A 144,179-nucleotide genomic window follows, 5' to 3' on the forward strand; every position below is an offset into this window, starting at 1 on the left:
TTGGTTTTATAGTTTAAACCAAATTATGCACATCCTAATTTTGCAAGTGTAGTCCAACTATATTTCCCAAATGATGGGGGATAATGAAAATTAGAAAGCCTCAAGGGAGGCAAGTGAATTTTACCGATTAGTGGATAATCCGAACCTGATTCCAAAGCTGTAGCTTATAAATGACAAAGTCCAAACCTAGCGCTTGAGTTTGACTTGTGGCGCGGCAAATCAAAAATTTGGCTAGTGGTTGGCTTTATGCCAAGTCACCTCCATCACAAATACGCTCATTTGGGCTTTAAAATCTTATTTATGGTTAGGCCCAAAGACTTCTTCCCACCCAAGTGTAGTAAAATCTCAAATATATATTTACTAACTTTTAAAAATATAAGCACTTATTTATCATCAAACTTTTATTAAAATTTTATGTTATAGGTAAAGTTAAAAAATTATTTTATCAATAATATTAAAAAAACTATAATTTTATTCTTCCCCATTGACAAAGATATATCTTTGTCGACAGAGACGAAAAGACGTATATTACCATTTTCAAAATTAAAAAAAATTTAAAAATGATATGAAATTATTAGTTTTCAAAATATGGGGAGAAAAAAGAATGAAATTATAACTTTTTAAATATTATAAATAAAATGATGGTTTTACCTTAAACCATAAAAATAAAATTCCAATTGAAATTGAGTGATGGGTGGGTGTTTTGATTTGAAAATCAATAGGTATGTATTTAAGATTTCACTATATCTTAGGTCAGAATTTAAGTCTTTAAGCCTTATGGTTATTTGTGGGCCGGGTCATATCCACCATTTACAATTTCTATTAATTAAATTAAATGTTACAAAAATGAGTTTATAATAATATTTAGTTTTATCATCTTTGAAAGATGATGAAGTTTGTGATCCACCATCTCAAAATTATTAATATTATGAGTACATATTTTTTTTGTATATAATTTAGATATACAGATGATATATTTTTATTACATATATAAAAAAAAGAGAGAGAGATTACAACAACGATTTTTTTTTAATTTTAGTATTATCAAGAAACCATTAAAGAACATATTAAACTTGAGAGATGTCAAATTAAAATAATAAATTTCCCAATAGACTTGTTATATTATATGTTTTTAGTCTACTTTTTTTAATTATATATTGTTAATAAAACATAATGTTTTTATGAAACCATCTTTGGATATATTTAGAAATCTATTTTTGAGCTAAAATGTATTTCTTATAAAATTAAAAAAATCATTAAATATCTAACTTATAGTATAACAAATTAATGAATTTTCATTGCACAATCATGTGAATTATTAAGATCATAGTTATCAAAAATCCTACGATATACAAAATGTATTTTATAATATGATATAATACAAATGAAAAACGATATGTATCATAAAGTATATCGACTTAATACGATACAGTAAACGTAGTGTATGATACGATATGTATCATACAATATAATATATATTATCTATACAAATCAATATATCTTTTTAGAGAAATTAATGATGTAATAGGAGTATATATGAGAAATTTTAAAATTTTGAAAGTATTTATGATATTTTCTAAAATGATAATGTGTCAATTAGAATTTTTATTATTTTATTTTAAAAAAAAATGTATTATGCGATACAATAATAGATACATGATATAAAAAATTAAATTTTTTATACACAATACGACTATCATGATTAAGATAGTTATAAGTTATTAGTATGAAGAAAACTAGAAATTGAATTTTCTAATATGATATTTTTTTTATGCATATTATGGGTGTGATTCTCTAATTATTATTATTATTATAAAAATATTATTCATTATTGGACTAAACCCTTCTTAGTTGGATTTTTCCTAACTAATAATCTCATTGCATAAAATAAAAACATAATATAATATTTTGGTCCATCAACCTCACAATCAACTATGTTGAATTCGGTTTGCTTTTACTTAGCCCAAAAAAAAAAACTACGGTTGGATTTGTACTGTCCCTAAATAAGACTCAATTTAAATTTAATTTAAACCCATTCAAATTAGCTCAGATGACAAACGGTAACATTAGCAAGAAGAAGAGTCGTTTTTAGATAAAAAAAGTCACAAAAAAATCATCAGAAAAGAAAATTTTCGATATGACAACACTAACGAGCCTCAAACCTGAGCCAAGCTAAAACTTCAATTCGAGTTTAACACACCTAAGACTAACATGGATTCAAGTTTGAACCAATTTGGCTTGAATCCACCTCTACATTAAACATATTTCTTTTTTCTTTTCATTTTCTAAATCTCTTAAATTCAAACATGCTAATGTTAACATCAATCATATATTCAAGTACGAGTACATTCAAACAAAACTCGACAAGGGTGAACTCGAATTTGACTCAAACTTATTTGAACCATCTCAAATGGTAAATGGTAACATCAACAAGAAAAAGATTCGCCAAAGAAGAGAAAAATCACCAAAGAATAAAAAATTGTCAAAGAAGTAGAATTGTTGAAAAACAAAATTTTCAATGCAACAATACTGACGAATCCTTGAGCTTGAGTTAAACTAAAACTTCAATTTAAGTTTAACTCATTCTAGCTTAAAATAGACTCGAACCCAAGACAACTTGGTTCAAATCCACCCTTTTATTTAACGTAAACATAAATTTCTTTTTACTTCTTCCGAATCTCTTAAATCCAAACAAACCATCTTATTGGTTACATAATATATCGTACAAGTTTTCACCTTTGATCAAACCTTGACCACGATCCCTGGAACATGATCCTAAGGAGAAAACTGGCTGAAGAATGTCCAACCATTTTTATATCCAAGAACTTGCTCAACCATGAGAAAGAGACTTTTTGTGCATAGAACCAACCAACTGATAAGTGCATACTGTGTTGGCATGTGTGAAATACACACCTTTTTTTTTTTAACACGATAACATTAGGAATAATACAATATAAACTTATAATGAATACCAATGATGATTTATTACCATGTAATTAAATGTTACTTTATCCTTAATTCAAAATTACTCAATTATATAGTAATATATCATTATTGTTCAAATTAAAACTTATTATAAGTATACATAATTTTATTAATAATGTTAGACAATAGCACAGTAGTAAGACGTGGAAGACTGAAGACCGAAACTCTCGAACTGGGATCAGTCATTTTTACTATTAGTTGCTTTATCAAAGAGGAAACCCTCACAAAACTGATAAAGTGAACGAAGATGATACAGCACTCAAAAGCGCAAGAAATGTGATAAATTGAACACAGTTTTTTTGTTCATTACCAAAACATACAGACATGTGATAGGGCCGGACCAGAATGGTGTTAGGAGCACTTAGCCAAGCATGCATCCCATTCTTGAGGTCTGTATTCAGAAACTGCCTCTGCAGGATCGGCTGCCTTAATAATTCCACCACCCACAATGATAATGTCGCTGCCCCTATAGTATATAACCTGGAAAATCATTTTTCTAACAAGTTAATGAAGTTGACAATGTCTACCCAAAAGACAACATCGCATGGCCATTGTACAATTCTGCAATTAGTTGGTTAGAGAAATTTATGCCCTGTTCGGACTACCATTGATTGGTCCACAGAATTTGAAATTCTATTTTTATTTCTTGTGGCTACTTAAATAATTATGCCAAATTGCTGAAAATGTACATCTAAATTGAAAACAAAAATTGTAATCATCAGCCATATAGTTATGATATGTGCTGATCCTTCCTGTTCTAGTGAAAAAGAAAAATGGTGTTCCCAATGCAGGAGAGCTAATGAGGACAGCAGAATTTACAGGATGTGGAGTATTGTACTGCCGAGATTATCACCACCCTTTGCCATTTGAACTCCAGGGGTTGCATGAATAAATGCTGGATTGACCATTACCCCTGACCATGATGCTGGATTAACTGAGATGAAGCCGATGACAAAGTCATAGTGATCCTCAGCAATTTTCACAGCTGCAGCTGGGTACTCTCCTGTTGCCAAGTTACCAGCTGAACTCATTTCAGCAAGCAGCAACAAGCCCCTACCACGAGGCAAACCCTAAATGCATCGAGAGTGAGCAAAGCAATAGAAAAGGATAAGTTGAGCCATACTAAAAGTCAGATATTAGTTACAGTTTATACTAATCTTCAATTTCAGTCCATAGACGATTCTGGGTCCAGAAATTATATGAGCATTAATTATATCAGCCCATTCCAGTATACGGAATACACCTCTGAATACAACAGAACCAATAGGCCTCAGGCCAGGGCAAGGATATACAAAGAAGATATTGAGAAAAATAAAAGATGCCAAGTCTTACCCTTCATACTGCATAGTCACAGTATTACCAATGTCTGCAAACTTACGATCTTCAAATATTAGGAAATTATGTTTTCTGCAATCTTCAGGAGAATAATAAACATTTTTAGATGTAACTTGACAATAAATATAATTAACAAATAATTCAAAAAATGCGCTGAACTACAATGCAGATATAGTATGATTATTTGGCCAAAAGAAGTTCGGGGATTTAGTGCTCAGAGTTTGGCAAGGTGAAATCAGGCAATATATCAACATGGGTTTTCAATAAGCAGATCTCTGGTCCAACCTACGTAAGAGTTCAAAAATAAATCAGAAAAAAAATGCATATTTTCTTATAAACCAGATGATAAAGCAGTTTATTTTATATCCGTCGAATGGCAAACAAGGTTATAATCAATTGTCAATAAAGTCCTAAAACAATTACAAAAATAAGTAAACGCAGATCAAATATCATAAAGCAAACTGCTTAATCTCAGGAACAAGGCAACCGAAAATGCTACTCTAAAGTGAAAAACCTGGCATCGACCAGATCAATCCACAAATAAATCAGGCAAAAACTTCAGACCTAACTCAAGATTAGCAACCAACCTCCCACCCCCATGTGCATTTGCCGGTCCTATCTTTGAAGCCACATCATGTTACTTCAAAACACATGTTTTAATAAAACAATCTTTCTTTTCCCAAATATATGCTTTACCAGATCCCAGTAACATTACTGGGCACACGGTGGTTACAAGTAACAATATTTTAGTTAACAAGCCAAACTTTCAAATTCAAATATAACACTTGAAGAAACAAAAAATTTGGACTTTGACTCTTAAACCCTAAAACCCAATTTTCTATTCTAAGCTAAAAGCAATGATTGTCATAATTATAAAAAAAAATCAAAAACAGAAACACTAAGACCTTGTCAGCAATTTGTAGAACTCAGAAGCAGTGGCAACATCTGCAGCCAAACACAAGTTACTTTCCTTCTTCACCATTACTTCAAACAGCTTCTTCCCCATTTCATTCTTCATCAATTTCAATCTCTCCTCATATCTCAAACCCCTAACCCGAAACCTCGCCCTAGCCCCAGCCCCAATATTGGGCACCTCCACCTTCTTATTCTCCTCCAAAAAATTCATCACCACACGCTGCATCTCTTCATCGACCTTCCCCTTCTCCCTCAAAATCCTCACTATCTCACTCAACATAATCATCGAATGCAATTCAATCCCATTCTCCTTCAAATTCTCCCTCCCGCCCTGCTCTCTGTCGATCAAAACAACGGCGTCTTTAACAACAAGTCCCGCAGCACGGAGAGGCGCCGCCGTCTCGAGCACGGAGGTGCCACTGGTGACCAAATCTTCGATGATTAAGCAGGTCTTGGAGGCTTGAAGGTGCCCTCGATGGCTTTGGAGGTGCCGTAGTCTTTGATTTCTTTACGGCGCATGAGCATGGGGATGTCGTTGGAAATGGAGACGCAGGTGGCGATGGGAAGGGCGGTGTAGGGGACGCCGCAGACGGTGTCGTATCGGGTGGAGGAGGGGAGGGAGGATATGATGCTGGAGGATATTTGGCGGAGGAGGAAGGGGTAGGAGACGATGAGACGGAGGTCGATGTAGACGGGGGAGGAGATGCCGGATTTTAGCTTGAAGTTTCCGAATTTGACTGCGGAGATTTCATGGAGTTGGAGGATGAGAGACTCCATAGCCGACATTGTTTTGAGTCTGGAGTGGCGGCGGACGGAGGAGCCGAGGAGGAAGAGGAAGATGAAGTGAATGCTGTACTCCGGAGACTACGGTGTTTATTAAATTAGGGGGTTTCTTTGTCAGAGATACGATTTGAGGGTGTTTTCAGTTTGATCATAAATTTGATTAATAAACCATGATTGGATTATACTTAATTTTTAATTTAAAACCTCCTGATTATATTAACACATTACACTAATAGCAAACAATGATTGGAGAAGGAGTTAATATTTTTTATTAAACACAAACAAATAGTCAAATAAACAATGAAAACATAAAGGATAAGAGTTTGGAAAATATTCAGGAATTTAGGGTGGTCAGAGTTTTTCATCTCAATCCTCCTAAATTATATAATAATATATTATTTATTATATTTTAAATTATATATATTATTAATATATATAATTTTATCATTTTGAAAAAATTATTAATCTCCGAGGAGAAAATAAAATAACCAAGAATATAATAGGCAAATGACTATTTTTCATTCAAATTTTGACTACAACTTTTATTTTTTCACAGATTTGACATAATCAAACATTATTTTTAATACTCAAAAGATATATATTATTTATTATAATATAATACATAATATTATTTATATCTCTTATAGTACAAACAAAATATTTTCATTTTAATTATTTTATATATATATATTTTTTTCAGACTAAATTCTTGGTTGTTGGAAAACATCTTAGGAAAGCCAACAAAGCTGGACGTGTTTGGGGCTTATGTGGGCAACAAGGGATTTTAGAGTTGGTGAAAATAATAAAATTCAACTAAAACAAAGCTCGACAATAATAAATCAAAGTGAGAAACGACAAATCCTCCAATGTTTTTTATATAATTTTTAGTTTTTATAAATATTAATAGGGATAGATAAAAAAATTTATAACCTTTTTATGGGTAAAATTATTGTTTAACTTTATTATAGATAAAAAGTTTATCCTTTTATATACTTTATAAAAAAAATCATCTTTTTATAATGAAAAATAGTGATTCGATTCGAATATCATATACATAAAAACCTATAGGATCATGTGATAATGAATAGGAAATATCCACATAATTATTTAAAAATTTCCACCCATTCTATTCTCCGTTGACAAAAAAATAAAAAAATGTAGTTGACTAACGGTTGACTGTCTCCTTTTGGAATTAGAATTTAGTGGATTTTGAACTAACGTATATTTCCATTTTGTTGTGCTATGATCAAGTGGGCTAGATGCTGACCTAATTTACAGAACTGGGAGTTTTTTTTTTTTTTTTTTTAAATTTTACTAATTTTATTTTTTTAATTTTACTAATTTTACATTTTAAATAATATGCAAATTGTTGTGATTTTTTTTTAAAATTTTACTAATTTTATATTTTAAACTGGGAGTTTACTAGTTTGATAGTTAGACAACCCAAAAAGATGACCATGTAAAATTATTTGTACAAATAATGAGGACAACTTGTGAAAAAATAATACTACGTCATTATGTTATCAGGTGATTTTGAATTAAAGATAAAATAATACAAAATTATACAATAATATATCAATATTTATACATAAATTTGTGTCTATTATTAATACACGTATATAATGCTACTCACCTGCTAAATACAAATTTTTTTTTGAAAAAAATTTAATACAAATTAATTTATATCATATTTATATATAAAAATTCAAGAATAAATTTTTCCACACACAAACAGGCGCTTGTAATAGAATCAATAATAATTTATCAAATAAATAAAAAAATTATGCAAAAAAAAAAGAATTGAATTCAAACCGAACTGAATCTAAATATAGACTTATTCAAACTTAAGTTTGACTTAAATTCATAATAAATAACTCAAACTCGAACTCGTTTAATATGATTGAATATATAGTAATAGAGTTGCTGATGAATTGAATAATATTATCAACATGATATATGATATTACAGAAAGAAAATTCAAATTGAATTTGAACTAATTATTAAACTAAAATTTAAATTTAAATTTGATTTAAATTAAACCAAATATCAAATCAAATCAAACAACTATTCCTCCTCTCTTTTTCTTTAATTGATTAAAATTTCTCTCAACTGAAAATTCGATTAAATAACTTGAATGCTCTTGAGATATTTGTGCAGGTGTTACAATTTATAAGATTCAAATTAAATTTAAGTTTAATTATTGAATTGATCATGCCGTCCCCCATGCGAACCAAATTGGTTTGAACCTATTCATGAAGAAAGAATCTGAAGATGTAGCATCATTAAGTCAAATCAGCCCATTAGGGAAATTCCATATTTGAAAATGACCTAAAAACAAAAAGTTAGTGGTTGTAATAGAAAATTTCATGCTATTGGCTTTGAGATAAAACGTGAAGAAAGGTTTCTGTCGTTCTACAATTATTGAACCAATAAGGAACCGCCACATCAGGTTGTCTGACATGCACAAGCTCCATCATTGGCCCCTGAAATTCATGGAAAAATATTCCTATCATTTTTGCATGTGAAATCAAAAGCACATACTAAGTAATAGTCGTCGGTCTACCATCTAATGAAGCTACTTGTTCCATCAATCTTTGCAAAATTTTCTCCCCTTCACCCTCAATGTGTAATAATAATTTATTATCTTATTTAATTCGTTTGGTAATAAAAAATATTATTTAGATAATTTAAAGGTAATATGAAATAATCTAATTGTTAATTACAATTTTTCCCTCATTTATTATTATTTTAGATAAAAACATCTTATTATTTAAATAAAATAACAATAAAATTATGTGTATTAATTATAATATATAAATGGTATGTCATCGTATAATTTTGAATTAAAGATAAAATAATATTAAATTATGAAATAATATATCATCTATATATATAAATTATATAAAATAAATAAATACACATAATATTACTTTTAAAATAATAAATAGCCTTTAACCTTTGCAGTCTTTCCTCTTTCACAACCTCACTCACCAAGATCTCTATTTCTTGGTTGCATCGCCCTCACTTACGTCACTAAAACTCTGTGGTTGACTTTATGAGACTGTCCCTTTTTTGTTGTCACCACCCTTTTGTTTTCCACCGGATCACCATCACCACTTTGATATTGCCCTCCACCTAATCCCATGACATTGCTTTCTCGATGTTGATCCAAGGTGGGTCAACATACCTTAACCATAAGTGTTAGACTCTTTATTCAATCCACACATTTGATTTACTACAATTTATCCTAATCCATTTCTCTCAAATCTCCCACCTTTGATTTGTTGTAGTTTCCCGCTAACATATTTTAGGGTATTTCAAAAAAGTAATATTTTTTTATTATTTTATTATTACCAATCAAATACCATAATTATTTATATATATTAATTAATTGAACAAACAATGTTCTAATAACGTGAACCGAGGTGGGCCTCGATTCAAAAAAGATGAAAGACTAAAAAGTTTGATACGTAATAATCCTCTAGATAATTTCGTAGGCTCAAATTTCATTTAAGATAATAAAAAATTACTCAATCCAAAAGCATTCTTAGTGTTTAAGAATAATATTTGGACCCACAGGGACTAAAATGCAAAGAATCAAAAGTCTCGTATGCATGGAAATTAAAGAAAATGAATCAAGTAGACTTGACCTAGTCATCCCCCAGACCACAGGTAAAGCACCGAAGCATATACTTACAATGCACCTATATATATAGATTTTTAGAAAAGGCTAGACATTACTGGTCCATTCTTTGCTCTTTGCTTCTTGAACTCATCTTCTTCAGCGTTAAGTTTTACATCTATATAGAGAACAGCTGTTGAACGAAGAAGGAGATGGAGATTTCAGCCAGGGAAGTTGGAGGAGCAGTTGCAGAGAAGCAATATGTGAAGGCTAAGACTTCAGTGTGGTGGGATATAGAGAATTGTCAGGTCCCAAAAGGGTGTGAGCCTCATGCAATTGCTCAGAATATCAGCTCTGCCGTTGCTAAGTTGAATTACTGTGGACCTTTGTCCATTTCTGCCTATGGTGACACCAATCGGATCCCTCAATCTGTGCAACATGCCCTTTCCAGCACCGGCATCTCCCTCAACCAAGTCCCTCCTGGTACCTCTTTCATCATCATATATAATTACCATCTTTCAACTTTACTTTTCTTGCTTTTACTGTTACGATTCTTAACTTATGCAGATGGAGTGCAGGTGAGAATAAGATTCTTATAACTCTAGACTCACAAAAAAATTTATTACTTACACTTAATTTTCTGTTTTGATCAGGATGAATTTGGGTTAACATTTCTAAATTTGATCTTACCGACTTAGTTTTCCTAGAATTTGCATTTTTTTTTAAGGAATTTTGTTTTTCTGGGTTGCAGATTTTCAGAAAATTCAATGAATATTTATGGGTTGTTTTCTTGAATGGGCAGGGGTTAAGGATGCAAGTGACAAGAAAATTCTAGTGGACATGTTGTTCTGGGCAGTGGACAATCCTGCACCTGCAAATATAATGTTAATTTTTGGAGATAGAGATTTCTCCAATGCTCTCCATTAATTGAGGATGAGAAGATACAACATTCTGCTTGCTCAACCGCAGAAAGCCTCAGCTCCTCTCCTTGCCGCTGCCAAGAGCATATGGCTCTGGACAAGTCTTGTGGCTGGAGGCCCTCCATTAACAACTAAATTTGGTAACAAAATTTCTGTCCCTAATGATATGCCTTTTGTTTATGTACAAGTTCCCCAATTAGGAAATCCTAATGAGAAATTTAGTAATAATACACTAGTTGATATTCTGGAAGATCAGAAACCACTAAATTATCACCACCTTGGTACTAATTATAATCCCAAGAGTTCCCTGATGGGGCCTTGCCTGGATGGATTTGCTCCTTTCGATGTTGTTCAGAATGGTTGTAGAAATCAATATCCACCACAGCCTTTAGGGCTAAACAATCTCCCTAATCAACCTCCTAGTGCTGTCCAAAAGGGTAGTGGAGTCACCAAATTTGATCCTACTAGCATGAATCCAAAGCCTGCATTATTGAGTCAGTCACAAAATGGACATATACAACATAGGAAGCTGTCGTTTTCTTCACCAGTGAACTCGATTAACATTCCTAGTAGTGTCATATGGGGGACGTCGGGGTGTCCAAAACCTTCTTATTGTGTCCAAAGCCTCACAGGTTCTGTGTTACTAACATTGAACTTCTTGAAAATTGAAAAGATAATGCCGACTGAAGGTAATATAATTGATTGCACTCGATATGGGGATCCAAAGCATCGGAGTATTGACATTAAAAAAGCCTTGGAAATTGTTGTTGATCAGCAGATGGTAGTGAAGCAAAAATTTGGAGCTATGAACTTGTATGTTGGTAAGAATGAGAAACTCTGGAAATGTGTGAACCCTATTGCTGGTAATCCTATGCAAATACCGGAAATGACATGGGAAAAAATTAAAAAGTTTCTGGTGTCTCCTGGAGGACAATCTGCAATAATGGCTTCTCAATGCAGGTAAATTTCCTTTGTTTGTTTAGTTTAGCCTTACTTAGCTTCTAGGATTTATAATTGGACTGTTTTTTCATTCTGTCTTGTGTGCTTTTGCATTTTTGTTTATAGGTATGAAGCCGGTACTATTTTGAAGAATATGTGCTTGACAGAGCTTACATTAGGTGACATACTTCAGATCTTGAACATGGTAACTACCATAAAGAAATGGATTATTCATAATCAAGCAGGATGGCAGCCGATTATCATCGCTGTTGCAAAGTGCGGCCCTGAATTAGGCACTAAATCTGGTTTATAAAGTTTTGACTAGCTATCCATGGTAAGGGAAAGGGGCCACTTGATAGTTTGAAGGGTATTAAGTGTATATAGATAGATGATTTGTTGCAATAAGGTTACTAAAAAGTCTCCTCATGCCAAGACCCATTCTGTAGATTTTCTAGTGATGAAAGTTCTTACACATGATGGATACCATCTAGATTTTAACGTTTTCAAGCTTGGAAAATAACGAGTTTCATAGTGTCAATACCGTTATTTTATGGTACCTGTTTGAAAACATTATTGAGTTAGTTCAATTATTTAAAATCCAAATAAAATATGTTAGATTTGTATCATATTGTTAAGTTGGATTCGAATTGAATTTGTTCGAGTTTGAAAACAATTTTGGCTTGAATGAGCCTGAAACAAGCTCAACTTAAATGAAATTAGGGGTGTTCAACTTGTTAAGTTTATGAGTTTGAAAATTTTCGATATGAATCAATTAAAACAACATTGTTTTGCTTAATACATATCAAAACAATTTTATTTTTGTCACTTTTTGCTTGAATTGAGCTTGAACTCAACCCAAATTCAACTCGATTCCCCTCAAGCAACTTTGAGACAAGTTCGAACTCAGTTTGATTTAAATTCAACTCTACATATCATCAAGTAAGTAAAAAATTACTTCTGAGGTTACCATTGTTAATGTTGCATTAATTAATATTAACTAGGGGGGGGATTACAAACAACAAAAACAAAAACAAAATCACAAACTCCCAAAGGCACTCTCAATTACAAACAATACCCTATTTACAAAGGCACAGTGAAGACATAAACCAAATTAAGATTTAACTAACTTACAAGAATTGTAACATATATGGCCTAAAATTCATCAACAACCTTAATTAAATGAGTAAATCATCATAAAAATCTCCAAATTACCATATTTCATTTTAAAACTAGATGGATTCGTGGATGAAATCTCTAACATGTTAAAGAAACACGAATTTCAAATTTCTAAAACTTAATGAAAAAATCTGATTTCATAATGTTAAAGAAACATATTGTTAGGATCTTTTCTTTCTAAAAATACTTAGATTCTATGGAAAAAAAAATTTTGGTAATTGTAGGAATGTTTGACTGTTTGACTTGTTTGTGTGATGGAATAATGTTTGATGGCATTATGAGTAGAGAGCATTATTATGTATGTAGTAATAACAAGAAAATTTAAAACATATCCAATCCAAAGAATAACATAAAATTGTGAAAATGTGTATGCGACCAGTGTATAAATCTACCAGTAGTAAATTATACAAGTTGGTTATAGTCACAACATGTATATAAATGCGCATTACATGTAGTGGGTGGGAACAATAATGATCACATGGTTTAACAACAAACATAGACTATATCGATGAGACCAAGTCTAAAAATCTCAAATTCACTATAACTAAATTGATCAATACAACTAGACACGTCAATTGGGTTGGGCTAAATGGAGGCCCGGCCCGAAGCACGAAAAAAGGCCCGGGCACGATAAAGCCCAGTGCCGGGCCCATGGGCCTACCGGGCCGGGCATAGAGCTTTAATATTAGGCTCATGGGCTGGCCCGGCCCGACCCGATACTGTTTATATGTATATGTATATATATATATATATATATATATATATATATATATATATTTTTTTTTTTTTCCTGGAGGCTGGGCATCAGAAGCTGCCTTGTGGCAGAAGCCTCTGCATAATTTAAAAAAAAATTTTTTTAAATAAATCTATTTTATTCATTTTTATTTTCACTTTTATTTATAAATCTTTTAATTACTCAATTTCAATTATTTCATTGTATTTTCAATTTCATTAACTCTCTTTCAAAAAATATCTAAATTCGTAAATAATAATTATTTATTTTTGAAGAATTCAGAGATTTAAATATAAAAGATGAGTAAATAAATATTATATAGTAGATATATTTTATTTATATTTTGTAATTTATACCGTATGTAAATTAATTTATTTGTACTATGTTATTAATTTATAATATTTTTCATCATATAACTACGATATTCTTCCGTCACAAGTGAGGGGTTATAAATAAAATATTCGAGATACTGTTATCAGTTTTAATAATTGAAAAAAATTTATATTAAAAAATGTTAATTAAAATTTAAAAAAAAAATTGATTAAATGGGTCGGGCCGACCCGATTAAAGCCTAACCCGGCCCGATTAAGACTCGTTATTATATGGGCCGGGCCTTGGGCTTTTATATTTTAATGGGCTGGCCCGGCCCGAAGGCCCGTTACTATTTAGGCCTGGCTCGGCCTATTAGCTCGATGGGCCGAGCCGGAGCCAGCCCGGCCCGGCCCATTGACATCTCTAAATACAACCAAAATTCTCAACAAAAAATTAAACGTCAATTAACAAAAAATTACATAGATTTGTAGAAGAACATGAACATCCCACTTGTTTATCACATAGACATCCAATTTAAGTGAAAATAGTCAAACTCCCCCTGTATATTCAACCAAACTCCCTTTCATTTGAAAAAGATTAAAATCCCTTTAATCTTTGATTATAATCTAACTTATAAATATGTGATATGTTAAAAGATATTGAAACAAAATTAGTGAAAATCGTTGTATAGAAGGAGTTTGAAGAACATTATAAGATTTAGGTGGTTTATTTATAGTAACTTCATGTCATAAATTGGTGCCACTTGTCTAAATAGATTATAATATACCTGTTTACTTGTGCCAGAAAAATAGGAAGTATAGTGTATTTCAAGTGTAGTAAAAAAAACTAACTTTTTCAAGTGATGGATATTTGTTTAAGAGTTATGATTACAAAGTGCATGCAATGCACACAAAATAACCTGTATACTATAAACATTCATGGACTCCAATATGAGAATACGCAGAAACACTTCCAACTCAAATATATACATATTTTTTGATAAGTAAATATATACATTAAAAACCCGAAAGGGGGCACAAAGACATCTAAGCTCATCCCACAAGATTGCCAAAAAACACTCCAAGTACAAGACATCACGAGCCCAATGGCTAAAACTCTCACTAAATTGCAAACCAACAACAAACTACTTAAGAACAGAGAGCGTACTTGAGACGACCAACTGAAATTAAAATAACCATGAACCCAGCACATCCAGCCGTGGCAGGACGCCAAAGACAGCAAGAAGAACCCAGCCAATGGTATGAAGCGTCAACCGGCACACACCTGATACAGCATGCAGCATCCCAGGAACCAGGAGCAAACACAGAAATGGACCAATGTGCAACCATTTCACTAAGAAGCAACTTACCGGAACCACAGCCAAGAGCCACCCGCGCAAAAACACCGTTGGAAGGCTCCAGGAGAGACAAGTAAAGATGCTGGGAGAGAAAGGATTAAGAAAGCAGCAACCATCAAACGTAGGAAGATGCCAGCAGAACCTGCAGCCAAGAACTCAAATTCGGCAGCAGTAAGGCAGCAAAAGCCCAACAAACCCAATGAACCCCAATGCAGGGGAGAACCAACAGGGGAGAGGGATGCAGGAATCAGCAACTCCACAGAAGGAGAAAGGAAAGAGAACAGGAGAGGATTTCTGCACCAAAGCAGCTGCAGAGAGCCAACCCAAGCCAAAATAGACTAGCAGCGGAACGGCGCCTCCACAGAACCCAAGAACTCACGGGAAGAAGCTAGACCGATGCAGAGGAGAACCACAGAGAGCCAGAGACCTCCAGGGAATTATAGAGGAAAAGGCTGAAAACACACCAGAAGATGGAAACAGGCAGGAAACATGGATTTGAGGCTAGAAACTTCAGAATCAAATATGGAAGTGAATATACTTGAGAATTAGCAAGACAATTTACACGATAAAAATGGCTCCATAGTTGTGACTGAGTCCAGCTCGTTCACAAAGTTAAATTAACAATGTAATCTGCAATACATTTCGGTGTTTGCTTCTTGACAGCAACCTGTGGAAAGATATATCAAGTCAAAGAAAAGATTACTACAAAAAGCGTATTTCTTACATCAGTGAAGAAGGTGCGGAGATAATGAATAGATATAATAGTAGGAACAGAGAAATTATCAAAATCAATGTCTTCGAATATCCACATAAAGTGATACCACGTCACACGAGAGATGTTGCGTATATACGAACATCCCACATCACAAGAATCCTTTTGGGTTGCAAAAACTCTGCTTTGCCAATTCATACAGTAGTCAATTACAATTGTTAATGAAAATCTTTAAAATTTAATGATATATAAAGGGTTATAGGATTTAACAACCACTACAACTGAAAGCACCAAAAAAGGCTAAACCCAGACCCACGAAAAAAAATTTGAACACGTGTACATTGTAATTGAATGTATAAGATCACTGCCTAGAATGCATTACCATTATGAAGAACCAGATGAGAAAAAGGCTTTAAAAAGGAAAAAAGGCTTTAACTCAGACAAATTCTTAACACTATGGCTCAAGCCATGACTGCTCATTTTGGGCTCGATTGAGCTGAGTTGACATTCGAGCTTAAGTCAGTTTAACTCAAATTAAACTCTTATCTTGTAGTTGTTATGATGGTTTGAAATTGATGGTAAAATGAAGCTATTAAGCCAGATATGAGAGCAAATTTGACATGAGTCATTGCCATTAGATAAGGGTGTTCAAAACTGGTTAACCAAACTAGCTTGACAATTTTTTGAATCGAATCGAATTGTTGGTTTGGAGAAAATCATAGACTAAAATCGAATTGAAAATATCAATTAACCAAACTGAATTTTCAATTAATCAGTTTTGAATCTTATTTTTATTATTTTTTCCAAGTTTTTTTTAAATAGGTTCAATATTTTATTAATTTTTAATTCAATTTTTTTTAAAACTGGTTTCATTCAGGTAACCTTTTATAAAAAATTGATAAACTAGATTTTAAAAATTTTTTAATTGGCATCTAAACTAATTTTTCAAATAACCTATTTTTCGGATCTATTTTTTATTCAAAATTTAGTTCGATCTAGTTATCGGATATTTTTAAACACTCTTACCATTAGACACCTCACTTTACCAAAATTTATATAATTGGCTAATGTCACTATAGTCCATTGAATTATTAATCAATATTATATTTAACCTTCCAATATCTTAAAATATAATACCCAAAATCTATTTAATCAATTGACTTCTTATGAATTATGTTTAAAAAGACAATGTAAACTCATCTAATACTAGACACTTACCATGTGACTTTGCAGTTTGCTACCATGGGACTCTTTCCCATAACCTTGCACAATCTGTAAACATAAAGAACAATGCATTATGGTTAAAACAAAAATTGTGGAAAATTATATTAGAAGATGCAGAATTTCGTCAATAAACACCTCACTACTACTTGAAATCATTTGATTACTGTAGCTTCTCACTTAGGATTTTAATTCAATACTAAAGACCATACATGATTGATTAGTGTTAATTCAATTAAGGAGAATGGAGAACTCTAATAAAAAATATATTGTTAAATAAATGAATACGTACCATTTTGTAATTGTTGTGTAACTGAATTTGGGTCACTTGAACAGTCATCATAGTTCACGCTTAGTAACCTTGGCATGCTTAAGCCTTCTCTAGAGAAAGTTTTCATCTTGGAGCATCTATCCACAAATAATGTTTCCAAGAATGGGAATTTTAAGGTGTAATTCCCATAGTAGAAGTGTGTGAGACTTTCCATACCATCCAAGGACAAGTCCTCCAATTTCTTAAAAACAATTTCACCATTCTCTATATCTCCCTCATTTGCTACTACTTCTACCATCATTTTACATTCGTGTATTGACAAACTTTCAAGACACACTAGACTTTTGGCTGTTGAGGATGTCATTAAGTTTTGCATTTTATTACAATGATATACTGTCAAAGTCCTTAGATTTTCAAAAGATTGTGAAGGCAACAACAAAGTAGTCAAATTGTGACAATAGTTGACATCCAAAGAATGAAGATTTTGAAGAACTGAATTTAGTTGGGAGTCTTGCTTTGAAATGTACTTTAAATTAAAAAGCCCCCACAATTCTAATTGTTTTAAGTTTGTGATTACTCCAATGTCCTCTTCACCTTCTCCAAACGAGAATAGTTCTTCGTATGAACTCACTTTCAATATAAGGTTTTCAAGACTGACAAATTTCTGAAGGATTTGAATCGGAATATATGTATATTCATCCATAATCAATTCAAGAGTTTCTATTTCGCAAAAGTGCTTTTGAAACTCTCCTTGCCAAATCGCCATTATATCCCTTCCATTTAATTCCAATGTCTTTATATTGGAGTCAACCTAAAGAAAAATCATGTGTCAATCAATTTTAAATTAATTTTATCTTAAAAACATACCAAAAAAAAAATAAATAAAGGAACCATGGAGAAAAAATATATATAATGAATTGATAGCCAGTGTATCCTAGTAAAGGGGCATGAAAATGTATGGTGACCACTAGTTAAATAATAATGCTCAATATTTGCACAAACTAATAGTTTTTATTATGTGGAATCAAGGTCAACATTTTAAAAACAAATTTATTATAATTAACACCCAAAATATATTATTATTAAAAAATTACAGAAATCTATTTAAGCTAATTAATTGAATGCATACCTGTTCTTTGTGTGCTTGTTGTATAGTTGAATTCAAGCCATTCCCTCCATTTTCTACCTCCTTTCCCTCATAATTGACTTTGTGTAACTTTGGTGTGCTTAACATTCCTTGAGAAAAAGACTTCATATTGGAGCATCCTTTTATAATTAACTCTTCCAAAGATGGGAAATTGAAAGAGTAATTCCCAGAGCAAAAGAATGAGAGAAAATGTAAATTTTCAAGTGACAATTTGTTCAAATTGTTAAAAACAACTTGTTCACTACTTGATGTTGCATCTCTCTCATTTTCTACAATTTCAAATAGCCTGTCACACCATGATATGCTCAATTCTCTCAATTGTACCAAGTTTCTAGCCATTGAAGGTGTCATTAAGTTAAAGAGCCAATCGCACCATTCTACCTGAAGAACTTTAAGATTCTGGGAAGAAGGTGTAGATAGCAGTGGACTCAAAGACATTTCACAACTCCAAACATCATTTAAATTACACTGATTTAGTCGAAGCTCTTTCACATTGTGAAATCTTTGAAAGAGTCCAAGTGGAATATAGGTTGGCTCATCGGCAGAGATTCTAAGAGTTTTAGATTGATTTTGCCAAGTAATTTCTACTAAATCATTCCGTAATTCAAATACCTCCAAATGAGAGTTGATCTACAAATTCATCAAAACAAAATTCAGTTAGTATTTGATATTCTTAAAACAAAACTTTAATCTAGTTACACTAATTTTGAATTTATCATCCTTTTTAATATGCATGCAAGTTGCACATTTTTCTCAAAGTAAAAATAAAAATTTATTGTTGATTTCTATAACCTGTTTAGTATGCATTCAAGTTGCAAATTTTTTTTGAGTAAAAACAAAATTTTATTGTTGATTTCTAAAATTATAATGGATAATATATTTTAAAAAATAGGACTTAAATGACTCTAATTGATATAATCCTAAAGAGAAAATTTTCAAATCAAATAACCACAAATTTTTCTAAACTTCAGTTCCAAAGGAAAGTCAAAGAAGATAAGAATTCCACAATTAAAGTTTTGAATAAAGTATTAAAACATATAGAGAGAAAATATTAATTCTTTTGCAAGAAGATATTCATACCTTATCGTCCAAGGAGATAGCTTTTAGATCTAAACTATCAGTTTCACTCTCCTCAATGCTGCTTTTGAAGCTCAGACATTTATCAGAATCTGTCACCACCAACTCCTTCAACTTTGGCAATTCTAAAGTATGCATTCCAGGATAGAAAGTTGTAAGATTTGGTAGATTCTCAAGCTTCAATATGGTTACATTTGGAAAGACAAAATTGACCACAGCATTTGCTCCTTCTTCTTTTGCAACAATCTCTTCTAAAGCCATACAATCCCTTATCTTTAGTTGTTGGAGTTGGTGGAGAGTTCTGGCAATGGTAGGTGGAAATGCGTATTTTATATTTCCACAATTCTGAAGGATCAAGTGTGTCAAATTTTGATAGAAGGAAGTTGGATGTTGGTCGTAGCAAATTTCTATAGAATTATCATTGTTGCAAATTTTGATGGAAGGATCAACTGAGATTTCCTGCATTAATTGTTTCAATTAGAAGCAGATGATTGTTTCAATATAAAGTTATTAAAAATTGCATAAATTCTTTGTCACTTCTTCTAAACTAACTAAATTTGCATAAATAAGTAATTATAGAAAACAAATTAATTGATTGCATATATACCTCGTCTTTATTTTTGCACAATCCACGTACGATTTTATTAAGATCATTCCCCTCATTCCCTATTTTCTCGTAATTGATACTGTGCAACTTTGGAGTGTTTAACATTGCTCGAGAAAAAGTCTTCAAATGAGGACATTCTTCTATAATTAATTCTTCTAGTGATGAAAAATTAAAAGAGTAATTTCCAAAGCAAAAACATTCGAGACTTTCTAACTCTGTAAGTGACAACAACTTCAAATTGTCAAAAACAATCTCACTACTTGTTGTTGTATCTCCCTCATTCCCTATTATTTCAAGCAGCATTTCACACCTAGATATTCTCAATTCTCTTAACTGCATCAAACTTCTAGCTGTTGAAGGCGTTATTAAGGTAAGTAATGCATTTGCACCGGTGACTTCGAGAACTTTAAGATTCTGTAAGGAAGCTGAAGATGGCACTAGACTCATCAATTTCTCACAATCCCATACACGTAGATCTTCAAGATTTGGAAGATTATATACACTCTTAATTTCTTTGTATTCATACGCAGATAGTTCAAGCTTTTTCACACTTTGAAATATTTGGAGGAGTCCAAGTGGAATATAAGCTGAGTCATCCTGCCCGATCCTAAGATATTTATCTTCACTCTCCCAAGTAATGCTTATCTCACCATTTGTCAATTCAAAATCCTCCAAATTGTGGTTGATCTACATATTCATAAAAAAAAAAAGTTTAATTGAAGACTTATTCGTTATTACATACTTTTTATTTTTTTGGAAAATCTTAATTTTTTCCTGTTTCCTCTTACTTCAGTCGTATATAAGATCAATAATAATGAAAAATCAGTCAACTCATTAAGCTGTCCAATAATAAGACAGACCATGCACCTATTAAATAATAAATATATTTCTAATAAAAAATAAAATTATTTTTTTGGCTTTTACAACTTAGCATTACGTCAACAATAAAATAAAATAAAAAAATAAAAGAGATGCTATAAATCACATAATGCAATTAAAATGTGTGACTCATATTAGATAGTGTCTATAGACAATTTTTTTCAAAATTGCAATAATATTTTGCTCCTGTCTATTCCCGTAACGGAATTGTCCAAATTCAATTGATCATTCAATTTTTTTTTTTAACAGATTTCGGTTCAAGCAAAAATAGACATTAAGAATCACATATTTAAAACAAGAGATTCGTACCTTATTCTCTGATATTGGAAGTGCACCCTTGTTGTTATCATCTGGCAAGCCCAAATATCTTAAAGTCAAATTTTCACACAAATCTATCTCCAACCTTTTGAACATCGAGAATTCTGAAGCATGTAATCCTGGATATAAAATTGTAAGTTTTGGTAGATATCTGAGCACCAATTCGGTTACCTTTGGAAAGATAGAATTAACAACAACTTCTGCTCCTTCTTCTTCTTCAACAATCTTCTCTAAAACCTCACAATTTATTATCTCTAGGCTTTGAAGTTGTCTGAGGCTTTTGGCTATAGAAAATGGAAACACATATGTCATCTTTTCACATCTTTTCAACTTCAATTGTTTCAAATTTTGAGAGAAAGTTGAAATTTGGCTGTCCCAAATCCTGCCCAAACTAATATCGTACAATACCAACGTTCTAAATTTGGTAAAATTAACCTGCAACCAAAATTAATTGTGGTTTTAATATACATGAACTTATATGAGAAGAAATTTAAAAAGAAATAATTTAATAAAATCAATTTGACAAAAATTGCATTGTATGGAGATTCAAGTGGACTTGGTAGTGAAATTGAATTGAAAATTTAAATCACTAGAAAAAAAAGAAGAAGAAAATGATAATACAATATCACAACTATATGTGAATAAATGTAAATAAGTATAAAAGAAAACAAGAATATATAATAGAGAAATACAAGAAATCAAACCTTTTCATTAAATAAAGGCGTGATTTCACTGGACTGCAAATCAAAATTTGAATCCTCAACATAGTTCTCATCTTCTGAAACTTCAGCCAACTCTAAGACTTCAACATTCTTGAATGCATTAAATTCTTCTAGTAACTTGATAGAATTAACTGCCAACGTCCTCTCATGTTCGCCATATTCTGGAAATAAGCTCCTTCTACGCTCCCAATAATTTCCTATTGATATTTTGTACCTTCTAGGCTCTTTGGCAAATAAGTTTTGAGGTAGCACCTTGCAATCTTTGACATTCAATTCTACACTTGTGAGATTTTTCAAGCTCTTTAATTCCATGAGTACTTCAACCTTCCATTGAATAGGGCATCCCTTTATGTGAAATTCTTCCAATTGCAATAATTTTGATATCACATTTGGCACAATAACATGCAACTGTCTACAATAGCTTAAATCTAATAATCTCAATTCAGTCAACTGACCTATTTCTATAGGCAACTCCTCAATAAATGATTGTCGCATGCTAAGGACTTTCAGTTTCTTTAACTCCCAGATAATAGCAACATCTTTAATTGTGCTATCATTTAAACATAGTGTTTGAAGGTTTTTCAAAAGATGAAGGGATGATGGCAATGACAATTGTTGCAATCCAGCTAAATTTAAAACTTTGAGCATCGGCATCACCTTGAAGAAGTCCTCTGGGATATTGAAATGAGAGTTTGGCATATAGAAATATTCAAGAGTTGGACAATCCAAATCATTGGGCCAAAGTTGACTAATAATAGTACTATTACCAGGGAGGGAGATTCTTGTGGATTTCTTGAGTTTATCTCTATTCTTCCAATCTCGTTCAATGTCATTTTTTGTTGTAAATACATGATGATCAACATATGCTATTATGATAGCAACATCACGGATAACATCATGCATAGCAAAATATTCGCTTGTAACCTCGCCAAGTAACAAACTAGCATCTTTGAGCTCATGAACCAAATTATCTAGTCGATCACGTGCATCTTCCATTGTCAAGTTAGCTCCTTCAAGTATATCAAGACACACAACATGTATGAACAGGTCTGAAATGGAAGCATAATTTTCCATTAGACTACAAATTAAAAATGTTTTCTTAAGTTCATTATTTCTTAAATACTTGTAACTTAAGGCTATTTTCATGTATTCCTCTTCTAGGAATCCTTCAAACTTGGATGGTGAAGGAGCTCTCAATTCTCTTAAGGCTGCTTTCCACTTGGATGGACGAGTCTTGGTTTTTAAAGCTTTAGCTATAGCACAAATAACGACAGGCAATCCTTTGCATTGCTTGCATACATCATTCGCTAGAGAATTCAGTTCACTTGTTTGAACAACATCACCTGTAATGAGAGTTAGGATTATACTAATTGCATTTTGTATTTACATGCATTCTGGGGATTTAAGAAAACTCAGAAAACATACAAATGAAAATTCTATAAGACAAGTTACCTGCCATATTGGCAAATAGGTCCCAAGCTTCTTTTTCTGCTAAAATGCCCATCTTGAAATTATTTATAGAACCCATCTTCTCCAATACATCTAAGTCTCTTGCTGTGAACATTAGTTTACATCCTCCATGATCCGCTTTAGAAGGAATACCGATAGTCTTGAGATCAAAATCTTTCCAAATATTGTCTAAAATTAAAAGGATCTTCTTGCCGTTCCCCAATCTCTCATATAACTTATCTGCTCTTTCAGTCTCGTTACTGAATTTTACGCCTAACTTGTCTGCAATTTCTGTTTGAACTTTTTTTATATCCAAATTTTGTGTTACCTATAAGACAAGAATAAGATGGCCAGTTTAAGAATAACAAAGAGAGAAAAATAATTCTGTTTTATAGCTATTTTATTTTCTTTCATTTGTCTATTAGTAATTTTACACAAATAATAGCAATCATATAAATAATTATCACTCGGTATAATCATAAGAAAGTTCAAACATACCTCAACAAAAACAATGTCCTCAAATAATTTCTTCGCTTCCCCACCAACTTTCTGCACAAGAGTGGTCTTCCCAATACCGCCCATCCCATAAACACCAATCATGTACACATTCTCATCATTTAATGCATCCCATACATTCTTCGTAATCGAGGTTCTTGATTCGAGTACCAAATAATCTTCACTAGTTACAAGCCGGATATCTTGTGGAATAGTAGCAAAGGAAATTTCACCGAATTCCTTTTCTTGCTGGAGGAGTAGATCAATATCATCGCGGATTAATTTGAAAGCTTTCTTGCTTTGTTTGTAGTTGGACCACAATCCCTTAAAACATCGAGGGTTGTTTGCTCTCTCTTGAATCAACTGCTCTGCTTCTGTAATTGTCTTCTCCAAATCCTTCAGCCAATCCTTAACTTTCGGTGTGATCTCTTCCACATTTCTTTCAGCAACAGTAACCTTACGCTGAACTTCGTCTCTTGTATTCGTCATCTCCTTAACTTTGTTTTCCAGCTTTTTGAAATTGGTACTGTGGTTGTACAAGTACTTGAATTGACGCCAAATTGGAACAGCCAACCACTTGCCAACTTCAAGGACAGGACTCAACACACCCCCAATACTTCCGGCAACATCAACCATTTTTAAAAAGTTTTTTTTTTTTCAAGTTTGAAAAACAGATGAGAAGTACAGCAAATGAAAAAAAATCACAGAACAAGAGTAAACACAATTGTCGAAATTAATAATAAATAAGAGAAACGTGAAAAAAATTCTAGTAAACGAGAAAAAACTGAATGCAAGATTTTTTTTTTCTTATGAAATGAGAAATATTGAAACAGAATTTTTTTTCAAAAATAAAGAGAATCGGAAATTGGCAAAAATAAAATTTGAAATAAAGAAAGCAAAAGAGCGAAAGTAGCAGGGCAAGTAAGGTACAACTGAAGAAATCGAAGGATATGGGTTCAGAGAGGTTTGTGAGAGAAGGAATTTTTGAGTGGTTTCTGAATGATTGAGAGAAGAGAACTGAAGATGGAAAGAGATTTCAGTGAAGGAGAATCAATTGGTCATGATTCATTATCAACTCAAAGTTCCACAAAATTCAAATGATTTGACAACGGAAACTTACACCGTGTGAACACAATATTTGTTAAAGAACAAGACCACACTATTTGATAAATTAACCCCATAAAAGCAAACGCATCTTCCAAGGCAACACCCACATGATAATGATTGTAGTCTTAAAATTAATAGCAGGTTTGGCCAGCTTGCATTTACATTTCAACAATCGTATTTCAATATACAGACCTTCACGACAATTATTATTTTGGGTAAGCACGAAGCATCGTTGTCCTGACCAAAAGTGAAAGGTGGTACAGAGTTGTGGTCCTGGGTCACCAGTTGTCATTAAAGTGAATGGGTGATGATGAAGCATTAGATGCTCCATCATGTGAACCATGTGTTTCGTAATGGTGATCTAGTCAAGTCTAATAATTGGTTTTATAAATATTTAATCAGATTAATTAAAATTTTAATTTCCCTATACTGCTTCTAATTAAACTGGACAAAAATGGATATTATAGGCCAAAAAGTCCTACTTCAAATTTCAAGCTCAAGGCCTTGTATTATTTTTGCCGTTTGTGAGTACTTCTCTCTCTGGTAGTGTAATAGCAATTATTTTTTCAAGTTACTTGAGTCTGAATATGGTGCATGTGCTTTCTGCTTCGGCATTTGTGCAATAAGAAGTCTATTTTAGGCCGAAGGACTTATTCCCACCCAAAGTTTTTTGTTTTTTTCTTAAAGTAAATTCCCACCCAAAGTTCATTTCCACACGCTATTTGATTAAGTGTTAAAAGTGGGTAGACAATTAATCGGACAAAAGCAAGCGCATCTTCTAGGCAACAGCCATTTGACAGTGGTTGTACTCTTAAAATAATAGCAAGCCAGGCCAGCTTGCATTTACATTTCAACCATTTATTTCAATGTTTTTAGTGGGGCTCATAACTTTAAAAAAAAAAACTTTTATATTGAGTTAGATTATATTTTAGGACAGATCTTATTACAATTGCTAATAATTTTGATGTGAATCATCCTAAAATGTTCATCTCTAATGAAAACAATGGTCTTCGACTAGAGACGTGCCCAAAAAGGGGGAGGAGAGAGTGAAACTGGTCAATAAAATTGATGTGGAAACAGTTGCAGCCAAGGAATGATATTAAAAATAAGTTAACAACCAACAGTGAACTCCATCAATTAGGCATACCAAGTCCAATGAAAGAGTTATCTCATATCTTACTCTAGTGGTTGTTGAATCCCATGCCATGAGGAGCATCGATTTAACTTCTGAAACATCTCCATTTAGTGGATCATCATCCTAAATAAAAATGAGAATAATAATATAGGTACACAAAAGTATGAAATAATAGTTATCCTTTTTCCGAATGCTTTTCAAGGATACAGTGATTTTGTGCTATAAATATTGGTAACAACCCTTGGTATATAACCCGAGGATTATATGGTCTGTTCTTTCTAACTACTTTCTTGTTAAGAGAAATTTATTGGTTTTATTCTATCTCTGATAAATTTAGTTTTTAGGTCGTATATCATACAATTTGGAGTGTCTTAATACTATCAGTTTTAATAATCTTGATTCTATAATTGATTCAATTAGAGGTTTTCTTAGTATTTCATATGGGGTTTTAATTTGAGACTTGAATTAAGTAGATATCTTGTCATACTTTATTTCTTGTTGTTATGCTTTATTATCTATAATCTTGCATATTTCTTGTTATTAATATTCGATTAATTGATCCTTAAACAAGATAAACACCCGGCAACATCAATCATTTTTCTTTTAATTTATTTTTCAAGTCTGAAAAAAGAGAAATTAATAAATAAGATAAATGAACCTTAATTCTAGTAAACCAGATAAGATATAACCAAAAGTATATGCCTTTTTCTTCTTTCTTGAAGATACCAGAAATATTTAAAAGGATTTTGTTTTTACAAAGAAAAGAAGAACCGGAAATAGAGAATCAATAAATAAAATAAAGGTAACAAGGCAACTAAGGCAACTAATCCTACAAAAACAAACACATCTTCCAAGGCAGCATCCACATGACTGTAACTGTACTCTTAAAATTTAATAAATAGCAGGCCAGGCCAGCTTGCATTTACATTGCAACAATCGTATTTCAATGTACAAACATTCAGAACGATTATTATAGACATAGAGGACAATAAGACCCCATGAACACATGGCTTGCACAAGATATTTCACAAAAGTAAAGTTAAGCACATAGCATCGTTGTCTGACCAAAAGTAAAAGGTAGTCACCACTTGTCATTAAAGTAAAGTAAAATGTGTTTTTAAATGGTTTTACATAGTATTATTAGAACCGGATAAAATTAGTTGGTTCGATTGGTTCATCTATAAATTTGCTCTTAGTTTGATTCGATTCATCTAAAAATATATATATATATGAAAATGGTAATAGATACTATTAAAAGATTATGATTGATTATTTTATTAAAAGTTAAAAAATTATCATAAAAAATAAACAAATATTAATTAAAAAGAGAAGACTTACTAAAAATAAATAAACATTAATTAGAGAGAAGAGTTGAATTAAATTGATTTTGGTATGTTGAAATAAGTCAATTATTTATATAAGTATTTTTAATAAGAGAAAGTTAGATGAGTGATATTAGATCATTACATTTAAATACATATTATTTATATTTAAAAAATATAATAATATTTAAAAAACAAATTATAATTTAAAAGCTGATTGAATCATTCAATTAAACTAATTGAATTATAAATTAATAAACTAATTAATTTAATTATCGATTCAATTCTAAAAACACTAATATTACAAACATCTAAACAAAATTAATTAAATTTTAATGTTAAAATCTCATAAAAAATATGTGATTCCCTTCTTATTTGTAATTTCCTCGATTTCCCCTTTAAACAAACAATTGCTCGTAACTTTAATGCAATCATTCATCATCTTTTCAAAGTTCCACGCAATTCACTTTATTTGACAATGGAAACTCACCAGAATATTTATCAAAGAAAAAGAGGATGGTAGAGTTAGAATATTATTGACTTATTGACCTCTGAATAAAATAGGTAGATTATTTAAACAAACTCATTTTTTAAGCAGCAGTGAATGTCTCTTTAAATAATTGAAATCGGATAATATTTTAAAGTCTATTGCCATGTAATATAGACATGGAGCTGATGAAGGAAGTGTAGAATGAAAGGAAATAATGTAGAAACTGAAATATCTCAACAACCATTTCAATGTTTTTATCTTCCCTGCTTTTTCTAGATTCATACCTGATAAATTGTTTGCATAATTTTTATTATTATTATTTTTGCAATTAACTCGTATTTGAGTTAAATTATCTATTTCACATTTAGTTGAGAGTTATGAATTCAGTTTAATTGAGTCTAAACTAATTATACTAAGTTAGAGAAAACCCTAGATCTAGTAATTAACCTCAAAACCATTATTTTAAATAAAGAGCTTAATATTAATATATTATTATTGAATTTCAAGCTCATGCTTTTTTGTTTCGGCGTCTTTACTAACCCTATATCTTGCTGCTAAAGCTATCCTTTGAAGGTCATTTTTATACTTCTCTTTTTTTTTTTAGGAGAAACATTTACTTTAGTTAAACCATTCATTTTGTATATAACATATAATTACTTTTTTTATTTAATAAGACTAAAACTGATTATCAAATAAGAGAAAAACTTAAAACCAATGATTGACTACCATTCTTACACCAAAATAAGTAAAAAAATTGATATTATATTTTCAATAAATTATGAATACATACGCCTCTTGTTCGGATACACTCATCATTACCACTCAATCTTTCTTGGGCGGCTATTTGCTTCCAAATTCTTCTCTTTGCAATTCCACACACTATTTAGTAAAATTTTCAAAAATAGGTAGACAATTAATTTAACAAAAATAAAGGTACTTTCCAAGCAACAACCACATGACAATGACTATGCTCTTAAAGACAATGGCATGCCAGACCAGCTTGTGTTTACATTTTGAAATGACTCTCTAATCCTTATGATTTTGACAATAAAGAAATTTTATTTGAATTTAATCATTATTTTAAAATAGAATTCATCACGACTAAGCACATGATAACTTAAATTCAGTCATTAATGTTATAATTATTATAATAAATAAATTAAAAATTTAATCTTAAAATATTATCAAAAGAATTTTGAATTCTTCCTTTCTTGTACTTTAAATTCCTTGCATTATCCCATTCGAGGCAATTGCTCATAATTTTAATGCAATAATTCATAAAGTTTCACAAAATTCAATTGATTTAATAGGGAAACTCACTACTGCACACAGAAAATATTTTCAATGGTATTTGAAAGGGAAGATGAGAGAGAAGAAAATTGAGATCCACCAATAGAGAGCTAAAGGGCAGGTATGAATTTTAATAGTGTCACTTTACTTGGCGATGTCAGATTGCTTGGACCCTTTCATTAATGGAGTTTCATCCTCATAATTGATCTCATTTCTTTATAATTTATAGTTGGGTTGAAATCTGATATATTAAAATTAAATTATTTAGATATGGAATCAGTTACTTTTTTTTTTTTTTTTTGGATGAGTTAGTTCAATTATAAAAGAATAATTGGATTCAAATAATACTTTTTAATTAAAATAAATTGATTCAATTTTAAATAGGTAATCTAGCTTTAGTAAGTCTTTGACTAAAAAAAATTATACAAATCACATATAATTTTATAAATGATAAAAATATAAATTTTGTGAATAATTACATTTTATAATATTATGATTTAATGAATATTTACCTATATAAATTGGGATTTTAATTTTGGTTTTCAATCAAATAGATTGAATTTTCAATCAATGGAAACTTAGCATGGTGTGAACACAATATTTGTTAAATAAAAATAGAATTATATAACTAATTTATTGATCACTGACCATCACGTGATGGATCTGGGTGAAGCGTGATGATTCGTCGTGCAACGGATCTTCAACTACTCCACTTTGAGTGGTTGCTTCATGGGTGAAAAAGGGTCTTTGGCTTCATATGCTTGAAGTTGTTGACTTTGTGGCAGATAAGAGGTTGGCCAGAGAACATTGTCGGAGAAGGAAGGAGATGGAATTAAACCCAAAGGAGGAAACTGTAACTTTTCAAACTTTTGAGTATAGCTAAATTATTAATTTTTTAAACAAAAAAGAAGAAATATAATAAAATTTTAATTTTTTAATATTATTGAGTTTGTTGAATCTTGAGGATTATTCTCTCTTTTTTAAAAATATCGTTTAGTTACAGTGATATCAAGCTTTTGCTTTTTTGTTTTTGTAAGTTATCATATAAAGTAGTTAATTTATTTTAATATAATTGACTGAATGCATTATTGATTAAATAGATTTTATAAAAAAATTTACATCTAATTGAGAGCTATAAATTCAACTTAATTGAGTTTGAATTGATCACATTAAATTAGAGAAAACCCTAAGTTTAATAATTAACCTCAAAACTACTATTCTAGGTAAGTAAAAAATTTGATATTAATATATCATCACTTATTTCAAACCTATGCTTTCTTGCTTGGGTGTCCCTATTAACCCTTCCCTTGCCCCTAAAGCTACCTTTTAGGGGTCATTTGCATACATTATTATTTTTTTCTTTTGTGGGGAGAAACTTTTACTTTAGTTAAATCATTCATTTTGCATATAATAAAGAATTACTTTTTTCACTTAATCAAACTTGAATGGATCACATCAAGTATGAAAGAAACTTGGGTCCAATGATTGTCTACATCCGTTTGCACCAAAAAAGTAAAAAATTTGATTACATACCTCTTACGTGGATACCATCACCTTGACAATCATCATTGGGCGGTTATTTGCATCCAATTTCTTTGCAATTCCACACACACGCTATTTGGTAAATTGTCAAAAGTAGTTAGACAATTAATCTGACAAAAATTTAAAAAAAAAATGCATCTTCCAGGCAGCACCCACATGACAGGCCAGCATGCGTTTTTACTTTTCAACAACCATATTTCAATGTATGTAGCTTGCTTGCATTCTGGAGACTGAATTGATTCACTGTGGTTAATGACTGAAATGGATGCAGAAGATGAATCCAATAAAAAAGGTTGCGGTGGTGTCTAGCAAAAATTGAATTTTTTTATAACTTTATTTTTGTAATTTTCTCTTTAGGTCAATTATAACGGCCAAATGCCCCCACCACTGATTAGTTGCCGGTTGAGATTTTTTTACTAAATCCTTGAATTTTTTAGCATATTGTAATTACAATTATACCCTTTAAGAATATAGTTAACTGGAAAACTTTGGATGGAAAATGGTAATTTGATATTTCTTGACTTAAAGATAGCGGTGCAAAATAGTGGTCATCCTTGTCCCAATTTCAACATTAATTAAAATCATTATGAAAAAAACAAATCTTTTTGAATTTAGACGGAAATACGACTTGACAAAGACTTAGGCTTGCCTTGACCTCTACAATTTAATACGCAGATTGAGATTGTATCTTTTTCAAGGAAGTTTCAGAAAAATTTGGGCCAAATTTCATATGGATTTGTGATCATATTCTTGTTGAGAGTTGAATATAATCCTTCCTTCAACCTCTATTAGTCTATTTCTTTCATATCCTCTTAACTTATGACCCTAAGGTTTGTATGTTGTCTACTCTTGAAAAGGCGGTTAGTAAATCTTAACATTTTTTTTTTAGTAAGTACTTTATTAAAAAGGTTTCACAAACATGAAAGAAATTTAAACTGAAGACTTCTCTCTAGAAATTTTAATACTTCATTAGTTTTGCTAACTCATTTTTTTATTGAATTTTCTTTGCAAATGTCAATCTTAACATCATTCCTAATTTCCTATTTGGAAAAGGCATAATATTAGCATAAAATGAACATAAATTGAAAGAATATTACATATAGACAAAATGGAATTACAGTTTACATAACCTTTGGCCTAATTATGTTGTCATGTTGTGACAACATCCTCTAGCTTGCTTATCCGGGTTTTAAAGTGTACTTGAAATTTTCTAATCAAGCTACAAAAAAGTTTGCTTAACTAGCCAACATTTGTTGAACACAATCCAAAATGTTTTCCGCATCAAATATGACAACATTTAGCTCATTGGGTTTGGCTATTTCTAATACAAGGGATGATCTAGCTACATGAATCTATTTACAAGCAAGGGTAGATGGTTGAATTTATCTCTTTTGTAACCTCTCCTAAACAATAGGTGTGTTACAGAAAAATGGCAAGAGTTCCACTATTTTAGAGGGCCCGGGAAAAATTTTTCTCTTTTTCATTATGCCCTATAACACTCCCAATTAGCAATTCGCATAAACCAGTCATACCAATCGACTGGATTTTCATCAACTTAATCACAATTAATCAAATAAGTACATAATAATAACAATTATAAAAATTATCACTCACAGAAACTTTATAATCAATTTTCATAACTAGCCATATATATGTACATATATAGATATAACTATACAAAATCATATATATACATATTCACCAATATCTACATCAAGTGTATATACATATATGCATATATTCACATATACATCAAAACATATATATATATATCAATAAAAATATGGTGTCTTCCTCCCTTAGCCTCATGTCTCATTAGTGCTCCCCGGGAACCTTTACTGCATTTCTTTACCTGTAAAATATTAAATTAAACGGAGTGAGCGACTATGACTCAGTAAGAAAATCATACTCAACACTTAAAGCATTTTATACCAGTACTAATCTTTTCTATTTTTTTTTTTCCATACTCAGCGTGTCTGAACTATTTACAACAGAATAATTGATACAGAACACGCATTTAGCACATATCATCATTCTTTTCTTTCACACATTTATTCCTTTCCTTATTATACAGATATGATTCACTCATTATGATTTATGCATGTATGAGTGTCATGACATTTCTATTTTCTGATCGTACATCTTTCTCAACTTTTTATCAACCACACAGGCTTGTATGCATAATTCTAATGCAAATGACTTTCATAAAATATTTACTAATTTGTTTCTCTCTTTTTCTCATTGACCTGTCTCGACTACATATGACAGTACTTGCAGTCACCATACAAAGTATAATTCTCTCTTACACGCATATTTTTTTTTCTTTGCTATCCACACAGTACAGCTGATATTTTTTTTTGGTTGTCCACACAGTACAACTAATATTTTTCTTTGGCTGTCCACACAGTACAGCTGATATTTTTCTTTACTGTTCACACAGTACAACTCATATTTTTATTTGCTATCCACACAGTACAGCTGGTTGTCCACACAGTACAACCGATATTTTCTTTGCTGTCCACACAGTACAGCTCGCGTGTAAAGATTTTAAGTATGTTTTCTACTTTCCTGTATCATATGAGTCATTATAAAACCAAAAATGTTTATTTTCCATTTTCTGAAAGCATGCATGACTTAGAAAATATTTTTCCTCTTTCTTTATTTTTTTCTAAATCTTGCATATGTTATGATTCCTCATGTATGCATATATAATCATAATATAAGATATACCCATTCATTATTTTCCCTTATTCTTTTCATTCCTTATCAAACATCATATTCTCTTCTCATGCATTTATATATCTCATACATTTAATTAATTTCAAAATATACAATGTAGGCTTAATATAAAGGTTATTACACATATTATGCACATAATTAAGCAAAATTAACCTATATCACATAAAATGACATTTTTGCCCTTATGGCCAAAATTTACCTTTTTACCCTTATGGCCAAAAATTACATCATGAATCCTAATGAATTTCTTTATCCTTTTAAGCATAAACACCTTAATTCTAATATCTTACACACTTATTTAAGTAAAGGTTATTTAAATAACCTAACTCAAATTTACTTCAAGTATGTAAAGTATGAAATTTTTACTTTTTCTTTGCTAATTTGGTGATTTAAGCTTATTCACCTTCCTTTCTTCTTCTTGGCAACCTTAATCAACTAAAAATATAATCATCCATCAAAATCCCAAATTTCACATATCTTAAAAATTAAATTTCTTACCTTAGAACTGATTAGAATTAACAGATCTACACTTTCTATAACTGGAGGCACTGGAAATTAAGTAGTTTAGCTAGGTTTTTGGATGAATTTTGGTTAAGGGAAGCTTTAGCTAAAAAAATAATGGAGTTCTCGGCAATTGATGAAGAGAATGAATAGGGTATATAATTTATAAGCCTTTTGGACCATTTTGCCCTTAACCTTTTCCATAAATTACTATTTTATCTTTAGCCAATTACCAAAAACCCTTAGCACCACCATATAATTTCAAGTGTGCCATTCAATTTTAATTCCCACTTTGTCCCTTGAATCTTTATAAAATGACCATTTTACCCCCTTTGAAAAATATTGCTCATTTAGCAGTTTTCTCTAATTCTTTTGCAATTTCTCTAAACAACAAATTATAAAATCCATTCTAGGGGTAATTTTGGAAGTGGAGTTTACTGACACACCTGAATTCGGATGTTATATTTCTTCCCCCCTTAAAAGAATTTCGTCCTCGAAATTTAAACAAATAAGTTGGGAAATCTCTCTTTCATTTGTTGCTCAACCTCCCATGTGGCTTCTTCCACCTTATGATTCTTCCATAATACTTTCACTAATGGAATTGTCTTATTTCGGAGCTCTTTTATTTTTTTGTCTAGTATCTGCACCGGTTGCTCCTCATAAGCTAAATCTTCTTTTAATTCCACATCATCTGATTTCAATACATGTGAAGGATCGCTAATGTACTTTCTCAATAAAGAAATATGAAATACATTATGAACTCGATCCATACTAGGTGAAAGTGCAAGTCTATAAGCCACCTTGCCCACTCTTTCTAAAATTTCAAATGGGCCAACAAATCTTGGAGTAAGTTTCCCTTTTCTTCCAAATCTCATCACGTGTTTGTAAGGGGCTACTTTCACAAAAACTTTGTCACCCGGTTGAAACTCTATTTCTTTCCTTTTCAAATATGCATAGCTCTTTTGTCTGTCCTGAGCTTGCTTCAATCTAGTCTTGATAGTCTTTATATCTTCCACCATCCTCTGGGTTAACTCAGGCCCAAGAACTTGACTTAAATCATTTCGCTCTCCTATGTCATCCCAATGTAATGGAGATCTACACTTTCTTCCATAAAGAGCCTCATATGGTGCCATTTTAATGGTAGACTGGTAACTATTATTATATGCAAATTCGATCAATGGAATCATTTCATGTCAGGTCATTTTATAATCTAAACAACAGACCCTTAACATATCCTCTAGTATTTGATTCACCCTCTCTATTTGACCATCTGTTTGAGGATGATATGCTGTGCTAACTGCCAACCTCGTACCCAATGCTCTTTGTAAGCTACCCCAAAAAGCTGAAACAAATTTGGGATCTCTATCTGACACAATAGTTTTGGGTACGCCATGTAATCTCACAATCTCCCGTATATAAATCTGGACCAATTGATCTGAAGCAAAACTATCTTTCACTGGAATAAAATGGGCCGACTTAGTCAATCTATCTACAATCACCCATAATGCATTATAGCCTTTTTGTACTCGAGGTAGGCCAATGATGAAATCCATTGAAATATCTTCCCACTTCCATTCAGGAACACTAAGTGGGTGAAGTAAACCCGAAGGTCTCTGATGCTCAGCCTTGACCTGTTGACATACCAAGCACTTAGCTATATAGTCTCCAATATCTTTCTTCATACCTATCCACCAATAAGTTTTCTTTAAATCCTGATACATCTTTACTCCTCTAGGGTGGGCAGTGTAAAGTGTATCATGTGCTTCACTCAAGATTTTCTTTCTCAATTCTAGATCTTGGGGAATACATACCCTGTTTCTGAACTTGAGCACTCCATCTATCATTTGAAACTCAGTTGCTTTCCCTTCATATATCTGTTGACTTATTTTCTGGCACCACAAATCTTCTACTTGCTTTTCTTTTATTTCATTGAAGAGATTAGGTTGAATTTCCAATCTGGCCACTTGACTTCTTATCACCTCAATCTGTTCCCTCTGAAACTCTTTCTGTAACTCTATCTGAATGGTGAGATGAGCTATGGCAATCTTTCTACTCAAGGTATCGGCTACCACATTTGCTTTACCCAGTTGATATTTAATATCACATTCATAATCTTTGACTAGCTCTAACCATCTTCTTTGTCTCATATTCAAGTCTTTTTGAGTGAAGAAATATTTTAGACTTTTATGGTCGGTGTAGATATTACATTTAATTCCATATAAATAATGCCTCCAAATTTTTAAAGCAAAAACCACTGCTGCTAACTCTAAATCATGGGTAGGGTAGCGTGTTTCATAATCTTTTAACTGTCGAGAGGCATACGCTATCACCTTACCCTTTTGCATTAACACGGCTCCCAAGCCATTATACGAGGCATCACAATAAATATCATAATCTACACCTTCCTCTGGTAATACTAAAATAGGAGTTGTAGTCAACCGCCTTTTTAGTTCTTGGAAACTCTTTTCACAAGCATCAGTCCATAGAAAAGGAGTTCCTTGCTTGGTAAGAGCTATAAGTGGTTTGGCCAACCGGGCAAAACCTTGAAAAAATCTTCTGTAATAGTCGGCTAGCCCTAAAAAGCTTCTGATCTCTTTCACAGTCTTTGGTCTCGCCCATTCAAGTATTGTTTCCACTTTACTGGGGTCTACAGCTATACCTTCCTTAGTAACCACGTGTCCCAAAAATACTACTCGATCCAACCAGAATTCACACTTAGAGAATTTGGCATACAATTTCTTTTCTTTCAATCTTTGTAGCACAAATCTCAAGTGTTTGGCATGTTCTACTTCTGATCTAGAATATATCAAGATATCATCAATAAATACCACCAGAAATTTGTCAAGGCAATCATGAAATACCTGATTCATTAAATCCATAAAGATTGCTAGAGCATTAGTCAATCCAAAGGGCATTACCACAAACTCGTAGTGCTCGTAATGGGTCTGAAAAACTGTCTTTGGAATATCTTACTCTACAATCCTCACCTGGTGATAACCTGACCTCAAGTCAATTCTGGAAAACACAGAAGCTTCTTTCAATTGATCAAATAAATCATCAATTCGAGGCAACGGGTATTTATTCTTCACTGTTAGTTTATTCAACTCTCTGTAATCTATGCACGTACGAAGCGACCCATCTTTCTTTTTGACAAATAGTATGGGTGCTCCCCAAGGAGAGTGGTTGGGTCTAATAAAACCCTTATCTAAAAGTTCTTGCAACTGTTTCTTTAATTCTTGTAATTCAGCTGGAGCCATTCGGTAAGGGGCTTTTGAAATTGGGGCTGAGCCAGGTTCTAACTCTATACTAAACTCCAACTCTCTCTCTGGAGGTAAACTTGGTAGCTCATCAGGAAAGACATCTGAGAAATCTCGTACTATTGGAACATCCTGAACACTCAATCTTTGGATATCAGACTCATGCACCACATGAGCTAAATATCCTGTACACCCCTTTTTCAATAATTTTTGTGCTTTTACATTACTGATCATCATACTAGGCTTATGACCTTCTCCGAAATTAAAGTAATCCCCATGATCAAGTTGGAATCGAGCCTTTTTCTTTCTACAGTCAATCTCGACTCCATATCTTTCTAAGAAATCCATGCCTAAGATAATATCAAAATCGGGTATATAAAAAACAATCAAGTCCACCTTTAACTCTCTCCCATGTATCACTACCCTCTGGTCTTTTAACATATTATCTGTAATCACACTCCCACCATCTGGCATCTCAACTCTAATGGAATAGGTAGATCTAACAGGTATTAAACCTATCCTTTTAATAACCCCTGGTGCAATAAAGGAGTGTGTAGCTCCTGAATCAATCAATGCATATAAAGAAACAGAGTGGAAAAAGAGCTGACCAGTAACTGCAGATGGGCTAGCCTCTGCCTGACTATGGGTAGCTGCATAGACTCGTGCGTTAGTACCTCTCCCTGGTTGCACTGGCGGAATTAGGCTTTGTGGTGGTTGTATCTGAACTGGCACTTCGGTACTTTGACAATCTTTTGCTATATGCCCTGGCTGTCGACATCTATAACAAATCACATGTTTCTGCTGGTACCAACATTCCCCACTATGACATCTCCCACAAATCTGACACTGGGGAATATTTTCTTTTCTAGGCCTCTTGTCACTCTTCCAACCTTTTCTACTTGCTTTTGACTGGAATTTTCTTTTTCCCCTATTGTTTCTAAAACTGGAGCCGATTGAACTACCCCCTGATGCTGTAGTAGGTGCTAAAATAGTCAATGAAGCAAGTAAAGCTGACCGACTTGGCATCACTGTCTGGGGTGCTATCAATGATAAAGGTGTTGACATAGAAGGTGTATTCTTGGGTAGCTTATTAACATATACCTCCAACCTTAATGCTCTCTCCAATGCCTCTTCATAAGTTTGAGGAGGTTGTGGTCCAGCTAGCACATGCAAGGCTATCTCCGGTCTAAAGCCCTAAAGAAATCTGTCCAACCGAAGACTAGGGGTACTTATCATACCTGGAGCAAAACTGGCTAAGACATCAAAACGGGTAGAGTAATCCTTTACTGAACCCTCTCCCTGCTGTAAAGAAATGAACTCTTGAACTTTGACTGCTACTACATCAACTGTTCTGTATTGGGCCTCAAATACCCTTCTAAAGTCTTTCCAGGTTATCAGATCCACATTTCTGGTTTCTTTAACTAGGTCCCACCATACGCGGGCCTCTCCCCTCATCAAGAAACTAGCATACCGAACTTTTTCTCTATCAGTCATAGGGAATAAATCCATAGTACTTTCCACCTGCTTGATCCATTCATCAGCCACTAAAGGATCTTTAGTACCTTTAAATTCAGGAGGGATATGCTGATTAGGTAAGGAATAAATGGGCTCAAGTCGCCTTTGAGCTCTAATTTCTCCTCTCCCTTCATTCCTCATTTCATTTCTGATTTCTTCTATGACTTCCTCACGAATCTCACTTCTAATCTCATCTCGAATGGCATCTCTGGCTATATTTTCAGGTATGGGTCTATCTTGACTCTCAGTCAACACCTGACGGATTATATCTCTTATTTCTACTAGCCCAAATCCTGAACCAACTGACGGGATAGGGTTAGACGGTTCTCCCGTCTCTCTCTGAATACCCCTTCCACGACCCCATCCTCGTCCTCGTCCTCGTCTTGTGGTACTTATCATCTAATAACTATATAAGTGTAATTACATAATATTCTATTATTTGAATACAGGTAAAGAAAACAACTTACTGCAGTCGATTCTCGGGAGCTGATCTGTGAGACATGAGGGGCACTTTTGTAATACTATAATGCAAAACCATATATAAATATTATATTATATTACAACACATTATATTATATCTTCCTTTAAGCGCCCAAAATCACGCTCTGATACCAAAAATGTAACCTCTCCTAAACAATAGGTGTGTTACAGAAAAATGGCAAGAGTTCCACTATTTTAGAGGGCCTGGGGAAAATTTTTCTCTTTTTCATTATGCCCTATAACACTCCCAATTAGCAATTCGCATAAACCAGTCATACCAATCGACTGGATTTTCATCAACTTAATCACAATTCATCAAATAAGTACATAATAATAACAATTATAAAAATTATCACCCACAGAAACTTTATAATCAATTTTCATAACTAGCCATATATATGTACATATATAGATATAGCTATACAAAATCATATATATACATATTCACCAATATCTACATCAAGTGTATATACATATATGCATATATTCACATATACATCAAAACATATATATATCAATAAAAATATGGTGTCTTCCTCCCTTAGCCTCATGTCTCATTAGTGCTCCCCGGGAACCTTTACTGCATTTCTTTACCTGTAAAATATTAAATTAAACGGAGTGAGCGACTATGGCTCAGTAAAAAAATCATACTCAACACTTAAAGCATTTTATACCAGTACTAATCTTTTCTAATTTTTTTTTTCCATACTCAGCGTGTCTGAATTATTTACAACAGAATAATTGATACAGAACACGCATTTAGCACATATCATCATTCTTTTCTTTCACACATTTATTCCTTTCCTTATTATACAGATATGATTCACTCATTATGATTTATGCATGTATGAGTGTCATGACATTTCTATTTTCTGATCGTACATCTTTCTCAACTTTTTATCAGCCACACAGGCTTGTATGCATAATTCTAATGCAAATGACTTTCATAAAATATTTACTAATTTGTTTCTCTCTCTTTCTCATTGACCGGTCTCGACTACATATGACAGTACTTGCAGTCATCATACAAAGTATAATTCTCTCTTACACGCATATTTTTTTTTCTTTGCTATCCACACAGTACAGCTGATATTTTTTTTTAGCTGTCCACACAGTACAGCTAATATTTTTCTTTGGCTGTCCACACAGTACAGCTGATATTTTTTTTTTTGCTGTTCACACAGTACAGCTCATATTTTTATTTGTTGTCCACACAGTACAGCTGGTTGTCCACACAGTACAACCGATATTTTCTTTGCTGTCCATACAGTACAGCTCGCGTGTAAGGATTTTAAGTATGTTTTCTGCTTTCCTGTATCATATGAGTCATTATAAAACCAAAAATATTTATTTTCCATTTTCTGAAAGCATGCATGACTTAGAAAATATTTTTCCTCTTTCTTTATTTTTTTCTAAATCTTGCATATGTTATGATTCCTCATGTATGCGTATATAATCATAATATAAGATATACCCATTCATTGTTTTCCCTTATTCTTTTCATTCCTTATCAAACATCATATTCTCTTCTCATGCATTTATATATCTCATACATTTAATTAATTTCAAAATATACAATGTAGGCTTAATATAAAGGTTATTACACATATTATGCACATAATTAAGCAAAATTAACCTATATCACATAAAATGACATTTTTGCCCTTATGGCCAAAATTTACCTTTTTACCCTTATGGCCAAAAATTACATCATGAATCCTAATGAATTTCTTTATCCTTTTGAGCATAAATCACCTTAATTCTAATACCTTACACACTTATATAAGTAAAGGTTATTTAAATAACCTAACTCAAATTTACTTCAAGTATGTAAAGTATGAAATTCTTACCTTTTCTTTGCTAATTTGGTGATTTAAGCTTATTCACCTTCCTTTCTTCTTCTTGGCAACCTTAATCAACCAAAAATATAATCATCCATCAAAATCACAAATTTCACATATCTTAAAAATTAAATTTCTTATCTTTGAACTGATCAGAATTAACAGATCTACACTTTCTATAACTGGAGGCACTGGAAATTAGGTGGTTTAGCTAGGTTTTTGGATGAATTTTGGTTAAGGGAAGCTTTAGCTAAAAAAATAATGGAGTTCTCGGCAATTGATGAAGAGAATGAATAGAGTATATAATTTATAAGCCTTTTGGACCATTTTGCCCTTAACCTTTTCCAGAAATTACTATTTTATCCTTAGCCAATTACCAAAAACCCTTAGCACCACCATATAATTTCAAGTGTGCCATTCAATTTTAATTCCCACTTTGTCCCTTGAATCTTTATAAAATGACCATTTTACCCCCTTTGAAAAATATTGCTCATTTAGCAGTTTTCTCTAATTCTTTTGCAATTTCTCTAAACAACAAATTATAAAATCCATTCTAGGGGTAATTTTGGAAGTGGAGTTTACTGACACACCTGAATTCGGATGTTACATCTTTGTCATGGTCAGCATCATTAAACACTAGAGAGCTGGCACATCAAGTGTTTGTTTAAGTGCCTTCAAGAATTCCAGTTGACAAACATACCAATTTGCCTTCCTTTCATAAGCATTCGTAACTAGTGTGACATTTACTTTGACTTGGTAATGGATGTTAATGAGAAGTTAAACTTTTACACTTGAAATGTTGTTAAGTTACATACATGCATTCCAATCAATATCTAGTTTGCATCTTCCCACTTAGAGGTGTTTTTATACCTTTATTTTACCATCTAAGGGAATTTTGATGTTTTCTTGAACTCCACCAAACTCCTTAAATTATCCAAGGTCTTGTGTATCTTGATCTACAAAACCATAGTCAAGGTCCTGAATTTGACAATATATGACAAATACAATAATATATACAATCCAAAAACCTAAAATGTTAGTGAAAAACCCATTATATTATACATAGTAATTGAAGGGAAAGAGGTTGTCTTCTTATTTAATACGATGATTGAGATTACATCTTCTTCAATGAAGTTTCAAAGAAATTTGATTCATGAAGCATGGCCCATGTGCAAATGTTGTCATCTATAATCTTCTTCAATGAAGTTTTAGAGAAATTTGGTTCATAAAGCAAGGGCCATGTTCAAATGTTGTCATCTATAATCTGAAACATGAGTGACCTTCTACTTATGAACTCAATTTTCTAATTTCTTCTTGTAAATCAATGCATTCCAATATTCTATACTAATGTATTACATGTAAAATATGTTTTCTAGTCCACCATAGGGCAAGTAAGGTACAAACTGAAGAAATCGAAGGATATGGGTTTAAAGAGGTTTGTGAGAGAAGGAATTTCTGAATAGTTTCTGAATGATTGAGAGAAGAAAACTGAAGATCGAGAAAGATTTCATTGAAGAAGAATCAATTGGTCATGATTGATTATCAACTCAAAGTTTCACAAAATTCAATTGATTTGACAATAGAAACTTACCATTGTGTAAACATAGGACCACACTATTTGATAAATTTATTAAAACACCATTCTTTTAATTATTATTTTCTTTCATAATAATTTATATATTCTCAATGCCTCAAACAAAGTCAACTCGATTTGAATTAATGTTTGGTTTGATTCGAATTAAATTTAATCTAAATTTTAAATTTGATAGGTCGATCAGAGATGTGAGAAAAAGGGTTCAAACAAAAAAGCAAACTTCTCATTTTCAAAGTTAATTCAATAGGTCATAGGTGTGTAAATAAGATTTTCAAAGTTAATGGGGAGAAACTTGGGAAACCAACATACTTTGGGGGGTTGGGGGGAATAAGTCCTTTGGCCATTAGAATATTATTGACTTGTTGACCTCAAAATAAAGTAAGTACATTATTTAAACAAACTCATTTTCCAAGCAGCAGTGAATGCCTCTTCAAACAATTCATTTGTATCTTCCCTGCTTTTTCTAGATTCATATTTGATAAATTCATTTGTATACAATTACTTTTTTGTGAGGAAAAACATTTACTGTAATTAAACCATTCATTTTGCATATAACAAAGAATTTTTTTTTTTTATTTAATCATATTAGAACTAATTATCAAATAAGAGAAATACTTAAATCCAATGATGGACTACTATTGTTACACCAAAAAAGGTAAAAAATTTGATATTATATTTTCAATAAATTATGAATTCATACACCACTTGTTTGGATAGACTCATCATTACTACTTAATCTTTCTTGGATGGCTATTTGCTTCAAATTTCTTTTCTTTGCAATTCCACACATTATTTGATAAATTGTCAAAAGCGGGTAGACAATTAATCCAATAAAACAAACGTATTTTCCAAGCAACAACCACATGATAGTGACTATGCTCTTAAAGATAATAGCACGCCAAGCCAGCCTGCATTTATATTTCAACAACCATATTATAATATATCTAGTTTGTAATTGAGATTGAATTTATCACAAGTGAAACTTGAAATGACAAAGACCCACCAATAGAGAGATAAAGGGAGGGTATGAATTTTAGTAGGGTCACTTTACTTGACAATGTCTGACTGCTTGAACTCTTTCATTAATGAAATTCGATCCTCATAATTAGTCTCCTTTTTTAAAGATTATACTTGAGTTAAAATCAAATTATTTATTTATTGGTTGGTTGTCAAAGTTTGAAGTGCTTAAATTGGTTAATTCAATTTAAAAAAAAAAATTGATTCAAATAAAATTTTTTAATTAAAAAAAGTCAATATAACCTCAAAGGTGCAATGCAAGTTAAATCATCTAAAAAATTATTTAATCAATAAAAATACAAATTTACTGTTAATAACCCGTAAGTAAATAATTATATTTTATAATATTATGGGTTAATAAATATTTATCTATGTAAATTGTTATTTATTATAGATACAAAAGATTTAAACTTTATTTTACACTGAGCCGAACAAGAATTGGCTTAGATCTGGTCCAATAGCCCTAATATTAAGTTAAAATCATGATAGTCGAATTACGTATTGTATCGTATATTTAAAACTTAATTATCTATATTGTATATTATATTGTATTGTAGAATACACCTTTTAACAAATAAAATAACAAAATATTAATAAAATAATGAGATTTAAATTTATATGTTATCTTTTTAACAAATATCACTAACACCTCTAAAATTTTAAAATTTTTCATATTCACCCTTATAACACATCATTTTCTCTAAAAATGTGCATCAATTCGAATGAATAATACATATTGTGTCATAGGATATGTATTGTATCGTATTTTATATTCATCATATCGTATTAATTTGATACATTTTAAGATACAAATAATTTTTTACTTGTATTATATTATATTATATTGTAGGATATGTATCGTATATCATACGTAATGATGAATCCAAGATTTTTGTTAGAAGGGGCTCTCCTAGTGAAAACTTATGAAAAACCCACCAAACATTGAATAAATGAAATAGTGTACTAAAAGAAAAAATATAAAACATGTCTAATTTATTTATGCGAAAAAAGCTCTTCAATATGAAGTCAGCAAAAAAAATTGTGGAAATTTAACAATTCACTTAAATCCAATATGATAAAAGAAATGTTTACAACAATCACAATTCAAAAAAAAATATTTTACACTGTATAACTCAAATGCAGTTATTAAAATCAAAACTCAATTGTCCATATTAAAGATCCACTCATCTCGTTGTGTATGATTAAAAAATTAAGTTATAATGGTATATCTAAAGATTTAAATATTTGAATATCAATTATTTAAAAATAAAAACAAATTAAAATATTTAAATTTCAATTATTTAAAAATAAAAACAAATTAAAATGGTATATTTGAATTGATCCTTAAAACAATTAAGAAATTTAAATTAATCATTTGAATTATTGGTAGCTTATTGACCTTACAATTTGCTCTCAGTTACTTTAGAGGGGGTTTCTGAAAATTGATCTAACTTTTCAGTTTTAACAATATTTCTTTTAATTTTAGGGGAGAAGACATCCAAATAGTATCTTTGTTTTGAAAACAATTTTGTCTGTTCTCATCAATGTGCATTTAAAATTAATCAATTTTAATTATTATGGATTTGCTTAAAAATTAAGTTTAATTTGCATCTTATATGATTGACTTCTTTTCATCTCATTCGAAAAAATCTAAAACAATAAAACTTGTTATTGAATCTATATGTTACCTTTCCTTTTACAACTAGAGTTCATTTTGTAATATATTTCTTAATTCTCAAACATTTATGCCTAATAAACTATAATAATTATACAATTAATACTAAATAACATTCATTGACACCTACACGCTTAAAGGTGTCAAATGAGTCCGGCTGTGAAAACCCAAAAGAAAGTCTAACACTAAAGGGCTTGGCCCACTATAAAGTGAGCGAGCCAGGCTAGGCCCATGGGTTGTCTGAGTCTGGTTGTGGGCCTAGGCACAAGCTCATGGGTTGGCTCTGATACTATTCACAATTTTAAAATATATTATAATATAATTAATTAATTAATATATAAAAAATTATAAATATGAGATAATCAAAAATTATAAATAAAAATTTTAGACTTAAAAAAATGAATTGAGTTTTTTGTATCAATGATCAATCTCATATATATGAGATAATCAAAATTTTAGTTTGATTAAAACATTTTACTTAACTTTTTTTTTATAATGGGTAAAGGAAGTAAATGATTTTATTCTTTTAGATCTAAGACTCTTTACAAAGTGCAAAAATATAAGTGCAAAACTCATACATCTAAAAGAATGCAATCACTCACTATTGTCACTCACTATAAATAAATGTTAAGTAAAGTAAAAGGTTTAATTAAACTCAAGTTTTGAAATCCACATTGGTGAGATTAATAATGAGAACTCAACTCACCTATTATAAATAAATTTGTCTTATTTTTAATCACAATTTAACTTCTTAATATGTTTTCTTTTATTAGAAAAAATAATTTAGATAAATCATTTAATTAAAAAATATTTTTTATTAAAGTTAATGGACTGACTTGTTACTATAGACCTAGACCTGACCTATTACTGTAATGTTTGGTCAGGCCCTATATATGTAGGGTTGGTTTGTGGGTCTCAAGCTTTCTTTGGATCGGTTTGATTTATACAATCTGCTATTGTGCAGGCTCTAGCTCAATCTAGCCTGTAGGCCTCGTAAGTCTTGCTAATGTCAACCCAGTTTGGTCTACTACCATCTCTAACTATGCTAAAATATCTCTCATAATAACTAAAATAATATTCAATTAAAAATCTTAAATATGTGCATACCTTAACTTAAAGCTAAAAGATTAAATTGAAAAGTTAAAAGTAAAATAAATTTATGATTTTATAATAAGAAAGAACATAGAGATTGTGAAGAATATGTGTATATGTGTGTTTATATATGTATATATATATATATATTCAAACGTGGGGACATTCAAATTCATATTTTTTTGTTTTGGATTCATAAGAAAGTTATGTTTTTACATTAAACTTCAATTCAAAAGAAATTTACTTGTGGGCTCCATTAGTTTGGGTTGGTAGTGATCTTTAAGGTGGCAAGTGAGTTTGATCATATCTTGAAATTAAAGTGGACTATAAAGAGGTTTCTTTTTTGGTTGAATTGAGGGTGGGCTTTGACATCAATTTTCAATATTTTTCTTAATTTGAGGGTAAATCTGGTCTATTCTCACAAAGCTCAGATCTATTCTTTATAATAGCATACTGATAATCATGATAAAATTTATTAATGATATTAATACAAATGTTGCTATGCAAACTTTATAAGGTAAAGATGCAGCCCATAAAAGCCCAATGGGCCTATTCCCCTACTTCAACCCAAAACTTATCCAAATAACAGCAATAAAAACAAGATGGCAAACCCGCGAATGTATTCTCCTTTACAAACAGTGTAGTAGATTCCTGGACTCAATCTCTATCACTGGTAGTCAGTGATTGAGCTTCCGTGCATTGCTTATTCCAAGTCTTAATATTCTCTTATTTTTGTTTAGGGTGCTGTTTGAGTGATGCCAAATTGTCTTAACTTGTTCATGAGCGCCTTCAATGGCGAGTAAGTTTTTATCTTTAACATTTTCAAGCAAAATCCTCAAATTGGTTAATTTAACTGCCTGTATATCCTCACTTTCGTGTGCTAATGCACTGCAAGTTACTGATTATGAAGCAAAGATTCAATCTTTGAGGAATAAGCCATACCCGGATAATCTTATCCGGGTTTTGGATAGCACTGGCGACTTGAACGCGGCTCTGAAGATATTTAAATGGGTATCTCTCCAAAAAGGGTTTCAACACAGCTGATACTTATGGTAAGATAATTTTGTAGTTTCGTAGAATGAACAAGAAAGGGTGCAGTCCTAGTAGTAGAAGTTTTGAGATAATAATTATAAAAGGTCTTATTTTGAGCAATCGAGTGGATCATTCGGTTATCATTTTAGGCAAGATTTTATGCTGGATTTGAGCTGAAATTAAGTTTCTATACCGTATAATACCACTGTTTTGTAGGGAAAAAAAAAAACTAGGGGAGGTAATCCAACTCTTAAGGTTGATGAGAGCTTCAAATCTTTTGCCAGATGGGTTGATTTATAGGGAGTTAATTAGATGCACGAGTGAGACCCATACGTTAGATGATGCGAATTCTCTTCTTGAAGAGATGATGGAAAACTGTAGAACACCTGCTGTTGATGTGCTTGTTGATCTAGTAGTAGGCCTTTGTGCTATGCTTGAAGGCTGCTGCAATGCTGGTAAAGCTTTTTTGGCAAAAAAGTATCCTGGACAAAATGGATGAGAGAAAGATAACAGATTGTGATTCTTGGAATATTCTAATCACATGGCTTTCTGAGAATATGGAAATAAGGAAAACTGATGAACTTCTTTGTAGAATGTTTATATTTTCCATAGTTCCTGACTCTGCGACATACTCAGCTCTTGTTGTAGGCAACTGTTGGTTGAGAAAGTATGAGGATGCTCTGTAGGTGTTCCATCGGGTTTGTATCAAAAATTGGGTTCTGGATTCTATATTTTATTAGGACTTATGGAGAGCCTTTGCCAGGCAGGAAAGATTTGGAGGCTGCTGAAGTATTTCATGTCATGTAGAAGAACAGATGCTCCCTCAGTCCTTACAATATGCTGATAGGTGGCATGTGTAGCATGGGACAAGTGGATAAAGCAATTTGGCTACGGGGTTTTTCTTACAGTTCTAATACTTCTTATACTACTCTAACTTACACGACAATCATGCATGGATTGTCAAAATTAAAAATGGCTATAGGACTAATGGTAATTCTCTCACAAATTTTGGTGGACAGTTGTGCTATAGATGTGGAGGTATATTGCATCCTCATACAAAGCATGAGTGCACAAAATTGAACTAAGGATTCTGCTTTCTTTTTCAATGTGCTGGTTAATGAGGGTTTAGTGCCTGACCAAGAAAGAATGCATACACTTCTGTGTTGTTTGGCTAGCCAATCTGACTTGCACATGGTTTTAAGTGGGATTGATAAACTAGTTTCTAATAGTGATACTTTGGATTCATCTATGTGTAACATACTTATCAATGGCCTCTGGAAAGAGGGTCTAAAATGTGAGGCATCCTGATTATTGGATCTGATGTTGGAAAAAGGTTGGGTACCAGATGCTATAACTCACAGACTGTTGGTTGGGTCTTTGGATTCAATGCAAGAAATGAAACTGTAATTAGAAAGTTTCTAAATTACTCTGGTGGAAAACTCGCCATGATGGGATGTAAGCTTCTTTGGGATCTAATTTAGCAGTTTTGGTCGAGTTGCACTGGAAATCAGTCTATAATGTCATATGATTGTAAAATTGCCTGATTAGTTGTACTTTACCTAGCCATCTTATAATCTGTGACATGATGCCATTGCATTGTAAATTCCAAAGAGAAACTTATTTGTCAAAATCTCCATAAACGTTGTGGCATCATAAGCTTTTTGGTCCACTGTATTTTTTTGTTAAGTACTTGTGGTCAATATGCACTTGGGAAATCTCCTTTTGCTAAGTCATGCTTGATAGGATATCAATGAGGGTAGTGCTAGGGTATTTAATTTGAGTCAAGTCAATTTCTGAAAAATGATCTTGTGGTCCATTACATTTTTGTCTATATTTAACTTCAATTTTACTGTATGATTTAGAATTGTTTTTATATATTGGATAAATATCGAAGAAAAAATTTTTCAGTTTCCCTCCAAAGCAGAAGCTTAACATTACTTATTTTACTTTTTGTTCGGACTCACATTTATGTGTTCTGTAGGAAGAGAAATCAAAAGAAGAAATTATTTCCCAAGACGCGGCAGCCAAGGAGGTCCACCACAAACAAAAGCAGCAGATGACAAACATGAGGAGACTGAAGCTGTGATGGAACAGGAGGCAAATAAAAGGGGAGAAGGAGGGCAAGAGTCTCCTTAGAGAAAGAATTTGAAGAAGTAGAAGGAGAGTTGCAGGTCTCTCAAAAAACTGCATGGCACTTTGATGTATGTCGTGTAATGTGAACCAGCTTGTCTTTCAAGCATTCAGAAAACTTGTATTGAAACTTTGATGTAAACTTGTTCTCATTACAGAAAATTAATAAAGACTACATTTCCAGTATTTGTTCTGAGTTACATTTCTAATACGTGTTTCTGCTATTTACATTGCTGAGTTATGTGGAATCGTATATTTTGGGTAGCATGAAGAGGGCAAAAAGATTATAATCAGCAAAGGATTGAGGTCTTAGGGAAGCTGGAATTGCGACCTGCAGTCCAGAGATCGTTGACCATTATTTAGCAGCTGAAGTTCATTCTTCGACAGTAAGATTGTTGTTGAACTCTATCCAATGACAGTTATTGACCTCCATGGCTTGATTTCATAAAAAATGGAGAAGCTGAATCCCCACACTTATTGACCTCAAAATAAAGTAGTTTAGATTATTTAAACAAACTCATTTTCCAAGTAGCAGTGAATGTCTCTTCAAATAATTGAAATCGGATAATATTTTAAAGTCTATTGCTATGTAATATAGATACGGAGCTGATGAAGGAAGTGCATAATGAAAGGAATTAATGTAGAAACTGAAATATCTCAACAACCAGTTCAATGTTTTTATCTTCCCTGCTTTTTCTAGATTCATACATGATAAATTCGTTTGCATAACCTTTTTATCTTTTTGCAATTAATTCTTACTTGAGTTAAATCACTTATTTCACATTTAACTGATAGTTATAAATTCAATTTAATTAAGTTTGAATCGATTATACTAAATTAGATAAAATCTTAAATTTAGTAATTAACCTCAAGACCATTGTTTTAGGTAAGTAAAGATTTTGATATTAATAGATCATTACTAAATTTTAAACTCATGTTTTTTGGTTTCGATGTTCTTACTTTTTTGTGTGAAAAGCTTTATTACATACGTAAAGTATGTTCACAAATTGTGCCATAACCAATGTGTATCATTTCAATTGATATGATTAGAGCAGACTCTGAATTTTCTATATTCAATAAATCTATTCACTAATTGGTTTTAAACTTTTTATTATCTTGGGTTTTCTGTTAATTTTAATAATCTTTATAATGGATATATTTCGTGAAGGTGGATCAATACAAGGGTATCCATATTAGAAGAAATTAACTGTGGATATTGAAAGTCAAGAATAAGACTCTCTTAAAAACTATTGAGAGAAAGTATGAATTTTTGTTAATATAATCGGTAAAGATGAATGGGAGAAGAGCGTAAAAAAAACCAGGGCTCGGCCCATGCAAGCTGCCATGGGTAGCTTATCTATTATCACTACACAATTCACATACCTTATGTATTATCTTCATTTTTTATTACTTTTCCTTAAAATTATCTCATTTCATTAATTTATAGCATATTTATGTTTTTTTTTAGGGAAATCATAATTTAAAATTAATAAAATTATACGTATATATTTTTATAAATAATTTGGATATATAGATAATGTGTTATCATTTAATCAGATAATTTTAAATTAAAAATTAAGTACTATTCAATTACATAATAACACATCATCTATGTATTCAAAATATGTACAAAAAATATGTATATATAACATTGCTTATTTGAAATTGAATGAAATTGCTTAGGAAAAAGATTTATTTCATTCCTCTATCTCAAATGTGAGATAAATTAGTAAATAAACAATAGGATTATTGTCAAAATAAATCATTTGTCAACCAAATACAACTTAGAATATGAAAACAAAAAAAATATATTTTGTTTCCACAGGATCATATGTTGGTAATATTTTTTATGTATTCATTTCCCAAATTATTTCTTCAAAAGAAAGAAGATGAAAAAAATAAATTATATTAATTGTTATGATATTATAAAACAATTATTGCCATTGTACAGATTATGTGCGAAAATGGTGGACAACTACGCAATTTACAGTCAAAACACGGTAGGTTAATCTCGTGTTTGTCAGCCGTCACGTAACGTAGTGTACAATTTACATAGCTTTCCTTCAAGCTCGCCTTGCTCCAAGCTTTACCGAGTCCGTGGCTTCAGCCTCAGCCATGTCGGTGTCCTCACTTTTATATTGCCATTAAAGCTATCCGTTAAAGGTCCTTTGCATACTTTTTTTTTTTTGTGTAAAAAAAATCTGTTTTAATTAAACCATTCATTTTATATATAACAAAGAATTACTTTCAATTGCTTTTCTTTGCAATTTCACATACTATTTGATAAATTGTCAAAAGTAGATAGACAATTAATCCATTATAAACAAACATATTTTCCAAGTAGTAGCTACATGACAATGACTATGCTCTTAAAGATAATAGCACGCTAGGCCACTTTGCGTTTACATTTCAACAACCATATTATAATATATCTAGTTTGAAATTGAAATTGAATTTATCATAGGTGAAATTCAAAATGACTAAGACCCACCAATAGACAGATAAATGTCTCAACAACCATTTCAATGTTTGTATCTTCCCTGCTTTTTCTAGATTCATACTTGATAAATTCATTTGTATACAATTTATTTGTTGAGGAAAAACTGTTACTTTAGTTAAACCATTTATGTTGTATATACCAAAGAATTATTTTCTTTTTATTTAATCAAATTATAACTGATTATCAAATAAGTGAAAAACTTAAATCTAATGATTGACTACCATTGTTACACCAAAAAAAGAAAAAAATTTGATATTATATTTTCAATAAATTATGAATACACATGCCCCTTGTTTGGACAGACTCATCATTATATTTTCAATAAAATTTCTCTTCTTTGCAATTCCACACACTATTTGATAAATTGTCAAAAGTAGGTAGATAATTACTTCGACAAAAACAAATGCAGTTTCCAAGCAGCAGCCACATGACAATGACTGTGCTCTTAAAGATAATAGCACGTTAGGCCACCCTGCATTTACATTTCAACAAACATATTACAATGTTGGAGCATATTCATCCAAAAATGCAACAAAAAAACCAAAAAATCAAAAACTGTTTTTACTATTTATTTAGTATGTGCAGTTTTTTTGTTTTTCAAATTTAACATCCAAATGATCTTCAATTCACACCGAAGTTATATCAATGCAAAAAGGACTCAAAGAACTTTCTATCAAGTTATGGTAGCCCTCAAGATTCAATAGATAAAGTGGTCAAAATACTGATCAAATTCAGTGGCAGAAAACGTAATTATAGTGCAACTCTTTGTCATAAGCAAAATTATCACATATACACACTCTAATTTGGATTTCTAAGGAAACATAAAATGTAACCAAGATATAAAGGAAAGTTTCACCAACTTTGGGGTCTTCCACCACCAATCTTCCGCCAAGAATGATTAGATAAAAGAAATGAGATAAAAGCCAACAAAGTTTTTTTTAAATTTTCATTCAAAATGCCAACCAACCAATTACAATGAAGATCTATCTTTTTATATAAGAGGCACAGATGACAATGATACAATATCTTTCACAAAAGTTAACTAAAATTTGCATGAATTAAGCTAAGCTATTCATTCTAAACCAAGCTCATACATAGTAATTAACTAAAAACAAAAATTAGTTTTTTTTTTTTAACTTTAGGAATGATGTTTCCTAATTAGAACAATCAAATTCTAATTTAGTTTCAATGTAACTAAAAACCAATTTTGGGCTCTTTGGGCTTCTCGAAATGATGCTTGAACATTTGGGCCATTGATGGACTTCTAAAGTCACACTTTTGGATCAATTAGAGCAAACTATAGGTTTTGGGCCAAAATTGAAGGTGCAATGCTTCCTTTGCTTGAGATTTGCTAGAGTTTCATTCTTCTTGGCTTTAAAAGTTGCATGGAGACTTAAGGATGACTTGAAACCCAAAAATGACAATGAAGCCGTGTATACATCAAATGTATCTAGTTTGCAATTGAAATTGAATTTATCGTAGGTGAAACCCAAAATGACAAAGACCCACCAATAGAGAGATAAAGGGAGGGCATGAATTTTAGTAGGATCACTTTACTTGACAATATTAGGCTATTTGGACCCTTTTATTATGAGGTTACATCCTCATAATTGGTCTCGTTTCTTTACATATTATATATGAGTTAAAATAAAATTATTTAGTTATGAGTCGATTGCCGAGGTTTTATGTGTTTAAATAGGTTAATTCAATTTTAAAAAATAATTTGATTCAAATAAAATTTTTAATTTAAAAAGTCAATATAACTTCAGAGTACAATTTGAGTAAAACAATTTATATATATATATATATATATATATATATATATATATATATATATATATATATATATATATATATATATAAATCTTATATAATTTTTGAATCAATAAAAATATAAATTTATTGTTATAACACATTAGTAAATAATTATATTTTATAATATTATGAGTTAATGAATATTTATCTATATAAATTGTTGTTTATTATAATCATAAAAGATTTAAACTTTACTTTACAATCAAATAGATTGAATTTTTAAAATTTTTTTATTAAAATGACTTTTTAAAAAAAAAACTAAACTTTAATTATTTTTATTAAGTGTACCGAACTAATTATCTTGACTAAATTCACAAAACAATTTTGATAAACCTTCAAGAGGAGTATTTTGTCACTTTAGCCTTGGTTGTACCGGCCTAAGTTGAGTTTATCTTGTGGTTTGTGGTATCATCCCGTATGGAAAAGTGAGTGTAGGTTATTTCTAAGTTATCTTTGTAAAGGACACATTGCTTTTGTTAATACATATATATTCTTAAAAAAAAATTGAAAAAACGCAAATCCCCCAAGACATTTTCAAGTAATCAACGACTAAACATGACATTTATCGATCAATCATTATTGAATTGGTTCAACTTAAATTTAAATTTGAAAATTTGACAAACCACAAATAGAGGTCAAGAGCCCTAATAAACACACTGAATGAATACAGTTATACTATCAACCCTAACCCAAATAAATTATGTTAGATATATGCCATATTATTAAGTTAAGTGAAAAATTATTAAAGTTATTAAAGAAGGTGAATTTGTTGATGACTCGATTAAGTCAAATTGCTTGACTCAATCTCAAGTTGGGACTACTCTTATTGAAGTTTGACTTGTTTGAGCTTAACACTAGGCCAAACAAGAGCCAACACTGATCTCATCAAATAGCCCTAATATTAAGTAAAAATCATGATAATCAAATTACGTATTGTATCGTATATTAAACTTAATTATCTGTATCATGTATCAAATCGTATTATGGAATACACCTTTTAAAAAATAAAATAATGAAAGTTTAATTTACACGTCATCATTTTAAAAATATTACAAACACTCCTAAAATTTTAAAATTTCTCGTGTACACCCTTACAACATCATTGTTTTATTTAAAAAGGTATATCAATCTAAATTATTAATATGTATTGTATCATAAAATATGTATCGTATCGTATAATACATTCATTATATCTTATTAATTTAACACACCTTAGGATACAAATTATTTTTCATATGTATCATATTGTATTGTAGGATACATATCATGTATCGTAGGCAATAGCGGATCCAATATTTTTGTTAAGGAAGGCCTACATAGTGAAAACTTATGAAAACCCACCAAACATGGAATAAAAGAAATAATACAATAACACAACTAATTTTTTTTAAGCAAAAGAAGCTCTTCAATGCGAAGTGAGCCAAAAAAAAAAAGCATGAGAATTTAATGATCCATTTAAATCTAATATAATAAAAAATATTTACAACAACCGCAATACACAAAAAATATTTCACACAACTTTAGAGTTAAATTACAATTTTAACATAAATGAAATACATAAACAATGAGATGAATTCAAATAACTATATAAGTAATAGATCTTTGGACTGTATAACTCAAATGCAATTTTTAAAATCAAAACTCAATTCTCAATATTAAAGATCCACTCACCTCATTGTGTATGATTAAAAAAGTTAAGTTATAATGGTATGCCTAAATATTTAAATATTTGAATATCAATTATTTAAAAATGAAAACAAATTAGAATATTTGAATTTCAATTATTTAAAAATGAAAGTAAATTAAAATGGTATATTTGAATTGATCCTTAAAAAATATTAAGAAATTTAAATTAGTCATCATAAGTAAAAACTTGTTGACTTTTTTTTACTTTCTTAGATGGAAATGTTGGTAGCTTATTGACCTTACAATTTTGCCTATTCTCATCAATGTGCATTTAAAAGTAATCAATTTTTATCATTATGGAATTGCTTAAAAATTAAGGTTAATTTGCACCTTATATGATTGACTTCTTTCCATCTCATTCTAAAAAACCTAGAACAATACAACTTGATATTGAATCTATATGTTACCTTTCCTTTTACAACTAGAGTTCATTTTGTAATTTATTTCTTAATTCTCAAACATTTATGCCTAGCAAACTATAATAATTATACAATTAATACTACATGACATTCATTGACACCAACACGAAACCATGGATAATTGATAACAGTTTGTATATAAGTTTTTGTAATTACAAAACTTTAAAATATTTAATAGAAAAATTTTTAAAATGAATGTTAGCACCAGCTAGCCAACAACAACACTAAAATACTATTCAAAATAAAGCAGAAACTTCTGATTTAGCCTGTAATATTTTGGACACATAAGTATCAATATAATAGAGGGACTAAAAATGCCAATCAAACATTGCCGTATCTGTTCAATAAAAATATTTAATGATTCTGTTAGTTTAAAGGATTAAATTACTTATTTACCCTTCTTAAGTATAATAACCAAAATACCTGCATAATTATATAATTGAATATACAAAATTACCCTTTATATAAAAATTCAAGTTTACACAACATAATTAATAATAATTTACCAATATGATTTTTTGAGTTACCGAATTCAAGGTAAAATATGTTAACTTAATTGCATTATATTAATTTGTATTACAATTTTTTAAATTTGTAAACAATCATAGTACATTTCAAATATTTTGTGTCTGTTATAATATATATATAACAGAGACAAAATTTTCTCTGAGGAAAAAAGAAAAAGAAAAAACTTATTGACAATGTTGGGGAGTTGAGTCAGGCCTTTTCTCGAATATGTGAACGACACCATTGTTATTTGCAACATCATCAAGGTACATGCAGAAAAACCATCAAAATAATCACAACACTGAACACACATAATAATCACAAAAATGCGAGGACGAATAGAGAGATTGTAACCATCAAAATATGAAAGATTGTAAACTGCCGTTAAAATGCATCTGAATCGATAGATCATTACATCAAGAATCATAAAACGTATCTATTTGCACCATTGGATCAACTATAAACATCAAATCTTGATTTTTCAGATGAAAGAATAGAGAGAGAATAGAGCCTGCAGTGAAAGAAAACTACAGATATTTTAGTGAAGGGGAGCCAAGGAGTCGGATTTTTAATTACTGCTCAAATTGTCGTTTTTACCCTTACTTATGATAGAATTAGTTAATGTTAATTGTTGCAGTAAAACTATGTATACTCATTTTTTATACACAATTTGTATACACAGATGAGGTGTTATTATGTAATTAGATATTTTTTTATTATATGATGACACATATTTTAAAATCACCTAATTACATGATAACAAATCACTATGTACATAAATTGTGTACCAAAAATATATACATATAGCATTGCTCTAATTGTTGATAGGTGGGGATATAGGTTTTAAAACTTGATGGGTGGGGCTTTGACAATGCGTAAAACCTTGGGTGGGAAAGTCCTTTGGCTTTTTTTTATTTAATTTACTTGTGGACCCCATCAGTTTGGGTTGGTAGTAATCTTAACTTGTTCATGAGCGCCTTCAATGGCAATTAAACTTTTATTGTTAACACTTTCAAGCAAAATCCTCACTTTCATGTGCTAATACACTCCAAGTTACTGATTATGAAGCAAAGATTCAATCTTTGAGGAATAAGCCATACCCAGATAATCTTATCCGGGTTTCGAATAGCACTAATGACTTGAACTGTGCTGTGAAGATATTTAAATGAGTCTCCAAAACGGGTTTCAACACAGTTGATACTTATGGTAAGATAAATTTATAGTTTATGAGAATGAATAAGAAAGGGTGTAGTCCTAATAGTATAAGTTAATTCATAGATGAGTGTTTAAGTTTTTGAATCGTTGCGGATATATTTTTGAGATTAAATTAAAACTTGGGTGAGAAATAGTCTTTTGCACCACCCCGCACCCCCAAAACAACCATTTTAATGTTTGCATCATCCCTGCTTTTTCTAGATTCATACCCAATAAATTTGATTGTCTACCATTATTGCTTCAAAAAAGTAAAAAATTTAATATTATATTTTGAATAAATTATGAATGCATACGCCCCTTGATTGATTGCACTCATCATTGCCGCTCAATCTGTCTTGGGCAGCTATTTACTTCCAATTTCTTTTCTTTACAATTCCACCTACTATTTGATAAAATGTCAAAAGTAGGTAGACAATTAATCCGACAAAAGCAAACACATTTTCCAAGCAATAGCCACATAATAGTGACTATGCTTTTAAAGATAATAGCACGCTAGGTCAGCCTGTGTTTACATTTCAATAAACATATGTTGATGTATCTAATTTGCAATTGTGATTAAATTTGTCGCAATTGAAACTTAAAATGACTCTCTAACCAATGTGATTTTGATAATAAAAAATTTTTATTTGAGTTAAATCATCTTTTAAAATAGAATTCACTATAACTAAATAGATACAAACTCAAGTTCAGTTATCAATCTTATAACTACTATAACATATAAATTAAAAAGTTTAATTTTAAAATATTATCAAAAAAAATATTTGAATTCTTACTTTCTTCTGCTTTAAATCCTTTGCATTATCCCCATTTGAGGCAATTGCTCTTCTACCATGTGAAAAGAATATTTTTAATGGTATTTGAAAGGGAAGATGAGAAAGAAGAAAATTGAGACTTACCAATAATAGGGAGGGTATGAATTTTAATAGGGTCATTTTATTTAATAATGTCTGACTACTTAAATCCTTTCATTAATAGAGTTTCATCCTCATAATTGTCTCATTTATTTAAAGATTATAATAGAGTTAAAATCGAATTGTTTAGTTATTAGTTGGTTGTCAAAGTTTGAGATGCTTAAATCGGTTAATTCAATTTAAAAAACAAAATTTGGTTCAAATAAAATTTTTTGAATAAAAAAGTCAATATAACTTCGAAAGTATAATCCAAGTTAAATAATCTAAAGAATTATTCAATCAATAAAAATATAAGTTTACTGTTAATAACCCATAAGTAAATAATTATATTTTATAATATTATGAGTTAATACATATTTATCTATGTAAATTGTTATTTATTATAGATACAAAAGATTTAAATGTTATTTTACATTGAGCCGAACAAGAGTAAGCTCGGATCTTGTCAAATAGCCCTAATATTAAATAAAAATCATGATAGTCGAATCACTTATTGTGTTTATATTAAAAACTTAATTGCCTATATCGTGTATCATATCGTATTATAAAATATATATTTTAAAAAATAATATAACAAAATATTAATAAAATAATGAAATTTGAATTTACATGTCATCATTTTAAATAATATCACAAACACATTTAAAATTTTAAAATTTCTCTAGCACATCATTTTCTCTAAAAATGTAATCAATTCAAATTGATAATACATATTGTATCATAAGATATGTACCAGATCGTATTATACATTCATTATAACATATTAATTTGATATACCTTAATATACGAATCTTTTTCCACTTGAATCACATTATATTGTAGGGTACGTATTGTGTCTCGTTTGCAATGACGAATCCAAGATTTTTGTTAAAAGGGGCTTTCCTAGTGAAAACTTATGAAAATGCACCAAACATTAAATAAAAGAAATAATGTACTGAAAGAAACAATATAGTAACACAACTAATTTATTTATGTGAAAAAAGCTCTTTAATGTGAAGCAAAAATAATTGTGGGAATTTAACGATTCACTTAAATCCAATATAATAAAAAAATGTTTACAACAACAACAATACATAAGAAATACTTTATACAAATTTAGAGTTCAATCACAATCTAACATAAATGAAATACACAAACAAAGAGATGAATTCAAATAACCATATAAGTAGCAAATCTTTAGACTATATAACTCAAATGCAGTTGTTAAAATCAAAACTCAATTGTCCATATTTCTCGTTGTCCATATGATATACATTCATTATATCATATTAAAGATCCACTTATCTCGTTGTATATGATCAAAACATTAAGTTATAATAGTATGTCTAAATAATTAAACATTTGAATATCAATTATTTAAAAATAAAAACAAATTAGAATATTTAAATTTCAATTATTTAAAAATGAAAGCAAATTAAAATGGTAAATTTGGATTGATCCTTAAGACAATTAAGAAATTTAAATTAATCATTTGAAAAATTGGTAGCTTATTGGCCTTACAACTAACTCTTAGTTACTTTAGAGGGGATTTCTGAAAATTGATCAAACTTTTTGGTTTTAATAATATTTCTCTTAATTTTAGGGGATGAGACATCCAAATGGTATCTTTGTTTTGAAAACAATTTTGCCTATTCTCATCAATGTGCATTTAAAAGTAATCAATTTTGATTATTATGGAATTGCTTAAAAATTAAGTTTAATTTGCAGCTTATATGATTGACTTCTTTTCAACAATAAAACTTGTTATTGAATCTATATGTTACCTTTCCTTTTACAATTAGAGTTTATTTTGTAATATATTTTTTAATTCTCAAACATTTATGCTTAGTAAACTATAATAATTATATACTACATGATATTCAATGACACCTACACAGAACCATTGACAATTGATAGTAGTTTGTATATAAGTTTTTGTTATGTTGAAACAAATACAAATTCCTCGTTTGTAATAACAAAGCTTAAAAATATTTAACTAAAAAATTTTATAAATGAATGTTAACATTGACTAGCCAACAATTACGCTTAGAGGTGTCAAATGAGTCAGGTTGTGAAAACTCGGGAAAAAAGCCTAACACGAAAGAGCTTGGCCTGTTATAAAAGCGAGCCAGAGTGGGCCCGTGGGCTATCCAACTTTGGTTGTGGGCCTAAGCATAAGCCCATGGGCTAGCTCGATACTATTCAAAAATTAAAAAAATACTATAATATAATTAATTAATTAATATATAAAAAATTATAAATATTGATAAGAAATAAAAATTTTAGACTTAAAAAAATGAATTGAGTTCTTTGTATCAATTATCAATCTCACATGTATGAGATAATCAAAATTTTAGCTTGATTGAAATATTTTACTTAATCTTTATTTATAATAGGTGAAAGAAGTGAATAATTTTATTATTTTAGATATAGGACTCTTTGCAAAGTGCAAAAATATAAGTGTAAAAGTCTCACATCTAAAAGAATTCAATCACTCATTCTCTTCACTTACTATAAATAAATGCTAAACTAAATAAAAGGTTCAACTAAACTCAAGTTTCGGAACTCATATTAGTGAGACTAATAATGAGAACTCAACCCACCTATTATAAACAAATTTGTCTTATTTTTAATTACAATTTAATTTTCTAACATATTTTCTTTTATTAGAAAATTTAATTTAGATAAATTATTTAATTAAAAAATTATTGTTGTTACTATAGGTCTTGACTTGACCCATTACTATAAGGCTTTATAAAACCCTATATACATAAGGTCAATTTGTGGCCCTCAAGCTTCTTTTAGGTTTGGCCTGATTTGTAAAACTTGCTACTGTATGGGCTCTAGACGTGGTCTGGCTTATAGGCCTTATAGGTCTTGTTAATGTTGACCTAATTTGACCTATTGCTATCTCTAACTATGCTAAAATATCTTTGATAATAACTAAAATAATATTCAATTAAAAATCTTAAATATGTAAAAATCTTAAAAATAATATTCAACTAAAGCTAAAAGATTGAATTGAAAAGTTTAAAGTAAAATAAATTTATGATTTTATAACAAGATAGAACTTAGAGAGTGTGAAGAATATGTGTATATGTGTGTGTTTATATATATATATATTCAAACGTTGAGACATTAAAATTCATAATTTTTTGTTTAACTTCAATTAAAAAAACATTTACTTGTGGGCTCCATCAGTTTGGGTTGGTGGTAATATTTAAGGTGACAAGTGAAGTTGACCATATCTTTGAATTAAAGTGGACTATAAAGAGATTTCCTTTTCTGTTGAATTGAGGGTGGGCTTTGACACCAATTTTCAATTTTTTTCATAATTTATGGGTAAACCTAGGTCTATTCTCATAAAACTCAGATCTATCCTATATAATAGTATACTGGTAACCATGATAAAATTTATTAATGATATTAATACAAATGTTGCTATGCAAATTTTATAAGGTAGAGATGCAGCCCATAAAAGCCCAATGGGCCTATTCCCCCTACTTCAACCCAAAACTTATCCAAATGGCAACAATAAAAACAAAATCTCAAACTCGCGGAGGAGTTCTCTCTTACAAACAGTGCAATACAATAGATTCTCGGCCTCAATCTCTATCACTGATAGTCAGCGATTAAGCTTCCGTGTATTGCTTATTTCAAGTCTTAATTTTCTTTTATTTTTGTTTAGGGTGTTGTTTCAGTGATGCCAAATTGTCTTAACTTGTTCATGAGCGCCTTCAATGGCGATTAAGCTTTTATCTTTAACATTTTCAAGCAAAATCCTCAAATGGGTTAATTTAACTGCCTGTATATCATCACTTTTGTGTGCTAATGCACTGCAAGTTACTGATTATGAAGCAAAGATTCAATCTTTGAGGAATCAGCCATACCTGGATAATCTTATCCGGGTTTTGGATAGCACTAGCGACTTGAACTCTGCTGTGAAGATATTTAAATGAGTATCTCTCCAAAAAGGGTTTCAACACAGCTGATACTTATGGTAAGATAATTTTGTAGTTTAGGAGAATGAACAAGAAAGGGTGTAGTCCTAATAGTAGTTTTGAGATAATAATTATAAACGGTCTTATTTTGAGCAATCGAGTGGATGATTCGGTTATCATTTTAGGCGAGATTTTATGTTGGATTTGAGCTGAAATTAAGTTTCTATACCTGTAAAATACCACTGTTTTGTAGGGATAAAAAAACTAGGGGAGGGAATCCGACTGTTAAGGTTGATGAGAACTTCAAATCTTTTGCCAGATGGGTTGATTTTTAGGGAGTTAATTAGATGCACGTGTGAGATCCATACGTTAGATGATGCGAATTATCTTCTTGAAGAGATGATGGAAAACGGTAGAACACCTGCTGTTGATGTGTTTGTTGATCTAGTAGTAGGACTTTGTGCTATGCTTGAAGGCTGCTGCAATGCTGGTAAAGTTTTTTTGGCAAAAAGTATCCTGGACAAAATGGATGAGAGAAACATAACTGATTGTGATTCTTGGAATATTCTAATCATATGGCTTTCTGAGATTATGGAAATAAGGAAAGCTGATGAAATCTTTGTAGAATGTTTATATTTTCCATAGTTCCTGACTCTGCGACATACTCAGCTTTTGTTGTAGGCAACTGTCGGTTGAGAAAGTATGAGGATGCTCTGCAGGCATTCCATCGGGTTTGTATCAAAAATTGGGTTCTGGATTCTATATCTTATTAGGACTCATGGAAAGCCTTTGCCAGGCAAGAAAAATTTGGAGGCTGCTGAAGTATTTCATGTCATGTCGAAGAACAGATGCTCCCTCAGTCCTTCTTACAGTATGCTGATAGGTTGCATGTATAGCATGGGACAAGTGGATAAAGCAATTAGGCTACGGGGTTTTTCTTACAGTTCTAATACTTTTTATACTACTCTAACTTACACGACAATCATGCATGGATTGTCAAAATTAAAAATGGCTATAGGACTAATGGTAATTCTCTCACAAATTTTGGTGGACAGTTGTGCTATAGATGTGGAAGTATATTGCATCCTCATACAAAGCATGAGTGCACAAAATTGAACTAAGGATTCTGCTTTCTTTTTCAATGTGCTGGTTCATGAGGGTTTAGTGTCTGACCAAGAAACAATGCATACTCTTCTGTGTTGTTTGGCTAGCCAATCTGACTTGCGCATGGTTTTAAGTGGGATTGATAAACTAGTTTCTAATAGTGATACTTTGGATTCATCTATGTGTAACATACTTATCAATGGCCTCTGGAAAGAGGGTCTAAAATGTGAGGCATCCTGATTATCGGATCTGATGTTGGAAAAAAGGTTGGGTACCAGATGCTATAACTCACGGACTGTTGGTTGGGTCTTTCTATTCAATGCAAGAAATGAAACTGTAATTAGAAAGTTTCTAAATTACCCTGGTGGAAAACTTGCCATGATGGGATGTAAGCTTCTTTGGGATCTAATGTAGCCGTTTTGGTTGAGTTGCATGACAAATCAGTCTATAATGGCATATGATTGTAAACATGCCAGATTAGTTGTTCTTTACCTGGCTATCTTATAATCTGTGACATGATGCTACTGCATTGTAAATTCCAAAGGGAAACTTATTTGTCGAAATCTCTATAAATGTTGTGGAATCATTAGCTTTTTGGTCCACTGTATTTTTTTGTGTAGTACTTGTGCTTTGCTCAATTGTTATTATGGTGTAATATGCTCAATACGCACTTGGGAAATCTCCTTGTTCTGTTAAGTCATACTTGATATACTATCAATGAAGTTAGTGCTACGGTATTTAATTTGACTCAGGTCAATTTCTGAAAAATGATCCTGTGGTACATTGCATTTCTGCCCATATCTAGCTTCAATTTTACCGTAAGATTTAGAATTGTTTTTATATATTGGATAAATATGAAAGAAAAAAATTTTCAATTCCCTTCCAATGCAGAATCTTAACATTACTTATTTTACTTTCACAGATATCAAGCAGTGCCCTAATAAGTTTGAACTGGTTATCAACTTGTCCATCAGACTATTTGGATTCATAGTTTTTGAGTAGAATGAAGAGGGCAGAAAGATTATAATCAGAAAAGGATTGAGGTATGAGGGAAGACTGGAATTGCAACCTGCAGGCTAGAGATTGTTGCATATTTAGCAGCTGAAGTTCATTCTTCAACAATAAGATTGTTGTTGAACTCTATCCGACCACAGTTGCTACAGAAGCAGTTTTCATCAAGTTCTAGTCATTGATGTAAACTTTTACCGGTTACTTCGTTGAAGAGTGACAGTTGGTACAAGTTTTCTTCAGCTGAAATTCTCACCAAGGAAATGGAAATTGAAATGATTAATTTAAGATACAAATTGCTGTAAAGTAACAATATAGTTAATGACTAATAAAAAAAGCTATAATTTAACTTGATTGCTCCAATGGGCATATATATGACTTAGCTTGTGTCTCCTAATATTAATTTCTGGGTTTGTCCTCGAATCTGATATACTGCCTAATCTGTGTTATATTTTGAGGAATTGTGTTTTCTGGGTTGCAGATTTTCAAGATTATTAATGAATATTTATGGGTAGTTTTGTTGAATAAGCAGAGTTTAAGGATGCAAGTGACAAGAAAATTCTAGTAGACCTGTTGTTCCAGGCAACCTGCAAATGTAATGTTAATGTCTGGAGATCGAGATTTCTCCAATGCTCTCTGTCAATTGAGGATGAGAAGATACAACATTTTGCTTGCTCAGCTGCGAAAAGTCTTGGCTCTTCTCCTTGCAGTCACCAAGATCATATGGCTCTTCACGAGTCTTGTGGCTTGGGACCCTTGTTTACGACTAAAATTGGTAACAAATTTCAGTCCCTAATGATATGCCTTTTGCTCATGTACAAGTTCCCTCCCTCGTGAATCCTAATCAGAAATTCAGTAATAGTGCTCTAGTTGATATGCTGGAAGATGAAGAAACCTGTAAATTATCACCACCCTGGTACTAATTATAATCCCAAGAGTTCTGTTATGGGCCTTGCCTGGACAAATTTGCTCATTTCAACCTCGCTTAAAATGGTTATCGAAATCATTATCCACCACAGTCTTTAATGCCCAACAATCGCCCTAATTGTAATCAACTCGTAGTTCTGTCCAAAAAGGTAGTGAAGTCACCAAATTTGATCCTATTAGCATGAATCCGAAGCCTAGATTTTGAAGTAAGTTGCAAAATGGACATATAGAGCATAGGAGGCTGTTGTTTTTGTCACTAGTAAACTCAATTAACATTTCTAGTAGTGTCATATGGGGAATGCAAGGGTGTCCAAAACCTTCTTATTATGTCCAAAGTTGTATAGGTGTAGTGTTCCTAGCATTGAACTCCTTGAAAAGTAAGATGATAATGGCAACTGAAGGTAATATGGTCGATTGCATTTGATGTGGGGAGCAAATGCATCGGAATATTGTAATTAAAAGGTCCTTGGAAATTGATATTGATCAGTACATGGTAGTGAAGCAAAACATTGGAGCTATGAACTTGTATGTTGATAAGAATGAGAAACTCTGGAAATGTGTGAACCCTATTGTTGGTAATCCTACACAAATCTCAGAAATGACATGGGAAAGAATTAAAAAGCTTCTGATGTCTCCTGGAGGACAATCTGCAATAATGGCTTCTCAATGCAGGTAAATTTTTTTTTGGTTGTTTAGATTAGCCTTTCTTGGCTTCTAGGATTTATAAGCGGACTGTTTTTTTATTCTGTCTTGTGTGCTTTTGCATTTTTGTTTATAGGTATGAAGTTGGTGCTACATTGAAGAATTTGTGCTTGACAGAGTTTACATTAGGTGACATATTTCAGATCTTGAATATGGTAATTACCATAAAGAAATGGATTATTCATAATCAAGCTGGATGGCAGCCGTTTATCATTGCTGTTGCAGAGTGCAGCCCTGAATTAGGCTCTAAATCTGGTTCACAAAGTTTCAATCTTGCTATCCATGGTAAGTTAAAGGGGCCACTTGATAGTTCGAAAGGTATTAAGTGTATATAGATAGATGATTTGTTGCAATAAGGTTCCTAAAACAAAAGTCTTCTTGTGCCAAGACTCATTATGTAGGTTTACTAATGATGAAAGTTGTTACACATGATGGCTACTGTCTAGATTTTCAATTAGAAGTTTCAAGTGAAAATTTGCTAGATGTGTCAAAGAGTATACAATGCAAGGCTCTGAGGTACAAGAAACTGATCATCTGCTCTGCATCTTCCGGATTCTATCAACAATTGCAAGGATGATCCTGCTGTTTCCACATTTCGATGAAACATATTTCTATAGAAAAATTTCCTGCCTCTCATATAATTCGTGGTGCCATGAGAACTCTAAATGCAAGGCCTAATTTAAAAGTGGCATTTGAAGATGCAAGAGTTTGGTTAGTTTGCAGAGAAGCAGATGACACAATTTACAGAAATTTATGAAAAAAACATCCAAATGTAAATTAGATAAACATAGAAAATGTTCTGGTGGAAGCTTCTCATTCTCCTATGATCACATCATACTATGACGGTATCAAGATGAGTCACGCAAAGGTTGCACAATGCTGTAAAGTTCTTTTTTTTCCGTATTCTCAGAATAAATAGATTTATAAATTCATCCCTCTGCAGCATCAGTATAGCAGTTGGCCACTGTATTTGCTGTACTTCTTTGAAAGCTGTATGGTTCTTAGAGCTTGTGAAACCATTATTCCCTTGGCTATAATCGTTATATTGAAGTCTCCTGTATGCAAACTTTGATAGAAAGATCAAGTGTTTCTTATTTTTGCCCCCGTTTGGATAGTGCTTCCACTTTTGCATTGAAGCTTTTCTTGCTGTTAAATTGCCGCTAGTTTTAAGGTTTTCAAGCTTGGAAAATAGAAAGTTTCATACTGTAAATACCAATATTTTATGGTACTTATTTGAAAACATTATTGAGTTGGTTCATAAATTTAAAATCCAAATAAAATATGTTAGATTTATGTTATATTATTAGGTTATATTTGAATCAAGTTTAAAAAATAATTGGCTCAAACAAACCCTAAATAAGTTCAACTGAAACAAACTCGGGCTCTAATTCAAGAATTAAATATTTTGAGCTTAAACTTTAGAGGTGTTCACTTTGCCAAGTTTATGAATTTGGAAATTTTTTATATGAATTAATTAAAATGATATCGTTTTAATCAATACACATTAAAATAATGTCATTTTAGTTATTTTTTGCTTGATTCGAACTCGAACTCAAGCCAAACTCGACTTGACCTCTCTCAAGAGCAACTTTGAAACAAGTTTAAACTCAATTTGATTCGAAGCCAACCCTACATATTATCAACTAAGTTAAAAATTACTTCCTAAGTTATCATTATTGATGTTGCATTAATTAACATTTATAGATATTTTAGATAATCTCACAAAAATATCACTATGCAAATTCTATAGGGTTAGAGATGCAGCTCAAAAAAGCCCAATGGGCATTTCCCCCTACTTCAACCCAAAACTAGTCCAAATGACAACCATAAAAACAAAAACAAAATCACAAACTCATGGAGACGTTCTCAATTACAAACAATACCTTATATACAATGGCCACAATGAAAATATAAATCAAATTAATATTTTATTATTATATAATTAAATATTTTTTATCATTATAAAATCATCCATTCCTAAAACATTATAATTAGTACACATAATTTTACTCTTTATCAAATTATTTATCATAATATTTTCAACATTATTAATACAAATTTGATGCATTATCAAAGATTGTTGAAGTTCTTCCTATTGTGGTTATAAAAATCGGATTGGACCAATCTGTTTGACTAATCGAACCGCCATCCTTTATGCAAAACAAAAACACTTGATCTGAAAACTGTTTTTGTAGTTTGATTACTTTCATTTGCCTTTGGACTGGCAATTAGGCACCAATTTATGATTAGAATCCAATTGGAATGCTAGTTTATATTGCATATTATTAATCCAAAAAAAATAGCATAAATAAAAGTTTGAACCAACACCATTTGATTTCCATACATGTTTAAAAAACACAAGTTCCTAATATCTAGAATGCAATGGAAAAGTTAAGTTCGACAACAGCTCCAATAAAATCCCTAATTTTAACTCTTCACTCCAACTTGCTTTTACAGTGCTTATCTTAGACTCATTAGAATATCTTTTGGCTTGAGTTTGACTCAAATATAATATGATTCGATTTAATTTGATTTGACTCAACTTGATGGTTGGATTCGTTTGACTCAAAATTGATATAGCTTTATTTGGTTTGGATTTATAGTTCAAAACGAACAAAACCTTTTGACTTAAATTTAGTTTGAATTCAAATTAAACAATAATTCGAATAGAATCAAATCGAGATTTACATTTAATTACTTTATTGGTAATTTACATTGAATTATTTAATTAAATTCGAATCAAATTAAATTTAGTATAATACAATGTATGTACGGTTCATATCTAGACCTAAACCCTAACACAATCCGAGATAAAATCGTGTCAAAATTTCTCAATCCTAAATCAAACCGAAATATTGTCGGGGTTGACCTGACCGAATTTGAATTAACCTAAACTATATAATAAGTAAAGACATGTGAAAACACATATAATAACATAATTTGTTACAAAAAAATGCATTTTGTCAAATTCTAAGGAATAACACAATTTATTACACAATAATACACAAAAAAAAAAACATTTTAACATGAAATGATATTTTTTCAAAACAAAATTGAGCTATTTCAAATTGATACTAAAGGGGCATTTGGTTCACTGTATTAAAAATTATTTTAATAATTTGTTTTTTATTATTAACATTATTTTATTTGGTTTGTCATTAATAAAAAATTTTGGTAATTTTTTATAACCAATAGTAATATGGTAGGTAATATAAAATATAATATGATTACCACTTCTACTTTAGCTATTAATAGATTATCATGATAATCTTAACTTTAGTACTATTATATCCTTATTAATTTTTATGACAAAATTACATTTATTTTTAATTAATATAACAAGTAATATAAAGAATATTATAAAATAATTATATTGAAGGGCATTTAATTAAAATTATGTCTTAGTTTTTTTTATTATATCCAACCAAACACAATAATTATTTATACTTGCCAATTTTTATCAATATAATAATAATAATTTATACCTAATAATTTTCTAGGATATCTATCTTTATGGCAATCTTTCATTTTTTGTAACAAAAGATTATTTAAACCAAACATTACATAATAGTTTATCTATTGTCGTTTTATATGATTAATTGTAAGGATAAAAAAACAAAATATTATAATCAATAACCCAAGCAGATCTACAACTTCAATTTTAAAATAATGCAATTGATAACCAACAAGATTGACAACCAACAAGATTAACAACCATTTGTCAAATATTTTAAAATTTTAATTTTCAATTCATATGATGAATGTCATTCTCATAAATATTAAAATTATTAACAAGTGTATGAATATGACACTCCAAACATAATAATTACAAATTAATAATACTTATAACACATGAAAAAGAAAATACAAATAGTTTTTTATAGGTCTCCCAAAAGGAGTTATTAAATTAAAATGAATGTCTTTGGGTAATGCATATTTTCTTTTTAATGATAAAATATTGATTTCTTTGTTGATTCAAGTTAGGGAATATATCTTTTATGAATTGAAACTTTTTTGGTTAAATGAAAAAAAATAAAGGATGTTGATTTTTTTTTTTAACTATTATGATGTTATGCAATATTTTATTTAAAATTTTCGGGTTAGTTCGGGTCAATTCAAGTTGGCCTCGTGTCAACCCTAACCCAACCCAATTTTTCAAGGGTCAATCCTAATCCGTCCCAAATTACTTTTTATGTTGAAAATTATAACCTTAACTTGAATTTTTTTGTATTGTATTATGTCAGATTAATAGGTCGTGTCAAATTTTATTAGGTCTATTCGTATTGATAAAATTAACAATATAGACCAATACACCTTTTAAAACTAAATTAAACATATAATTAGGAGTGGATACAAACCAAGCCAAGCTCGAACACCACTTTGCTTAAGAATCAAGTTGAGCTCACTTTCGATACTACGCTGACTTAATATGGATGTAGCTTTTATAGAAACAATGTTATTAAAAGTTTGTATGCACGTAAATAGTTTGTGTAATTTTATCATGGTGGACAATATGATTCAAAGGCAAGAAAAAATAAGATTTGATAACCTGTTAAAACATAGATAAAGTTGGATTTAGGTTGAGCCTGAACATAGTCAGACTTGAATCCTAAATAATAAGTTTTAGTTCATTCGAACTAATTAAAGATGTTGTTAGACGTTATCATTGAGATGAGTGTCACCAACGCGATAAACAGTAACATTGACGAGATGAAGAGCGTAGTCGAAGGTAGATTTAAGATGACTTTGAGTTAAGCTATCAAATTGAAACTCTAACATGAATTCAATTCGAATTAAGTTAAACACTAATTTGAGTCAAGATGGTTTGGATTAAGTGCAACCTTAGTTATAGATTTTGTTCAAGTCCATCACTAATCTAGCCTTCCATGGGCCTTGTTTGGGCTTGCTTCCACAATAACTTGTTTGGGTTAACCAAATCTATTCTATGAGTTGCCCATTTTGTTCTTATAGATATTGAGAATCACTAACACCTAAGGGAGCGTTTGGTTGGGGGTTAAGAAATATTACTTTAATAATTTATCTTTTATTATTTATATTACTTTGATTTATAAGAATGATGATATAGTAGTTAATATAAGAGGTAATCTGATTACCACCTCCATAAGGTAATCTTAATTTTATTATAATTATATTCTTATTTATTGTTTTTTTATGCAAAAAAATCACATTTTAATTAATATAACCTATAACATAGAAATATTTTAGAATAATTGTACCCAAAAACATTTAAGTAAAATAACATACTAGTATCTTTGATTACCTCTAACCAAATACAATAATTATTTATGCATACTTATTTTTACTAAATTTTATCAAATATAATAATAATTTATATTTAGTAATCCTCAAGGTAATTTTTTAATTTTGATAATAAAATATTTTTCAAACCAAACATCTGTTAAAGATAAGAATAAAACAATAATAATTTGTAAAATGAAGTTCAAAATATAATAGTTGAAACAATCAGGCTAACATGTAATAATTTATAAACATAAGGAGGAAAAATTATCTCAAAATCTTTCTCTCATTTCCAGGCTGTTATTCTTCTTTTGGCCTCTAAACAATGTCCATGTCTAGTCAAAGTCTCACAGCCCTCTCTACCTAGAAAGCACTCAACCAAGCTAAATGAATGTACATTTTTATTCTTGTTGGACCTTAGATGTTTTGATTTAAGTCAATTTAGAATTTTTTTTTTATTTAATTTTTATAGGCAGATTAACCAACCAGAATTAGGGTGATACTGTTCATCCAATTGGCAGCCTAAAATATCAATCACTGATTGGCTCTTATTTGAGTGTGGCTTAGTTCAAATCCACTTTTATTTACATGATATTAGAGCAATCCATAAGTTTGAGTACTGTGTGTCTATGCATGAGTGAAGTTGAATTTTTCACTTGGTTATGAATACTTGAATGTATGGGAATAGAAATTTTAAGTAGCTTTCGAATTTTCTTGATTTAATTTCTATAGTTAGGACAACCTACTAGAATTAGGGTGATACTGTTCACCAAATTGGCCACCTAAAATATTGATCATTGATTGGCTTTTATTTGGGTGTGGTATAGTTCGAATTCACTTTTACTTACCAATATATTGGTAGTTCATTTATTAAATATATCTTGACTTTGCACAATTCATATTATATAGAGGGATGGGTTCAAATTGAGTCTGAACATAGTTGGACTTGAATTTTAAATAATTAGTTTGAGTTTGATTGAATTGGTTAAAAGTATTGTTAAAGGTCATTGTTAAAATGAGAGTTACTGACTAGATGAATAATGTTATCAACATAATGAACAATAATATTGACAAAATAAAGAGCGTTGTTAAAGAAAAATTTGAGCTAAACTCCAATCGAGTTATCAAATTGAAACACCAACATAAATTCAACACAAATTGAGTCAAACACTAATTCAAGTCAAGATGATTTAGTTTGAATCTACTCCTAGTTATAGATTCAAATTGAGTCCATCATTAATTACTCCAACATTCTATGGGCTTGATTAGGGCTTGCTTCCACAATAGCTTGTTATTCTATAGTTTGACCATTTTGTTCTTATAAGCAATGGCTTCCACCAACACCATTTAAAGGATAAAAATAAAACAATTTGATAAAAAGAAGGTTCAAAATATAGTATTTGAAACAATCAAACTAAATGTAAAAAATTTGAAACCATAAGGATGAGAAAAAATTTATCTCAAGCCTTTCTCGCGTTTTTAGTCCTTCTTCTACTGGTCTTTGTGAACAATGCCAATGTCTTGTCAAAGTCTCTATAGTTGGAAAATACTCAATCAAACTGACAGAATTTACATTTCAATCAATCTTCACGTGTTAGGTCTTCACTGTCTTTTTCAATCATTCACACTACAGTTAATAGAGTTTTATTGTAATATCTCTTCATCCTATTTAGTTTTTTCTTCTCTTGTAATCATTTAGAAACCACCCAAAATTACATTCACAGGCAATTTCACGATAAAAACAAAAAACAACAAAAAGGAGGAGGAGGAGAAGAAGATGACAAAAGAAAGGAAGAGAAGAAGAAAAACAAGAATTACCAGAACTCAGGCAATTTCACAATGTCAGCATTTCACCACATACACTAGCATAACAATTCAACACTTGAAATCACAAAAGCAGGTGTGAACATGGGAAACATAGCAGCATAAATTGACATAATACACATTCAAGGCAATTTCACAAGATAGCAATTCTCAGAGAGCAAACACAACAGAGAATGTCATACATTGGCATTGTAACAACATGTCTCAACTGCGTGAACTTGCAAGGAATTTCTGAGATTTGATGAAATATCTAAACAAATAATAGCAAATAACAGATATGTTGTAGATTGAGTGAAATGAATATCAGATCTAAAGAAATAGTATAGATCTAAAGGCAAATATGTAGATCTACAATATTAATATTAATAAAGACAATCCAGCTGCTATGCCAATGACTTGCAAAAAAATCTTAAAGTCGAAGCCAATAACCCATAGCCTTTAGTTATGTCTTTGTAGCCCCTCACATGTACCGAGGGAGATTTTTTTTTTCTTTTGAACTTTTGTTTTGAAAAAGTTTTCTATAAATGCATAAAATATTGAGGCTTGTACGCCGATTTGGGCTGTTGGGCTTTTGGCCTGCGGTCTTTTTGAAATTTACATTATTATTAGCATACAATAATTTTAGGTAAGTCTAACGTTAAAGGGTGAGTTTACGTTACATACTTCCATTAAATATTTTATGATACATCTTCTTTTTATATAAAGGTGTGTATGGTCTGGTTTGATACAATTTAAAAAAAATTTAAAACTAAACTAAAAAAACAATTTAGAAAATTTTTAAATCAAACCAAATAAAACTAAACTAAAAAAATATGGTTTAGTCCGAATTAAATTATGCTTTGAATTTATTAAAATCATTCCCTTCTAAATATAATTATTTAATAAATTTATAATTTTTTAGAATATAATATAAATATTTAAAATAAATATGAATTATATATACAATATAAATATAAAAAAAGATAAAATAAAAATGAAAAAATAAGTCATATATCTTATTACTTATTCAAAAATTATGTCAAATACAATTATATATATTTTAAAGAAAATATGATTTATAGTGTGGTTCAATTTGAAAATCATTCCAACTATAATCTAAATTGAAAATCGATTTTTAAAAATTTATCAACCTAAACCAAATAATTTTATAAATCAAATTATAATTTTCAAACAATTTAGTTTGGTTTTACAGTTTAAACAAAATTATACACACCCTAATTTTACAAGTGTAGTCCAACTATATTTCCCAAACGATGGGGGATAATGAAAATTAGAAAGCCTCAAGGGAGGCAAGTGAATTTTACCGATTAGTGGAGAATCCGAACCTGAAAGATGTCATTGTCAAATTAAAACATAATCCAAGCCTCAAGAAACCATTAAAAAAACATATTAAACTTGAAAGATGTCAAATTAAAATATTAAATTTCCCAATAGACTTGTTATATTTTATGTTTTTAGTCTACTTTTTTTTTAATTATATATTGTTAATAAAACATAATGTTTTTATGAAACCATGTTTGGATATATTTAGAAATCTATTTTTGAGCTAAAATGTATTTCTTATAAAATTAAAAAAATCATTAAATATCTAACTTATGGTATAACAAATTAATGAATTTTCATTGCACAATCATATGAATTATTAAGACCATAGTTATAAAAAATCCTACGATATACGATATGTATTTTATGATGTAATACAATGCAAGTGAAAAACGATATGTATCATAAAATGTATCGACTGAATACGATACAGTAAACGTAGTGTACGATACAATATGTATCATTCAATATAATATATATTATCGAAACAAATCAATACATCTTTTTAGAGAAATTGATGATGTAATAGAAGTATATATGAAAAATTTTAAAATTTTGAAAGTATTTGTGATATTTTCTAAAATGATAACGTGTCAATTAGGATTTTTATTATTTTATTTTTTTAAAAAGTGTATTATGCGATACAATAATAGATACATGATATAAAAAATTAAATTTTCCATACACAATACGACTATCATGATTAAGATAGTTATAAGTTATTAGTATGAAGAAAACTAGAAATTGAATTTTCTAATATGATATTTTTTTTATACATATTATGGGTGTGAATCTCTAATTATTATTATTATTATGAAAATATTATTCATTATTGGACTAAACCCTTCTTAGTTGGATTTTTTCTAACTAATAATCTCATTGTATAAAATAAAAACATAATATAGTATTTTGGTCCGTCAATCTCACAATCAACTATGGTTGAATTAGGTTTGCTTTTACTTAGCCAAAAAAAAAAAACTACGGTTGGATTTTTACCGTTCCTAAATAAGACTCAATTTAAATTTAATTTAAACCTATTCAGATTAGCTCAAATGATAAACGGTAACATTAGCGAGAAGAAGAGTCGTTTTTAGAAAAAAAAAAGTCACAAAAAAATCATTGAAAAGAAAATTTTCAATATGACAACACTGACGAGCCTCAAACTTGAGCCAAGCTAAGACTTCAATTCGAGTTTAACTCACTCAAGACTAACATGGATTCAAGTTTGAACCAATTCAGTTTATATCCACCTCTACATTAAACGTATTTCTTTTTTCTTTTCATTTTCTAAATCTCTTAAATTCAAACATGCTAATGTTAACATCAATTATACATTCAAGTACGAGTACATTCAAACCAAACTCGACAAGGGTGAACTTCATATTCAACTCAAACTTATTTGAACCATCTCAAATGGTAAATAGTAACATCAACAAGAAAAAGATTCGCCAAAGAATAAAAAAGTTGTCAAAGAAGCAAAATCGTTGAAAAACAAAATTTTCAATGCAACAATACTGACGAATCCTTGAACTTGAGTTAAACTAAAAGTTCAATTTAAGTTTGACTCATTCTAGCCTAAAATAGACTCAAACCCAAGACAACTTGGTTCAAATCCACCCTTTTATTCAACGTAAACATAAATTTTTTTTTACTTCTTCTGAATCTCTTAAATCCAAACATACCATCTTATATGTTACATAATATATTGTACAAGTTTTCACCTTTGATCAAACCTTGACCACGATCCCTGGAACATGATCCTAAGGAGAAAACTGGCTGAAGAATGTCCAACCATTTTTATATCCAAGAACTTGCTCAACCATGAGAAAGAGACTTTTTGTGCATAGAACCAACTGATAAGTGCATACCGTGTTAGCATGTGTGAAATACACACTTTTTTTTTTTTTCAACACGATAACATTAGGAATAATACTATATAAACTTATAATGAATACCAATAATGATTTATTATCATGTAATTAAGTGTTATTTTATCCTTAATTCAAAATTACTCAATTATATAATGATACATCATTATTACTCAAATTGAAACTTATTATAAGTATACATAATTTTATTAATAATGTTAGACAATAGCACAGTAGTAAGACATGGAAGACTGAAGACCGAAACTCTCAAACTGGGATCAGTCATTTTTACTGTTAGTTGCTTTATCAAAGGGGAAACCATCACAAAACTGATAAAGTGAACAAAGAAGATGCTGCACTCAAAAGCGCAAGCAATGTGATAAATTGAACACAGTTCTTTTGTTCATTACCAAAACATACAGACATGTGATAGGGCTGAAGCAGATTGGTGTTAGGAGCACTTAGCCAAGTATGCATCCCATTCTTGAGGTCTGTATTCAGAAGCTGCCTCTGCAGGATCGGCTGCCTTTATAATTCCACCACCCACAATGATAATGTCGCTGCCCCTATAGTATATAACCTGGAAAATCATTTTTCTAACAAGTTAATGAAGTTGACAATGTCTACCCAAAAGACAACATCGCATGGCCATTGTACAATTCTGCAATTAGTTGGTTAGAGAAATTTATGCCCTGTTTGGACTACCATTGATTGGTCCCCAGAATTTGAAATTCTATTTTTATTTCTTGTGGCTACTTAAATTATTATGCCAAATTGCTGAAAATGTACATCTAAATGGAAAACAAAAATTGTCATCATCAGCCATATAGTTATGATATGTGCCGATCCTTCCTGTTCTAGTGAAAAAAAAAATGGTGTTCCCAATGCAGGAGAGCTAATGAGGACAGCAGAATTTACAGAATGTGGAGTATCGTACTGCTGGCCGAGATTATCACCACCCTTTACCATTTGAACTACAGGGGTTGCATGAATAAATGCTGGATTGACCAGTACCCCTGACCATGATGCTGGATTAACTGAGATGAAGCCGATGACAAAGTCATAGTGATCCTCAGCAATTTTCACAGCTGCGGCTGGGTACTCTCCTGTTGCCAAGTTACCAGCTGAACTCATTTCAGCAAGCAGCAACAAGCCCCTACCACGAGGCAAACCCTAAATACATCGAGAGTGAGCAAAGCAATAGAAAAGGATAAGTTGAGCCATACTAAAATTCAGATATTAGATACAGTTTATACTAATCTTCAATTTCAGTCCATAGACGATTCTGGGTCCAGAAATTATGTGAACATTAATTATATCAGCCCATTCCAGCATACGGAATACACCTCTGAATACAACAGAACCAACAGGCCTCATGCCAGGGCAAGGATATACAAAGAAGATATTGAGAAAAATAAAAATGCCAAGTCTTACCCTTCATACCGCATAGTCACAGTATTACCAATGTCTGCAAACTTACGATCTTCAAATATTAGGAAATTATCCTTTTCTGCAATCTTCAGGAGAATAATAAACATCTTTAGATGTAACTTGACAATAAATATAATTAACAAATAATTCAAAAAATGGGCTGAACTACAATGCAGATATAGTATGATTATTTGGCCAAAAGAAGTTCGGGGATTTAGTGCTCGGAGTTTGGCAAGGTGAAATCAGGCAACATATCAACATGGGTTTTCAATAAGCAGATCTCTGGTCCAACCTACATAAGAGTTCAAAAATAAATCAGAAAAAAAGATGCATATTTTCTTATAAACCAGATGATAAAGCAGTTTATTTTATATCCGTCGAATGGCAAACAAGGTTATAACCAATTGTCAATAAAGTCCTAAAACAATTACATAAATAAGTAAACACAGATCAAATATCATAAAGCAAACTGCTTAATCTCAGGAACAAGGCAACCAAAAATGCTACTCTAAAGTGAAAAACCTGGCATTGACCAGATCAATCCACAAATAAATCAGGGAAAAACATCAGACCTAACTCAAGATCAGCAACCAACCTCCCACCCCCATGTGCATTTGCCGGTCCTATCTTTAAAGCCACATCATGTTACTTCAAAACAGATGTTTTAGTAAAACAATCTTTCTTTTCCCAAAAATATGCTTTACCAGATCCCAGTAACATTACTGGGCACACGATGGTTACAAGTAACCATATTTTAGTTAAGAAGCCAAACTTTCAAATTCAAATATAACACTTGAAGAACAAAAAATTGGGACTTTGACTCTTAAACCCTAAAACCCAATTTTCTATTCTAAGCTAAAAACAATGACTGTCATAATTAGAAAAAAAAATCAAAAACAGAAACACTAAGACCTTGTCAGCAATTTGTAGAACTCAGAAGCAGTGGCAACATCTGCAGCCAAACACAAGTTACTTTCCTTCTTCACCATTACTTCAAACAGCTTCTTCCCCATTTCATTCTTCATCAATTTCAATCTCTCCTCATATCTCAAACCCCTAACACTAACCTCGCCCTAGCCCCAGCGCCAATATTGGGCACCCCCACCTTCTTATTCTCCTCCAAAAAATTCATCACCACACGCTGCATCTCTTCATCGACCTTCCCCTTCTCCCTCAAAACCCTCACTATCTCACTCAACATAATCATCGAATGCAATTCAATCCCATTCTCCTTCAAATTCTCCCTCCCGCCCTGCTCTCTATCGATCAAAACAACGGCGTCTGTAACAACAAGTCCCGCAGCACGGAGAGGCGCCGCCATCTCGAGCACGGAGGTGCCACTGGTGACCAAATCTTCGATAATTAAGCAGGTCTCGGAGGCTTGAAGGTGCCCTCGATGGCTTTGGAGGTGCCGTAGTCTTTGATTTCTTTACGGCGCATGAGCATGGGGATGTCGTTGGAAATGGAGACGCAGGTGGCGATGGGAAGGGCGGTGTCGGGGACGCCGCAGACGGTGTCGTATCGGGTGGAGGAGGGGAGGGAGGAGATGATGCTGGAGGATATTTGGCGGAGGAGGGAGGGGTAGGAGACGATGAGACGGAGGTCGATGTAGACGGGGGAGGAGATGCCGGATTTTAGCTTGAAGTTTCCGAATTTGACTGCGGAGATTTCATGGAGTTGGAGGATGAGAGACTCCATAACCGACATTGTTTTGAGTCTGGAGTGGCGGCGGACGGAGGAGCCGAGGAGGAAGAGGAAGATGAAGCGAATGCTGTTCTTCGGGGATACAATTTGAGGGTGTTTTTAGTTTGATCATAAATTTGATTAATAAACCATGATTGGATTATACTTAATTTTTAATTTAAAACCTCCTGATTATATTAACACATTACACTAATAGCAAACAATGATTGGAGCAGGGGTTAATATTTTTTATTAAACACAAACAAATAGTCAAATAAACAATGAAAACATAAAGGATAAGAGTTTAGAAAATATTTAGGAATTTAGAGTGGTTCAGAGCTTTTCATCTCAATCCTTCTACATCTATTTCTTCAGACAACCAATTTGAAGTTTTTATTCGAATCACTTTTAGATTATATTAATCGGCTCAAGATTTTGCTCTTTTATAGTAATAATATGAGATTTCGGCAAAGTATAATTAGAAAAAAGATTTACATATATAATATGCCTCTATTAGGTTGATTTTACTAATGTGTATAAATGTTTCTCTTAAAGATATAAGTTTTTGGTTTCTATAGAAATATTAGAAGCTTAAAGATTGAGATAAGAATTTTTGAATGCTTTGGATATGTTCTCTAACCCTTTTGACTTCAGTTCAACTTGTTTATATACCCTTGAGACTTGAAAGATCCGTTGGATTAATTTTACTAGTCGATGACTTGTGAAGAGGATGTTTTAAGCGTGAGGACGAGTATTCTCTTACACATCCCTGCTTTGGCGGCTTCAAAATAGTTATCCAACAGTTGAATTCTTGAAACTTGCCATTCAAGGGATAAGTGTCTCTTCTTTCAGGATAGGCGTACTACCTTGCTCCTTAAAATTTCAAAGAGCATCAATCATGAGAGGATAGGCAAGGGACAAGTTTCCCAATGTGATGACTTTGTTAATCGTCCTAGTTATGTTTGTTAATGCATTGGAGAGGGAATGAACATTCCATGGTTGTCATCCAGTATGGGATGAGAGTTTCTTTGCTTAGGACTGGTGTCCCTATTCATTTAGAAAACATTCCCAAGAGCTTCAAACTCTTGACAACGGGCAAGGCATTAATAAAAGGATTGACATCTCATTTGGAACGGGCTCCCCATATATGGGGAGGGGTATCCCTGACCTAAAAAGTTATACAATTGCATTTCGTCCATTTTTCGGTCATTCGAATTTTATGTCATAAACTTTGTTAGCTCAATAATTATTAATTTTCAATATTAATCTTAGTTTTGGCATAATCAAAACACTTAGGGGTTCAACAATCTCCCCATTCTTGATTGATGACAAAACATATGTTTAAGCAAGAAAAAAAAAATCAATTTAGAGAGTTTATAAAACTTTAAAAATCAATTTAATGAAAAGTTGCCCTTTACTTTAACAATATAAATCGATTTGGTTTTAACTCATTTTATTTCAATTTATTTAACTCTTTCAAAAATCAAACTCATTTAACTATTTTCAAATTCAATAAGACATATAAGTCATTTTTATTTAAAAAATGACCAATCTTGGTTCATATAAGTCATTTTTATTTGAAAAAAAGGCCAATCTCTCCCTCTTTTTGTCATAAATAAAAAAAAAATTAATAGAGTTTTCACTGTTTTTCGGATATCCCAAAATGGTAAACAACAGAAAAACACTCCTAATATCAATCAACAACAACCAACTTCTTAATATCATAATCAACAACAATGAACCAATCACCAACAAACATCATCAACGAAAAATCCATAATATTCATAATATGAGTCATAACATAGCATCAAAAAAAAATGTTTTATAAGCATGCATGATAAAGTAAACATAACAAATGAAACATGAGTCAAAATATACATAAATACATGTTTCTCAAAAGACTATGCAAAATGATGATGTAATAAGATGAAAAATGTGAATGGAGAATCAAGGCTCATCCTTTAAAGGTGGAGGCATATTGTTGAAACCGGGGTGATAGTCACGAATATGCTATTGAAGAAAAGATTCCATGGAATGGAGACGCTGATCATAACCTTGCATATCATGACTCAACCTATGCGGAGATTCATTTATAAAGCTTATAAATCCAAGCATAGGGTCCTGAAAAGAAGATGACTTAGAATTTGAAACTGAATATAATAGGCCAAATGACTATTTCCCATCCAAATTTCGACGACTACTTTTATTTTTGGCACATCAGTCATAATCAACCATAATTTTTAATATTCAAAAGATTTATATAATTTATTATAATATAATGTAATAAGCTTAATATCATTTATATCTCTTATATTACAAGCAAAATACTTTCACTTTAATTATTTTATATTTTTTTATTTTTCTTACTAAATTCTTGGTTGTTGAAAAAAGCCAACAAAGTTGGACGTGTTTGGGGCTTATGTGGGCAACAAGGTATTTTAGAGTTGGTGAAAATAATAAGATCCAACTGAAACAAAGCGAAGCGACAAATCCTCAAATGTTTTTTATATAATTTTTAGTTTTTATAAAAATTAATCAAAGATGGATAAAATAATTTATAACCATTTTAGAGATAAAATTGTTATGTAACTTCATTATAAACAAAACGTTTATCTTTTTTTACATTTTATAAAAGAAAAAATTAACTGATTATATCAACAAACTAAATAAATAAATGAGATAATAGACTTTTCACATTTATATGATATAAAATCATCCTTTTATCAAATTTTGGATGAAAAATAGTGATTCGGTTCGAATATAATATACATAAAAGCCTTTAGGATCATGTGATAATGAATAGGAAACACCCACATAATTATTTAAAAATTTCCGCCCATTCTATACTCCATTGACAAAAAAATTAAAATATAGTTGACTAACAGTTGACTCTCTCCTTTTGGAATTTAGAATTTAGTGGATTTTGAACCAACATATATTTCCATTTTGTTGGGCTATGATCAAGTGGGCTGGTTGGTGACAATTGTTATGCAAATTGGGAAATTAAGTTTCTTGGAAGAAAGTGGGCTATGATCAAGTGGGCTAACCTAATTTACAAAACTGGGATTTTTTTTTATTTTATATTTTAAATAATATGCAAATTGTTGTGACTTTTTCTTTTAAATTTTACTAATTTTATATTTTAAACTGGGAGTTTACTGGATTGATGGTTAGACAACCCAAAAAGATGACCATGTAAAATTATTTGTACAAATAATGAGGACAGCTTGTAAAAAAATAATACTACGTCATTATGTCATCAGGTGATTTTGAATTAAAGATAAAATAATACAGAATTATACAGTAATATATCAATATTTATACATAAATTTGTGTCTATTATTAATACACGTATGTAATGCTACTCACTTGCTAAATACAATTTTTTTTTGAAAAAACTTTAATACAAATTAATTTATATCATATTTATATATAAAAATTCAAGAATAAATTTTTCCACACACAAAACAGACACTTGTAATAAAATCAATGATAATTTATCAAATAAATAAAAAAATTATGCAAAAAAAGAGGGATTGAATTCAAACCAAACAGAATCTAACTAGACTTATTCGAACTTGTTTGATTAAATTTATAATGTATAACTCAATCTCGAACTCGTTTAATATGACTGAATATATAGTAATAGAGTTGTTGATGAGTTAAATAATATTATCGATATGATATATAATATTACTGAAAGAAAATTCAAATTGAATTTGAACCAATTATTAAACTGAAACTTTAACTTAAATTAAATTTGAATTAAACCAAATATCAAATCAAATAACTATTCTTTGTCTCTTTTTCTTTAATTAATTAATATTTCTCTCAACTGAAAATTTAATTAAATAACTTGAATGCTCTTGAGATATTTGTGTAAAATTTAAATTAAATTTAAGTTAAACTATTGAGTTAAAACTCAAATTTGAACTTAATCATATCATACTCCATTTGAACCAAATTGGCTTGAACCTATTCGTGAAGAAAGAATCAGAAGATGTAACATCATTAAGTCAAATCAGTCCATTAGGGAAATTCCACATTTGAAAATTTCATGCTATTGGCTTTGAGATAAAACGTGAAGAAAGGTTTCTATCGTTCTAAAATTATTGAACCAATAAGGAACTGCCACATCAGGTTGTCTGACGTGCACGAGCTCCATCATTGGCCCCTGAAATTCATAGAAAAATATTCCTATTATTTTTGCATGTGTAGTCAAAAGCACATACTAAATAATAGTCGTTGGTCCTCTATCTAAAGAACCCACTTGTTCCATCAATCTTTGCAAAATTTTCTCCCCTTCACCTTCAATGTGTAATCTCGAGTTACAACTGGCTGAGAAGTTCGTGGACACGTTTGGTTTCAAATAATTTTTCATTATTATTATATTATCTTATTTAGTTGGTTAAATAATAAAAAATATTATTTAAAATTTAAAGGTAATATGAAATAATCTAATTATTAATTACAATTTTCTCTTATTGATTATTATTTTAGGATAAAAACATCTTATTATTTAAATAAAATAATAATAAAATTATATATATTTATTGTAGTATACAAATGATATACAAATGGTATATCATTGTATAATTTTAAATTAAAGATAAAATAATATATCATCTGTATATATAAATTATTTATAAAAATGAGTACATATAATATTACTCTAAAATAATAAGTAACCCTTAACCTTTGCAATCTTTCCTCTTTCACAACGTCATTCACCAAGATTTCTATTTCTTGGTTGCATCGCCCTCACTTACATCACTAAAACTCTCTGGTTGGCTTCATGAGACTGTCCCTTTTTTGTTGTCACCACCCTTTTGTTTTCCACTGGATCACCATCACCACTTTGATATTGCCCTCCACCTAATCCCATGATATTGCTTTCTCGATGTTGATCCAAGGTAGGTCAACATACCTTAACCATAAGTGTTAGACTCTTTATTCAATCCACAAATTTTGATTTACTACAATTTATCCTATTCCATTTCTCTCAAATCTCCCACCTTTGATTTGTTGTAGTTTACCACTAACATATTTTAGGGTATTTCAAAAAAGTAATTTTTTTTATTATTTTATTATTACCAATCAAATACCATAATTATTTATATATGTTAATTAATTGAACAAACAATGTTCTAATAACGTAAACCGAGTTGGGCCTCGATTCAAAAAAAATGAAGACTAAAAAGTCTGATACCTAATAATCTTCTAGATAATTTCGTAGGCTCAAATTTCATTTAAGATAATAAAAAATTACTCAATCCAAAAGCATTCTTAGTGTTTAAGAATAATATTTGGACCCACAGGGACTAAAATGCAAAGAATCAAAAGTCTCGTATGCATGGAAATTAAAGAAAATGAATCAAGTAGACTTGACCTGGTCATCCCCCAGACCACAGGTAAAGCACCGAAGCATACACTTACAATGCACCTATATATATAGATTTTTAGAAAAGGCTAGACATTACTGGTCCATTCTTTGCTCTTTGCTTCTTGAACTCATCTTCTTCAGCGTTAAGTTTTACATCTATATAGAGAACAGCTGTTGAACAAAGAAGGAGGTGGAGATTTCAGCCATGGGAGTTGGAGGAGGAGTTGCAGAGAAACAATATGTGAAGGCTAAGACTTCAGTGTGGTGGGATATAGAGAATTGTCAGGTCCCAAAGGGGTGTGAGCCTCATGCAATTGCTCAGAATATCAGCTCTGCCGTTGCTAAGTTGAATTACTGTGGACCTTTGTCCATTTCTGCCTATGGTGACACCAATCGGATCCCTCAATCTGTGCAACATGCCCTTTCCAGCACCGGCATCTCCCTCAACCAAGTCCCTCCTGGTACCTCTTTCATCATCATATATAATTACCATCTTTCAACTTTACTTTTCTTGCTTTTACTGTTACGATTCTTAACTTAAACAGATGGAGTGCAGGTGAGATTAAGATTCTTATAACTCTAGACTCACAAAAAATTTTATTACTTACACTTAATTTCCTGTTTTGATCAGGATGAATTTGGATTAACATTTCTAAATTTGATCTTACCGACTTAGTTTTCCTAGAATTTGCATTTTTTTTTGAGGAATTTTGTTTTTCTGGGTTGCAGATTTTTAGGAAATTCAATGAATATTTATGGGTTGTTTTGTTGAATGAGCAGGGGTTAAGGATGCAAGTGACAAGAAAATTCTAGTGGACATGTTGTTCTGGGCAGTGGACAATCCTGCACCTGCAAATATAATGTTAATTTCCGGAGATAGAGATTTCTCCAATGCTCTCCATCAATTGAGGATGAGAAGATACAACATTCTGCTTGCTCAACCGCAGAAAGCCTCGGCTCCTCTCCTTGCCGCTGCCAAGAGCATATGGCTCTGGACAAGTCTTGTGGCTGGAGGCCCTCCATTAACAACTAAACTTGGTAACAAAATTTCTGTCCCTAATGATATGCCTTTTGTTCATGTACAAGTTCCCCAATTAGGAAATCCTAATGAGAAATTTAGTAATGATGCACTAGTTGATATTCTGGAAGATCAGAAACCACTAAATTATCACCACCCTGGTACTAATTATAATCCCAAGAGTTCCCTGATGGGGCCTTGCCCGGATGGATTTGCTCCTTTCAGTGTTGTTCAGAATGGTTGTAGAAATCAATATCCACCACAGCCTTTAGGGCTAAACAATCTCCCTAATCAACCTCCTAGTGCTGTCCAAAAGGGTAGTGGAGTCACCAAATTTGATCCTACTAGCATGAATCCAAAGCCTGCATTATTGAGTCAGTCACAAAATGGACATATACAGCATAGGAAGCTGTCGTTTTCTTCACCAGTAAACTCGATTAACATTCCTAGTAGTGTCATATGGGGGACGTCGGGGTGTCCAAAACCTTCTTATTGTGTCCAAAGCCTCACAGGTTTTGTGTTACTAACATTGAACTTCTTGAAAATTGAAAAGATAATGCCGACTGAAGGTAATATAATTGATTGCATTCAATATGGGGATCCAAAGCATCGGAGTATTGACATTAAAAAAGCCTTGGAAATTGCTGTTGATCAGCAGATGGTAGTGAAGCAAAAATTTGGAGCTATGAACTTGTATGTTGGTAAGAATGAGAAACTCTGGAAATGTGTGAACCCTATTGCTGGTAATCCTATGCAAATACCGGAAATGACATGGGAAAAAATTAAAAAGTTTCTGGTGTCTCCTGGAGGACAATCTGCAATAATGGCTTCTCAATGCAGGTAAATTTCCTTTGTTTGTTTAGTTTAGCCTTACTTAGCTTCTAGGATTTATAATTGGACTGTTTTTTCATTCTGTCTTGTGTGCTTTTGCATTTTTGTTTATAGGTATGAAGCCGGTACTATTTTGAAGAATATGTGCTTGACAGAGCTTACATTAGGTGACATACTTCAGATCTTGAACATGGTAATTACCATAAAGAAATGGATTATTCATAATCAAGCAGGATGGCAGCCGATTATCATTGCTGTTGCAAAGTGCAGCCCTGAATTAGGCACTAAATCTGGTTTATAAAGTTTTGACTAGCTATCCATGGTAAGGGAAAGGGGCCACTTGATAGTTTGAAGGGTATTAAGTGTATATAGATAGATGATTTGTTGCAATAAGGTTACTAAAAAGTCTCCTCATGCCAAGACTCATTCTGTAGATTTACTAGTGATGAAAGTTCTTACACATGATGGATACCATCTAGATTTTCGATTAGAGATGAAGTTTCAATTGAAAATTTGCTTGATGTGTCAAAGAGTATACAATGCCAGGCTCTGAGGTAGAAGAAATTGATCATCATCTTCTGGATTCTATCGACAATTGCAAGGATGATCTTGCTGCTTCCAAATTTGGATGGAATATTTCTGCAGAAAAATTTCCTACCTCTCATATAGTTCGTGGTGCCATGAGAACTCTAAATGCAAGGCGTGATTTAAAAGTGGCATTGAAGAAGCAAGAGTTTGGTTAGTTTGCACAGAAGCAGATGACACAAATTACAGAAATTTATGAAAAAAACATCCAAATGCAATTAGATAAACATAGAAAATGTTCTGGTGGAAGCTACTCATTCTCCTCTGATCACATCATTTTAAGAAGATATTAAGATGAGCCACGCGAAAGTTACACAATGCCGTAAAGTTCTTCCTAATAGAATTCCCGAGCATGTGTTGAATTAACAAGTCTTTGTTCTTCTTATTGTCGGGTATTCTCAGAATAAATGGATTTGTAAATTCATTCCTCTGCAGCATAAGTTTAGCTGTTTGCCACTGTATTTGCTATTCTTCTTTGAAAGCTGTATGGTTCTCAGAGCTTTTGAAACCATTAGTCCTTTGGTTATAATCCTTATATTTAAGTCTCCTGTATGCAAACTTTGGTAGAAAAATCAAGTGTTTCTTATTTTTGCCCCCATTTGGATAGTGCTTTCGCTTTTGCAGTGAAACTTTTCTTTCTGTTAAATTGCTGCCAGTTTTAAGGTTTTCAAGCTTGGAAAATAACGAGCTTCATAGTGTCAATACCAATATTTTATGGTACTTGTTTGAAAACATTATTGAGTTAGTTCAATTATTTAAAATCCAAATAAAATATGTTAGATTTGTATCATATTATTAGGTTGGATTTGAATTGAATTTGTTCGAGTTTGAAAACAAATTTGGTTGGAATGAGCCTGAAACAAGCTCGGCTTAAATGAAATTAGGGGTGTTCAACTTGTTAAGTTTATGAGTTTGAAAATTTTCGATATGAATTGATTAAAATAACATTGTTTTGCTCAATATATATCAAAACAATTTTATTTTTATCATTTTTTGCTTAAATTGAGCTTGAACTCAACCCAAACTCAACCCGATTTCTCTCAAGAGAGCTAAAATCAAGCAACTTTGAAACAAGTTCGAACTTGGTTTGATTCAAATTCAACTCTACATATCATCCAGTAAGTAAAAAATTACTCCGAGGTTACTATTGTTAATGTTGCATTAATTAATATTAACTAGGGGTGGATTACAAACAACAAAAAAAAAAACAAAACAAAATCACAAACTCCCAGAGGCACTCTCAATTATAACAAACAATACCCTATTTACAAAGGCACAGTAAAAACATAAACCAAATTAAGATTTAACTAACTTACAAGAATTGTAATATATATGGCCTAAAATTCATCAACAACCTTAATTAAATGAGGAAATCATCATAAAAATCTCCAAATTACCATACTTCATTTTAAAACTAGATGGATTTGTGGATAAAATCTCCAACATGTTAAAGAAACACGAGTTTCAAATTTCTAAAGCTTGACGAAAAAGTCTGATTTCATAATGTTAAAGAAACATATTGTTAAGATCTTTTCTTTCTAAAAATACTTAGATTCTATGAAAAAAAAATTTGGTGATTGTCGGAAAGTATGTCAATTATATGTGACTGTTTGACTTGTTTGCGTGATGGCATAATGAGTAGAGAGCATTATTATGTATGTAGTAATAACAAGAAAATTTAAAACATATCCAATCCAAAGAATAACATAAAATTGTGAAAATGTGTATGCATTAAAATAAATCTACACCAATTGTAAATTATACAAGTTTGTTATGGTCAAAATATGTATATAAACGAGCATTAGATGCAGTGGGTGGGAACAATAATGATCACATAATTCAACTATAAACATAGTCTATATCAATGAGACCAAGTCTGAAAATCTCAAATTCACTATAACTAAATTGATCGATACAACCAAAATTCTCAACAACAAATCATCAAAGCATAAACTAAAATATTAAACCTCAATTAACAAAAAATTACACATATTTGTAGAAGAACACGAACATCCCTCTCATTTATCACATAGACATTCAACTTAAGTGAAAATGGTCAAGCTCCCCCTATACATTCAACCAAACTCCCTTTAATTTGAAAAAGATTGAAATCTCTTCAACTTTTGCTCATCATCTGACTTATAAATATGTGATCTATTAAAAGATATTGAAACAAAATTAGTGAAAAACGTTGTATAGAAGGAGCTTGAAGAACATTATAAGATTTGGAAGAATGAATAATATTTATGTCAATTTAAAATAAAGGAGAAGCTGGTTTATGTATAGTAACTTCATGTCATAAATTGGTGCCACTTGTCTAAATAGATTACAATATACCTGTTTACTTGTGCCAGAAAAATAGGAAGTATAGTGTATTTCAAGTGTAGTAAAAAAAACTAACTTTTTCAAGTGATAGATATTTGTATAAGAATTATGATTACAAAGCGCATGCAATGCACACAAAATAGCCTGTATTCTATAAACATTCATGGTTTGCAGTCAAGAATTTACATCCTAGATCACAGGACTCCAATACGAGAATACGCAGAAACACTTCCAACTCAAATATATATATATACTTTTGATAAGTAAATATATATACATTAAAAACACTCCAAGTACAAGACATCACGAGCCCAATGGCTAAAACTCTCACTTAATTGCAAACCAACAACAAACCACTTAAGAACAGAAAGCGTACTTGAGATGACCAACTGAAATTAAAATAACCATGAACCCAGCACATGGCAGGACGCCAAAGACAGCAAGAAGAACCCAGCCAACAGTATGAAGCGTCAACCGGCACACACCTGATACAGCATGCAGCATCCCAGGAACCAGAAGCAAATACAGAAATGGACCAATGTGCAACCATTTCACTAAGAAGCAACTTACTGGAACCACAACCAAGAACCACCCACGCAAAAACACTGCTGGAATGCTCCAGGAGGGAAAAGAAAAGACGCTGGGAGAGAAAGGAGTAAGAAAGCAGCAACCATCAAACGGAGGAAGGTGCCAGCAGAACTGGTAGCCAAGAACTTAAATTCGGCAGCAGCAAGGGAGCAAATGCCAACAAACCCAATGAACCCCAATGCAGGAGAGAACTGACAGCGGAGAGGGATGCAGGAATCAGCAACTCCAGAGGAGGACAAGGGCAAGAGAACAGGAGAGTATTTCAGCACCGAAGCAGCTGCAGAGAGCCAACCCAAGCCAAAATAGACCAGCAGCAGAACGCCGCCTCCACAGGACCCAAGAACTCACGGGAAGAAGCTAGGCCGATGCAAAGGAGAACCACAGAGAGCCAGAGACCTCTAGGGAATTATAGAGAAAAGGCTGAAAACACACCAGAAGATGGAAACAGGCAGGAAACATGGATTTGAGACTAGAAACTTCAGAATCAAACGTGGAAGTGAATATACTTTGAAAATTAGCAAGACAGTTTACACGATAAATATGGCCCCATAGTTGTGACTGAGTCCAGCCGGTTTACAAGTTACATCAACAATGTAATCTGCAATACATTTCAGCGTTCTCTTCTTAACAGACACCTGTGGAAGGATATATCCAAGTCAAAGAAAAGATTGCTACAAAAAGCATATTTCCCACATCAGCGATTAAGGTGCAGAGATAACGAACGGACAGAATATTGGGAACAGAGAAATTATCAAAAGCAACATCTTCGAATATCCACATAAAGTTATACCAATGTGTAACATCATAGGGGAATTCCGCATTGACAAAACACAAGAGATATTGCTTATATATGAACATCCCACGTCTAGACCTGACCACAGTTCATGAACTGATGGTTTTGGTTCGGAACCACCGATTCATGATTCGAAAAAATAAAAACTCTGAATCGAAACCGTCACAGGATGATTTGTAATTGGTTTGGAGCAGACGGTTCCGGTTCATAGCCCGGTTCAAAACCTACATTAAACCATCGGTTCTAATTTATGACCCCGATTTATTTTTTTAATTAATAATTATAATAATTAAGAATAAAAAATATAAAAACGCTTAGATTTAATTTTTCAATTAAATTTTCTACGCATCCATTTGAGGTTTATAAGCATCAAAGTCTTGATAGTTCTATTTACTATTTTTCGAGAATGAATAAAATAAATTATATAAGTAATTATAAAAGATAATGAAAAAAATAATAAATAATAAATAAAATTAATTATAGAGATAAATTCTATAATTAATTATGAAATTGTATAATAAAAAATAATAATAATTAAATTATATAAATTAAAATTAGAATTGATAAAAATAAAAGGGGAATTTAATTAAATTTGAGATAATTTGATTGAGAGAGTATTAAGAATTAAGAGAATGAGAAATGAGAGATTTGAAAAATTGAATAATATTTATAAACAAAATTTTATATTAAAATTTTTTTTAAAAAAAGCCAAACTGCCATATTTTATACATTTGCAGGGGACCGGTCCCCGCAAATGTTTTTGAAGCAGCCATATTTTAGATTTTGCAGGGAACCCGGTCCTTGTAAATGTTTAAAATATGGCGGTCCCTTGCAAGCATTTGCTGGTTCATGTAAAAAACACTGGTTTATGAATTTTTGAACCGTTGGTTCATGAAATCGGACATGAATCAATGGTTCCACGGTTTGAAAATATTAAAACCGAAACCTAACCGTCAAAATCAGGTTTTGATTCCAGTTCCGGTTTTGAACAGGCTGGTTTCGGTCCAGTGTACGGGCCAAACCGGCCCGTGGCCAGGACTAATCCTTTCGGGTTGCAAAAACTCTGCTTTGCTAATTCATACAGTAGTCAATTACGGTTGTTAATGAATCTTTAAAATTTAATGATATATAAAGGGTTAAAGGATTTAACCACCACTACAACTGAATGCAACAAAAAAGACCAAACCCGGACCCGGTAAAAAAAATTTGAACACGTGTACATTATAATTGACTGTATAAGATCACTGCCTAGAATGCATTGCCGTTATGAAGAACAACCACATGAGAAAAAGGCTTTAAAAAGGAAAAAGGATTAAACTCAGACAAATTCTTAACACTATGGCTCAAGCCATGACGCTCATTTTGGGCTCGATTGAACTAAGTTGACATTTGAGCTCAAGTCAGTTTGGCTCAAATCAAACTCTTATCATGTAGTTGTTATGACGGTTTGAAATTGATGATAAAATGAAGCTACTAAGCTAGATACCAGAGCAAACTTGACATGAGTCATTGCCATTAGATAAAGGTGTTCAAAACTGGTTAATTGAATCAGTTTATGATTTGGAGAAAATCATAAACTGAAATCGAATTGAAAATATCAATTAACCAAACCGAATTTTCAATTAATCGGTTTTGAATCTTATTTTCATTATTTTTTTTCAATATTTTTAAATAGGTTCAATATTTTATTAATTTTTAATTCAATTTTTTTTAAAACCGGTTTCATTCGGTTAACCTTTTATAAAAAATTGATAAACCAGATTTTTCTATTTTTTTTAATTGGTACCTAAACTAGTTTTTCAAATAACTTAATTTTTGTATCGATTTTTTATTTAAAAATCAATTCGATTTAGTTACAGAATTTTTTTAAACACCCTTTCCATTAGACCCCTAACTCTACCAAAATTTATATGATTAGCTAATGTCACTATAGTCCATTGAATTATTAATTAATATTATATTTAACCTTCCCATATCTTAAAATATAATACCCAAAATCTATTTAGTCAATTGACTTCTTATGAATTATGTTTAAAAAGACAATGTAAACTCATCTAATACCACACACTTACCAATTGACTTTGTAGTTTGCTACTATGGGAATCTTTCCCATAACCTTGCACAATCTGTAATCATAGAGAACAATGCATTAATTGTAAAAACAAAAATTGTGGAAAATTATATTAGAAGACGAAGAATTACGTCAATAAACACCTCACTACTACTTGAAATCACTTGAAATTACTATAGCTTCTCACTTTGAGGATTTTGATTCAATAGTAAAGACCATACAAGATTGATTATTGTTAATTCAATTAAGGAGAATGAAGAACTCTAATAAAAAATATATTGTTAAATAAATGAATACGTACCATTTTGTAATTGTTGTGTAACTGAATTTCGGTCACTTGAACAATCTTTAAAGTTCACCCTTAGTAACCCTGGCATGCTTAAGCCTCCTCTAGAGAAAGTTTTCATTTTAGAGCATCCATCCACTTCTAAGTCTTCCAAGAATGGGAATTTTAAGGTGTAATTCCCAGAGTAGAAGTGTGTGAGACTTTCCATACCACCCAAAGACAAGTACTTCAATTTCTTAAAAACAATTTCACCATTCTCTATATCTCCCTCAGTTGCTAATACTTCTACCATCATTTCACATTTGTGTATTGACAAACTTTCAAGACACACTAGACTTTTGGCTGTTGAGGATGTCATTAAGTTTTGCATTCCATTACAATGATGTACCCTCAAAGTCTTTAGATTTTCAAAAGATTGTGAAGGCAGCAGCAAAGTAGTCAAATTGTGACAATAGTTTACATATAAAGAACGAAGATTTTGAAGAATTGAGTTCAGTCGGGAGTCTTGCTTTGAAATGCACTTTAAATTAAAAAGCCCCCACAATTTTAATTGTTTTAAGTTTGTGATTACTCCAATGTCCTCTTCACCTTCTCCAAACGAGAATAGTTCTTTGTATGAACTCACTTTCAATATGAGTTTTTCAAGACTGACAAATTTCTGAAGGACTTGAATCGGAATATATTTGTATTCATCCATAATCAATTTAAGAGTTTCTACCATGCAAAAGTTCTCTTGAAAGTCTCCTTGCCAAATCGCCATGATATCCTTTCCATTTAAATTCAATGTCCTTATATTGGAGCCAACCTAAATAAAAAACATGTGTCAATCAATTTAAAATTAATTTTATCTTAAAAACATATAAAAAATTTAAATATGTTCAACAAGAGCAAAGGAGAAAAAAAAAATATAATGAATTGATAGCCTGTTGTACCCTAGTAAAGGGGCTGAAATGTGTGGTGACCACTAGTTAAATAATAACACTTAGTATATGCACAAACTAATATTCTTTTTATGTGGAATCAAGGTCAACATTTTTAAAACAAATTTATTATAATTAACACCCAAAATATATTATTATTAAAAATTGCAGAAATCTATTTAAGTTAATTAATTGAATGCATACCTTTTTTTTGTGTAGTTGTTGTATAGTTGAATTCAAGTCATTCCCTCCAATTTCTACCTCCTCTTTCTCATAATTGATTTTGTGTAACATTGGTGTGCTTACCATTCCTTGAGAAAAAGGCCTCATATTGGAGCATCCTTTTATAATTAACTCTTCCATAGATGGGAAATTGAGAGAGTAATTCCCAGAGCAAAAGAATGAGAGGCCATCTAAATATTCAAGTGATAATTTATTCAAATTGTTAAAAACAACTTGTTCACTACTCGACATTGCATCTCCCTCGTTTTCTAATATTTCAATCAACATTTCACAATTTGATATTCTCAATTCTCTTAATTGCACCAAACTTCTAGCCATTGAAGGTGTTGTTAAGTTAACCAACCCATGGCAACCTTCTACCTTAAGAACTTTAAGATTTTGGAAAGAAGGTGTAGATGATAGTAGTGGACTCAACAACTTTTGACAATGAGATACATCTAGAACTTCAAGACTTTGAAGATCCAATTGCCTCTTAATTTCTCTGTAATCACAGCAAATTAGTTTAAGCTCTTTCAAATTGTGAAATCTTTGAAAATGTCCAAGTGGAATATACGCTGACTCATCCCAAGAGATAAAAAGAGATTTAGATTGCTTTTTCCAAGTAAATTTTGTTGAAGCATTCCATAATTCAAATACCTCCAAATGGGAGTTAATCTACAAATTCATCAAAACAAAATTCAGTTAGTATTTGATATTCTTAAAACAAAACTTTAATCCAGTTACACTAATTTTGAATTTATCATCCTTTTTAGTATGCATGCAAGTTGCACATTTTTCTCAAAGTAAAAATAAAAATTTATTGTTGATTTCTATAACCTGTTTAGTATGCATTCAAGTTGCAAATTTTTTTTGAGTAAAAACAAAATTTTATTGTTGATTTCTAAAATTATAATGGATAATATATTTTAAAAAATAGGACTTAAATGACTCTAATTGATATAATCCTAAAGAGAAAATTTTCAAATCAAATAACCATGAATTTTTCTAAACTTCAGTTCCAAAGGAAAGTCAAAGAAGATAAGAATTCCACAATTAAAGTTTTGAATAAAGTGTTAAAACATATAGAGAGAAAATATTAATTCTTTTGCAAGAAGATATTCATACCTTATCGTCCAAGGAGATAGCTTTTACATCTAAACTATCAATTTCACTCTCCTCAATGCTGCTTTTGAAGCTCAGACATTTGTCACAATTTGTCACCACCAACTCCTTCAACTTTGGCAATTCTAAAGTATGTATTTCAGGATAGAAAGTTGTAAGATTTGGTAGATTCTCAAGCTTCAATATGGTTACATTCGGAAAGACAAAATTGACCACAGCATTTGCTCCTTCTTCTTTTGCAACAATCTCTTCTAAAGCCATACAATCCCCTATCTTTAGTTGTTGGAGTTGGTGGAGAGTTCTGGCAATGGTAGGTGGAAATACAAATTTTATATTTCCACAATTCCAAAAGATCAGCTGTGTCAAGTTTTGATAGAAGGAAGTTGGATGTTGGTCGTAGCAAATTTCTATAGAATTATCATTTTGGAATGCCTTGTACTTGAGATCAACTGGGATTTCCTGCATTAATTGTTTCAATTAGAAGTTGATAATTGTTTCAATATAAAGTAATTAAAAATTGCATAAATTCTTTGTCACTTTTCCTAAACTAACTAAACTTGCATAAATAAGTAATTATAGAAAACAAATTAATTGATTGCATATATACCTCGTCTTTATTTTTGCACAATCCACGTACGATTTTATTAAGATCATTCCCCTCATTCCCTATTTCCTTGTAATTGACACTGTGCAACGTTGGAGTGTTTATCATTGCTCGAGAAAAAGTCTTCAAATTAGGACATTCTTCTATAATTAATTCTTCTAGTGATGAAAAATTGAAAGAGTAATTCCCAGAGCAAAAACATATAAGACTTTCTAACTTCGTAAGTGACAACAACTTCAAATTGTCAAAAACAATTTCGCTACTTGTTGTTGTATCTCCCTCATTCTCTATTATTTCAAGCAGCAATGTACATTCAGATATTCTCAATTCTCTTAACTGCATCAAACTTCTAGCTGTTGAAGGCGTTGTTAAGGTAAGTAATGCATTTGCATTGGCGACCTCGAGAACTTTAAGATTCTGTAAGGAAGCTGAAGATGGCACTAGACTCATCAATTTCGTACAATCCCATATATGTAGATCTTCAAGATTTGGAAGATTAGATACACTCTTAATTTCTTTGTATTTACACTCATCTAGTTTAAGCTTTTTCACACTTTGAAATCTTTGGAGGAGTCCAAGTGGAATATATGCTGAGTCATCGTACCAGATTGTAAGAGATTTATCTGGACCCTGCCAAGTAATGTTTCTCGCACCATTCGTCAATTCAGAATCCTCCAAATTATGGTTGATCTACATATTCATTAAAAAAAAAAAAGTTTAATTAAAGACTTATTCGTTATTACATACTTTATATTTTTTTGGAAAATCTTAATTTTTTCCTGTTTCCTCTTACTTCAGTCGTATATAAGATCAATAATAATGAAAAATCAGTCAACTCATTAAGCTTTCCAATAATAAGACAGACCATGCACCTATTAAATAATAAATATATTTCTAATAAAAAATAAAATTATTTTTTTGGCTTTTACAACTTAGCATTACGTCAACAAAAAAATAAAATAAAAAAATAAAAGAGATGCTATAAATCACATAATGCAATTAAAATGTGTGACTCATTAGATAGTGTAATGCAATTAAAATGTGTGACTCATATTAGATAGTGTCTATAGACAATTTTTGTCAAAATTGCAATAATATTTTGCTCCTGTCTATTCCCGTAACGAAATTGTCCAAATTCAATTGATCATTCAATTTTTTTTTTTTTACAGATTTCGGTTCAAGCAAAAATAGACATTAAGAATCACATATTTAAAACAAGAGATTCGTACCTTATTCTCTGATATTGGAAGTGCACCCTTCTTGTTATCATCTTGCAAGCCCAAATATCTTGAAGTAAAATTTTCACAATTTTTTATCTTCAACCTTTTGAACATCGAGAATTCTGAAGCATGTATTCCTGGATATAAAATTGTAAGTTTTGGTAGATTTGTGAGCACCAATTCGGTTACCTGTGGAAAGATAGAATTAACAACAACTTCTGCTCCTTCTTCTTCTTCAACAATCTTCTCTAAAACCTTACAATTTATTATCTCTAGGCTTTGAAGTTGTCTGAGGCTTTTGGCTATAGAAAATGGAAACACATATGTCATCTTTTCACATCTTTTCAACTTCAATTGTTTCAAATTTTGAGAGAAAGTTGAAATTTGGCTGTCCCAAATCCTTCCCAAATTGTACAATACCGACATTGTAAATTTGGTAAAATTAACCTGCAACCAAAGTTAATTGTGGTTTTAATATACATTAACTTATATGAGAAGAAATTTCAAAAGAAATAATTTAATAAAATCAATTTGACAGAAATTGCATTGGATGGAGATTCAACTGGACTTGGTAGTGAAATTGAATTGAAAATTTAAATCACTAGAAAAAAAAAAGAAGAAAATAATAATACAATATCACAACTATATGCGAATAAATGTAAATAAGTATAAAAGAAAACAAGAATATATAATAGAGAAATACAAGAAATCAAACCTTTTCATTAAATAAAGGCGTGATTTCATTGGACTGCAAATCAAATTTTGAATCCTCAACATAGTTCTCATCTTCTGAAAAATTAGCTAACCGTAAGTCTTCAACATTCTTGAATCCATGTAGTTCTTCTAGTAACCTGATAGAATTAATTTGAACTTCCAACATCCTCTCATGTTTGTCATCTTCTGGAAATTGGTCCCAATAATTTCCTACTGATACTTTGTACCTTCTAGGCTCTTTGGCAAATAAGTTTTGAGGTAGCACCTTGCAATCTCTGACATCCAATTCTACACTTGTGAGATTTTTCAAGCTCTTTAATTCCATGAGTACTTCAACCTTCCATTGAATAAGGCATCCCTTTATGTGAAATTCTTCCAATTGCAACAATTTTGATATCACATTTGGCACAATAACTTGCAATTTTCTACAGTTGCTTAAATTTAATAACCTCAGTTCAGTCAGTTGACCTATTTCTGTAGGTAACTCCTTAATAAATGAATGTTGCAAGCTAAGGACTTTTAGTTTCTTTAACTTTCCAATAATAGCAACATCTATAATTGTGCTATCATTTAAACATAGTGTTTGAAGGTTTTTCAAAAGATGAAGGGATGATGGCAATGACAATTGGTGCAATCCAGCTAAATTTAAAACTTTGAGCATCGGCATCACCTTGAAGAAGTCCTCTGGGATATTGAAATGAGAGTTTGGCATATAGAAATATTCAAGAGTTGGACAATCCAAATCATTAGGCCAAAGTTGACTAATAACAGTACTATTACCAGGGAGGGAGATTCTTGTGGATTTCTTGAGTTTATCTCTATTCTTCCAATCTCGTTCAATGTCATTTTTTGTTGTAAATACATGATGATCAACGTATGCTATTGTTATAGCAACATCACGGATAACATCATGCATAGCAAAATATTTGCTTGTAACCTTGCCAAGTAACAAATTAGCATCTTTGAGGTCATGAACCAATTTATCCAGTCGATCACGTGCGCCTTCCATTGTCAAGTTAGCTCCTTGAAGTATATCAAGACACACAACATGCATGAACAAGTCTGAAATGGAAGCATTATTTTCCATTAGACTACAAATTAAAAATGTTTTCTTAAGTTCATTATTTCTTAGATACTTGTAACTTAAGGCTATTTTCATGTATTCCTCTTCTAGGAATCCTTCAAACTTGGATGGCGAAGGAGCTGTCAATTCTTGTAAGGCTACTTTCCACTCAGATGGACGAGTCTTGGTCTTTAATGCTTTAGCTATAGCACAAATAACGACAGGCAACCCTTTGCATTGCTTGCATACATCATTTGCTAGAGAATTTAGTTCTCTTGTTTGAATAACATCACCTGTAATGAGAGTTAGGATTATACTAATTGCATTTTTTATTTACATGCATTCTGGGGATTTAAGAAAACTCAGAAAACATACAAGTGAAAATTCTATAAGACAAGTTACCTGCCATATTGGCAAATAGGTCCCAAGCTTCTTTTTCTACTAAAATGCCCATCTTGAAATTATTTATAGAACCCATCTTCTCCAATACATCTAAGTCTCTTGCTGTGAACATTAGTTTACATCCTCCACGATCCGCTTTAGAAGGAATACCGATAGTCTTGAGATCAAAATCTTTCCAAATATTGTCTAAAATTAAAAGGATCTTCTTGCCGTTCCTCAATCTCTCATATAACTTATCTGCTCTTTCAGTCTCGTTACTGAATTTTACGCCTAACTTGTCTGCAATTTCTGTTTGAACTTTTTTTATATCCAAATTTTGTGTTACCTATAAGACAAGAATAAGATGGCCAGTTTAAGAATAACAAAGAGAGAAAAATAATTCTGTTTTATAGCTATTTTATTTTCTTTCATTTGTCTATTAGTAATTTTACACAAATAATAGCAATCATATAAATAATTATCACTCGGTATAATCATAAGAAAGTTCAAACATACCTCAACAAAAACAATGTCCTCAAATAATTTCTTCGCTTCCCCACCAACTTTCTGCACAAGAGTGGTCTTCCCAATACCGCCCATCCCATAAACACCAATCATGTACACATTCTCATCATTTAATGCATCCCATACATTCTTCGTAATCGAGGTTCTTGATTCGAGTACCAAATAATCTTCACTAGTTACAAGCCGGATATCTTGTGGAATAGTAGCAAAGGAAATTTCACCGAATTCCTTTTCTTGCTGGAGGAGTAGATCAATATCATCGCGGATTAATTTGAAAGCTTTCTTGCTTTGTTTGTAGTTGGACCACAATCCCTTAAAACATCGAGGGTTGTTTGCTTTCTCTTGAATCAACTGCTCTGCTTCTGAAATTGCCTTGTTCACATCCTTCTGCCAATTCTTAACATTTTGTCTGATCTCTTCCACATTTCTTTCGGCAGCAGTAACCTTATGTTGAACTTCGTCTCTTGTATTCTTTAGCTTCTCAACTTGTTGTTCCAGATTTTTGAAATTGGTATTGTAGTTGTACAAATACTTGAATTGACGCCAAATCGGAGCAGCCAACCACTTGCCAACTTCAAGGACAGGACTCAACACACCCCCAATACTTCCGGCAACATCAACCATTTTTAAAATTTTTTTTTTTTTAAGTTTGAAAAACAGATGAGAAGTACAGCAAATGAAAAAAAATCACAGAACAAGAGTAAACACAATTGTCGAAATTAATAATAAATAAGAGAAATGTAAAAAAAAAAAAAAAATTTCTAGTAAACGAGAAATAACAGATTGCAAAGATTTTTTTTTTCTTTTTAAGAAATGAGAAATATTGAAACGGATTTTTTTTTCAAAAATAAAGAGAAACGGAAATAGGCAAAAATATAATTTGAAATAAAGAAAGTAAAAGAGCGAAAGTAGCAGGGCAAGCAAGGTACAAACTGAAGAAATCTGAAGGATATGGGTTCAGAGAGGTTTGTGAGAGAAGGAATTTTTGAGTGGTTTCTGAATGATTGAGAGAAGAGAACTGAAGATGGAGAGAGATTTCAGTGAAGGAGAATCAATTGGTCATGATTCATTATCAACTCAAAGTTCCACAAAATTCAAATGATTTGACAACGGAAACTTACACCGTGTGAACACAATATTTGTTCAAGAACAAGACCACGCTATTTGATAAATTAATCCCATAAAAGCAAACGCATCTTCCAAGGCAGCACCCACCTGACTGTGACTGTGACTGTACTCTTTAAATTAATAGCAGGTTTGGCCAGCTTGTATTTACATTTCAACAATCGTATTTCAATGGACAGAGGACAATTATTATTTTAGACATGGAGAACACTAAGTGCCCGTGAACACATGGCGCGTACAGGATATTTCACAAAAGTAAAGTAAAGTAAAGTAAAGTTAAGCATGTAGCATCGTTGTCCTGACCAAAAGTGAAAGGTGGTACAAACATTCTTTGTACAGAGCTGTGGTCCTGGGTCACCAGTTGTCATTAAAGTGAATGGGTGATGATGAAGCATTAGATGCTCCATCATGTGAACCATGTGTTTCGTAATGGTGATCTAGTCAAGTCTAATAATTGGTTTTACAAATATTTAATCAGATTAATTAAGATTTTAATTTTAAAATCTGGCAAAAAAATTTGACTCTCCTCTTTTTTGTAATTTCCTCGTTTCCCCTTTAGGCAATTGCTCGTAACTTGAATGCAATCATTCATCATCTTCTCAAAGTTCCATGCAATTCAATTAATTTGACAATAGAAACTCACCGCCGTATAAACACAATATTTTGAGAAGTATTTGAAGGGAAAGACACAAGAGAAGAAAATTGAATATTATTATATCATAGTATTATTCCTCTCTCGATTTTTTACAAATAATTTCCCTATACTGCTACTAATTAAACTGGACAAAAATGGATATTATAGGCCAAAAAGTCCTCCTTCAAATTTCAAGCTCAAGGCCTTGTATTATTTTTGCCGTTTGTGAGTACTTCTCTGGTAGTGTAATAGCAATTATTTTTTCAAGTTACTTGAGTCTGAATATGGTGCATGTGCTTTCTGCTTCGGCATTTGTGCAATAAGAAGTCTATTTTAGGCCGAAGGACTTATTCCCACGCAAAGTTTTTTGTTTTTTTCTTAAAGTAAATTCCCACCCAAAGTTCGTTTCCACACGCTATTTGATAAAGTGTTAAAAGTGGGTAGACAATTAGTCGGACAAAAGCAAGCGCATCTTCTAGGCAACAGCCATATGACAGTGGCTGTACTCTTAAAATATTAGCAAGCCAGGCCAGCTTGCATTTACATTTCAACCATTTATTTCAATGTTTTTAGTGGGGCTCATAACTTAAAAAAAAAAAACTTTTATATTGAGTTAGATTATATTTTAGGACAGATCTTATTACAATTGCTAATAATTTTGATGTGAATCATCCTAAAACGTTCATCTCTAATGAAAACAATGGTCTTCGACTAGAGACGTGCCCAAAAAGGGGGAGGAGAGAGTGAAACTGGTCAATAAAATTGATGTGGAAACAGTTGCAGCAAAGGAATGATGTTAAAAATAAGTTAACAACCAACAGTGAACTCCATCAATTAGGCATACCAAGTCCAATGAAAGAGTTATCTCATATCTTACTCTAGTGGTTGTTGAATCCCATGCCATGAGGAGCATCGATTTAACTTCTGAAACATCTCCATTTAGTGGATCATCATCCTAAATAAAAATGAGAATAATAATATAGGTACACAAAAGTATGAAATAATAGTTATCCTTTTTCCGAATGCTTTTCAAGGATACAGTGATTTTGTCCGACAAATATTTGTAACAACCCTTGGTATATAACCCAAGGATTATATGGTCTGTTCTTTCTAACTACTTTCTTGTTAAGAGAAATTTATTGGTTTTATTCTATCTTTGATAAGTTTAGTTTTTAGGTCGTATATCATACAATTTGGAGTGTCTTAATACTATTAGTTTTAATAATCTTGATTCTATAATTGATTCAATTAGAGGTTTTCTTAATATTTCATATAGGGTTTTAATTTGAGACTTGAATTAAGTAGATATCTTGTCATACTTTATTTTTTGTTGTTATGCTTTATTATCTATAATCTTGCATATTTCTTGTTATTAATATTCGATTAATTGATCCTTAATCAAGATAGACACCCGGCAACATCAATCATTTTTCTTTTAATTTATTTTTCAAGTCTGAAAAACAGAAAAATTAATAAATAAGAGAAATGAACCTTAATTATAGTAAACTAGATAAGATATAACCAAAAGTATATGCCTTTTTCTTCTTTCTTGAAGATACCAGAAATATTTAAAAGGATTTTGTTTTTTCAAAGAAAAGAAGAACCGGAAATAGAGAATAAATAAAAAAAATAAAGGTAACAAGGCAACTAAGGCAACTAATCCGACAAAAACAAACACATCTTCCAAGGCAGCATCCACATGACTATAATTGTACTCTTAAAATTAATAGCAGGCCAGACGAGCTTGCATTTACATTTCAACAATCGTATTTCAATGTACAGACATTCAGAACGATTATTACAGACATAGAGGACAATAAGACCCCATGAACACATGGCTTGCACAAGATATTTCACAAAAGTAAAGTTAAGCACATAGCATCGTTGTCTGACCAAAAGTAAAAGGTAGTCACCACTTGTCATTAAAGTGAATGGGTGATGATGAAGCATTAGATGCTCCATCATGTGAACCATGTGTTTTTAAATGGTTTTACATAGTATTATTAGAACCGGATAAAATTAGTTGGTTCAATTGGTTCATCTATAAATTTGCTCTTAGTTTGATTCGATTCATCTACAAATATATATATATATTAAAATGGTAATAGATACTATTAAAAGATTATAAAGTTAAAAAATTATCATAAAAAATAAACAAATATTAATTAAAAAGAGAAGACTTACTAAAAATAAACAAACATTAATTAGAGAGAAGAGTTGAATTAAATTGATTTTGGTATGTTGAAATAAGTCAATTATTTATATAAGTATTTTTAATAAGAGAAAGCTAGATGAGTGATATTAGATCATTATATTTAAATACATATTATTTATATTTAAAAAATATAATAATATTTAAAAAACAAATTATAATTTAAAAACTGATTGAATCATTCAATTAAACTAATTGAATTATAAATTAATAAACTAATTAATTTAACTATCGATTCAATTTTAAAAACACTAATATTACAAACATCTAAACAAAATTAATTAAAATTTTAATGTTAAAATCTCATAAAAAATATGTGATTCCCTTCTTATTTGTAATTTCCTCGATTTCCCCTTTAAACAAACAATTGCTCGTAACTTTAATGCAATCATTCATCATCTTTTCAAAGTTCCACGCAATTCACTTTATTTGACAATGGAAACTCACCAGAATATTCATCAAAGAAAAAGAGGACGGTAGAGTTAGAATATTATTGACTTATTGACCTCAGAATAAAATAGGTAGATTATTTAAACAAACTCATTTTTCAAGCAGTAGTGAATGTCTCTTTAAATAATTGAAATCGGATAATATTTTAAAGTCTATTGCCATGTAATAGACTTTAAAATATGGAGCTGATGAAGGAAGTGCAGAATGAAAGGAAATAATGTAGAAACTGAAATATCTCAACTACCATTTCAATGTTTTTATCTTCCCTACTTTTTCTAGATTCATACCTAATAAATTGTTTGCATAATTTTTATAATTATTATTTTTGCAATTAACTCGTATTTGAGTTAAATTATCTATTTCACATTTAGTTGAGAGTTATGAATTCAGTTTAATTGAGTCTAAACTAATTATACTAAGTTAGAGAAAACCTTAGATCTAGTAATTAACCTCAAAACCATTATTTTAAATAAAGAGCTTAATATTAATATATTATTATTGAATTTCAAGCTCATGCTTTTTTGTTTCGGCGTCTTTACTAACCCTTTATCTTGCTGCTAAAGCTATCCTTTGAAGGTCATTTTTATACTTCTTTTTTTTTTTTTTAGGAGAAACATTTACTTTAGTTAAACCATTCATTTTGTATATAACATATAATTACTTTTTTTATTTAATAAGACTATAACTGATTATCAAATAAGAGAAAAACTTAAAACCAATGATTGACTACCATTGTTACACCAAAATAAGTAAAAAATTTGATATTATATTTTCAATAAATTATGAATACATACGCCTCTTGTTTGGATACACTCATCATTACCACTCAATCTTTCTTGGGCGGCTATTTGCTTCCAAATTCTTCTCTTTGCAATTCCACACACTATTTAGTAAAATTTTCAAAAATAGATAGACAATTAATTTAACAAAAATAAAGGTACTTTCCAAGCAACAACCACATGACAATGACTATGCTCTTAGAGACAATGGCATGCCAGACCAGCTTGTGTTTACACTTTGAAATGACTCTCTAATCCTTATGATTTTGACAATAAAGAAATTTTATTTGAATTTAATCATTATTTTAAAATAGAATTCATCACGACTAAGCACATGATAACTTAAATTCAGTCAACAATTTTATAATTATTATAATAACTAAATTAAAAATTTAATCTTAAAATATTATCAAAAGAATTTTGAATTCTTCCTTTCTTGTACTTTAAATTCCTTGCATTATCCCATTCGAGGCAATTGCTCATAATTTTAATGCAATAATTCATAAAGTTCCACAAAATTCAATTGATTTAATTAGGGTTGGATTCAAAGTGAGCTTATTCGGGCTCGAAACGAGCTTTGCTGGAATGAACCCGAGCCCGAGCTTGCCTTGAACGAGCCCGAACATAAACGTGAGCCTAAATTTTAAGCATAAACGAACACGAGCCTGAATACGAACACCAATTAAACGAGCTGAGCTCGGCTCGCTAGCCGTTCACTCAAATGAAAAAACATTTAACTAAAAACGAGCCAAAAATGAGCTGGGCCTTGTTCAGGCTTAGCTCGGCTCGTATCCAACCCTAGATTTAACAGGGAAACTCACTACTGCACACATAGAATATTTTTAATGGTATTTGAAAGGGAAAATGACAGAGAAGAAAATTGAGACCCACCAATAGAGAGATAAAGGGCAAGCATGAATTTTAGTAGTGTCACTTTACTTGACAATGTCAGACTGCTTGGACCCTTTCATCAATGGAGTTTCATCCTCATACTTGATCCCATTTCTTTATACTTTATAGTTGGGTTGAAATCTGATATATTAAAATTAAATTATTTAGATATGGAATCAGTTACTATTTTTTTTTTTTGTTTGGATGAGTTAGTTCAATTATAAAAGAATAATTGGATTCAAATAATACTTTTTAATTAAAATAAATTGATTCAATTTTAAAGAGGTAATCTAGCTTTAGTAAGTCTTTGATTAAAAAAAAATATACAAATCACATATAATTTAATAAACGATAAAAATATAAATTTCGTGAATAATTATATTTTATAATATTATGATTTAATGAATATTTACCTATATAAATTGGGATTTTAATTTTGGTTTTCAATCAATGGAAACTCAGCACGGTGTGAACACAATATTTGTTAAATAAAAATAGAATTATATAACTGATTTATTGATCACTGACCATCGCGTGACGGATCTGGGTGAAGCGTGATGATTCGTTGTACAACGGATCTTCAACTACTCCACTTTGAGTGGTTGCTTCATGGGTGAAAAAGGGTCTTTGGCTTCGTAAGCTTGAAGTTGTCAACTTTGTGGCAGAAAAGAGGTTAGTCAAAGAACATTGTCGGAGAAGAAAAGAGATGGAATTAAACCCAAAGGGGGAAACCGTAACTTTTCAAACTTTTGTGTATAGCTAAATTATTGGTTTTTTAAACAAAAGGGGAGAAATATAATAAAATTTTAATTTTTTAATATTATTGATTAAATAAATTTTTTACTCTGATAATTAATAGTAAGTTTTAATAGAAATTAAGTGATTAGTGGATATTTGAGTTTTTAAAACTTATCGAGTAAGAGGTATAAATAAATCAAACCTTGGGTGGGAAAAAGTCTTTTGGCCTTTGATAAATTGGTAAAAGTAGGTGGACAATTATAAAAACAAATGCATCTTCCAAGGCAGCAGGCACAATATTTTTAGTGGTATTTGAAGGCGAAGATGGGAGGGAAGAAAATTGAAAGATAAAGAGAGTAGAGGCCCACCAACAGGGTAGAGACAAGGATGTTTGAACAATTCCACCTACGAAACTTTGACAAGACATTGTTTAGAGAGAAATGATGCTTTTTAGGGTATTTGAAAGGAAAGATAAAAGAGAAGAAAATTGAGACCCACCAATAGAGAGATAAAGAGAGGGTATGCGTTTTAGTAGGGTCATTTTATTTGACAAAATCAGACTACTTAGGCCATTTCTTTAACGGAGTTCCCTTTCTTAATAAATACACACCTTTCTTGCTGTCTTCTTTCTTGACTTTTGGGTCAGTATATTTTATTTTCTCTTTCTTCTCATTTTACCATTTTTAAGAAATTTTATTTGAGCTTGTTGAATCTCGAGGATTATTCTCTCTTTTTAAAAAATATCCTTTAGTTACAGTGATATCAAGCTTTTGCTTTTTGTTTTTGTAAGTTATCATATAAAGTAGTTAATTCATTTTAATATAATTGACTGAATGCATTATTGATTAAATAGATTTTATAAAAAATTTTACATCTAATTGAGAGTTATAAATTCGACTTAACTGAGTTTGAATTGAATTTGAACTGATCACATTAAATTAGAGAAAATCTTAAGTTTAATAATTAACCTCAAAACTATTATTCTAGGTAAGTAAAAAATTTGATATTAATATATCATCACTTATTTCAAACCCAGGCTTTCTTGTTTGAGTGTCCCTCCCTTGCCCCTAAAGCTATCTTTTAGCATTATTATTTTTTTCTTTTGTGGGGAGAAACTTTTACTTTAGTTAAATCATTCATTTTGCATATAATAAAGAATTACTTTTTTCATTTAATCAAACTTGAATCGATCATATCAAGTAAGAAAGAAACTTGGGTCCAATGATTGTCCACATTCGTATGCACCAAAAAAGTAAAAAATTTGATTACACACCATCACCTTGACAATCATCATTGGGCGGCAAAAATTAAAATCATTCATTTTGCATATAATAAAGAATTGATTCATTTTGCACCAAAAATTAAAAAATTTAGTTAAATCATTCATTTTGCATATAATAAAGAATTGATTCACAGTGGTTAATGACTGAAATGGATGCAGAAGATGAATCCAATAAAAAAGGTTGCGGTGGTGTCTAGCAAAAATTGAATTTTTTTATAATTTTATTTTTGTAATTTTCTCTTTAGGTCAATTACAATGGCCAAATGCCCCCACCACTGATTAGTTGCCGGTTGATATTTTTTGACTAAATCCTTGAATTTTTTAGCATATTGTAATTGCGATTATACCCTTTACAGAATATTGTTAACTGGAAAATTTTGGATGGAAAATGGTAATTTGATATTTTTTGACTTAAAGATAGTCGTTATCCTTATCCCAATTTCAACATTAATTAAAAGCATTATGAAAAAAACAAATCTTTTTGAATTTAGACGGAAATACGACTTGACAAAGACTTAGGCTTGCCTTGACCTCTACAATTTAATGCGCAGATTGAGATTGTATCATTTTCAAGGAAGTTTCAGGAAAATTTGGGCCAAATTTCATATGGATTTGTGATCATATTATTGTTCAAAGTTGAATATAATCCTTCCTAGAACCTTTATTAGTCTATTGTTCAAAGGTTTGTATGTTGTCTACTCTTGAAAATGCAGTTAGTTAATCTTAACATTTTTTTTTGGTAAGTGATTAATTAAAAATGTTTCACAAACATGAAAGAAACTTAAACTAAAGACTTCTCTCTATAAATTTTAATACTGCACTAGTTTTGTTAACTCATTTTTTTATTGAATTTTCTTTGCAAATGCCAATCTTAACATCATTCCTAATTTCCTACTGGGAAAAGGCATAATATTAGCATAAAATGAACATAAATTGAAAGAATATTACATGTAGACAAAATGGAATTACATTTTACATAACCTTTGGCCTAATTATGTTGTCATCTCTAGCTTGCTTATCTGGGTTTTAAAGTGAGCTTGAAATTTGCTAATCAAGCTACAAGAAAGTTTGCTTGCCAACATTTGTTGAACACGATCCAAAATGTTTTCTGCATCAAATATGACAACATTTAGCTCATTGGGTTTGGCTATTTCTAATACAAGGGATGATCTAGCTACATGAATCTATTTAGGAGCAAGGGTAGATGGTTGAATTCATCTTTTTGTCATGGTCAACATCATTAAAAACTAGAGAGCTGACACATCTAACTATTTGTTCAAGTGCCTTCAAGAATTCTAGTTGATAAACATACCAATTTGCCTTCCTTTCATAAGCATTCGTATCTAGTGTGACATTTACTTTGGCCTGGTAATGGATGTTAATGAGAAGTTAAACTTTTACACTTCAAATGTTGTTAAGTTACATACATGCATTCCAATCAATATCTAGTTTGCATCTTCCCACGTAGAGGTGTTTCTATACCTTTATTTTACCATCTAAGGGAATTTTGATGTTTTCTTGAACTCCACCAAACTCCTTAAATTAGAGAGAAAAGTTGAATTAAATTGATTTTGGTATGTTGAAATAAGTCAATTATTTATATAAGTATTTTTAATAAGAGAAAGCTAGATGAGTGATATTAGATCATTATATTTAAATACATATTATTTATATTTAAAAAATATAATAATATTTAAAAAACAAATTATAATTTAAAAACTGATTGAATCATTCAATTAAACTAATTGAATTATAAATTAATAAACTAATTAATTTAATTATCGATTCAATTTTAAAAACACTAATATTACAAACATCTAAACAAAATTAATTAAAATTTTAATGTTAAAATCTCATAAAAAATATGTGATTCCCTTCTTAGTTGTAATTTCCTCGATTTCCCCTTTAAACAAACAATTGCTCGTAACTTTAATGCAATCATTCATCATCTTTTCAAAGTTCCACGCAATTCACTTTATTTGACAATGGAAACTCACCAGAATATTTATCAAAGAAAAAGAGGATGGTAGAGTTAGAATATTATTGACTTATTGACCTCAGAATAAAATAGGTAGATTATTTAAACAAACTCATTTTTCAAGCAGCAGTGAATGTCTCTTTAAATAATTGAAATCGGATAATATTTTAAAGTCTATTGCCATGTAATAGACTTTAAAATATGGAGCTGATGAAGGAAGTGCAGAATGAAAGGAAATAATGTAGAAACTGAGATATCTCAACAACCATTTCAATGTTTTTATCTTCCTTACTTTTTCTAGATTCATACCTGATAAATTGTTTGCATAATTTTTATTATTATTATTTTTGCAATTAACTCGTATTTGAGTTAAATTATCTATTTCACATTTAGTTGAGAGTTATGAATTCAGTTTAATTGAGTCTAAACTAATTGCACTAAGTTAGAGAAAACCCTAGATCTAGTAATTAACCTCAAAACCATTATTTTAAATAAAGAGCTTAATATTAATATATTATTATTGAATTTCAAGCTCATGCTTTTTAGTTTCGGCGTCTTTACTAACCCTCTATCTTGCTGCTAAAGCTAGCCTTTGGAGGTCATTTTTATACTTCTCTTGTTTTTTTAGGAGAAACATTTACTTTAGTTAAACCATTCATTTTGTATATAACATATAATTACTTTTTTTATTTAATAAGACTAAAACTGATTATCAAATAAGAGAAAAACTTAAAACCAATGATTGACTACCATTGTTACACCAAAATAAGTAAAAAATTTGATATTATATTTTCAATAAATTATGAATACATACGCCTCTTGTTTGGATACACTCATCATTACCACTCAATCGTTCTTGGGCGGCTATTTGCTTCCAAATTCTTCTCTTTGCAATTCCACACACTATTTAGTAAAATTTTCAAAAATAGGTAGACAATTAATTTAACAAAAATAAAGGTACTTTCCAAGCAACAACCACATGACAATGACTATGTTCTTAAAGACAATGGCATGCCAGACCAGCTTGTGTTTACATTTTGAAATGACTCTCTAATAATTATGATTTTGATAATAAAGAAATTTTATTTGAATTTAATCATTATTTTAAAATAGAATTCATCACGACTAAGCACATGATAACTTAAATTTAGTCAACAATTTTATAATTATTATAATAAATAAATTAAAATTTTAATCTTAAAATATTATCAAAAGAATTTTGAATTCTTCCTTTCTTGTACTTTAAATTCCTTGCATTATCCCATTCGAGGCAATTGCTCATAATTTTAATGCAATAATTCATAAAGTTTTACAAAATTCAATTGATTTAATAGGGAAACTCACTACTGCACACAGAAAATATTTTCAATGGTATTTGAAAGGGAAGATGAGAGAGAAGAAAATTGAGATCCACCAATAGAGAGATAAAGGGCAGGTATGAATTTTAGTAGTGTCACTTTACTTGACGATATCAGATTGCTTGGACCCTTTCATTAATGGAGTTTCATCCTCATAATTGATCTCATTTCTTTATAATTTATAGTTGGGTTGAAATCTGATATATTAAAATTAAATTATTTAGATATGGAATCAGTTACTATTTTTTTTTTGTTTGGATGAGTTAGTTCAATTATAAAAGAATAATTGGATTCAAATAATACTTTTTAATTAAAATAAATTGATTCAATTTTAATGAGGTAATCTAGCTTTAGTAAGTCTTTGACTAAAAAAAATTATACAAATCACATATAATTTTATAAACAATAAAAATATAAATTTCGTGAATAATTACATTTTATAATATTATGATTTAATGATTATTTACCTATATAAATTGGGATTTTAATTTTGGTTTTCAATCAAATAGATTGAATTTTCAGTCAATGGAAACTTAGCATGGTGTGAACACAATATTTGTTAAATAAAAATAGAATTATATAACTAATTTATTGATCACTGACCATCGCATGATGGATCTGGGTGAAGCGTGATGATTCGTCGTGCAACGGATCTTCAACTACTCCACTTTGAGTGGTTGCTTCATGGGTGAAAAAGGGTCTTTGGCTCCATATGCTTGAAGTTGTTGACTTTGTGGCAGATAAGAGGTTGGCCAGAGAACATTGTCGGAGAAGGAAGGAGATGGAATTAAACCCAAAGGAGGAAACTGTAACTTTTCAAACTTTTGAGTATAGCTAAATTATTAATTTTTTAAACAAAAAAGAAGAAATATAATAAAATTTTAATTTTTTAATATTATTGATTAAATAACCTTTTTATACTTATAATTAATAGTAAATTTTAACAAAAATTAGATGATTAGTGAATATTTGAGTTTTTAAAACTGATCTAGTGAGAGGTATAAATAAATCAAGCCTTGGGTGGGAAAAGTCTTTTGGCCTTTGATAAATTGTTAAAAGTAGGTGGACAATTATAAAAACAAATGCATCTTCTAAGGTAACGGGCATAATATTTTTAGTGGTATCTGAAGGCGAAGATGGGAGGGAAGAAAATTGAAAGATAAAGAGAGTAGAGGCCCACCAACAGGGTAGAGACAAGGATGTTTGAACAATTCCACCTACGAAACTTTGACAAGACATTGTTTAGAGAGAAATGATGTTTTTTAGGGTATTTGAAAGGAAAGATAAGAGAGAAGAAAATTGAGACCCACCGATAGAGAGATAAAGAGATGGTATGTGTTTTAGTAGGGTCACTTTATTTGACAAAATCGGAGTGCTTAGGTCATTTATTTAATGGAGTTCCCTTTTCTTAATAGATACACATTTTTCTTGTTGTCTTCTTTCTTGACTTTAATATATTTTATTTTATTTTCCTTCTCATATTATCAATTTTGAGAAATTTTATTTGACTTTGTTGAATCTTGAGGATTATTCTCTCTTTTTAAAAAATATCGTTTAGTTACAGTGATATCAAGCTTTTGCTTTTTTGTTTTTATAAGTTATTATATAAAGTAGTTAATTTATTTTAATATAATTGACTGAATGCATTATTGATTAAATAGATTTTATAAAAAGATTTACATCTAATTGAGAGCTATAAATTCAACTTAATTGAGTTTGAATTAATCACATTAAATTAGAGAAAACCCTAAGTTTAATAATTAACCTCAAAACTACTATTCTAGGTAAGTAAAAAATTTGATATTAATATATCATCACTTATTTCAAACCTATGCTTTCTTGCTTGAGTGTCCCTATTAACCCCTCCCTTGCCCCTAAAGCTACCTTTTAGGGGTCATTTGCATACATTATTATTTTTTTCTTTTGTGGGGAGAAACTTTTACTTTAGTTAAATCATTCATTTTGCATATAATAAAGAATTACTTTTTTCACTTAATCAAACTTGAATGGATCACATCAAGTAAGAAAGAAACTTGGGTCCAATGATTGTCTACATCCGTTTGCACCAAAAAAGTAAAAAATTTGATTACATACCTCTTACGTGGATACCATCACCTTGACAATCATCATTGGGCGGTTATTTGCATCCAATTTTTTTGCAATTCCACACACACGCTATTTGGTAAATTGTCAAAAGTAGTTAGACAATTAATCTGACAAAAATTTAAAAAAAAAATGCATCTTCCAGGCCGCACCCACATGACAGGCCAGCATGCGTTTTTACTTTCAACAACCATATTTCAATGTATGTAGCTTGCTTGCATTCTGGAGACTGAATTGATTCGCTGTGGTTAATGACTGAAATGGATGCAGAAGATGAATCCAATAAAAAAGGTTGCGGTGGTGTCTAGCAAAAATTGAATTTTTTTATAACTTTATTTTTGTAATTTTCTCTTTAGGTCAATTATAACGGCCAAATGCCCCCACCACTAATTAGTTGATATTTTTTACTAAATCCTTGAATTTTTTAGCATATTGTAATTACAATTATACCCTTTAAGAATATACTTAACTGGAAAACTTTGGATGGAAAATGGTAATTTGATATTTCTTGACTTAAAGATAGTGGTGGAAAATAGTGGTCATCCTTGTCCCAATTTCAACATTAATTAAAAGCATTATGAAAAAAACAAATCTTTTTGAATTTGGACGGAAATACGATTTGACAAAGACTTAGGCTTGCCTTGACCTCTACAATTTAATACGCAGATTGAGATTGTATCTTTTTCAAGGAAGTTTCAGAAAAATTTGGGCCAAATTTCTTATGGATTTGTGATCATATTCTTGTTGAGAGTTGAATATAATCCTTCCTACAACCTCTATTAGTCTATTTCTTTCATATCCTCTTAACTTATGACCCTAAGGTTTGTATGTTGTCTACTCTTGAAAAAGCGGTTAGTAAATCTTAACATTTTTTTTTTAGTAAGTATTTTATTAAAAAGGTTTCACAAACATGAAAGAAATTTAAACTGAAGACTTCTCTCTAGGAATTTTAATACTTCATTAGTTTTGCTAACTCATTTTTTTATTGAATTTTCTTTGCAAATGTCAATCTTAACATCATTCCTAATTTCCTATTTGGAAAAGGCATAATATTAGCATAAAATGAACATAAATTGAAAGAATATTACATATAGACAAAATAGAATTACGGTTTACATAACCTTTGGCCTAATTATGTTGTCATGTTGTGACAAAATCCTCTAGCTTGCTTATCTGGGTTTTAAAGTGTGCTTGAAATTTTCTAATCAAGCTACAAAAAAGTTTGCTTAACTTGCCAACATTTGTTGAACGCGATCCAAAATGTTTTCCGCATCAAATATGACAACATTTAGTTCATTGGGTTTGGCTATTTCTAATACAAGGGATGATCTAGCTACATGAATCTATTTAGAAGCAAGGGTAGATGGTTGAATTCATCTCTTTGTCATGGTCAGCATCATTAAACACTAGAGAGCTGGCACATCAAGTGTTTGTTCAAGTGCCTTCAAGAATTCCAGTTGACAAACATACCAATTTGCCTTCCTTTCATAAGCATTCGTAACTAGTGTGACATTTACTTTGGCCTGGTAATGGATGTTAATGAGAAGTTAAACTTTTACACTTGAAATGTTGTTAAGTTACATACATGCATTCCAATCAATATCCAGTTTGCATCTTCCCACTTAGAGGTGTTTCTATACCTTTATTTTACCATCTAAGGGAATTTTGATGTTTTCTTGAACTCCACCAAACTCCTTAAATTATCCAAGGTCTTGTGTATCTTGATCTACAAAACCATAGTCAAGGTCCTGAATTTGACAATATAGGACAAATACAATAATATATACAATCCAAAAACCTAAAATGTTAGTGAAAAACCCATCATATTATACATAGTAATTGGAGGGAAAGATGTTGTCTTCTTATTTAATACGATGATTGAGATTACATCTTCTTCAATGAAGTTTCAAAGAAATTTGGTTCATGAAGCAAGGCCCATTGCAAATGTTGTCATCTATAATCTTCTTCAATGAAGTTTTAAAGAAATTTGGTTCATAAAGCAAGGGCCATGTTCAAATGTTGTACTCTATAATCTGAAACATGAGTGACCTTCTACTTATGAACTCAATTTTCTAATTTCTTCTTGTAAATCAATGCATTCCAATATTCTATACTAATGTATTACATGTAAAATATGTTTTCTAGTCCACCACAGGGCAAGTAAGGTACAAACTGAAGAAATCAAAGGATATGGGTTGAAAGAGGTTTGTGAGAGAAGGAATTTCTGAATACATTATGAATACATACACCACTTGTTTGGATAGACTCATCATTACTACTTAATCTTTCTTGGGTGGCTATTTGCTTCCAATTTCTTTTCTTTGCAATTCCATGCACTATTTGATAAATTGTAAAAAGTGGGTAGACAATTAATTCGATAAAACAAACGCATTTTCCAAGCAGCAACCACATGATAGTGACTATGCTCTTAAAGATAATAACACGCCAGACCAACGTGCATTTATATTTCAACAACCATATTACAATATATTTAGTTTGTAATTGAGATTGAATTTATCACGAGTGAAACTCGAAATGACAAAGACCCACCAATAGAGAGGTAAAGGGAGGGTATGAATTTTAGTAGGGTCACTTTACTTGACAATGTCTGACTGCTTAAACTTTTTCATTAATGGAATTCAATCCTCATAATTAGTCTCCTTTTTTAAAGATTATACCTGAGTTAAAATCAAATTATTTATTTATTGGTTGGTTGTCAAAGTTTGAAGTGCTTAAATTGGTTAATTCAATTTTTAAAAAAAATTGATTCAAATAAAAATTTTTAATTAAAAAAAGTCTATATAACCTCAAAGGTACAATCCAAGTTAAATAATCTAAAAAATTATTTAATCAATAAAAATACAAATTTACTGTTAATAACCCGTAAGTAAATAATCATATTTTATAATATTATGGGTTAATAAATATTTATCTATGTAAATTGTTATTTATTATAGATACAAAAGATTTAAACTTTATTTTACACTGAGCTGAACAAGAGTTGGCTCAGATCTGGTCCAATAGCCCTAATATTAAATAAAAATCATGATAGTCGAATTGCGTATTGTATCGTATATTTAAAACTTAATTATCTGTATTGTATATTTTATCGTATTGTAGAATATACTTTTTAACAAATAAAATAACAAAATATTAATAAAATAACGAGATTTAAATTTACACGTCATCATTTTAACAAATATCACTAACACCTCTAAAATTTTAAAATTTTTCATATTCACCCTTATAACACATCATTTTCTCTAAAAATGTGCATCAATTCAAATGAATAATACATATTATGTCATAGGATATGTATTGTATCGTATTATATATTCATCATATCGTATTAATTTGTTACACCTTAAGATACGAATCATTTTTTACTTGTATTATATTATATTGTAGGATATGTATCGTGTATCATACGCAATGACGAATCTAAGATTTTTGTTAAAAGGGGCTCTCCTAGTGAAAACTTATGACAAATCCACCAAACATTGAATAAATGAAATAATGTACTAAAAGAAAAAAAATATAAAACACATCTAATTTATTTATGCAAAAAAAGCTCTTCAATATGAAGTCAGCAAAAAAAATTGTGGGAATTTAACAATTCACTTAAATCCAATATGATAAAAGAAATGTTTACAACAACCCCAATCCATAAAAAATATTTTACATTGTATAACTTAAATGCAGTTATTAAAATCAAAACTCAATTGTCCATATTAAAGATCCACTCATCTCGTTGTGGATGATCAAAAAAATCAAGTTATAATGGTATGTGTAAATATTTAAATATTTGAATATCAATTATTTAAAAATAAAAACAAATTAAAATGGTATATTTGAATTGATCCTTAAAACAATTAAGAAATTTAAATTAATCATTTAAATTATTGGTAGCTTATTGACCTTACAATTTACTCTTAGTTACTTTAGATGGGATTTCTAAAAATTGATCAAACTTTTCAGTTTTAACAATATTTCTTTTAATTTTAGGGGATAAGACATCCAAATGGTATCTTTGTTCTAAAAAAAACTTTCGGTTTTGCCTGTTCTCATCAATGTGCATTTAAAATTAATCAATTTTAATTATTATGGAATTGCTTAAAAATTAAGTTTAATTTGCATCTTATATGATTTACTTCGTTTCATCTCATTCAAAAAAATCTAAAACAATAAAACTTGTTATTGAATCTATATGTTACCTTTCCTTTTACAACTAGAGTTCATTTTGTAATATATTTCTTAATTCTCAAACATTTATGCCTAGTAAACTATAATAATTATACAATTAAATTACATGACATTCAATAACACCTACATGGAACAATTGATAATTGATAGTAGTTTGTATATACGTTTTTGTTTTGTTGAAGCAAATACAAATTTCTTGTTTGTAATTACAAAGCTTAAAATCATTTAACCAAAAAAAATTTATAAATGAATGTTAACATTGGCTAGCCAACAACTATACTTAGAGGTGTCAAATGAGTTAGGTTGTGGAAGCCCAGGAGAAAGACCCTACACAAAAGGGCTTGGCCTGCTATAAAAGCGAGCTAGGTTGGGCCCAGGGACTATCCAAGTCCAACGTTGGGCCTAGGCATGAGCTGGTCTTTATACAGTTCACAATTTTAAAAAATATTATAACATAATTAATTAATTAATAAACAAAAAATTATAAATATTTATAAGAAATAAAAATTTTAGACTTAAAAAAATGAATTAAGTTTTTTGTATTAATTATCAATCTCACATGTACGGAATAATCAAAATTTTAGTTTGATTAAAATACTTTACTTAACTTTTATTTATAATAGGTGAAGGAAGTGAATGATTTTATTCTTTTAGATATGAGACTCTTTGCAAAGTGTAAAAAGTCAAGTGCAAAAGTCTCACATCTAAAAAAATATAATCACTCACTCTCTTCACTTACTATAAATAAATGTTAAACAAAGTAAAAGGTTCAACTAAACTCAAGTTTTGGAAACCATAATAGTGAGATTGATAATAAAAACTCAACTCAACTATTATAAATAAATTTGTCTTATTTTTAATCACAATTTAATTTCCTAACATGTGTTCTTTTATTAAAAAACATAATTTAGATAAATTATTTAATTAAAAAATTATTTTTTTAATTAAAGTTAGGCTGACTTGTTATTATAGGCCTAAACTTGGTTCATTACTGTAAGACTTGGCTAGACTCTATGTATTCGTGGGCCTCAAGTTTTCTTTGATTTGGCTTGATTCGTAAAGCCTGTTACTGTATAAACCCTAGGCTCGGCCTAGCTTGTGGGTCCCGTGGGTCTTTCTGGGATCAACTCCGTTTGGCCCATTGCCACCTCTAACTATGCTAAAATATCTCAAAAGAACATTATGAGATATTTAAACACTGAGACATTCAAATTGATATTTTTTTACTATGGATTCAAAAGAAAATTATGTTTTTTCATTTAACTTCAATTTAAAAAAAAATTTACCTGCGGGCTTCATCAGTTTGGATTGATAGTAATATTTAAGGTGACAAGTGAGCTTGACCATATTTTGGAATTGAAGTGGACTATATAAATGTTTTCTCTTTTTTTTAATTGAGGGTGGGCTTTGACATCAATTTTCAATATTTTTCTTAATTTGAGAGTAAACCTGGGTCTATTCCCCCAAAACTCAAATCTAATATTTACCGTAATATTTGATAATCATGATAAAATTTATTAATGATATTAATACAAAGGTTGCCATTCAAATTTTACGGGGTAGAAATGCAGCCCATAAAAGCCCAATGGGCTTATTCCCCTACTTCAACCCAAAACTTATCCAAACGGCAATAAAAACAAAATCTCTTTTTCAAACAGTGCAATAGATTCCCGTACTCAATCTCTATCACTGATAGTCGCTGATTAAGCTTCCGTGTATTGCTTATTTCAAGTCTTAATTTTCTTTTAGTTTTGTTTAGGGTGCTGTTTGAGTGATACCAAATTGTCTTAACTTGTTCATGAGCGCCTTCAATGACGATTAAGCTTTTATCTTTAACATTTTCAAGCAAAATCCTCAAATGGGTTAATTTAACTGCCCGTATATCCTCACTTTCGTCTGCTAATGCACTGCAAGTTACTGATTATGAAGCAAAGATTCAATCTTTGAGAAACAAGCCATACCCGTATGATCTTATCCGGGTTTTGGATAGCACTGGCGACTTGAACTCTGCTGTGAAGATATTTAAATAGCTATTTCTCCAAAAGGCTTTCAACACAGCTGATACTTATGGTAAGACAATTTTGTAGTTTAGGAGAATGAACAAGAAAGGGTGTAGTCCTAATAGTAGAAGTTTTGAGATAATAATTATAAAAGGTCTTATTTTGAGCAATCGAGTGGATGATTCGGTTATCATTTTAGGCGAGATTTTATGCTGGATTTGAGCTGAAATTAAGTTTCTATACCTGTATAATACCACTGTTTTGTAGGGAAAAAAAAACTAGGGGAGGGAATCCGACTGTTAAGGTTGATGAGAGCTTCCAATCCTTAGCCAGATGGGTTGATTTATAGGGAGTTAATTAGATGCACGTGTGAGACCCATACTTTAGATGATGCGAATTATCTTCTTGAAGAGATGATGGAAAACGGTAGAACACCTGCTGTTGATGTGCTTGTTGATCTAGTAGTAGACTTTGTGCTATGCTTGAAGGCTGCTGCAATGCTGGTAAAGCTATTTTGGCAAAAAGTATCCCGGACAAAATGGATGAGAGAAACATAACTGATTGTGCTTCTTGGAATATTCTAATCGTATGACCTTATGAGAATATGGAAATAAGGAAAGCGAATGAACTTCTTTGTAGAATGTTAATATTTTCCATAGTTCCTGACTCTGCAACATACTCAGCTCTTGTTGTAGCCAACTGTCGATTGAGAAAGTATGAGGATGCTCTTCTGTTGTTCCATTGGGTTTGTATCGAAAATTGGGTTCTAGATTCTATATCTTATTAGGACTTATGGAGAGCCTTTGCCAGGCAGGAAAGATTTGGAGGCTGTTGAAGTATTTCATTACATGTCGAAGAACAGATGCTCCCTCAGTCCTTACAATATGCTGATAGGTGGCATGTGTAACATGGGACAAGTGGATAAAGCAATTAGGCTACAGGGTTTTGCTTACAGTTCTAATACTCCTTATACTACTCGAACTTACACGACAATCATGCATGGATTGTCAAAATTAAAAATGGCTAAAGGACTAATGGTAATTCTTTCACAAATGTTGGTGGACGGTTGTGCTGTTGATGTGGAAGTATATTGCATCCTCATACACAGCATGAGTGCACAAACTGAACTAAGGATTCTGCTTTCTTTTTCAATGTGATGGTTAATGAGGGTTTAGTGCCTGACCGAGAAACAATGCATACTCTTCCATGTTGTTTGGCTAGCTAATCTCACTTGCACATGGTTTTAAGTGGGATTGATAAACTAGTTTCTAATAGTGATATTTTGGATTCATCTATGTATAACATACTAATCAACAGCCTCCGGAAAGAGGGTCTAAAAAGTGAGGCTTCCCGATTATTGGATCTGATGTTAGAAAAAGGTTGGGTACCAGATGCTACAACGCACGGACTGTTGGTTGGGTCTTTTATCAAAAGAGATACAGATGGCGAAACATTTGCATATGAGGATTCCATGCAAGATAGTGTTAGCAACATTCTTGCCGAGGGAATGGGAAATACATGACAAGTTCCCATAGTTGACAATGAAACTATAATTAGAAAGTTTCTAAATTACCCTGGTGGAAAACTCGCCATGATGGGATGTAAGCTTCTTTGGGATCCAATTTTGCAGTTTCTGCTGAGTTGCATATGAAATCAATCAATAATGGCATTTTATTTACCCAGCCATCTTATAATCTGTGACATGATGCCACTGCATTGTAAATTCCAAAAAGAAACTTTTTTGTTGAAATCTCCAAAAGCGTCGTGGCATCATATGCTTTTTGGTCCACTGTATTTTTTGTTATGTATTTGTGCTTTGCTCTTTTCATTATTTCCTGTCAGTCTAATTGTTATTATGGTGCAATATGTTCAATATGCACTTGGGAAATCTCCTTGTTCTGTTAAGTCATACTTGATATGATATCAATGAAATTAGTGGTCGGGTATTTAATTTGACTCAAGTCAATTTCTGAAAAATGATCCTGTGATCCATTACATTATTGCCTGTATTTAGCTTCAATTTTACTTTATGATTTAGAATTGTTTGTATATATTGGATACATATCAAAGAAAAAATTTTTATTTTCACAGATATCAAGTAGTGCCCTAATAAGTTTGAATTGGTATCAACTTGTCCATCAGACTATTTGGAATTGTATTTTAAGGTAGCATGAAGAGGGCAGAAAGATTATAATCAGCAAAGGATTGAGGTCCAAGGGAAGACTGGAATCGCAACCTTCAGGCCAGAGATTGTTGACCATTATTTAGCAGCTGAAGTTCATTCTTTGACAGTAAGATTGTTGTTGCACTCTATCCAACAACATTTGCCACAGAAGCAGTTTTCATCAAGTTCTAGTCAATGATGGAAACTTTTACCGGTAACTTGGTTAAAGAGTGACAGAGTTATTACAAGTTTTCATCAGCTGAAATTCTCACCAAGGAAATGGAAATTGAAATAATAGATTCAAGATAAAATTGGTGTAAAGTGGCAATATAGTTAATGACTAATAATAAAAGCTCTAATTTAACTTGATTGCTCAAATGGGCATATATATATATATATGAATCATGACTTAGCTTGTCTCTCCTAATATTAATTCCTGGGGTTGTCCTCAAATCTGATGTACTACCTAATTTGTGTTATATTTTGAGGAATTTGGTTTTCTAGGTTACATATTTTCAGGCATTTTAATGAATATTTATGGGTTATTTTGTTGAATAAGCAAAGGTTAAGGATGCAAGTGACAAGGAAATTCTAGTGGACCTGTTGTTCTGGGTGACCCACAAATATGATGTTAATGTCTGGAGATAGAGATGTCTCCAATGCTCTCCATTAATTGAGGATGAGAAGATACAACATTCGGCTTGCTCAACTGCAGAATGCCTTGGCTCTTCTCCTTGCAGTCAGCAAGATCATATGGCTTTGGACAAGTCTTGTGGCCGGAGGCCCTTCATTAATGACTAAAATTGGTAGCAAATTTCAGTCCCTAATGGTATGCCTTTTGCTCATGTACAAGTTCCCTAATTGGGAAATCCTAAAGAGATTCAGTAATAGTGGCCTAGTTGATATTTTGGAAGATCAAGAAACCTGTAAATTATCACCACCCTGGTACTAATTATAATTCCAAGAGTTCTGTTATGGGCCTTGCCCGGATGGATTTGCTCATTTCAACCTTGCTTAGAATGGTTATAGAAATCATTATCCACCAGCCTTTAGTGCCAAACAATCACCCTAATCATCTTCATAGTTCTGTCCAAAAAGGTAGTGAGGTCACCAATTTTGATCGTATTAGCATGAATCTGAAGCCGGCATTGTTGAGTCAGTCGCAAAATGGACATATAGAGCATCGGAAGCTGTCGTTTTCTTCAACAGTGAACTCGATTAACTTGTCTAGTAGTGTCATATGAGGGACGTCAGGATGTCCAAAACCTTCTAATTATGTCCAAAGCCTTACAGGTGTTGTGTTACTAACGTTTAACTCCTTGAAAGTTGAAAAGATAATATCAATTGAAAGTAATATAATCTATTACATTCGATATGGAGATCCAAAGCATCAGAATACTGACATTAAAAAGGCCTTGGAAATTGCTGTTGATCTGCAGATAGTAGTGAAACAGAAAATTGGAGCTATGAACTTGTATGCTGGTAAGAAGGAGAAACTTTGGAAATGTGTGAACCCTATTGCTGGTAATCCTATGCAAATCTCGGAAATGACATGGAAAAGAATCAAAAAGTTTCTGGTGTCTCTTAAGGGGACATCTGCAATAATGGCTTCTCAATGCAGGTAGGTTTCCTTTGCTTGTTTAGTTTAGCCTTACTTAGCTTCTGACATTTCTAATTGGACTGTTTTTTTATTGTCTTGTGTGCTTTTGCATTTTCATTTATAGGTATGAAGCCAGTACTATTTTGAAGAATATGTGCTTGACAGAGCTTACATTAGGTGACATACTTCAGATCTTGAACATGGTAATTACCATAAAGAAATGAATTATTCATAATCAAGCAGGATGGCAGCCCATCATCATCGCTGTTGAAGAGCGCAGCCCTGAATTGGGCACGATATCTGGTTCATAAAGGTTTGACTTAGCTATCTGTGGTAAGGGAAAGGAGCCTCTTGATAGTTTGAAACAAACTGAGTGTAAATTGATAGATGATTTGTTGCAATAAGGTTGGTAAACAGTAAGTCTCCTTGTGCTAAGACTCATTCTGTAGATTTACTGGTGATGAAAGTTGTTACACATGATGGCTACTGTCTAGATTTTTTATTAGAGATGATGTTTCTAGTGAAAGTTTGCTAGATGTGTCAAAGAGTATACAATGCAAGGCTCTGAGGTACAAGAAATTGATCATCTGTTGCATCTTCTGGATTCTATCGACAATTGCAAGGATGATCGTGCTGTTTCCAAATTTTGATGAAACATATTTATGCAGAAAAATTTCCTACCTCTCATATAGTTCATGGTGCCATAAGAACTCTAAATGCAAGGCCTGATTTAAAAGTGGCATTGAAGAGGCAAGAGTTTGGGTAGTTTGCAGAGAAGCAGATGACACAAATTACAGAAATTTATGAAAAAAACATCCAACTGTAATTAGATAAACATAAAAAATGTTCTGCTGGAAGCTACTCGTTCTCCTATGATCACATCATACTATGAAGACATCAAGATGAGCCACGTGAAGGTTACACAATGCTGTAAAGTTCTTCCGAATAGAATTCTTGAGCATGTGTCGAATCAACGGGTCTTTGTTCTTATTATTTTCGGGTATTCTCAGAATAAGCAGATTTGTAAATTCATCCCTTTGCAGCATCAGTTTAGCAGTTTGCCACTGTATTTGCTGTACTTCTTTGAAAGCTGTATGGTTCTTAGAGCTCGTAAAATCATTTGTCCCTTGGCTATAATCCCTATATTTAAGTCTCCTGTGTGCAAACTTTGATAGAAAAATCAAGTGTTTCTTATTTTTGCCCCCATTTGTATAGTGCTTTCACTTTTGCATTGAAACTTTTCTTTCTGTTAAATTGCTGCCAGGTTTAAGGTTTGCAAGCTTGGAAGATAGCAAGTTTCATACTGTAAACGCCAATATCTTATGGTAATTATTTGAAAACAAAATTGAGTTGGTTCATAAATTTAAAATTTAGAAATTGATATAACACAAACAGTTCTTTGTTTGTGCAACTGTGTAGCCTTTTGGGTGAATTCCTGCCTTTGTCTTTGCTGCGCAGGTATAGCAGCTTTGATCACCTGTCCCTTGCAGTTCTAGTTTTTTTATTTTCTAGTGCAATTTTTAGTCCGTTGTAGGCCTCGTTCTGCTTTTTTTTTAAGGCCAGAAGCAGTTCTTGTTTGCCTTCCAAATACTATTTTTTGTACTGTTAGGATGGGAATTTTTGTATAGCATAGACAAGTTGGTTAAGCTTACACTTGTAATGAGTGTTGTAAAGGTTTTGTTTGTTTCTTCTTTTGAATTCCATCGTAGTAAAAACTTTGATAGGTATTCAAAAGGAGATGTTGTTAGTCTCTTTAACTCTTCTTGTGAAGGTCTTGACTTGCCTTAGTCTGTGTTTTGGGCTGTCCTCCTTGTTAGGAAAGATGAGTGTTGGTTGTTCCTGAATTCTCATGCTAGAAGACTCGTTGTTTTTGTTAATACATGCTTTTACTTACCAAAAAAAAAAAGGATATAGCACAAACAAGTGATAAGAACTCAATAGACAAAAAAAATGAAAAAAATTATCACAAAGCCTACTCCAAATAAATCATGTTATATTTGCATCATATTATCAAGTCAAGTAAAAAATTACTTCCCTGTTACCATTATTAATGTTTGCACTAAATAAGCAAAGTTGGACTCGATTTAAATCGAGTTGAGCTTGAATAAAGGCTAACTTGAGATAGAGCTTGACTTGTTCGATTGACAATAATTTTATTAGAGAAGTTGTTAGAGAAAATGAAGAAGAGTTATTGGAGATAAAAAAGAAAAATAATCAAAGAGAAAGAAAACTCGTGAGAGAAGATAAATTTGTTAATAACTCAATTGAACCAAACTAACTTGACTCAATCTTGAATTAAGGCTATCTCTATTTAAGCTCAAGGTCCAATCATTTAAGCTGAATACCAAGCCAAGCAAGAGCCAAATTGGATATCATCCACCTGTAATATTAACTAACAATTATTATGATGATAACATTATAAATATCATATTTTATATAATCTCACATAAATGTCACTATGCAAATTTTATAGGGCTAGAGATGCAGCCTGGAAAAGCCCAATAGACATGTCCCCCTACTTCAACCCAAAACTAATGCAAATGAGAACAACAAAAACAAAATCACAAAGTCGCAGAGGCATTCTCAATTACAAACTATGCCCTATATACAAAGGCCACAGGGCAAACATAAACCAAATTAAGATTTCACTAAGTTACTAGAATTGAAATATATATGGCTTAAAATAGACCTAGCAAAATCTGACACGACCCGTTGATTTGATATGATACGACAAAAAAAAATTGAATTAGAGTTATTATTTTTTATATGAAAAGTAGTTTAGGCCGTGTTTGGATTGACCCTTAAAAAATCGAATCGAGTTAAGGTTGACATGAAGCTAACTCGAATTGATCTAAACTAACTTGAACATTTTAAACAAAATATTATATAACATCATTACGGTAAAAAATCTCTAATATCTTTTATTTTCTTCATTTGATATAAAGAGTTTCAATCCACAAAATTTCTATCCCTAATTTGAATCAACAAATAAATTGACATTGTATCACTAAACACAAAATTTGCACCACCCAAAGACATTCATTTAATTTAATAACTCTTTTTGGAAAAATTGTAAAAGACTATTTGTAGTTTTTTTTTTGTTGGTGTGTTATAAGTACTATTGATTTGAACTTATTATGTTTGATATGTCATATATTTGTTAATAGTTTTAATATATATAATAGTTACATTCATCATATGGATTGAAAATTAAATTTAAATATTTAACAAATAGTTGTTAATTTTATTATATATCAATGACATTATTTTAAAATTAAAGTTACAAAGTTACTTGGATTGTTAATTATAATATTCTATTGTTTATCCTTACTAGAGGTGTGTATAATTAGGTTCAAATTGTAAAACTGGACTAAACCATTTAAAAATTATGGTTTGGTTTGTCAAATGGTTCAATTTTGGTTGACAAATTTTTAAAAAATAGATTTCAGCTTGTGTTATGGTATAGACGATTTTCAAACCAAACCAAACTCTAAATTGTATATTTTTTAAACACATATACAATTATATTTGATAATTTTTTTTAATAAGTAATTAGGTGCACAACTTATTTTTTTCATATTTATTTTGTCATTTTCTTTACATGTATATTTTATACATATTTCATATTTATTTTACATATTAATATTATATTCTAGAAAACTACAATTCAATTAATTTTATAAAATTATATATATTTATAAATAAATGATTTTAATACGTTCAAACCGTAATCTAAATCGGATCAAACTGTTAATTTTTTGGTTTGAAACCTAATATGGTTTGGTTTGAAAAATTTCTAAACCGTTTTTTCAATTTGGTTTGAAAAAGCTTTTAGACCATACTAAATTGGATTGTATACATCCCTAATTCTATAATTAATCATATAAAGTGATAAGCAGACTATTATTATTAACTTGAAATAAAACAATTTGGTAAGTATGTGTTTTTTTTTGTATTATTTCGTAGCAAATTGTGTTATTTTTTTATATTTGACAAAATGCATTGTTTCGCTAAAAATCAGATCATTACCTATTGCGTTTTGACACAACTTTACTTGTTACATAGTTTGGGTTATTTCGAGTCAAATCAACATGAAAATATTTCAGTTCGATTTAGGGTTGAAAATTTTTGACACAATTCTATTTCAGGTTCGGCTAGGGTTTAAGGTCTTTAACGTGAAACCTGAATTGATAAGATATGAACACGATCTAATGACACGAATTGTTAGGTTTAGCTTAAAATTCGTCAACAACCTTATTTAAATTACAAAATCATCATAAAAATCTCTAAATTACTATACTTTATTTTCAAACTAGATGGATTCATGGATAAATATTTGATTAGACCAAAATAAAAACACAAATTTATAAGCTTAGCACTTTTATGAAACAATAAAATTATGTGCGATGGATCTGACAAAATTTGACACAAACCGTTAATTTAACATGATATGAAAAAATTTGAGTTAGGGTTATGATTTTTGACTTGAAAATAGTTCAAATTGGATTTAGATTGACCCAAAAAAATTAGGTTGTGTTTGGAGTGACAGGAAACCAATCCGAAAATTGTACTCATGAAGCATAACAATTTCCCTCACATAGATTTGACCAAACTTATTTGTACTCATGATGTCCTTGACTGCTATTAAGTGTGCCATCTTGGTCAATCGGTCAACTATAACCCACAATGCATTATATCCTCCTCTGACCCTTGATAACTTAACTATAAAGTCTATCGATATGTGTTCCTATTTTCACTTAAAGATACTGAATGGTTACAACAATCCGAATGGTCTCTAATATTTGGCTTTAACCTACTGACAAACTAAACATTTAGGCACGAAATCCATTATATCTCTCCTCATTCCTGACCACCAAAATGATCTCCTTAGATCCTAGTATATCTTTACACTCTCAAGATGAGCAGTGTAAAGAGAACTGTGGGCTCAGTGAGGATCATATCTCTTAAGCTCTCCTCTCAAGGAACATATATTCTTTCTCTGAACCTTAAGATGCCCTCAACCATACTGAAATTGGTCTTGGCATCTTGAGTAATTCTTTACCTTATCTATATACACCTCTTATCTGAAGCTTAGGCTACATAGATCTCATCCAGAATAGTTGACTAAATCTGAAGGCCTACCAATTTCTATATGAGCACCTCAATCTGTTCTCTCACCAACTCTTGCTACAACTTATGGTGAGTGGTAATCAGTAATAGGACTATTTTTCTGCTTAGAGCATCAATAACCACATTGGTCTTACCTGGGTGGTATTAAATCTCACAATCATAGTAATTTACTAGTTTTAACCACCATCTTTGTCTCATATTAAGTTCCTTCTAAGTGATGAAATAGTTGAGACTTTTGCGATTCGTGTAGATATTACTCTTTATCCTATATAGATAATGCCGCCATATCTTAAGAGCGAACATAAAGGCTACCAACTCAAGGTCATGTATCGAGTACTTGGTCCTATACTCCTTTAATTTCTTGGAAGCATAAGCTATTACCTTACCTTTCTATATTAACACTATTTCCAAGCCTTGATGTAAGGCATCTGTATAGAAGTCATACTCTTCACCCTCTTCTAGCAAAGCTAGAATGAGAATTGATGTCAATCTCCTATTTAGCTCTTGGCTACTTTACTCATTAGCATTCGACCATTTGAAAGAAACATCCTAATGAGTTAGTCATATGAGCGGTTAGGCTAACTTGGCAAATCCCTTAATAAAGCACCTATAATAACCTACTAAGCTGAGAAAACTTTTAACCTCCTTGACTGTCTTAGGCCTCTACCACTCTAATACAACTTTGATTTTGCTGGGTCTACTAATATATCATTTGCTAAAACCATATGCTCGAGGAATGCCACTTTGTCCAACTAGAAGTCATACTTGGAGAACTTAGCATATAATTGTTTCTCTCTTAGTCTCTAGAGCACAAATCTTAAATGTTGTTTATGGTCCTCTCAAGTTCCAGAATATAACAGGATGTCATCAATAAACACCACTAAGATCTTATTTAAACAATCCTGGAACAACTTGTCATGAGTCCATAAATATTATCAAGGCATTGGTCAATTCGAAAGGCATGACTACAAACTTATAATACTTATATCTAGTTTTAAAGGCATTCTTAGGTATATCATACTCTACTCGTTTGGTTTGATGAACCCACTATATAACCATTCTTATAACTATTTTTTAACTCTTGTAGCTCAGTTGGGGCCATTTTGTAAGGTGCTTTGGAAATCGACGGTATGCCTAAGGTTAGCTCAATACTAAACTCTAACTTTTTCTTAAGTGCCAACCCTAGAAGATTGTCAAGGAACAAATTTGGAAAATTTTGCACCCCTAGAGTATCTGTTAACTACGTGCGCTAGGTACACCATCCATCCCTTATTTAACATTCTCTTGGCCTTGACACTATTGATTATTATGCTAAAAACTCGATCTTCACTAAAGTTAAACTGCGTGCCATTATATAAGTTGAATTTAACTTTTTTCTTTCTGTAGTTTATTTCTTCACCATATCTGCTCAAAAAGTCCATATCGATTATCATGTCAAACTCGAGCATGTCTATTACTATTAAGTTCACAACCATATCATAGCCATTTAGAGAAATTGACTCTTAAATTAGCATTTAACTGTTGTAAACCTTATCCCCATCTGATATAAGGAACGATTGTAGGCTTTAGTCCTAGTCTTTTTATTATGCTTCTAGCAATGAAACAGTATGGGACATTAGAGTCAACTAAAGTATATAAAGGGCAAGTATGAAATGTTAACTGACTTGTCATTGTTGTAGGCCTGAAATCAGTTTGAGTCTGTGTAGTTGTAAATACTCATGTTGCTGGGTTGTGTACTATCAAGTAAAGTGACCAGGCTGCTTACATTTTTAGCATAAGTTCTATCTACCTAAGTACTCATCAATATGCCTCTGGCCATATCTAAGACATGTAAGGGGATTATCGATTCTAGGTTAATTCTCTCTCCTCTGTTTTTTACCTCTCAAATTCTTCTTGTTCTTAAGTTGGAAAGGTCTCTTACATTTGTTGTCTCTAGTTGGACCATCTCAGTTGCCATTTATAGTCATTTGACTCTACCTCTACACTTAGGCTATTGACATAAGCTTCTCTGACAACTCTTTGTCCCTAGTCCTCTATTGCCTTATGGTCTCCAACCTTAAAGTAAACCAACAACCTTTAAAAAATATCTAAAAAGATTATCTCCCATCAGTATATCTTTGGTTATGTCAAATAAGAGCTTTCCAAAGAATACCTCTAGTTTGCCTCTGTCTGAGTTAGCTACACCTGGTGCATATTTGGCTAAGGAGTTTAGCTTAGTTAAGAACTTTTTGAATATCATGTTCTTTTTATTTAAGATGAAAGAACTCTTGTGCCTTCATATAGATAACATCTATTAATACATACTCCATCTTAAAGGCTTATCTAAAGTTAGCCCATGTAATTTTTGACACTCAATAGGTTCTACACTACATTTACCACCAAACCTGAGCATCATATTTCAATAGAAGGTTGACATACTAGATTTTAACAGTATCGATCATAGAGTAGATCCTTATGACATCCTTCACTGCTTCTGGCCATTCCTCAACTGGTAATCCTTTTGATACTACACTCCCTTTGAAATCTAGAGGCTGATGATGACTAAATAGGTTGTAAATGGGATATGATTAACTTTTGCTGCTACCTATGATCTTTACTTGAGGTGCTCTTATAATCACCTTATCTTGTTAGAAGGGTATCTCTATATCTAAAGGCTACTTTAACATTGGTAGGGCATGAGCTAGGTGCCTAACACTATCTGATACTTATTGTTTTGGCTCAAGATCTCTTCTATAATCTGGCAAATGGTAGCACTGTCAATGGTGTCATAACTTATATACCAAATGTTTGTTCTTAAGCCTTAACTTAACTCCTCTCCTAGCTAGAGATCTCTGGGGCATTTCTAATCAGCCTTCTAGATCTTTTTATACTAAAATGACAATAAACTTTAGGCATATGTTACTTTAAACTGAAAGTAGGTCTAATGTACTTACATTGATAGGTGTGCGGGGGCGATCGATGCTACACGAAGGGGTTACTTTCCTTACTTAACTTTATATGTAATTTTAGACACATACATAAAACTTATCACTTTTTTGGGTACCAAGATCATGCTCTAATACCATAAATGTAACAACCCTCACCAAATACATACCCTTGATTAGAATATGACTGAAGAAACATGTAAACTAGAGCATTTAATTCATAATCTTACAATTAATGTATGATCACTACAACTAAAGGTGCAAAAAGGTGATAACCCAAAATAACACCTTATTTATTTAAAGTATATATAAAACGTATATGAAATCCATACATAAGAAAAGGGTACTAAAATATTAATATTGTATCTGAATGATCCAAAATAAAATAATAATAATAATAAGGCCAAATGACTATTTCCTACCCAAGGTATGCTACAATCTCAAGTTTCCACCCTTTATATTTGATAATACCAAACACCCACCCATAAACAGTTAAAATTAACGGAACCCTAACCCCTTGAAATTTTATCTCTTTTTACCCTCCTAAAATTTAAAAACTAAAAGTTTTCCCCAGCCTGAGTTTTCAAAAATGGCAGTTTCAGCCTAGGGTTTCTTTTTGAAATCTCCAACGACATCTCCGACTTTATTATTGATGACCTTTCCCTTTTAAAGCATCCTCTCCTTTTGATGATCTCTTTTCTCCATTTTGGACACCCGATCAATGTCAGAGAAGCCTTAGAAGACAAAGGACTTTGTTAGGGAAGACGAAGAACTTCATCTTCCAAAGCTTCTTTGACATTGATCAGGTGTCTAAATAGGAGGAAAGAGATTACTGAAAGGAGAGGATGCTTCAGGAAGGAGAGGCCATCGACAATGAAGTCGAAGATGTCATCGAAGATTTCAAAAAGAAACCCTAGGGTGAAACTACCATTTTTTAAAACTTAGGCTAGGGGAAACTTTTAGTTTTTAAAGTTTAGGGAGGTAAAATAAGATTATATTTTAGTTTATTTTTAATATTATAGAGAAAATGACAATTTTACCCTTTTCACCGTTAATTTTAACTGCTCATGGATGAGTGTTTGGTATTATCAAAGATAAAGGGTGGAAACTTGAGATTACAACATACCTTGGGTGGGAAATAGTCCTTTGGCCTAATAATAATAATAATAATAAATGGAAAAGAAGTCCAAAATAATAATCATGCCCCTCATGTAGTTGCTTGTTAGACAGCTAATCCTTCACCTATCTCACTGGTCACCTATACCTACAAAACATACAAAAGGGAGCATATGTGTAAAACATTCAGTAAGTGGTGGCCTTTTGACACCCAAATTAATATAATAAAACTTATAAGAAACCGACATTCCATTTGTAAGTTAGATGTGGTCATGATTAAACATCTTGGTACCTTAATATTGGTAATCTAAAGCTTGTGAAGACCTAAGCTAGAAATGGCATATCTGATACCTTAGTGAAAGCTTAAGACACCTTATGTGTCACTAACTATCTTACATTGCACATATTGCATACGACTAATTGGGACACCTTGATCACATAGGAGAATCTCTGGTAGCAGGTCATTCCCTCACCACATAAATTAATCAAAACTATTGTCCAACCATCTAGGGATGATGCTACCTCAAGTACATATATGGTGTATCCTACTGATTATGTGAGGAAGAACTAGAAGCTACATCCTTACCATACACACTTGAACTGAACTAAGTGGCTCGAGTGCATAATGTATCTCATGGGTATTTGACCCTAATGCTTTCATGGTTATCATCACTTACGCACATAGCTAAAGGCTATTTAGATGTGTAACACTATCCTTAGGTTTTTTTACTTTTGAACCAAATTCAACTCTGTCTGAGTTTGTGCCATCATCTACTTAGTCAAACACTCATTCTATGCCTTTCTTACTTAATTTATGGTGCTTCTTTAATCTTTCTTCTTGGTTCTTCCATTCTCTGCACATAACTTAAGGGTAAAATTATCTTTTAATTCTTCTTAAAGGTACACAATCGTGTGTTGGTCAACCCATGCCCCGTATGCCTTCCAATAGACATACACGAATGTGTGGCAATATGCATATGACCTTGTATAGAGCAGATACACACAAAGAGTTGCTCTAACCACACTCATGTACATCGAGTCACGTGCACCAAGTCACATGATCCTAAATACATGTTATCCATTTTTGGAAAGCCATACACAAGTATGCATTCTATACTATACAACCGTGCATGTCTTTCTTTAGAACTAGTGTAGAAAACACAAAGATTCCTAATTTTCTGAAGCGACACATAAACATGTATAAAACCATACACGATCGTGTATTACGATTTAGAAATCCTGTACTAGAATTTCTACGTTGTTTAGATCATCAATTAGACAAAACTATCACTACCAGGACATAAACAACCATTTCTAGACATACTAAACATGTCATTCATGCTATTATTTTACCATTAAAGACATACATAATCTCAATACATAAATTTTTTCCATAATAACATCATTCAAGCATAGCTTTTTATCCAATCAACATACCAATTATTTATATAATGTATTAGCAGATTCATAAGTATATTTATATACTTTAATGGCTAACAATCTCCCCCTAAGATCATGTATAACATGCACAATTCATTCAAAGTCATAAGATAATGATTCATAGTATGGTAGTCAACTTGTATATTAAAAACATAATTTTTTTATAAAGTATATCATATCATATGATATGTCTTTTTAAATAAAATAATAATAAATTTGTAAAAAATAAGTTAAAGTTTTTTTTAATATTTTTCCTTTTGTATTCCATGTCAATCTAATGTAACTAGTGTTTCTAATCAAAATATAAATTAAAGACTAAAATTATCTCATCAAATTGTAACTAACTTAGTCAAGAAAATAGTATAGGAAAATAATTTAGAATTAAATTTCATCATGAAAAAAAATAATGCAATCAAAACAATAAACAGAAATATAAATTTATATGTCAAACACCTAACTTTACCATAGAAAAATCATTCTTACTTCAAACTTTAATATATCCTTAAATAATACATCCATTAACCAAATAAAAACAACCAAGACATTTTATATTCAACTTTTTACTCTTGAAGGAACTTAACTTTTCCTCTCAATCATTCAAGAGTAAAAAGGAATCGCTAGAAATATATCAAGCAAAAATCTTAATATCTTCTTATCAATCATTCATATCATTAAAATTAATGTCAATATCTATATCTCCATTATTGTTATCACTATCATGTAAAATAGGTAACTCATCTTCCTTTTCAGTTTCTCTATCTTCTTCATGCATAGCTTCTATTTCATTCTCTTCAACCATTTTTTCCTTACCTTTTTTGTTGCTAGCATTCAAATTCCTTGGTCCTATAAAGAAATCATCAAACCATCAATATATATATTACATTCAATTTTATATTAGAAGGATAGTTAAATTAAGAGAAATTAAATCAATTAGACTAAACAATAGGGGCTTAAGTGAATTTGCCAAAAAATTATAGATTAAGCAAAAATGCCCTATTTTGTTGTAATGACCAAAATGCCCTTATATAAAAACCAAAAAAATTCCCATTATGATCATTAGGTTCATATGCTAAATTAGTAAAAAGTTTACCATAATGGGTCTTTATCTACTGCTACAATTTAGGACATAATTTTTCGGTTTCCTTGGAAGTTTCTTTCTTACACAAGTATCTCATGACTAATACTCCCAATAGTTTGGTCTGACAAATTTTCCATATCTATGTTTGTATCACAATCTAAATCCTCAAGTCCTATTTCTTCTATTAAGTGATTAAGATTATTAGGTAAGTATCTTCGTGGCTTTTTTGCTTAGCCTTTTCTTTTCAATGTAAGGAAGATTCTTTTTGTAAAATAAGACATCCTTTGTTTCAGATATTTTTTTGATTTTAATTCAAAAACCTCATAGCCCTTTTTGCCTAAGATTTAACTAAATAAGACACATTCCCTGGCTTTTGTGCCAAATTTATCTAGTGGTCAAGGCTTGACATACAAGTAACATAAGCAACTTACAACGCAAAGATGAAGATGATCAAGAATGTTTCTTTTTTTTGAAAAAGTTAAAATTTTTATAAATAAAAAAAGAGTACAAAATAAGAGAGATACTCCAAGCAAAATTATAGAAGACTAAAAAACAAAATACAATGAGCATGTAGGCTCTTAAAAAACTATAACAAACTAAATAAAAGCCATAAAACAACAATAGAAACATGCAGGCTAAAACAGAAAAACCTAACTAAGTAACTACCATATAGCTCGATACTATGGTGGTATCTCATAACTGTGCTCCAAGGAAATGATCTTAATGCGAACCACATCACATATATCCGAAACAATCTCACGGTGATGCCAATAAACATGATGGAACACTTGATTATTCCTTTCATACCATATAAAGTAAACAACGACTGACAAGGATAATCGAGAAAGAAAATGTTAAAAGTCCCTTTTTTGCTTGAGGTGCAAGGATGCCTAGTGTACAACTAAGGACTATGAGAAACTCGACCAGGCCAAAAGAGTCTTGGCTATGATTTCCCTCCAAATAGTGGTAGAGAAATCATAACTAAAAAAGAATGGTCATAAGTCTCTATAGTTGACCCATACATGATACAGACTATGGAGATACTCCAAGCAAAGATGAAGATGATCAAGAATGTTTCTTTTTTTTGAAAAAGTTAAAATTTTTATAAATAAAAAAAGAGTACAAAATAAGAGAGATACTCCAAGCAAAATTATAGAAGACTAAAAAACAAAATACAATGAGCATGTAGGCTCTTAAAAAACTATAACAAACTAAATAAAAGCCATAAAACAACAATAGAAACATGCAGGCTAAAACAGAAAAACCTAACTAAGTAACTACCATATAGCTCGATACTATGGTGGTATCTCATAACTGTGCTCCAAGGAAATGATCTTAATGCGAACCATATCACATATATCCGAAACAATCTCACGGTGATGCCAATAAACATGATGGAACACTTGATTATTCCTTTCATACCATATAAAGTAAACAACGACTGACAAGGATAATCGAGAAAGAAAATGTTAAAAGTCCCTTTTTTGCTTGAGGTGCAAGGATGCCTAGTGTACAACTAAGGACTATGAGAAACTCGACCAGGCCAAAAGAGTCTTGGCTATGATTTCCCTCCAAATAGTGGTAGAGAAATCATAACTAAAAAAGAATGGTCATAAGTCTCTATAGTTGACCCATACATGATACAGACTATGGACTGCAAAACCTTATGATGTTGAAGGTGACAATATGGGAAACTAAAAGTACGAAATATCTTTAGTATTTTAAGGGGAGGCTGGATTGAAAGCAAAGTGCCCTGCAACTTGAACTAAAAGTTTATGCTTTTTTTTCCGCAAAACCATTTTGTTGAGGTGTGTGTAGACAAAAAGTTTGATGCACCATCCCATGTTCGAGAAGAAAATTTTGAAATTTTGGTGACAAAAATCTAGTTGATCAAACATGACTCCTTTAACAAATTTGTTAAATTGAATTTTAGCCATTTTGACAAAATATTGAAATTACATTGGTGCTTCTCTGTTAGTTTCAATCAAGTAAACCCACGTCCTCATGAGCGATCATCAACTATTCTTAATGTACTAAATCTGTAACCTCTCTGAACCAATAGGTGTGTTACAAAAAAATGACAAAAGTTCCTCTATTTTTTTAGGACTCGAGGAAAATTTTTTTCTATTATGTCCTGTAACACTCTTAATTAACAATTCACACAAACCAGTCCTACCAATCGACTGGATTTTCATCACATAATTATAATAAACAAAATAAATACTTATTAGTAACCATAATAAAAATTAGCACCCACAGAAACTTTATAACCAATTTCAATAACTAGCCATATATATATACATATATAGATATATATATATATATATACACAATCACATATATACATATAGGAAATAACATATATAGATATATATACCAATATTTATATCAAGTATATATTTATGCATATATTCACATATACATCAAGGCATAAAAATCAACAAAAACATGGTGCTTTTCTCCTTTAGCCTCATGTCTCACTAGTGCTCCCTTGAAACCTTTGCTGCAACTCTTTACCTGTAAAATATTAAATTAAACGGAGTGAGCGACCATGACTCAGTAAGAAAATCATACTTAATATTCAAAGCATTTCATACTAGTACTAATCTATTCCATACTCAGCGTGTCTGGGTTATTCACAGACAAAATAATTGACACGGAACACGCTTTAAACACATATCATAATTCTCTTCTTTCACCCATTTATTCATTTCCTTACTATACAAATATGATTCACTTGTTATGATTTATACATGTATGAGTGTCATGACTTTTCTATTTTTTGATCATACATCTTTCTCAACTCTTTATCAGCCATATTAGCTTACATGTATGATTCTAATGCAAATGACTTAAATAAAATATTTGCTAATTCTTTCTTTCTTTTTTTTTTTTGTCAAATATTTTCATTGACCAGTCTAAACTACATATGACAGTACTCGCAGTCACCATACAAGGTACAATCTCCTCTTACACGCATATTTCATTATTTTTTTCTTTGTTGTCCACACAGTATAGCTGATATTTTTCTTTATTGTCCACACAATACAATCGATATCTTTCTTTGCTGTCCACACAATACAGCTCGCTTATAAGAATTTTAAGCATGTTTTCTATTTTCCTGTATCATATGAGTCATTATAAAGCCAAAAACATTTGTTTTCTATTTTCTGAAAAAATGCATAACTTAGAAAATGTTTTTCCTCTTTCTTTATTTTTCTGAAATTATGCATATGCTATGACTCCTCACGTATGTATGTATAACCATAACATAAAATATGCCTATTCATTATTTTTCCTTATTCTTTTCACTCTTTATCAAACATCATATTATTTCCTCATGCATTTATATATATCTCATGCATTGAATTAATTTCAAAATATACAATATAGGCTTAATATAAGGGTTATTACACATATCATGCACATAATTAAGCAAAATTAACCTATATCACATAAAATGACGTTTTTGCCCTTATGGATAAAATTACATGCTTACCCTTAATGCCAATTCTTTCATCAATTTATCATTTCTCATATATTCAACACACAAAATCCACTAAGCTAACCCTAGGAATATGAAATGTCTAAAATACCCTTATAGCCAAAAATTACATCATGAATCCTAATGAATTTCTTTATCCTTTTAAGCATAAATCACCTTAATTCTAATACCTTACACACTTATACAGGTAAAAGTTATTTAAATAACCTAACTCAAATTACTTCGAGTATGTAAAGTATGAAATTCTTACATTTTCTTTGGTAATTAGGTTATTTAAGCTTATCCTCATTCTTTTCTTCTTCCTAGCAACCTTAATCAACCAAAAATATAATCATCCATCAAAACTCTAAACTTCACATCTTTTAAAAATTAAATTTTTTACCTTAAAACTTACCGGGATTGATAGATCTACACTTTTTATAATTGGAGGCTTTGAAAATTAGGTGGTTTAGCTAGGGTTTTTTTGATGAATTTTTGCTTGAAGGAAAACTTTAGCTAAAATTATGGAGATTCTCGGCCAAGGAAGAAGAAAATGAATAGTTGGTTGGTTTTATAAGCTTTTTGGACTAATTTACCCTTGATCTTTTCCATAAATGACTATTTTATCCTTAGTCAATTACCAAAAACCCTTAGCACCACCATAGAATTTCAGGTGTGCCATTCAATTTAAATTCCCACTTTGTCTTTTAAATCCTTCTAGAATGACCATTTTACCCCCTTTGAAAATTATTGCTCATTTAGTAACTTTCTATAATTCTTTTACAATTTCTTTAAACAACAAGATATAAAATCAACTCTAGGGGTAGTTTTGAAAGTAGAGTTCACTGACATACCTGAATCCGAGTGTTACAAAATATGACTTGCCATTGAGTGTTTTTGTGTTATAGGATCCCCAAGTGTCTAAATGTACTAAATCAAACATATTTTTAAATCTCTTATTACTTAAAGAAAAAACATATCTAGTTTGTTTTGTCCAATGCCAAACATCAGAAGACATCTTCTTTTAGCTAGATTTATCAATATTATAGAATTCCTTTATTCTTTGAAATTGAATATGCCTACGCCTCATAGGAAGGATTTCAATGTCCAAATTTAGTCTTGCTGAATTTATTATAAGTTTAGGTTCTTTATGGAGGTAATAAAGTCTTATTAGTTTACCCATTCCAATAGTCTTCTTGGAGTAAGATCTTGCAAAACAAATACATTAGTTCCAAAAATAATTTTACAATTAGAGTCTTTAGTGGGCTTTCTAATTGAGACCACATTGCCATTAAAATTAGACATCAATAAGGCATCCTTAATTAAGACAAATAATATGAGTTATTTTTGCCATTCCAATGGCTTCTACATTAGCTTGTTCATCAGTAGGAAGTGTAACCTACAATTATTTTACTAGTTTTGTTATAAATTCAAGTAATGCAACATTGAATACAATGTGATCCAAAGCTCCACTATCTAATATACAACCTTGGTGTTTAAAAGAGAATTTAGATATATCACCAACAAAATTCACCACGATAACTTCTTATTTTTCTTCTCCAAGATCCATCAACCAATCGAATTGTTTTTTAGTGAGATTTCTTGGGCTCAATCGCATTGGTTGTAGCACTTAACTTCTATGTGTCCAAAGGCTACTCAAATACCATGATATAAAACATAATATAATGAGAATAATTCTTTCACCTGCCTTGAAACACTATCATATGTACATTATATAAATTGAGGGAGTAGTTGTAATTCATGAGCTAAAGTGTACAACAAAGGAACAAAATAATGGGTATTGATTATAGAATCGATCACCAAATAGTCTTCCTTGATCTTAGCCGATTTTAGGAGTGAATAATTGTGGGAATTGTCCAGATTCATAACAAAAACAACTTTCTCTGTATAAATATTAAGAATCAAATAAATAAGTGAAAATTAGTTAATGTACCTGACTTTAGTCAATTTGTAATATAATAATCCTTAGGCAGCTTTCATGACCCGGCCACCACCCTTCCAATACACAGCTATAATTCTTCAATTTAGCACATTGCTTCACCACGTATCTTTTCAATTTCATCAAAAATCTACCATATATTTGTGTTTAAAGTTAATTGGCTAAGTATCAAAGTACTAAATTTCTCTGGTTACTTTTCATGCTTATACAACAAATCAACATAGTTGATTAGTTTTGGGTTGAAATAGGAAAATAGGCCCTTTGGGCTGTTATGGCTGCATCTCTAACCCTATAAAAATTTTCATGGTGACATCTATATCAATAATGATATTATCATTAATGAATTTTACTTAATAGTAAATATTAGGCCCATTGGACGCATTCAAGCCAGCTCTTACTTGACTAGGTGATGAGGAACTCTCCTCGGGCTAAACCTCCGTTATCTAATAACCAATTTCATAATCATTATTTGTAAGTTAATATTTAATCTTGATATAGACTCACTGAATCTTGTACCCAAGACCTCCTTCTTAAGGATTCCCAGCTATCATCGCTCCAACTATCCTTAGGAGTCTTCTTCAAAGATTTTGCTTTACCGCTCATACTACTGCTTGGGGTGAAGTGTTCTATCATTACATCAAGCCTAAAAGTTTGATGTGGTCAATTCAGCTATAAACTATAAAGAAAGGGATCAATTATGCCTATGAGTTTATCAGGTATGAAACTAGAATCAGCAGGGAAGATACAAACATTGAAATGGTTGTTGACATAATTCAGTTTCTACAATATTTCTTTTCATTTTGCACTTCCATCGTCACTTGCTTATCTATATTACATAGCAGTAGACTTTGAAATATTATCCGATTTCCATTATTGTTACTTTCAGAATTTCAGGGTGGCATGATATTTATTTGAAGAGTGCGTTCACTGCTGCTTGGAAAACGCGTTTGTTTAAATAATCTTCCTGCTTTATTATGAGGTCAATAAGTCAATTCCACCATCCTCTTTTTATTTAATATATATTCTGGTGAGTTTCCGTTGTTAAATCAATTGAATTTCGTGGAAACAACTCAAACCTCTTCATCTCCATCAACTGAGAACGCGTTTGATAATGAATTATTCGCAGTAAAGTTATAAGCAATTGATACTGAAATCTCTCTCCATCTTCAGTTTTCTTCTCTGAGTCATTCAGAAACCACTCAAATATACTTTCACTCACAAACCTCTCTGAAACCAGTGCCCTTGGTTTCTTGCTTACCCTAAAATCTTCTTTATTTCACCTATTTTCCTTACTTTATTTAAGTTTGCACCTTGGTTGTCCTGTTATTATCTGTGTTTCAGTTATTTTCATTTGCCTTGCTTCTCTACCGTTTTTCAAACTTGAAAAAAAGTTTTAAAAAATGGTTGATGTTGCCGGGAATATTGGAAGTGTGTTGAGTCCTGTTCTCGAAGTTGGCAAGTGGTTGGCTGCCCCCATTTGGCATCAATTAAAGTATTTGTACAACTACAATACCAACTTCAAAAATTTGGAAAAACAAGTCGATAAGCTGAAGAATACAAGAGAAGAAGTCCAGCGTAAGGTTATTGCTGCTGAAAGAAACGTAGAAAAGATCAGACAGAATGTTAAGGACTGGCAGAAGGATGTGGAGAAGACAATTACAAAAGCAGAGCAATTGATTCAAGGGAAAGAAAAAATCCCTGGATGTTTCAAGGGATTGTGCCCCAACTACAAACAAAGCAAGAGAGCTTTCAAATTAAAGCGGGATGAAATTGATCCTCTCCTCAAGCAAGAAAAGGAATTTGATCAAGTTTCCTTTCCTACTATTCAACAAGATATCTGGCTTAGATCTAGTGAAGATTATTTGACGTTCGAAACTCCACTGTGAAGCATGTATGGGACGCTTTAAATGATGACAATGTGTACATGATTGGTGTTTATGGGATGGGTGGTATTGGGAAGACCACTCTTGTGCAGGAGGTTGGCAGAAAAGCAGAGAAGGATAAGCTATTTGAGGACATTGTTTTTGTTGAGGTAATGTTTGAACTTTCTTATGGTTATTTTGAGTGATAATTATTTATATGATTGGTATTACTTGAGTCAAATTAATAATAGACAAATGAAAGAAAATAAAATAGTTATTACTTTACAATTATTTTTTCTCTGTTTGTTGTTCTTGAGCTGGCCATATTATTCTTGTCTTTAGGTGACACAAACTTTCGATATAAAAAGGGTTCAAACAGAAATTGGAGACAAGCTAGGCGTAAAATTCAGTAACGAGAGTGAAAGAGCAAATAAGTTATATGAGAGATTGAAGAGTGGTAAGAAGATCCTTCTAATTTTAGACAATATTTGGGAAAATGTTGATCTCAAGACTATTGGTATTCCTTCTAAAATGGATCGTGGAGGATGTCAACTAATATTCACGACAAGAAACTTAGATGTATTAGAACAGATGGGTTCCACAAATAATTTCAAGATGGGTATTTTAGAAGAAGGTGAAGCATGGAACCTATTCGTGAAGATGGCAGGTAATCTTGTAGAATTTTCACTTGTATATTTTTTTAGTTTCCCCACTGTAATATTATAACATCCAGATATATTGATGTAGTTCTCATTATTACAGAATTTTCACAACTTCAATTGTCTTAACAAATAAATTTTAAGTTTACTGGAATCACCTATTGTTAAGTTGGTAATTTGCTTTTCGTTTGTCATTTGACATTATTAAATCCAAAGTATGAGTGTAAATACAAATGCAATTAATATAATTCTAATCCTAGCTTTCTTTGCAGGTGATGTTATTCAAACATCTGAATTGAATTCTCTACCGAATGATGTATGCAAGGAATGCGGAGGGGTGCCCATTGTGATTTGTACTATAGCAAAAACATTAAAATACAAGAGTCATCCATCTGTGTGGAAAGTGGCCTTGCAAGAATTGAAAGCACTTTCAACAACTAAGAGTCACTCATCAATGTTAGGTCAAGCAAGGGTAGCCCCAACTTGAGATTAAGTCAAGCTAGTTCGACCCAATCAAATTGT

At 31.2% G+C, this 144,179-nt stretch overlaps 6 protein-coding genes, 2 long non-coding RNA genes and 3 pseudogenes across 12 annotated transcripts in view; 6 read left to right on the forward strand and 5 right to left on the reverse strand.

Annotated features, from left to right (window-relative positions):
* Positions 1-3,336: 3,336 nt before the first annotated feature.
* Positions 3,337-4,331, reverse strand: LOC123208482 (uridine 5'-monophosphate synthase-like). The gene is made up of 4 exons (XM_044626017.1): positions 4,318-4,331; positions 4,164-4,230; positions 3,805-4,055; positions 3,337-3,451 (listed from the first exon to the last, which is right to left on the reverse strand). The coding sequence occupies exons 1-4, from the start codon at positions 4,329-4,331 to the stop codon at positions 3,337-3,339; spliced, it is 447 nt and encodes a 148-aa protein (XP_044481952.1).
* On the reverse strand, positions 3,597-6,150 carry LOC123208901 (annotated as a pseudogene).
* A 3,554-nt stretch (positions 6,151-9,704) lies between these two features.
* LOC123208899 lies at positions 9,705-11,915 on the forward strand (annotated as a pseudogene).
* Positions 11,916-14,671: 2,756 nt separating this feature from the next.
* Positions 14,672-25,236, reverse strand: LOC123208898. Its single transcript, XM_044626530.1, has 10 exons — positions 23,979-25,236; positions 23,484-23,808; positions 22,014-23,374; positions 21,301-21,744; positions 20,113-20,799; positions 19,509-19,964; positions 18,411-19,058; positions 17,303-18,092; positions 17,008-17,061; positions 14,672-15,744 (listed from the first exon to the last, which is right to left on the reverse strand). Exons 1-9 carry the CDS (start codon positions 24,609-24,611, stop codon positions 17,027-17,029), a joined length of 5,379 nt encoding a protein of 1,792 aa, XP_044482465.1. The 5' UTR covers positions 24,612-25,236; the 3' UTR covers positions 14,672-15,744; positions 17,008-17,026.
* Positions 25,237-47,630: 22,394 nt separating this feature from the next.
* Positions 47,631-49,920, forward strand: LOC123208904. Its single transcript, XR_006500862.1, has 2 exons — positions 47,631-49,059; positions 49,586-49,920. It is a non-coding gene; the product is annotated as an uncharacterized LOC123208904 (long non-coding RNA).
* A 12,386-nt stretch (positions 49,921-62,306) lies between these two features.
* On the forward strand, positions 62,307-66,902 carry LOC123208902. Of its 3 annotated transcripts, none has more exons than XM_044626533.1 (3): positions 62,307-64,199; positions 64,734-66,418; positions 66,525-66,902. In XM_044626533.1, the coding sequence occupies exons 2-3, from the start codon at positions 66,183-66,185 to the stop codon at positions 66,781-66,783; spliced, it is 495 nt and encodes a 164-aa protein (XP_044482468.1). In that variant the 5' UTR covers positions 62,307-64,199; positions 64,734-66,182; the 3' UTR covers positions 66,784-66,902. The 3 variants fall into 3 exon arrangements, with proteins under 3 accessions (XP_044482468.1, XP_044482469.1, XP_044482470.1); XM_044626534.1 differs by having other exon boundaries at positions 62,307-63,733; XM_044626535.1 differs by having other exon boundaries at positions 62,307-62,766.
* Positions 66,903-76,878: 9,976 nt separating this feature from the next.
* Positions 76,879-80,080, reverse strand: LOC123208903 (annotated as a pseudogene).
* Positions 80,081-85,354: 5,274 nt separating this feature from the next.
* Positions 85,355-88,251, forward strand: LOC123208900. The gene is made up of 3 exons (XM_044626531.1): positions 85,355-85,680; positions 86,000-87,077; positions 87,183-88,251. Exons 1-3 carry the CDS (start codon positions 85,425-85,427, stop codon positions 87,367-87,369), a joined length of 1,521 nt encoding a protein of 506 aa, XP_044482466.1. The 5' UTR covers positions 85,355-85,424; the 3' UTR covers positions 87,370-88,251.
* Positions 88,252-90,037: 1,786 nt separating this feature from the next.
* LOC123208895 (probable disease resistance protein At4g27220) lies at positions 90,038-101,719 on the reverse strand. 3 transcript variants are annotated; one of them, XM_044626519.1, is made up of 11 exons: positions 100,479-101,718; positions 99,984-100,308; positions 98,520-99,874; positions 97,814-98,251; positions 96,588-97,274; positions 95,984-96,439; positions 94,841-95,533; positions 93,732-94,521; positions 93,432-93,485; positions 91,098-91,201; positions 90,038-90,986 (listed from the first exon to the last, which is right to left on the reverse strand). In XM_044626519.1, exons 1-9 carry the CDS (start codon positions 101,109-101,111, stop codon positions 93,454-93,456), a joined length of 5,409 nt encoding a protein of 1,802 aa, XP_044482454.1. In that variant the 5' UTR covers positions 101,112-101,718; the 3' UTR covers positions 90,038-90,986; positions 91,098-91,201; positions 93,432-93,453. The 3 variants fall into 3 exon arrangements, with proteins under 3 accessions (XP_044482454.1, XP_044482456.1, XP_044482457.1); XM_044626521.1 differs by lacking the exon at positions 93,432-93,485 and having other exon boundaries at positions 100,479-101,719; XM_044626522.1 differs by lacking the exons at positions 90,038-90,986; positions 91,098-91,201; positions 93,432-93,485 and having other exon boundaries at positions 94,101-94,523; positions 94,842-95,533; positions 100,479-101,719.
* A 22,242-nt stretch (positions 101,720-123,961) lies between these two features.
* LOC123209690 lies at positions 123,962-124,579 on the forward strand. The gene is made up of 2 exons (XR_006501108.1): positions 123,962-124,025; positions 124,129-124,579. It is a non-coding gene; the product is annotated as an uncharacterized LOC123209690 (long non-coding RNA).
* An 18,634-nt stretch (positions 124,580-143,213) lies between these two features.
* LOC123209539 (probable disease resistance protein At4g27220) overlaps positions 143,214-144,179 on the forward strand; it is a 1,067-nt gene continuing 101 nt past the window's right edge. The window contains exons 1-2 of the mRNA XM_044627628.1: positions 143,214-143,665; positions 143,930-144,179. The exon at positions 143,930-144,179 is cut by the window's right edge and continues 101 nt beyond it. Of these exons, the coding sequence (XP_044483563.1) occupies positions 143,530-143,665; positions 143,930-144,144 (351 nt within the window). The 5' untranslated portion in view covers positions 143,214-143,529 and the 3' untranslated portion in view covers positions 144,145-144,179. The remainder of the gene's footprint in view (positions 143,666-143,929) is intronic.

Source organism: Mangifera indica, chromosome 2 (genome assembly GCF_011075055.1).
Source record: "Mangifera indica cultivar Alphonso chromosome 2, CATAS_Mindica_2.1, whole genome shotgun sequence".
Taxonomy (NCBI): domain Eukaryota; kingdom Viridiplantae; phylum Streptophyta; class Magnoliopsida; order Sapindales; family Anacardiaceae; genus Mangifera; species Mangifera indica.

Excerpts from the sequence above, each read along its gene's own strand:
- LOC123208482 (XM_044626017.1), bottom strand. Across the intron at positions 4,056-4,163 it reads TAATTTCTGGACCCAGAATC|GGTTTGCCTCGTGGTAGGGG; the intron begins GTCTATGGACTG and ends CGATGCATTTAG. Across the intron at positions 3,452-3,804 it reads AGTACAATACTCCACATCCT|GGGCAGCGACATTATCATTG; the intron begins GTAAATTCTGCT and ends TATATACTATAG.
- LOC123208898 (XM_044626530.1), bottom strand. The coding sequence starts at position 24,611 with ATGGTTGATGTTGCCGGAAGTATTGGGGGTGTGTTGAGTCCTGTCCTT. Across the intron at positions 23,375-23,483 it reads CCTATTTGCCAATATGGCAG|GTGATGTTGTTCAAACAAGT; the intron begins GTAACTTGTCTT and ends CTCTCATTACAG. Across the intron at positions 19,059-19,508 it reads CTATCTCCTTGGACGATAAG|ATCAACTCTCATTTGGAGGT; the intron begins GTATGAATATCT and ends ATGAATTTGTAG.
- LOC123208902 (XM_044626533.1), top strand. The coding sequence starts at position 66,183 with ATGCATCGGAATATTGTAATTAAAAGGTCCTTGGAAATTGATATTGAT. Across the intron at positions 66,419-66,524 it reads ATAATGGCTTCTCAATGCAG|GTATGAAGTTGGTGCTACAT; the intron begins GTAAATTTTTTT and ends TTTTGTTTATAG.
- LOC123208900 (XM_044626531.1), top strand. The coding sequence starts at position 85,425 with ATGGGAGTTGGAGGAGGAGTTGCAGAGAAACAATATGTGAAGGCTAAG. Across the intron at positions 85,681-85,999 it reads CCTCAACCAAGTCCCTCCTG|GGGTTAAGGATGCAAGTGAC; the intron begins GTACCTCTTTCA and ends TTGAATGAGCAG. Across the intron at positions 87,078-87,182 it reads ATAATGGCTTCTCAATGCAG|GTATGAAGCCGGTACTATTT; the intron begins GTAAATTTCCTT and ends TTTTGTTTATAG.
- LOC123208895 (XM_044626519.1), bottom strand. The coding sequence starts at position 101,111 with ATGGTTGATGTTGCCGGAAGTATTGGGGGTGTGTTGAGTCCTGTCCTT. Across the intron at positions 99,875-99,983 it reads CCTATTTGCCAATATGGCAG|GTGATGTTATTCAAACAAGA; the intron begins GTAACTTGTCTT and ends CTCTCATTACAG. Across the intron at positions 93,486-93,731 it reads TACACAACAATTACAAAATG|ATTGTGCAAGGTTATGGGAA; the intron begins GTACGTATTCAT and ends CTATGATTACAG.